General features: G+C 39.2%; 2 protein-coding genes across 5 annotated transcripts; one reads left to right on the top strand and one right to left on the bottom strand.

Moving 5' to 3' along the window:
* Positions 1 to 43,876: 43,876 nt before the first annotated feature.
* Positions 43,877 to 51,820, bottom strand: LOC124793879 (40S ribosomal protein S27). Its single transcript, XM_047258054.1, has 4 exons — positions 51,762 to 51,820; positions 50,973 to 51,081; positions 44,102 to 44,212; positions 43,877 to 44,024 (listed from the first exon to the last, which is right to left on the bottom strand). The coding sequence occupies exons 1-4, from the start codon at positions 51,765 to 51,767 to the stop codon at positions 43,996 to 43,998; spliced, it is 255 nt and encodes an 84-aa protein (XP_047114010.1). The 5' UTR covers positions 51,768 to 51,820; the 3' UTR covers positions 43,877 to 43,995.
* Positions 51,821 to 52,181: 361 nt separating this feature from the next.
* Positions 52,182 to 110,299, top strand: LOC124710255 (chromatin target of PRMT1 protein-like). Of its 4 annotated transcripts, none has more exons than XM_047240910.1 (7): positions 52,182 to 52,281; positions 52,976 to 53,049; positions 72,386 to 72,536; positions 72,710 to 72,842; positions 88,676 to 88,807; positions 92,559 to 92,640; positions 108,838 to 110,299. In XM_047240910.1, the coding sequence occupies exons 2-7, from the start codon at positions 52,994 to 52,996 to the stop codon at positions 109,049 to 109,051; spliced, it is 768 nt and encodes a 255-aa protein (XP_047096866.1). In that variant the 5' UTR covers positions 52,182 to 52,281; positions 52,976 to 52,993; the 3' UTR covers positions 109,052 to 110,299. The 4 variants fall into 4 exon arrangements, with proteins under 4 accessions (XP_047096866.1, XP_047096867.1, XP_047096865.1 ...); XM_047240911.1 differs by lacking the exon at positions 52,182 to 52,281 and adding an exon at positions 52,342 to 52,541; XM_047240909.1 differs by lacking the exon at positions 52,182 to 52,281 and adding an exon at positions 52,572 to 52,673.
* The last annotated feature ends 33,880 nt before the right edge of the window (positions 110,300 to 144,179 follow it).

Here is a 144,179-nt window from a genome sequence, read left to right on the forward strand (position 1 = left end):
GAATCAATGATTCTTTGAAGGGGACAATTGTCAATTAGACAATATATAAAGAACAAAAGGAATAAATATGGCATCAAATTATACATGCTAAATAATCCAGATGGTTTTGTAAATATATGTGCTGTGTACATGGGGATGCGTGGTGATATGTGGGGGGGCATGCTGAAAAGATAGTATTGCATTTGTTGGAAGAGAAGCTGCATGTTGGCCATCACATTTACATGGACAATTTTTACAACAGCTTTGCTTTAGCTAAAACCCTGCTGAATGCAAAAACACATTGCACTGGTACACTAAGGGTAAATAGGAGAAATACCCCTAAAGATGTGGTATGAGCAAAACTGGGGAAAGGAGACACTATTGCGCGGTATTTGGATGGTGTAATGATCAGCAAATGGGAGGGTAGATGAGAGGTCTCCTATATTTCCATAGAATATGCTAATACAATGGGATGTGTGCCAAATGCACACCAGCAAATGGTCTTGAAACCACTGCCAGTCATCAAATATAATAGTTGTATGTCTGGGACTGACAGGCAGGACCATATGTTGTCATATTATTTATGTGAATGAAAGACTATCCACCGGCCAAAGAAACTGTTCTTTCATGTAGCTGACATGCTAATGTTCAATTCACATTACCTATGTAATAAATACTCAGGGCATAAAATGACATTGTATGATTATAGAATACAAATAATAAAGGGAGTACTTCCATCATGGATGTTACAAAAGGGGTGCATAACAAATATCATAAAGACAGACATGTTGTGCAAAAGTGGGACACAACTGAAGGGAAGAAGCAAGATATGAGGAAACGATGTCAATGTACAACATGTGCAGAATGGAGCAAGCATACGGATACATCATATGAGTACATAACATGTCCAAACAAACCTGGATACTGTTTGAACTGTTGCACAATTACACATCCATAATGTAATGGGATGTCTTATCTTCAGAGGAAGATCTGTTTATGTTTGATTTGTAAAGTGTTTGTATTTGTTTTATTTGATAGCCAAGTAAAATGTTGTTATGTTGATTGCTCAGAACATGAGGTTTCTGTACAGTATGTGAACTTATTTGTGGTTTGCTATAAAAACGTCACCTCTACACCTAGAAAACTTATTTGTTATATGGGATTGGGTTTCCATAGCACACATTGCAGATGAGTCCTGTTTCTTTTTCTCCATTTGATAAATCTTTTGGTGCTTTCAGACTCTAATTCTTTCTCAACGGAGCAAATTTATTGCTTGTTTGAATTGCATTTTCTTTCCAGTTTGCAGTAAAATCAATAAATCAGATGCATGGTTAGAATTGTTTGCAATAAATGCATATGACACTTGTGTCAGACAGCATGCAGCACTTATCACATGATCAGCATACAGCTAAAGCATACTTGTATTTCTATATCCAGCACCACCTCTTGTGCAGACGTTATATTTGCTGTCAATATTACGTATGTGCACAGCATGAACTTACAGGTTTCGCAGGGGTATGATTTCAGCTCTCAGCTCATGTGCGCTTACAAGCATCTGCCTACAGCATTAGTGGCCCACACTGGCGACCACAGCAAACATGTTAATTAAGCGCAGTTTGTTATTGATATCACTATATGTATTCACTACAGCACAAATCAAAAACACATTAGCAAAGTGCAGTCTTGTGAACAAAGTCTGTGTTTACATGCACCAAAGAAACTCACACAGATGTATCATGAGAAATGTTTTGAGCAACAGAGATGGAGTGGGCAAGTGGATTATTGCACATGTGATGGTTAACAGACATTCATACATTTCGCTGCATAACTCAATCCAAAGGAGCACAAACTTGCATTGTCATGTCAAGAGAGTATTTCTTAGACACCAGCTTCACTACTTAACTGATGGTACTGGCACAGATGTATTAGTGAGCTTTCACAGATGTTAGTTGGGTACAAGCTCGGCCAGGGCTCTTTACATATGTAGATGTTGCTTATAATCTAACTTTATGTGGACTGAGGATTTGTGGTTTGGAAGGGGTCTTTATAAATTGGTATATAGATATTTTGGAATTCTGGAAACTACTTTTTTTTTTTTTGATAAACTGTACAGTTGAATTAACTAGAGTGGATGAGCTAAAAATTCAGACAATAAACTGGTCTACATAAGAAGTAGGTAGGTAAAAAGGGCTGCAGAACTATTTTGTGTGTCTATGCTTGGCATTACCTAAATACAAGTTCAGCTGTGACATTTGAAATTATGATAATTTATGCTGATTCCTAGTTACTGGCTTAACTGAATAATGATGGGTCCAGAAAAATTAGGACAACATAAGTATAGTGGTAAATTTCAGAAATGAACAGCTGTAAATGCACAACAGGCAACAATGATTTTGGATGTGCCCGAACCTTAATTCCTGTAGTAATTATCTTTTAAGTCAATTAGTTGTTGCTGAAATTTAAATAAATGTTACTCTAAAGTTTAGAGTCTTAACTTTCTAAGGGTAGGTATCAGTATTTCCAAAACTATTGATTAACTCAGTCAAAATCTATCATTACATCCCATTATAATAATTACTGTTACTATAGGAGTATAATAATAGCAGGTGGGACAGGTCTAGCTTGCTTTGCTTCAAATGGTTGTTGCTGAAGTACTAATTATATGAGCTGGATTAGTTAAACGTGATCTTATATTTTATGGATTCAGTAAATCTTTGATTTAATCTTTAAATTTATTGTGTTTACAGAAATCAACTTTGAAGTCTCCACGTACGAAAATATTTTTCTTGAGAGCGTTGAAATTTTTTTAACAGATCTCCCACAGTTACATACATAAATATATGAGAAACATCTTTATCACCATCTGGTGTCCTTATACAAAGATGGTCACTTTATTTTGTTTTGGCAGTTCTACTATTGAGAGTTCTTTGTCTCTTTCTGTGGATAAGCTGGAAAATTTTACTACGTTGTTGAATTCTACATTTTCTCAGACATATATACAGCTACCATCGTGCCTGAGAATTTCTTTGCAAAATTTGCTCATAATTTGAACTAGGGAGGTGTATCAGTTCTAACATGCCTTTATTCAACTGATATTTAATAAAACATTTACCAAGATTTCTGTTTCATTCAGGAAGTAATTTTAAGTCTGAAGTAGAGGATATACTTTTTCTTGCTTGATCATGTACCTTCCTTTTAAATCTAGCATTCTTCATAGTAACTGAGATATCACAGAAAGTCAAGAATAATCAAAGAAGCTGATGAGGCTGGACCATCAGCCAGGGGTCGTCAGCAGCAATTTCACCAAGTGTGCATAGGAGGACAACATGAGGAAATCAGACACTGGGGTGGCACAGCAGAGTAACAGAGTTCAAATGAGCAATCCAAGATTGAAAATGTAAGGCATCGCACTATCTGAGACCTAAACAATGGCATGCAGTGAGAACAATATGAATGCACAGCAAATATACAATTGAAAACAGAGGCATGGTGCTGTTAACTTTATAGTAGGCCCTTGAGCACAGGGTGGCTGGCAAGAGGGGCGTGGCTCTGCAGCTAGTGCTGCATTGGTGACATCAGTACTCACAGATGAAGCAGTGCACTCAAAACCCCTCAGGGTGTCACCAGTCGTAAGGTGCCATCCCTGGGTGATAACCACTGTAGCTCAGTCCATATGAGCATGCCCACACTGTTGTGCCTAGTGGGAACTGCCAGCTGTACTGGGTCTGGGATTCCCTGGGCTGTAGCACTAGGAGGTGGAGGAGGGTATGTGGCTACCGTCCATGGAGAAGCCCTGCTGGTGTGTGGTCATGGACAGGAGTTGTCCTGCCATGCACTCAGGAACATTGTGAGTGCCACAGTGGTGGTGGCGGTTTCCACTGCTTTTAACATTTGCTGTTTACATGTCTGCACCAGACATTACGCTTTGCCGTTGGAGTTTGATGAAATTGTGGACTAAAGAGGTGTTTGATGCTGTTTGAATTGGGGCCCATTGTCTGACACAGTGGTTTCCTTCTATTGAAGAGATTGTGGACGAGCATGTTAATTGACATCTGTTGTGGCAGAAACCATGCTGACCATGTATGCATAGCCTAGAAAAGGGCCCCACAAAGTTGAAATCAATGCAATCTCAGGGCCGATGGGATGGGGGCCAGGGGGCAAAAGATCAGGGCAGAACTGCCTGTTGGCAAGTGGAACAGCTGGGCACTGTGGCATCCACATACTTGTTCAACCCTGGCCAGTAGGTATGTTACTCCGTGAGGGCTTTCATCTGTTACATAAAATATCCGCAGAAGAGGAGTTGTAAAACCTGAGGCTGTAGGGTGGTCAGGATGATGAGACGGTATCTGTCTCAGCATCAAGCGGGAGAACATTGGTAATGATTGACAGATGTGGAAGTGATGAGCCCAGGCCTGAAACTTCATGGGCCACCTATGGAGCACATTGTGCGTGATGCATCATAAGATAGGGACATGGCACCTGTCTGCAGTGATTTGAGCAGCCATAAGGGGAAACCAGTCAAAGGTGTGTTGGCATTCCACATTTATGTGGAAACATGAGATTTCCTTATGATCAAAGGCTGGGTTTGTTCCCACAGGAACATGACAGAGTATTCACATTTGTGTAATGCAGTGGACCTGTGTTTACTGGTGTAACTGTAGGAAATGGGAGAAAGTGCTCAGTGCTATTGCCATTGTGCTGTCCAGTTTGGAAGATGGGAGCATGGTGCAACTAGTGCTATCCTGTGATTTGTGGTCCACAGTGAGTGTAAAATAAGTCCAAAATACGTAAAAATGGAAATTCTTAATTGGAAAGATAATCACTAAAGTTTCCTTTTCTATGTGTGAATAGTTCTTTTGAGATGGTGTCAGCATATTTTATGCATAGCCATCAGTTATTTAACACTGTCATCATTCCTATGCACCAGCACTACACCAATGCCATATGGAGAGGCATCCTTGGACAAATACAGTGGATGCGATGGAGAAAAGCTGTAAGGCAGGGTGATGAGTGCACCATAGGCTTCAACAATGTGAAATCTTGCTCACATGCAGCTGCCCACCTGTACTGAATGCCATTCTTCTGCAACTGGTTTATCAGCTGCATAATGCGGGCTGTTTGCGGTAGGAACTTGGAGTAATAGTTCACCTTTCCCAGAAAGTTATGCTGCTCCTATAAGTTCTTGAACAGGAGAGAAAGTCAATAGCTGCAACACTGTAATCAGTGGGTTGGATACCTTCTTTGTTGAGCAAGTTTACAATGTATTCCAATTACTGCTCCTGAAAAAGCTGTCATTTGTGTAAGTGGCAGTTAAGCATTATGCCATGCAATGTTGTAAATAGGGCTTGAAGGTTGCAGAGACAGTCTTGACAAGCAGTACCTGTGACAGCTAAATAATCTAGATGGTTAGTGCAAGCAGGGTGGACATGGTTAACTGTTCCAGGTATCTCTGAAGATTTCCAGAGCAGAATAGATCCCAAAAGAAAAGATCTTGTATTTTTATAAGCCAAAGTGTCACGTATTAGCTGCTATATGTTGTGAGTCCTCATCCAGTGGGATCTGTGAATATGTGTCAGCAAAATATATGTTAGAAAAATAGTCACCCCTGACAACCTTTGTGAAGCAGCATTCTAGATGTGGTGTAGAGTAGGGTTCCATTTATGCCTAGGCTCTGATTGGTGATTTAAAATCTCTACAAAGCCAGATGGAGCCATTGGGTTTCTTGATAACTACCAAATGTGTGACCCAACTGATAGCTTTAACAGGTTCAGTCACCCCAGTTTCTTGCAGATGACTGAGTTCCTCCTCTACAGCCATCTGCAAGGAGACTAGAATGGGTCAAGCTCAATGAAAATGGGGCCTTGCATTGGGACACAAAGAGGCATGAGCCTGGAAATCTGTGGCACACCCTATGTCAGGTTCAAAAATGTTGATGAATCAAGACATCAGCATCTGGGAAGTGATTTATAAGCATTTCATCTCCCTGGGGCACAATGTGGCATCCAGACCACTGCTACCTGAGCTTGAGCAATGAGGTACTCATTTACTGCCTGCAGGATTTCAAAATAGTGCACAATTTTCAAAACATCATCCAAGAACGGGTTGTCCAGCTTGAGGGCTGGCAAGTGTACTTCTGGAACAGTAACTGGACTACAGTGTCCTGAATTAGAGAGTCGACATATGAAGTTTGGCAAGTTGTTTTTGCACAACTGAAATCACTATGGCAAACTCAGTCACCTAGGAGTGATACAACTGACCTGGTTGTTGGTGATGAAATTTGAATCATGATGTGACCACATGGAAACATTATGAATAATAATGCAGAAGCAACCTGCACATCTCCTGGAATATGAGTGCAATTGGGTTTGAGAGGGTACCCAACTTCTTCAGTAAGAAAAACTTTTTTGAGAAAGACTAAAGAAGGAAGAGCAATCATTGTAGAGCATCATCAAAACCTCAAAAATTGATCAAAACCTCAAAAATTGGTGAAGTGCTGTTTCAGCCACTGCAAATACATGCCCCAGTCTTATTTGCCATTGTTGAAAGGCGGAAATGTGGGTGGGTGGTTCTCTGCTTGAGAAGTAACCACTGCCTATATTGGGGGGATACTCTAAACCTGCAGGTGATCCTTCAAAAGTTGTATTTCTTGCTGGATCAGTTTGCTGTTGGAACTACTGTTATAATTACTGTTCCACAAATAGATATCGCTGTTGCTTTTACTGTTCCGTGAGTTGCATGAGCTTTGCATCCATGAGAGGCTGCTAATCTTCTACCTCATCACCAATTATGATGACTGAGACTCAACAGGAAATCAGTAATGACCAAAAAGACTCCTGAGGCTGGACCAATTGGCCACAGGTTCATCAACAGAGGTTCACTGAATGTGCACATAATGACAACAGCAAGAGGAAGACAGACAATAGTCACGGCATGGCAGAACAAAAAAGTCCAATTAGTAATCTGAGGATGAAAACCTAACATATAGTGAAATCTGAGACCAAAAAAACAGTGTGCACGAGAATCAAAAAAGACCATAGTGAGTGCACAAGAAGGCAGAGCAATGACGATGCTAGATTTATAGTACTTCCATGAGCACTATGTGGCTGCCAAGAGGAGTATGACTCTGCAGCCATGGCTGCAGTGGTGATACTATTGCTCACAGATGTAGTAGTTCCATCTAGTAATTGTGGTCAAGTTCCATCCCCTCTGCCAGTCTTTCGAGGTTGCTGGACCAGGTTACCAAATTTGTTAGCTGTAAAAAATACTCCTTGTTTACAGAAATGGATGGTGTCTTCTTATCAGGTGGTTCGCTGGATTCTGGATGCTGCTATTCTTGTGCTGTGGTGTTTCTGGTGGTAAACTACTTGTTGGGCAGTATTTTTTCCATTTTAGGCATTTGTACTTCACCAGCTACCACACCATTTTTATTTCGCTGGAGCACTGATTGTTCCAGGCAGGCTTGTTTGTATAAGGTGAATGCACATGATTTGTACAAGAACTAATTTTAATTAATGAAGAGAGCCCACTGCATACTTTCTCCTTGCCTTTACTGTTCAAGTGAAAACTATGACTCATGAATTTATCACATGACAGTCTTTCAATTTCAGAATTCATGGATATTCTGTTTTTGTTGCACAAATTTGCAGTAAATGATGATTAACTAAGTTGATTTCTTATTGATATGTTCTTTGTTGAATATTTTAGCAGTTGGGCATAAAATTATGCTTGTCTTATTACTAAGATGGAGAACACTCCCTAAAACATTAATCAGTGTTTCAAAAATGTTGTTATATTAGTCATAAGTATTAAACTTCCTGGCAGATTAAAACTGTGTGCTGGACCGAGACTCGAACTCAGGACCCTTGCCTTTCGTGGGCAAGCGCTCTACCAACTGAGCTACCCAAGCACAACTCACGTCCAGTCCTCACAGCTTTACTTCTGCCAGCACCTCGTCTCCTACCTTCCAAATTTTACAGAAGCTATCCTGTGAACCTTGCACAACTAGCACTCCTGAAAGAAAGGATATTGCGGAGACATGGCTTAGCCACAGCCTGGGGGATGTTTCCAGAATGAGATTTTCACTCTGCAGCGGAGTGTGCACTGATATGAAACTTCCTGGCAGATTAAAACTGTGTGCTGGACCAAGACTCGAACTCGGGACCTTTGCCTTTTTCGCAGGCAAGTGCTCTACCAGCTGAGCTACCCAAGCATGACTCACACCTCGTCCTCACAGCTTTACTTCTGCCAGTACCTTGTCTCCTATCTTCTAAAGCTTCTGTAAAGTTTGGAAGGTAGGAGACGAGGTACTGGCAGAAGTAAAGCTGTGAGGACAGGGCGTGAGTTGTGCTTGGGTAGCTCAGTTGGTAGAGCACTTGCCCGCAAAAGGCAAAGGTTCCGAGTTCGAGTCTCAATCCAACACACAGTTTTAATCTGCCTGGAAGTTTCATATCAGCGCACACTCCACTGCAGAGTGAAAATCTCATTCCCGTCATAAGTATTGTTTGACTGAACCATTAATATAACATTATGACTCACAATAAACACTTATAATAATTTATGAATTATATTAAAAATTTATGGAGAGGAGCATTTGGCTTAATAAAACTTTTAATGGAATAATATGAATCAAATCCTTTCTCCAGTATGCTTCTACAGCACCTAAACTGACTATCACTCACTAACAAAACTTTCGGTTTCCATGCTGTATTTCATGACTTGTATCTTTGTTTCACATGACTGTACTCTCATTAAAATTATTCTATGATTAACATTTCAGCAAGTTGATTGATAGTGGCCAGCTGCCATCCAACTGTGGTCCATTCTTGAGCATCAAGTGATAGCTGCGTTGCCTGTTTTCTTGGAACACGCAGTGCCTTGTGCAGCGTGGCTGGCTGTGCACTGGCAACACCCACCCCCAATCCCACCTTTCCAGTATATTGAATTTAGGTGCTTTATTCTCTGGAACACTACTGGTATCTTTAAACACAGCTTCTTGTGCTATTTCATTTTCACTGGTTGGCGTGTAAACAATGTCATCAGTTAAACTTAACAAGTTGCACTGCCTTCTTGCTAGCTGGCATCATTGTCTCTTTTTCCTGGGTAGCATTGGCATTGAATACATACAAAGCTGGGAAAAAATTGTAACATCGGGAAGGAGTTATGCAACATAAAGAAAAGCTGGTAGGTACGTTTCTACATCTGATAGATGATGTCTAACAAAATTTTGTATCAATATAATAGAGGGACACATTCCACGCGGGAAAAATATATTTAAAAACAAAGATGATGTGACTTACCATACGAAAGCGCTGGCAGGTCGATAGAAACACAAACAGACACATACATACACACAAAATTCAAGCTTTCGCAACAAACTGTTGCCTCATCAGGAAAGAGGGAAGGAGAGGGAAAGATGAAAGGAAGTGGGTTTCAAGGGAGAGGGTAAGGAGTCATTCCAATCCCGGGAGCGGAAAGACTTACCTTAGGGGGAAAAAAGGACGGGTATACACTCGCACTCACACACATATCCATCCACACATATACAGACACAAGCAGACATTTGCAAAGGCAAAGAGTTTGGGCAGAGATGTCAGTTATGGGATAAGAGTATACATCCAATCTCATTTCATAATAGTTAATAACATTTTGCAATTGGTTTTACGCACCTGATCACTTTATAAGTTGGGAAACGACAGTATAAACTGAAAACAACCTAACAGAGCCGTTCAGATTGTCACCTAAATCATTTATGTATATCAGGAATAGCAGAGGACCTACAACAATTCCTTGTGGAACGCCATGTATTATTCTGTTGGGTATTGGTGTGATTTCCGCAACTTTCCAGTTTTTGGGTACAGATCATTAGACGTGCAAGTAGTTGTACATCACTGTTACATGTGGAGCTATTGCATAAGCATACTCTGAAAGGAACCTGACTGGTATGCAATCTGGACCAAAAGCCTTGCCTTTATTAAGCGATTTAAGCTGCTTCACTACATCAAGGTTATTTACTTCTAAGTTACTCATGTTGGCAGTTGCTCTAGATTCGCATTCTGGAATATTTGGTTTGTGCTCTTTGGTTAATGAGTTTCAGAAAACTGTGTTTGGTAACTCTGCTTTAGTGCCATTGTCATCAGTGACAAACATTGTTATAGCGTAGTGGAGGTACTGATTGCATCTTGCTGCTGGTGTACTTTAAAAGCATCTCGCATTGAAGTTCGAGCTAAATTTTGAGTTTCTATAGAATTTTGCCAACCTTGTGGATTTTGCATTCTTTGAAATTTGGCATGCTGTTTTCGTTGCGGTCGGCAAGAGTGTTCTGACCATTTAGTGTACCAGTGGGGATCAGTGCCACTGTTTATTAATTTATATGATACATAGCTCTCTATTTCCAGTGATACAATTTCTTTGAATTCAAACCACATCTGGTCTACGCTTACATACATCTACATCTACATCTACATTTATCACTCTGCAAGCCACCCAACGGTGTGTGGCGGAGGGCACTTTACGTGCCACGGTCATTACCTCCCTTTTCTGTTCCAGTCGCATATGGTTCGCGGGAAGAACGTCTGTCTGAAAGCCTCCGTACGCGCTCTAATCTCTCTAATTTTACATTCGTGATCTCCTCGGGAGGTATAAGTACGGGGAAGCAATATATTCGATACCTCATCCGGAAATGCACCCTCTTGAAACCTGCCGAGCAAGCTACACCGCGATGCAGAGCGCCTCTCTTGCAGAGTCTGCCACTTGAGTTTGTTAAACATCTCCGTAACGCTATCACGGTTACCAAATAACCCTGTGACGAAACGTGCCACTCTTCTTTGGATCTTCTCTATCTCCTCCGTCAACCCGATCTGGTACGGATCCCACACTGATGAGCAATACTCAAGTATAGGTCGAACGAGTGTTTTGTAAGCCACCTCCTTTGTTGATGGACTACATTTTCTAAGGACTCTCCCAATGAATCTCAACCTGGCACCCGCCTTACCAACAATTAATTTTATATGATCATTCCACTTCAAATCATTCTGCACGCATACTCCCAGATATTTTACAGAAGTAACTGCTACCAGTGTTTGTTCCGCTATCATATAATCATACAATAAAGGATCCTTCTTTCTATGTATTTGCAATACATTACATTTGTCTATGTTAATGGTTAGTTGCCACTCCCTGCACCAAGTGCCTATCTGCTGCAGATCTTCCTGCATTTCGCTACAATTTTCTAATGCTGCAACTTCTCTGTATACTACAGCATCATCTGCGAAAAGCCGCATGGAACTTCCGACACTATCTACTAGGTCATTTATATATATAGTGAAAAGCAATGGTCCCATAACACTACCCTGTGGCACGCCAGAGGTTACTTTAACGTCTGTAGACGTCTCCCCATTGATAACAACATGCTGTGTTCTGTTTGCTAAAAACTCTTCAATCCAGCCACACAGCTGGTCTGATATTCCGTAGGCTCTTACTTTGTTTATCAGGCGACAGTGCGGAACTGTATCGAACGCCTTCTGGAAGTCAAGGAAAATAGCATCTACCTGGGAGCCTGTATCTAATATTTTCTGGGTCTCATGAACAAATAAAGCGAGTTGGGTCTCACACGATCGCTGTTTCCGGAATCCATGTTGATTCCTACAGAGTAGATTCTGGGTTTCCAAAAATGACATGATACGCGAGCAAAAAACATGTTCTAAAATTCTACAACAGATCGACGTCAGAGATATAGGTCTATAGTTTTGCGCATCTGCTAGACAACCCTTCTTGAAGACTGGGACTACCTGTGCTCTTTTCCAATCATTTGGACCCTTCCGTTCCTCTAGAGACTTGTGGTACACGGCTGTTAGAAGGGTGACAAGTTCTTTTGCGTACTCTGTGTAGAATTGAATTGGTATCCCGTCAGGCCCAGTGGACTTTCATCTGTTGAGTGATTCCAGTTGCTTTTCTATTCCTTGGACACTTATTTCGATGTCAGCCATTTTTTCGTTTGTGCAAGGATTTAGATAAGGAACTGCAGTGCGGTCTTCCTCTGTGAAACAGCTTTGGAAAAAGGTGTTTAGTATTTCAGCTTTATGCGTGTCATCCTCTGTTTCAATGCCATCATCATCCTGGAGTGTCTGGATATGCTGTTTCGAGCCACTTACTGATTTAACGTAAGACCAGAACTTCCTAGGATTTTCTGTCAAGTCGGTACATATAATTTTGCTTTCGAATTCACTGAAAGCTTCACGAATAGCCCTCCTTACGCTAACTTTGACATCATTTAGCTTCTGTTTGTCTGAGAGGTTTTGGCTGTGTTTACACTTGGAGTGAAGCTTTCTTTGCTTTCGCAGTAGTTTCCTAACTTTGTTGTTGAACCATGGTGGGTTTTTCCCGTCCCTCACAGTTTTACTTGGCACGTACCTGTCTAAAACGCATTTTACGATTGCCATGAACTTTTTCTATAAAAACTCAACATTGTCAGTGTCAGAACAGAATTTTTCGTTTTGATCTGTTAGGTAGTCTGAAATCTGCCTTCTATTACTCTTGCTAAACAGATAAACCTTCCTCTCTTTTTTTATATTCCTATCAACTTCCATATTCAGGGATGCTGCAATGGCCTTGTGATCACTGATTCCCTCTTCTGCACTTACAAAGTCGCAAAGTTCGGGTCTGTTTGTTATCAGTAGGTCCAAGATGTTATCTCCACGAGTCGGTTCTCTGTTTAATTGCTCGAGGTAATTTTTGGATAGTGCACTCAGTATAATGTAACTCGATGCTCTGTTCCTACCACCTGTCCTAAACATTTGAGTGTCCCAGTCTATATCTGGTAAATTGAAAACTCCACCTAAGACATAAATTGGAAGGAGTGGAGACTGTCTCTTAGATAGGTGCCTAGCGAATTTTTATCTGCTTCTTTTTTTTAAGTAGATGTACTTTGCATTTATTTTTGGTGAGTTTGGATGTTACCGTATTCAGTCTCACTACAACTGCCTTGTGGACGTTAATCCCTTCAACCATCATGACACTCTCTATTTGTTCAAGATTATTTGTTGCTAATACGTCAAATATGTTTTGCAACCATTTGCATTCAGTACAATTTCAGACAACATTATGTGCCTCTGCTTGCTTTAAACATGTACTTTTCCCAAAGTATCAAGGGCAGACTGAAGTCATCACCAATCTAAATTGTGTGAGTGGGGTACACATTTGAAATGAGACTTAAGTTTTCTTTGAACACTGTAGCAACTGCATCATCTGAGTCAGGGAGTCAGTAAAATGCACCAATTGTTTATTTATTCTGGTTGTCAAGTATAACCTCTACCCATATTAACTTACAGGAATTATCTACCTCAATTTCGCTACAAGATAAACTACTTCTGACTTCAATAAACACTCCACAACTGACTGTATTTAATCTGTCCTTTCTGAACATGATTAGGTCTTTTGAAAAAAATTCAGCCGAACTTATATAGGGCTTTAGCAAATTTTCTGTACCTATAATGATTTGAGCTTCAGAGCTTTCTATTAGTGCTGCGAGCTCTGGTTCTTTCCCAACACAGCTGCGGCAATTTACAACCACAATATCAGTTTTTCCTATCTCTACCTTCCTGTGTTTGCCTTGCGCCCTTTTAGGATGACACCCTTTCAGTAGTTTCCTGAGACCCTAATTCCACAGTCCCTTCCACATAGTCCCCATGAACCATGTAACCATTTCCAGTGTGCAGTGGACTCCAGATCTATTAAGTGGAACCCAGAAACTCACCACCAATGGCCTTGCCGCACTGGTAACACCGGTACCTGTCAGATCACTGAAGTTAAGCACTGTCGAGCTGGGCTAGCACTCAGATGGGTGACCATACTGCTGTTGGCAAGCAGATGCACTCAGCCCTTGTGAGGAAAATTGAGGTGCTACTTGATTGCTCTGGTTTCGGAAACTGACATACGGGCAGGACAGCAGAGTGCTGACCACATGCCCCTCCATATCCACATCCAGTGATGCCTATGGGCTGAGGATGACATGGTGGCCAGTCAGAACCATTGGGCCTTCATGGCCTCTTCAGGAGGAGTATTTTTCCTTCAGAAACCCACCACTTGATGGTGCAAGTCAAGGAATCTGCAGCCTACACAGTCGCAGAATCACCTAAGCCTCTGATTCAGACTCTCCACTCGGCTCTGTGCCAAAGGAGACAGTCAGTTCTGTCATTGATGCTCTAGATGGTGAGATCCACCTTCATCTCACAAACTAAACTGGCAGTCCTTACCATTTCAGCTAGCTGACTGAAACCAGAGAAAATCTCTTCTGATTCGAAGCAACACCCATAGTTTGTACCAACATGAGCCACCACTGGCAGCTGGCTGCACCCTGTGCTCTTCATAGCATCCGGAAGGACCCTTTCCACTTCTGGAATAACTCCACTTGGTATGCACAAGGAGTGCACACTGGACTCCTTCCCCTCGTGTGCAGCCATATCCCTAAGGGCCCCCATTACATGCCAAACGTTGGAGCTCCCAACTACTAGCAAACCCACCCTCTGTGAATGCCCATATCTTGCCAGCTGAGAGGCTTCCTCTGGAACAGAGGGAGCATCTGCATCTGGTCCAGGAAAATCAGAAATCATCAGCCATGGATAGCACCTGAAACCTGTTCATCAGACGAACAGGAGCAGCCTTCTGATTGGCCCCACAGAAGGTATTTCGCTGCCGCTTTGTGACGGTAACCAACACATCCTAAAACTGTGAGTGGAGGGTCACCAACTCAGCTTGCATCTGTACACAGCAATCACAGTGCCTATCCATACTAAAGACAGTGAAAGATATATGTACTAGACTGTTAACAAATGCGGAACTGTGCCTGATAAGTAAACACACATGAAATTAATGACTTTAAGCTTATGACATTCAAACACGCAAGAAATTACAAAAATAAACTAGTACTTACACAAATAACTGAAAATAAGTCACTCCTGTTTGAAGCTCATAGAAATATGTGACAAGCAGTGTACTCACCTTATTAGTACCAGGAACATGAGGTGCAGTCTCACTGATGGTCTAACTGCCACTGGTGCATCTGGCAAGTCCTCAATGAATAGAAAGATGTCATTCAGTGCACATATTTCAGAAAATAGTTCCTCACCATTTATATTCATGTTGAAATAATCTACAAGTTTCATTATGTTCTCCATTTAAGGAGTTCTTCGAGGTTTAACTGAGAGCTAAGCTTAAAAATTGAATTTTCACTAAAGTCAAACCATTTTTCTAGATATTCCAGAATCCTTGTATAGATTGTATGAGCTTTTCTGACAAATTTTGCTTGTTCATATCACAGAAATTTTTTCATCTCTTGTAATACCTAGAATCTGAAGAAATTATTTCTTTGTCTATTAATAGTTTCTGAATGCAACTTCAGAAATACGGAATATATTTTAGTTGTCTGCATATAATCACTTTCCACATATTTTATGGCTGTATTAAAGAAATGCATAATATTGTGGACAAAATAAATGTAAATCTCTGGGAGTGTTACTTCATCATCCACTTCATTGTTGTTTTCATGGGCTACGAACGTCCAATTGGCATTACTGTTTTCACCCTAGCTTAGAAACCAGGGATTCAACAATAGCTAGTTCTGGAGCAGTCTATCTAAAGCAGAAGAAAAAAGTAGTGTGGAGTACTCTGACTGCAGGAACTCAAAAAGGTTCTTTGGCTCACTTACCTTCTTCGCGCTTGAACAAAATTCATTAAATACCTGAACCACTAACGACTTAACATCGTATGGCAGTAGTTTTGGTCCATATTTTGCAGTATTGCGCAGAATATTCATGTGACAATGTCCTGCAATAAGATGTGGTGCTTCAAACATTATTTTCAACTGCACGAAAACAGACTGATTTCTCCCATAATTGAAGCAACAGCTGTCTGCACCATAAGCAACTAGTTGTGATCATGAAAGACTAATGTTAATGATGCTCTCTTTAAGCTTCTTGGGAAGCTGATGTTTCGTCAGCGTCTTTGTAAAAATCAGTAACAGCTGAAGTAGTTCCCATTTCTTGGTCAAAGTACCAGATAGCAACTTCCTTTATCTGAAGCATCACATGCAATCAAGAATGGAGTTGTACCAATTTTTTTCAGAATTTGTTGCAGAGAATGTGGAGCCAATACACTCTTTACTATAGCTTCAGCTGTAGTCTGTCCACAGTGAATTTTGGATGATAGTTTCGAATCTTGAAACAACAATTGATATAGGAGAGCATTTCCACAGTCATGTGAAAGACAAGTTGCTGACACTTGCTCTTCCTGATTAGTTCGCACTGGCAAGAAATACCTTTGAACAGTGTAGTTTCATAACACATCTTGCACCTTATCAATATGAGGCTTGCTGCTGGCATGATGCTTTACTACTTTCACTGCACTAAATCTTACAGGGCATGTTTTACAGTATCCTGTATATTCATCCTGTTTTGAAAGCCACTCCGAAAAGTTTGTTTCTTGAAGCCATTTGTCCTTGAAATTACACTCATGCCGCAACAATATACTTCACCAGCCGCACACAACAATGGATATTCTTGGCTCATTCATTTGTTTGAGAGCAGTATTCCTTTTAAAATAAGTAGGTCTATATTGCAAGCACTGATAAGAAAACGAAAATGCAACATTGTTGCAGCTTGTTCTGATTGTTGTTTTTTGCTGCTATGTAATATGACTGTGCAGAAGAACAAAGAGACATAAACTGTTATTGTAACTCTGCTTTATTGTCCACCTGGAAGTGACATGCACCTGCCATAAAAAAAATACAAGCTATTATTTGTCTGTCAGTCCCAGTTCGTTCTTATTGAAGCGGTCTTCAAATGGCTTGTCGACAGTGGATGACAATGAACACCACATTATAATGAAAGTACAAAGCCTCTTTGACCTTTGTGACATAGCTTGTCACACAAATGAATGCACCATCTTATATTAAAATAAGTTAGAATTCGTTGTGACAGATCAAAAATACTCCCAACTTGTGACACAATCTGATATAAAATATTGAAACCAAAGAATAATCAAACTGATACATTTAACTGACTCCATTTTCATTATTTGGCTTCTGTAAAAAAATGAAATTAGTAAATATGAATTTAGCCTAATTTAAGGGGGCCAAAAAACTGGATACCACAGTTTTTATTTAAAAACCGGACTGTCCGTCTAAAACCGGATGGTTGATAGCAACAAGTTTACTTATCCTTTTCGTTTCCAATAAAAGTCCCTATTCTCAATGTACATGACTTTCCTTTACTTAGTTGAGAGTGTTTTAAATACGGAAGAAAGAATAATGCTCGCATTTGCCACGTGTTGTATGCCCACATATCGCATGCAATTTAGTGGCTGTCTAATAGCCATGTAAGACAAACTACAGGGTCTTGTACTAAAATTGCATAGTCAATAACGTAAAAATACTTCTGTTACGGACCAGAATGTATGCATGAAATTATATAAGGGGATAAAATAGTAGATTATAAAAGTGAAGATAACATAGCTAAAACTGCATTGGTATCTGAAGATATTCAAAGTGTGAAACTTTGAATGTATGAAGCCATAAGTTCTTACTATAAAAGTATATAAAAAAATTCATTAAAATATAGAAGAACAGTTCTAGAACAATGGATATATAAATAGTGACATAAAGATCATAAAATTATGTAAGTCAGATTATGTTGAGGATCTATAACTGCATGAAGTGTCATTAAATGTTTTGAATTTAAAAAAAGAAAAAAAAAACATTGGAAGTATAAAGTCATAAAAATATAAAACAATAAATTATAAAAGTGAAACTATGTGCAGCAACTAAAGTTATAGGAAACAGCGTGTGACAATTATGGTTAACTGCATTTGTTTCTGCATGGTGGTGTTGTACAGTGCATCCTGTGCAGTTTTGCAATGTGTACGAAAGCCAGTCTCTGTTGCTAGGTTGGTGAGTGAGCCGATGCACAGTCGCTGTCGCTGTCTCTTATCATCCAGCGGTGCTGTCGTTTACACATGTGCTGCGTTGATATGGATGATTAGAAGAGGCTTTCAAAAGTTTCTAAAAAATGCACTGTTAATAAAATCATTCTGTTGACTGGAAGTGTTGCCCAGGCTCTTGCAGATAATGTGTAAAAATCTGAATTTCTTCCAACATTGTCAGGAAGTGTCCCTTAGGTTCATTGTGCAGCCCTTCCAAATGTGTACCGATAGTTCCAACAGCAAGCGTTGATGTTAGATGATGCTCAACAAATGCTGTTTTATTACTATGAATTGAAGCATGCTCTCTGAGGCACATTTCAAATGTACTGTTGTTTGCTCATGTGAACTTTTGGACAGTTTCCACAGTTTTGTTTATATACACCTGCTACCGTGAATTATGAGGCTATTGACATGGTGCCTCAGTCTGAAGCAAATAATGTCATTAATTTTAAACCCTATACGTAAATTGGCATTGCAAAATTGTGTGACAATAGCTTCTGAGCCTGTCCTTTATAACTCATGGGCATGTACATGACTTTCTTGTCTTCCTGTTCGCCTGTTAGCATGTTGCCTTTGATTTTACAATGTTGTTGTCTTTTAATTTTCTATAGTAACTTAGTTGCTGTTCAGACTGGATAATCATTTATCACTGCAACTTGCTTTATAATGGCGATTTCTTGATTCCTCTCATGCTCGCTTAGTAGCAGTTTTAATAAGCTATTAATCATGGAACGAAGATATGCTATTTTCATCCTTTGAAGGTGCCAAGATTTTCAGTCAACGATAATATCTGCATAGGTCAGTTTTCTCTACACACTAAAACGGTGTTTACTTGCAGCTCTTGTAACTGTAATGTTGGGACAGTTGGTGGCTCCTTTATTTTTGTGCTCAACTGTAAACCTAATTTTTGGGTGAATAGCACTCGGTCTCTCTGCTACGTTATTAACTAAAAGAATACCATAATCAACATAGCAGTAAAAGAAGATAACTTTACTGGTTATTGTAGTGTTGTTAGTGACAACTTGGTTTTCTAAAGGATCAAGGAAAATCTCAGCCACAGTGCTGCCTAGGAAAACCCCCGGGCTGGTGGTATTTCTTACTGTTAAACATGAAATGCTCCATCAATTCAACTATTTCTCCTAATGCCATTTTATTGTGTTTTATAAGGCTGATCTTAATCTCTAATAGTTAAACTAATAAAGTTCCTAGAACTACTGTTATCCTATGACTGTTTCTGTCCTATAACTATTCCACATTTCACGCTAAATAATACCACCAACCTGAAGGGCTATCCATTGGAAATTGCCTAGCGAGCATAATGGCTGAGATTTTCCTTAATCATTTAGAAAATCAATTTTTCACTAACAGCCTTGCAATAGCCAGTAAAATTCCCTACTGTTACAGCTGTGTTGATGATGGTATTTTATTAGTTAAAGGAGATCAAAGTGATGTTAATGAAGTAGCAGAGATTGCTATCCACCCAAAAATTAGGTTTACAGTTGAGCACGAAAATAAAGGAACCATCAACTAGCTCGATATTACGGTTAAAATACATGCAAGTAAATACAGTTTTAGCATGTACAGAAAACTGACCTGTGCAGACATTACCCATATTGTCCACTATAAGTCTTGGCACCCTGAAAGGTTCATCGTAAGATACTTCGATCCATGATTAATAGCTTGTTTTAATAAGGAAGGATATTTGAAATACACTTCAAGGAGCATGCTTCAATTTGTAATAATAAAACAGCGTTTGGTGAGCATCTTCTAACATCAGAACATTCTGCTGTAACCATTGATATGTATTTGGAATTGCTGCACAATGAACCTAAGTGACACCTCCTGGCAGAGATGAAAGAAATTGAGATTTTCCAACACTGTCTGCAAGAGCCTGGCAACACATCAGATCAGAAGAACGATTTTATTAACATTGCATCATTTAGAAACTTTGAAAGCCTCTTCTAACCGTCCACAACACCACAGCACATGTGTGATCAACAGTCCCACTCAATGAGAAGAGACAGTGGCAGCGCATCGGCTTGCACACCGTCCTAGCAGTAGGCTGGCTTCCATGTATACTGAAAAACAGGACACCGTGCAATGCCACCAACAAGAAGCAAATGCAGTTAACCATAACTGTCACAATCTGTTTCCTATATCTTTAGTTCCTGCACATAGTTTCACTTTTATAATTTATTGTTTTATATTTTTTACGGCTTTATACTTTCAATGTTTTTTTTCCTTTTTTAAAAAAATTCATAACATTTAATGACACTTCATGTAGGTCTAGGTCCTCAACATAAACCCACTTCCGTAATTTTATGATCCTTTTTTTTTTTTTAAGAGGTGGAGCCCCTCCAAGCCCACACCGGCATGATGGCCAACTCGAAAGGTATACTGCCATCTCTGTATAAGGGTTAGGTTTCACTAAAGTGAGGTGTCGCAGGATGTGGGTATTGCAATGTTTGCATACGTCTGGTTAAGATTAACCATTTATATGCACTCATCTAGAGATAGATTGGGCCGAAAGTCGAACGAAGGGTAGCCAGTAACTGATGTCTTGCTGACCGCGACAGTTCATGCAAGGGTAGGATATGTTAATGGCGGGTATCACGCAAGAAGATATTGTCAGTGCCATGGTTGTCATAATAAAAGGAGTCCGGTGCAGTAACTTGGCACATCTTCATCAGGCTGGTGCTGAACGGTGGCAGGTCGCTGTCGGTTGGCGTCCCCTGCTACTGCATGGTGCAGTTCTGCCACAGCTGCTCCTCGAACAGCTCTACTTGCTCGGCGTACTGCATCGCAGTGTCATCGGAGAACTGCAGGCCATTGTCTTGCGCATGCGCGATGTAGGCTGCCCTTTGGATTTTTCGGTCCCTACGGGGGCTCCCCCACAGCGGTCGGCATTGCCAACGATACTGTTGGGGTGACGGTTATCTTCTTTGCACCCTTCCCCTTGTGGGGCAACGGGTGGAAAATGAAGTTATTATTTCTATTATATATGCCGTTCTCAACACAGGCTATCTGACTACAATGTTGGCAACCAGAAAGTGATCAGCAAAAACGTGATGCCTGTAATTAGAGTTCACTGTGCCCAATCTGATGGAGAATTAAAGTTATTGATTATTGAAGTTCATTACTCTGAGGATTTAGGATCATGTCTGGGATTCATAGAAAATGCAGTTTACTATAGCAATTTTCACTATATTCTGAAAACGATAAAGTGTAAAATTCCAGACAAATGATTACCCATATCAGCTATTGTACTATCAGAGCTGTTCAGAGTCTACTGCGCGGATCCTGTTATCCCTAGATAATGAAACTGTTCAATAACCGTCATCGATGTAAATGTTCAAAGTGAATGCTCACCAAAATTTGATGTTAATACTTATCAAACACTACGCTAGTAATGGTTGAAAGTCTGCCCTGCGGCGACACGTGAAAATACGACATACGCAAACTGAGAATAAATCACTGGATTCGTTCCATTATTAACTCTTTACCCCAATGCGAACTCATTGTTAAGTGCATATCGAGTTACGTAATACGGCATTCAAGGATGTTCCTTGCACAAATGTGACATGGCTTCCGACACGGAGTGCACGCTGATACAAATCTACAAGAGAAATGGGGCCTTGCTCTAGCTCAGGTGCTCTTATTTAGATAGGTGCTGAAGGCCAATGAAGCTCTCGATTTAATTGTGCAATCAGCACACAGGTAAGTATCTATAATAAAATTCTAATGTGGCTAGGTTAAATACTTTTAGTGAGAAAATTAGTTTAGTTGTACTGCATGCAATAGGATGATCTCTGAACTTGCCCTTTGGAGAGACACTACAGCTATAGTTTTACAGCTACCTTTTTGAAACTTCTCACGTCTTTGTTATTATAGCGTATCTCCATTCTACCTAAATCTAAACATCCTAGCTTTATCTAATCACTTACTTAATCTATCTTGCTTCCATTTTGAAGTCTCTAGCTCTCTCCTGATGTGCCAATGATTTTTACATAAAATGTCCGAATTACAAAAAACTGTTAAAAGTTGCCAAACTGAAACATAACACATTATCATTTTAGCATCACTCCTGACATGCTATTAACTTTTCAGATTATTTACTTTATTTTTAAAGTATTGCACAACATTCGTGATGTCATAGCTAGTTACAGCAGACTAGGCTGGCACACAATGGAAAGCATATGAATTCTATACGACGTGAGTAGGCTGCTTCCCTACACCCTGTGGTGCTGCTGGAGTGGCTGGCGGGGTAGGCACCCAAACGTCCTTCTGCGAATTTGCAGGAGTGTTTGTAGGGGTTTGAACCACTTCTGCTGCAAAGAGGCCTTGGGCAAGGACTGCACACAGCTGCCTCAAGGCCTATTCCTTCTCTACAGCCATGGCGGCTGCGAAGGCAGCCCTCTCTGCCGCCATGATGGCTTTGAGGGCCGATGTGGCTTCCTTCACGGCGGTGCTGATGTCGACGCTGCTGCTCTTCTCAGGGACGCGGGCTGCATCTAGAACGTCCACCTCCAGGTTGTTGTCCCCACTCTTGGTGGGGGGAGCTGCCTCTGTTCTGTCCCTCTGCTGAGCTGGGCTGGTCTGCGCCAGTCGTCATCGCCGACGTCGTCGTCTCTTCCGCTACGTTAGTGCAGCCAAGGCCGCCTCGCCGCCTTTGGCGCGACGATAGCTTGAAAAAGCCAGGCATCTGCGCCAGCTGACAACATGCGGGCTGCCACACCGGGCACAATTCGACATAGCTTCTCTGCCGTGGTCGCAGGCACAGCTGTCATGCTCACCGGAGCACTTGATGCACCGCTCTGCGTTGTGGCAGTACTTCACCTTCTTGTTTGTTTGGTTGTGCAACCTTGCGGTTGCGTTACCGAAACCGGCCCGCAGCAGCCCTTCCCAGACTGTTGTTTCGTCACAGCACCAAGGCAAACCCCCTAGGAGTGCCTTGGTCGTCTTCATCCTTCCATCGAAAGGTGCCTTCTCACTCAATGGCGGCACGTTGACAATGTGGGCAGCCACAGCACTTCTGATTGCCCTGTGGTTGGTCAGGTTTGCTGCCAGAACGCAGATCAGCGAGTCTGTGTTGACAGACTCATAGACACCTCATTCTTGGCGCAATTCATCATCAAGTCGAACAGCACCATCCACCCATCTTTGCACTTGACGCACAAAGGGGGAACAGGCTGCGACTCGTCTTCTCAGGTTTTCCTTGCTTGGTCGGCAGACTCAGTGAGTCCCACAACCAAAGGCCCCTTTGTAGCAGCAGGTTTCTTCTGCACGTTCTTCTTTCCCATGCTGTGGGGCACAGAACACGACAGTTTGCTGGTGTTGTGAAAACAACACACGACAATTTGCTTTTTGTGGCACGAACAGCACAGAACTACTTCTGGAACTCTCCACAGCCGAGAAAGCATATTGCGCAGCTGCAGCTATGTGCACAACTCACTGGCTCAGGCCCAAGTCTTCTTGTCACTCCCTATTTATACATCCACTGTTCTGCTGTCCTAAGTATATATGTTAACATTTTAAGGAAAAAAAAATTTACTTTTAAAGCAAGAACTTATGATTTCATTCTTTCAAAGGTTCACATGTTGAATATCTTAGGATACTAATGCAGTTTTAGTTTTTTTTTTTTTTTTTTTTTTTTTTTTTTTTTTTTTTTTTTTTTTTTTTTTTTTTTTTCTTTCTACTATTATAATTCACTACTGTATCCCCTTTTACAGTTTCATGCACCCATTCTGGTATCTTAACAGAAGGATTTTTACGTTCTTGTTAAACCCATTCTACCCCTGCACCCCTCCCTTTTCCCTTGTCTTGCTTTCTTTGCTTGCTCTCAATCCCCCTTCCCTCCATTTTACAATTTCATTATTTTATGCCACTTAATTTTACATACCCATTGTTCTACATTGTTGTATGTATGTATGTTAACCGCGGACTTGGAACGACGGAGAGGCTCCGTCCCCACCGCACCCGCAGTGGTCCACAACCCCACGACGACTACCACAGTCCACTTCACCCCTCCGCCACCCCACACTGAACCCAGGATTATTGTGCAGTTCGGTCCCTGGTGGGCCCCCAGCGAACGTCTCACACCAGACGAGTGTAACTCCTATGTTTGTGTGGTAGAGGAATGGTGGCATACGTGTACGTGGAGAACTTGTGTGTGCAGCAGTCGCCAACATAGTTTAACTGAGGCAGAATAAGGTGAACCAGCCCGCATTCGTCGAGGCAGATGGAAAACCGCCTAAAAACCATCCACAGACTGGCCGGTTCACCGGACCTTGACACAAATGCGCTGGGTGGATTCATGCTGAGGACCAGGTGCTCCTTCCCGCCTGGAAAGCAGTGCGTTAGACCGCACACCCCCACCACCCCCATCCTGCTTCCTTTCCCCTCCCACAATCGGTCTCACTCCATTTCCTCTTCCCCCTTCCCTTCCACATATACCTATTCAAAACATTGACCGTAGTAACAGAACACAGTACTCAGTTATGTGATTCTGAATAGACAAGATAAGCCGCTGATGCAACTACTTACATACATTCTATGTTTATGCACAATTCTCGCCGTTTTGACTTGGTGTAAAATATTAGATGGTACATATTTAATTATACTTTGTTCTAGATCTAAAGATGATCCCGAGTGATCGAAACATGTAATGGAATTAAAAATGTGCAAATGAGACGGAACAATAAATGAGAATTATCATGAATAAACTGCATCATTCTAGGAAATGATTAATTTGGCACAATAGCTCCAGACTAATGGTCAGATCGATTTGGGGCATTTCCTGTGTAGCAATCAGTATTCTACAGCCCACAGCATGATATGTGTGTACTGAATTTTTTGTCGCAGATCTAATGGCAACACAGATGATCATCTATAAGGGGCAATCAAAAAGTTTCCATTCAAAGGCCACACAGTCCAGAATCAGTATGCCAAATGGGCAAAATCCCTGTGAACACTGAGGCAATCATCCTAATGACATACCAGAATGAAGATAAACCTTTGATACAACACTGTCCAGCTGCATGAAGAAGTGCATAACTGCCTGATGCACATCTTTGTCTGAAAGGAATGATCAACAAGGCCTTTCTTATGGGACTAAAGGTATGATAATCATAGGGAAGAGATCATGACTAAAGAGCATGTGTTCGAGTGTAAAATTTAAACTTTCATGACCAGAAAAGTCACAATTAATAAAATATTGCTGTCTATTATACGGTGAGCAAATGGATTTCACAGGAGCTTGAGTATCTCCCACTTGAGTTGGCATCAAGGCATAATGAATGAGGCTGGCCTCCAAGATCAACTGGTGTCCTGTGTCGAATCACATCCAGCATGGAACCTGGCACATGAACAGTTCCACAACAATGGTTTTCAACAGAAGTGATTTTCAACAGACATGCTGCTCCACGTACATTCTTCATTCTCAGACAGATTTCTACCAGTGTTTGTCATTTGGCAGCCTAGAAAAGAGTAACGGCATGTTGGTCCTATTTGGGCACTTTTGGTAATAATGTTGCCATAGGTCATGTTTCCTCATTTACTGTATGATGTCGGAAAGACATGAATGCCTTACTAAGCTGTTGCACACATGTTGGTGCTTATATACCCACATCAGAATCATGCTACGTTGGATACAAGCTGCAGCAATGCCCTCAAGCAGAAACTTTTTGATCACCCCTTATAATAGCAATTACTCAAGTACTATGTACTGAAGTATGGGGAGTTAATCAGTGTCAGCCATTTGATGATTCATTTACCTACTCTAATGTAAGTAGATTGTGTACCTAATTCACTCACATCATATGTAGACAAAACCACAAATTTTGATGACTGGAAAAAGAGACTGGTGGTGACACAAGAACTATGTTAAACAAATGTCTGAATCTGTGTCACAAAGCGATTCATAACTTATATTGTATTTCGGCAGATACTTTGTAAAGATAGGACCGATTTCCTTCCCTGTCCTTTTCTTATGAAAGCTTTTGCACATTGTCTAATTAACTCACTGCTGGTAAAACATTAAACACCCAATCCTCCTTCCCATAAGGATGGATGGTTTCTGTTATTTAAAAAAAAGGAACAAAAGTTAAATCCTCGAACAGTCCACAGGTTTACTGCCGGTCCATAGTGTCCAACGGGTACAATATTTCGGTGATCAGGCATGTCGCCATCATAAGGTGCACTGACAAACTGAGCTCTTGAGGGCGGGCGGTTGTATTAAATCCCCTCCTCTCACGAGGCGTTCTCTCCGCAGTCCGCGCCCGCGCATCAGTGGTCGCTGAGATGCTGGCGTCGGCGTCTGTTATGGCATCGGTATAATTGCCTCGTCCGCCCTAGTCGCCCATTTGTTTCCTTTGCTGAGCGTCTTTTTAATTAGACTCAATGCTGGTTTCCATGCCTTGCTGAGGTTGTAGCCACAATCTCGGTTGATGAGTCCATTACTGGCACAAATTTTGATAGCCTCTCTAACGATGCTGTCCCAGTATTTAGATGTCTGTGCCAAGACCCTGGTATGTTGGTAGTTCATTTCATGATTTTTGGATAAACAGTGCCGACTTGTTGGGGTACCCAAGTCAAGTGTGCCTCTGATGTTCTCGGCAACGATCTTTGATGGTGCGCACTGTCTGTCCAATATAAGTCCTCCCACATTGACACAGGATCTGGTATATGCCGGCCTTCCGCAAACTGAGATTGTCTTTGACACTTCCCAATAATGCTCGTGTTTTATTTGGTGGGCAAAAGACAGTTCCTACTCAGTGTTTCCTCAATATTCGTCCTATTTTCCCTGATAGTGTGCCAGTATATAGTATATTGGCAGTGGCTATCTTTTTCTCTATGACTTCTTCCATCTCCACATGCTGTACTGTAGAGGTGTGGTGGAGAGAACGTCTGATCTGCCATTCCAAGTACATGTTTTTCCGGAATACAGTTTTAAGGTGTTCCAACTCTTGGGGCAGACTCTGCATCAGAGGTGGTGTGCGCCCTGTGTACCAGTGTTTTCAGCACCCCATTCCTCTGCGCTGGGTGGTGGCAGCTATCTGCATGCAGATACAGATTGGTGTGCATTTTCTTCCTGTATACCCCATGGCCCAGGGTGCCATCCGCTCTTCTTTTGACCATGACGTCCAGGAATGGTAATCTTCCTTCTGCTTCAGTCTCCATAGTGAATTTTATGTTCGGATGTATGGAGTTCAGGTTTGTAAGGAAGTCTTGGAGCTTGTCCCTTCCATGGGGCCAGATCACGAACGTGTCATCCACATAACATAGAAAACAAGTAGGTTTCCATTTGGATGAGGCCAAAGCTTCCTCCTCGAAGTACTCCATATAGAAATTTGCGACCACAGGCGAGAGTGGGCTCCGCATTGCGACTCCTGTTTTTTTCATAGTATTCTCCATTAAAGAAAAAATACTTGGAGATCAGAACGTGCTTGAAAAGGTAGGTTGTCTTCTCGTCAAATTTCTGTGCGATAAGCTCAACTGACTCTCGAAGAGGCACCCTGATGAATATGAAACGACGTCAAAACTCACCAGGATCTGAGTCTTTCAGCTTGAAGTTGTTGAGACGTTTTACGAAATCCACAGAATTACTAACATGATGAGGGCATTTACCCACATAAGGGCTTAGTAATTCTGCCAGGTATTTGGCCAGCAAATACGTAGGTGCCCTAATGTTGCTGATGGACCGTGGAGAGAACGTCTCACGAGGGGAGGGGATTTAATATGGCCGCCTGCCCTCAGGAGCTCAGTTCGTCAGTGCACCTGACGATGGCGACATGTCTGTTCGCCGAAATATTGTGCCCGTTGGACACTATGGACCGGCAGTACACACGTGGACTGTTTGAGCAAGAAATACGCCGGGAGAAACTAAAGAATCACAAAATTTAAATAAATAAAATGCAAAAAAATATCACCAATTATATTTTATTATTCATGGAGAAAGCACAGAAATGTAAAAGGATGAAGTATAAAAGAGAGATGGCATGGAAAATCAGTAATATGGACTTCTTACAGACAAAGTTTTTGAAAAGTTAAGTGCAACAAGAGCATCGGAAACTATGAATTCCAGGGTCAGAAACTATGACCTTCCCTTCGTCTGCCTCCTTAGATAGTATCACTATGTACACTTTCATGTATAGAGAAACAAGTATTGCTCCTACCGCTATCCCCCTCCCCCATATTTTTGTATATTTCATGCAGTCCTCTTAGGCAGGAGAGTGGGCTGTTGAGAACTTGTTGAAGATTCTTGGGTAATAACTAATTATTCTGTTTATGTAGTTTACTTTTGTGACAGGTGGTGCCAGGAGGATGGTGGTGTTCTTATAGCTACCAGCCAGGAATCTTTATTTTAAGCATATTATTGGGGTCAGCTCTGTTCACCTCAATGGCAGGGGAAACCTAAAGCCCTGGCCAGTGTTGCACGCAGTCTTGCATCAATGCAGTGGTGGCAAACTACCACTGTTACCACACAGATTGATAGAAGGTGGGTGCTGGAGCAGTAGCATATGTCTAAAATTGCTGTGCCACCATTCAGTGCAACTCCAAGAGGTGGCTATAATGGACATGAATTGCATGGCTGTTAGCACCTTGGCAGATCAGACCACTTTCACTGCGGCTTACCAAACACCTTGAGACCTGCTAACAAATGACTTGATGCGCTGCTGTTGATATGAGGCAATATGTTCATTGGTGGTGATGTCACTACTGAGCAATTGGTGTGGAAGTTCGAGTCACAAACATCGCTGATTGCCAATTGCTATGAGTGGCCAGCAAATGAGGCGAGATGTCATTTGCAAACATGATGCCAACTCCAGTGTCTTCACAGCCAGGCAAGCTGATTATGTAATTGGTAACATTGCAGAAGATGAGGTACATCAAATTTGCAACATTTCAAGGTACATTTGTCACTGTTGACAATCCATTTGACTTTAAAATCAGATATATCCATGTCGACATTCACATGCCATGGTGCACAACAGCTTCTGCAAACTTTGAGGGACCAACTACATCCATGTGCTCACAACTGCACTCCATGTTCCATACCTCAGCTAGCAAACTTAATGTAGGAAAATATTGTCATCTTGTATGTGTTACTTTCTACTCCCATACAATAATCATCCCAGTCTTGCGACATACGTACTTTCATATAACAGTATTTGCAACTCTGATGAAATCATGCTATCAGTGATGATGATACGGATGTGGAGAATCTGTCTAGTCACCTAACATGTTGTTTCAAAGTGCTCAACAGCTAATACGTCTGCTGAGTTTCGATGCCAATCAAGATGTTTAAAATGTATGGGATTTTCTTTGAAGCTCTTCTGCACACAACACCCATCATGACTCTGTGTTTTCCCATCTTCAAAGACTCTTTTAAGTATTTAGAAAACAGCAATATTGATGGATACACATATCCTGCCAAAAGATAGTGTTGCTGGAAACTGATTATGCATTCATTTGCAGAAACCAAAGTACAAAGTAGCTGCAATGTAAACTTTTCATGAATTGTGTGATCACAGTCACTAGAGCTACATTATAATGGGAGTAAAATGAGGAAGGCCCCTAAAAAGACGATCATTTGTACATGCTAGTACTTTTACATTCCACAAAATTCATAAGGTTTTTTTTTTTTTGTGTGCGGGCTTCTGCTGGTCTACGGAAGAGGTGAGATGTAGACTGAGTTAGAAGACATGTTTTGGTGTGGAAAGATGTGAATGTAAGAAGAAAAAAGTGGGAGGGAGGGAGGGAGGAAGGGGGACAGGTGGGAGGGAGGGAAGAGGGGGGGAAGAGAAAAAGGGAGAGAGAGAGAGAGAGAGAGAGAGAGAGAGAGAGAGAGAGAGAGAAGAGGAAGTTGTGAGGCAGTCCACCTCCGTTGCTGAATGAATCCATGACCTGGAGCATAACTTCAGTTAGTATAAGAAATGTGTAACAGCACAAGTGTTCTTTCCGCTGTTTTAACCCAAAGCAATCATTGTATCTTAACTCCTCCACCACAGAAGTAGTTAGGTAGCTCATAACATTATTGTGCTAATTAAACAAATGTAAGACAAAATGCACAGATTGTCTGAATATTCTTTCTCTTCTTTCAATGAAACATGGGAACTATCTGAGACTGACGAACAATACTACAGAATTTTTAGGGTGAATTGTGGGTGAATTATGGTTTCTCACTACTGCCCTGATGGTCCCAGTCTGACTTCTATCTTCACTATGGCCAGGTTTAAATAGTTGTTCCACTTTAACTCACTATGGACAAATGACAAAACACTTTATAACTGATGACCTATCTTGAAGTCAAAAGATAGCAGGTATAATTATCTACTTATGTTTGTTAATGAACTGTTATGAAAGGGATGGATTGCTACTCACTGTAATGACCACACGCACCCACACAAACACCTGCACAGACATTGTGCGTGTCTGCGTGCGCGCGCGCACACACTCTCTCTCTCTCTCTCTCTCTCTCTCTCTCTCTCTCTCTCTCTCTCTCTCTTCCTCCCCCCCATCATCGTTAAGACTAATGTCAATCTTAAACAGATTTTTAACTTTTCCAGTATAGTGGTCTGCAAAATGCTTCATGTCACAAATTCATAGACTGAATAAGTAGTTAGAAACAAGGATCTACATTAGTGAACAAAATCATGAATGAAAAATGAAGCATTTTCAGGACAGCATTTTATTTTCAAGAACCCTTAGTTTGGCCAACACAATCTTTCCAATAATTTTGGGTGACAGGGAGTTTCTTTAGACAAATGCAAACTAACTAGAAAAATCATGTTGCTACTGCCAGTCTCTACCTCTACATGAGGACTCCGCAGTGTATGGTAAATTATACCAAGTACCATTTTCCTCCCTAACACTTCCGTGGATGGTAAGTGAGAAGACAGACAGTTGATACAATTTGTCTGCACATTTAATGTTGTTGTAGTCGTCAGTCCAGACTGGTTTGATGCAACTTTCCATGCTACTCTATCCTGTGCAAGCCTCTTCATCTCCAGGTAACTACCGCGAACTACACCCTTCTGCATCTGCTTAGTGTATTCATCTCTTGGTCTCCCTCTACGATTTTTACCCTCCACACTTTCCTCCAGTATTAATTGGTGATCCCTTGATGTCTCATAATGTGTCCTACCAACTGATCCCTTCTTGTAGTCAAGTTGTGCCACAAATTCCTCTTCCCCCTATTCGATTCAGTACCTCCTCATTAGTTATGTGATCTACCCATCTAATTGTCAGCATTGTTCTGTAGCACCACATTTCAAAGACTTCTATTGTCTTCTTGTCCAAACTATTTATCGTCCATGTTTCACTTCCATACATGGCTACACTCTGTACAAATCTTTCAGAAAAGACTTTCTGACACTTAAATCTATACTCTATGTCAACAAATTTCTCTGCTTCAGAAATGCTTTCCTTGCCATCGCTAGTCTACATTTTATATCTGCTCTACTTTCACCACCATCAGTTATTTTGCTCCCCAAATAGCATAACTCATCTACTACTTTAGGTATCTCATTTCCTAATCTAATTCCCTCTGTATCACCTGATTTAATTTGACTACATTCCATTCTCCTAGTTTTGCTTTTGGTGATGTGCACCTTATATACTCCTTTCAAGGCATAGTCCATTCTGTTCAACTGTTCTTCCAGATCCTTTGCTGTCTCTGACAGAATTACAATGTCATTGGCAAACCTAAAAGTTTTTATTTCTTCTCCGTGGATTTTAATTCCTAGTCCCAATTTTGCTTTTGTTTCCTTTACTGCTTGGTCAACATACAGATTGAATAACATCATAGATAGGCTACAATCCTTTCTCACTTCCTTCTCAATCACTGCTTCCCTTTCATGCCCCTCGACTCTTATAACTGCCGTCTTGTTTCTGCACAAATTGTAAATAGCCTTTCGCTCCCTGTATTTGACCCCTGCCACCTTCGGAATTTGAAAGAGAGTATTCCAGTCAACATTATCTAAAGCTTTCTCTAAGTCTACAAATGCTAGAAATGTAGGTTTGTCTTTCCTTAATCTATCTTCTAAGATGAGTCATAAGTTGGTACTGCATCCTGTGTTCCTACATTTCTATGGAATCCAAACTGATCTTCTTCGAGGTCAGCTTCTACCAGATTTTCCATTCGTTTGCAAAGAATTCATGTTAGTCTTTTACAGCCGTTCCTTATGAAACTGATAGCTCAGTAATTTTCACACCTGTCAATATCTGCTTCCTTTGGGATTGGAATTATTATATTCTTCTTGAAGTTTGAGGGTATTTCGCCTGTCTCATACATCTTGCTCACCAGATGGATGAGTTTTGTCGTGGCTGGCTCTCCCATGGCTATCAGTAGTTCTAATGGAATGTTGTCTACTCCTGGGGCCCTGTTTCGACTTAGGTCTTTCAGTGTTCTGTCAAATTCTTGACACAGTATCTTGTCTCCTATTTCATCTTCATCTACGTCCTCTTCTATTTCCATAATATTGCCCTCAAGTACATCGCTCTTGTATATACCCTCTATATACTCCTACCACATTTCTGCTTTCCCTTCTTTGCTTAGGACTGGTTTTCCATCTGAGCTCTTGATATTCATACAGGTGGTTCTCTTTTTGCCAAAAGTCTCTCTAATTTTCCCGAAGGCAGTATCTATGATACCCCTAGTGATACATGCTTCTACATCCTTAGATTTGTCCTCTAGACATTCCTGCTTGGCCATTTTGCACTTCTTGTTGATCTCATTTTTGATATATTTGTATTCCTTTTCGTCTGCTTCATTTCCTGCTTTTTATGTTTTCTTCTTTCATCAGTTAAATTCACCATCTCTTCTGTTACCCAAGGGTTTCTACTAGCCCTCGTCTTTTTACCTACTTGATCCTCTGCTGCCTTTACTATTTCATCTCTCAAAGCTACCCATTCTTCTTCTACTGTATTTCTTTCCCTTGTAATTGTCAGTCATTTCCTAATGCTCTCTCTGAAACACCCTACAACCTTTGGGTCTTTCAGTTTATCCAGGTCCCATCTTCTTAAATTCCCACCTGCTTGTAGTTTCTTCTGTTTTAATCTCAATTTCATAACCAACAGATTGAGGTCAGAGTCCACCTCTGTCCCTGGAAATGTCTTACAATTTAAAACCTGGTTCCTAAATCTATGCCTCACCATTATATAATCTATCTGAAATTTGCCAGTGTCTCCAGGCCTCTTCCACGTATACAACCTTCTTTAATGATTCTTAAACCAAGTGTTAACTATGATTAAGTTATGCTCTGTGCAAAATTCTACCAGGCAGCTTCTTCTTTCATTCCTTACCCCCATTCCGCATTCACCTACTACTTTTGCTTCTGTTCCTTTTCCTACTGTTGAATTTCAGTCTCCCATGACTACTAAATTTTCATTTCCCGTCACTATCTGAATAGTTTCTTTTATTCCATCATACATTTCTTCAATCTCTTCGTCATCTGTGGACCTAGTTGGCATGTAACTTGTACTACTGTGGTAGGCGTGGAATTTGTGTCTATCTTGGGTACAATAATGTGTTCACCAAGCTGTTCACGGTAGCTTGCCCGCTCTCCTATTTGATTTTGTATTTATAACCCTTTATTCACCTGACCAGAAGTCTTGTTCCTCCTGCCACCGAACTTCACTAATTCCCACTATATCTAACTTTAATCTATCCATTTCCGTTAGTAAACTATTACATTCATTTTTTAAAAAATTATTACATTTAATACAAAATATAATAAGCACTTCATCAGATCCTGTGCCTCTATGGAACAGTTTGAGCTGTATTTCGATTCTGCACTTGTTTTTTGTGCGACTCATTCTCTCATACATGCAAATGTTTAATGTAGGAACTGAATTGTCATCTTGGGGGAAGCAATTTTGGAAGGCCTTCATCTAATCTTTTTAAGTGTCATTATCGTCAACAAGCATCTGGGCAAATTAATTAGTTGCAGTGACAGTTTACGTACTCAACAGGTAGGACGTTTCTTTCAGAGTTGACACTGCTCACATGGTTGCCCTTGTGCTTAGTTTTTTCAGCATTTGTTTTTCAGCTCCCCTTTTGGAGTAGCTTACTAATTTTATTAACACGTTAAGTGCCGCATGGCCACCTCTGGCCGCAGTGGAACCACATGCTGGCAATGAAACGTACGTCACTAGTTATGCGGCAATTACCGTCTACAATAAAAAACTACAATAGTTTTCAATTTGTCTGAGACCCTCCACATTCTCCTACTCTGGGCTATGACTGCTACTAATTGTTCTCCTAATCACACTTTTAAAGGTGATCTATTTTTCTACCTTAACGCTTCATTCAACATCAATAATGTTACTAACTTATTTTTTAGGAGGTCCAAAACCTTAATGTGTTTTAAGAACAAATACATGGTCCGAACAGGCTGTAATATCTTTATTGTCTGTGCTATTAGTTAACTTCACTTGTTGGCAATTATCACTCACTTACCACACGCCTCAAGCTTCACATCGGATTTGACTGAATAGTCAGGAGACGTGTAAAAGCACACATCGCCTTCATGTGCGAGTGTAGCACCAATACAAGCCAATCCTTAAAATGACAAACAGTCAAAAATTTGCTAAGAGCATAGAGAAATTTACTACACCCCGTTTGAACAATGTTTTAGTTATTAGATGCAGTAATTCTCGTTTGGCTACTGATACCTGAGGCTTCAGTGAATTGAAATGTTTACACACATTTGTTACCAGCACACACAATATATATTCATCCAGAGTTTGCAAATAATTTTCAGAAAATATGTGAAGTACAGTGTCACCAGATTCTCTGCCTATATCTTATTTGTCCACTACAGGCTGAAGATTGGAATCACCTGTATCACTATGACAATCCAAGAACTTTTTCCATTACATTTTCCAGCCTTTCTCCGATAATTCTGCCATATTTTATGTGGATTGATAATAGAAAGGACCTATTTCAGGTCTGGTTTGGCATTTACCTTCAAAATTTTCTCACATTTGTCTCTCACGTTACAGAGTTGTTTATGGCAACGAATACACCAACAGCATGGGTCCAAAATATTCTTTCAGTACATATTCATCTGAGTTAATATTTCATTTTTATTTATTGCAAAGTATTTTGCAAACTTTATAACCATATGTGAACAGTATCTCGACCTTTTTGCAGTTAGTCAATATTAAGTTCTTTCCTAACCTGCAAATATGTTCGTGCCTCATAAGAATTACATAACCCTTGGTATACTACACCCAACTGATGTTCCAGTATAGGGACCAGTCCCTCTGAATGAGCACACCAGTTGTACTATACTGCCCAAGCAAGTGCTTCCATAATAGTGTTTAGTGCAACCCTACTATTTTCTATTAACACTTTGCCGTTCGGCGACACCATAGTGATGCCATGCGAGAGATAGTGGTCAACGGCCGGCGACATCACAGTGATGTCATGTGCATAGTATAGCACAGTGGCCAGTGACAGCGCTTCAGTATCTTTTACATTCTGTTGGTGTTTTGTTTAGGTAACAAAAGTTACACAAGTCAACAAGTTTTTTTTGTTTCATCATGGCAGACGAAAGAGACGATACGATTATTTACAATGAATGCGCGGACGTCATGTCTGATGTTCCGGACGACTTGGCCGATTGGGAAGAAGACATTGGATATAAAAAAAATGAAAGTGAAGCAGAATCGTTGGAAGAGAGTGAAATATGTCCAAGAAGAATTCAGCGAACTCTACAGTTGCCAATTGATTCGGATGAATCAGACGAAGAAGACAGACTATGATTTACTGAGGAACAATAATAAATTTGAAGGATTTCCGGGTCCACACATATTTCCCAAAGATACACAGTGTCGTGAATATCATAGAATTACATATTAGGAACGATCTATTTGAATATATTAGCAACGAAACCGACAAGTATTACAGTCAAAATTGCAATAGAAGGAAACTGGACTAAAAATGTCAAATTTGTCGACGTTATGTGACCTGAACTTGGAATACGGTTTGGGCTTGCTATCCTTATGGGAATTGAAAAAAAAGCAAAGATCAATGATTACTGCTCAACAAATCCGTTGACAGACACACCGATATTTCACAAAACGATGTCCCGCAACCGATTCAGACAAATATTATCATTTTTACATTTTCCTACAACAACAATAAACCGGATAATGCCGACTGGCTTTTCAAAGTGCAATTCTTAATTGATTATTTTTCCAAAAAGTTTAAAGAAACGTTTATTCGAAGTCAAAACATTTCAACTGATGAAGGAATGATACCATGGCGTGGACAGTTAAATTTTAAAGTTTACAATCTGTCGAAAATTACAACATAGGGCATACTCATTCGGATACTGTGAGATTCGAGTACGGGATACATTTCGTCATTCAAGATATACTCCGGTGCTGGACAACCGTTAGCAAAGACGGTGATGGATCTATTGACACCTTCTTATGGAAAGTGTCGAACTTGCACAGAAGATACTTGAAAAGAAAATTCTAGTTTGTGGAACGATACGGCAAAATGGAGGACTTCCGGAAAAATTAAAGCGCATAAAAGTCAATGTGTTTGAAGCTTGTCATCAACAGAAAGGGGACAAGCATCTGGTGACAAGCCTAGCAATCCGAATTAGCACTGACGGCGCCAAGCAAATAAATTAGTACGAGAAGTGCGAACGGCGAAGTGTTTATAGTACAGACCAAGGGATCTGCATATCCCCTACAGAATCTTAGGTCACTACTACAAGGCTTCACCATTTTAAATGGAAGTGAGGATGGCTGTGAACGCTACAGTCATCAGTCATCTGACATGAGTGAAGCAGCCAGCTGCACCTATAGTATTCAATAGGTTCCAGGATTCGAAGACTGTCTCATGAGAGTTCAGGAATGGACTACAGAATTTGCAATCTGCAGTGTACCACAACACAGCCTGTGATTTCATGCAGTGGCAATCAAATACTAGGAAAATGAGATCTTTGGCATTTAAGTTACCAAATTTACAGAAATTAACCAATATTTAGAAATATGTACAAATGTTATATGAAAAGAAATTATTCTCTCAATGCGTTCAGAAGCCACACTATGTACTGGCAAGAAGAATTTTGGGCAGAGCTGCATGTAGTAGTTTAACTCTAAACTGAAAGAATTTATGATCTGAGAAAGATAAAATTCTGGAGAATCTGTTGTAATTTCTGCATTTTCATGCCATTCATACACACTTAGTAACTTCTAGCTACAGGAAGCATTGTGTGTTTAACTGCATTTTGTGAAGAATCAAGCTGGGATAAAAGTTTTACTTCCCTTCTTGTTTTGCCATCTGCCTCCTTAAAATTCAATTTTTCATGTCTGACAAATTACCATTAAAATTATGATTATAATCTGCATTTTCATTAAAGAGAAAGGTTGGCCCTCAGTTTTACTGAAAATAACACCAGATCTAATTTTGTGCTTAGTTTTACGTATGTAATTGATTTTATAATTTATTTCAACAATTCCTAATTCATATCTTTCATTACAGATTGAAATCAGTAATTGTTTTGTAACTTAAATTCAATTGTTGACTTATAAACAAATATAAATTTTGCACTAATTGTAAACATTTGGAGAAACAACTAACAGTATTCTTAAAGGATCTATTTGGCTCTATTCAAAAACATGTTAGCAAAGCCAGCTCTTAATTCCAAAGTAATTTCCAGTTTCATCAGAAAGTATTATTTATGTTACTACATTTGTTAATTTTGTGATTTAAACAAATAATACGGCTTAACCCTTGTAGTAGAAGAAACTGTTAAAAAGACAATTTTTCAATGTATTCAGTTAATTTAATGAGTTAAGTTTTAATTGTGATTTCTGTAAATTAATCATCAAACAATGTGTAGTTTCAGTGCCTATTATTGTGAGGATATATAAGGGCCTGATTTTTGGTCCCAAGACAGTCAGTCCATGACCGAGAAACCCGTATTGGTTAGAGCAACAACAATGCATCAACTTAACTGTGAAATAACACCAATAGACCATTTGTTAAAACAATGACAGTGTCTGTTCAATTTATTTGAATGGCTATGGGGTTAGAGTTTTACTGCTTGTAAATGTTCAACAGTAAACTATTGTAGCAGTATGTGGATGTTTGCCTGAGACTTATCGAAAGTTAAACAATAGTTAACTGGCTATATTAACTGTGTATATCTGGATGATGATGGATGGATGGATGGATGGAGAGGGTTTTAAGGGTGCACAATGGCAAGGTCTTCAGCGCCCGCTCAGTAACAGATTGAGATGGGTGTCAAGAGAAGACTCAAAACAATAAGATATCTGGAGGGGGGGGGGGGGGGGGGTTGTGAACAGTGAAAGTAAAGAACTGTGAAAAGCAAATTTGCACCTGTTGGTTACATCATTTAAAATAGTCAAGTGTTGAACCTCCACTCCTCATTCAGCCACCATCACAACGCAGTATGCAAGAAGGCGAACATCAATTTCTATAAGTGGTATACTGAAGACTAGTATCTCCCAGTCTGAATCCATTAACATATTGCTGGTAGAAAATTTTTCTGGTTATAGACTGACATAATGATAATGATGTGACTAAAAGCAATCCAAGGTAGTTTGTGCAAAGAAAATTTATAGTACTGTGTGCAGAACTAGAGAAACTTTTTGGAATGGCTATGTACAGTAAGTAATCAGTTAAGATTAAGAAACATTCAGACCTCTTGGAGAACTGCACACCGTATCAGGATGCAAACCAGGAATCTTAAGGGTAATGCTCTTAATGGCTGAGCTATTGTTAAAATCCTGTTACTTCTGCTCCTTCCACAAGCTCCATTTCTACCAAGATGTCTTCTGCTGTTCAAATGTCTAAGAAGCTCTCCTGCTCACCTTGTTAGACTAGCACTCCTGAGTAGATTGTGAGATGTGCCTGGATAGGTCAGTAAGAGTATTCTGGCAAAAGGCAAGATTCCATGTTGGCACCCTAGTCCAACACAAGGTTTTAATCTGTTACGAGGTTTCAAAAACAGTGTGTACTGTGCTATACAGTATAATCAATTCTGAAACCTGGTACTTGCACTTATAATATCAAGACATAACTCACAGATAATCTACAAAATACTATGATTAATAGTGCAACATACAGTTTAGTCAATACTAACAATGCAGCAGTCCAATTAGGGAATAAACAATAACTACAATACAAGCACATATCTGCTGTTCCCTAAAAAAATCTATAAACATTACATATCACACAAAGTGCAAGTGGAAAAAAGATCCTTACTGCATTTTAGTTGCTGCCCCACAAAAGTTGTTATGCTCATTCTTTGTACAAAGGAATTCTCAAGTATTACCCACAAACTTTTCTCTGCCATTCATTGCATTTTTGGGAAAATTATGAGCTAGTCAGGAGAGCGAGAAATGACACTTCCACAAATTATCTACACTCAAGGAAAGAAATAAGTAACTTCACTGCAAGATACATGAAAATTAGTTACGTATTGTAAACTGACTCATTGCAAATGTATAAAACATTTTTCTTTTCAAATGTGATGCAGCAAATTTTTAGTGAACAGTACAAGATATACAATGGGTGTATATTATACCACAGAGAGCACAGTTTTGCACTCCCCTCCCCAATCCTAAGCAGTAGTTCACAGTTAATACAATAAATTGACTGACTGATTAATTGAGGGGGAGTTATGGGACTAAATGGCGAGGTCATCAGTCCTGCAATCCTGAAACACACTAGGTTAAATCTGACAAAAGCACAGGAAGTATTGTTAAATTCTTGAGCAGATTTAATTAACTCTTTTGTTAATGCATACTCTGATCATCCTACATCTCTGAAGGTTCCTTGATGTGACCGATAAAACAGGATGAATGAGTGAAGGCAAGCATAAACCATTTGCTGCACAGCTTATGGCAAACTAGAGTTTACTGCTTCCTACACTAAATTTAGCAATGTACAGTGCTCCATTAAAAGGATTAGTCTTAAGTAACAGAACACTCAAGTGAGTTACAAGGAAATCATATCTAAGGCACAACAATTGAAACAGTGCACCTGCAGTTCCCATTACATAAAAGATTTCCAGTTTGAAATTTCTAATGTTGCTTCCTTAAAGTTCATGGTTACAAGAAAACATTTGCATTGCATATACAAGGACAAGAAAAAAATCCGGTTTTTCTTAGCTTTCTCATGTGAAAATACACTATCATGGATGAAAATATATTTTTCGTGTCATGTGACAATATAATTTCCCTTGGAGCCATAAAACTTAAAATCCTTTGAATGGTAATGGTTTTATACACTGGTGGTTAATGTCCAGGCACTTTAGCACTTCAGGAAACAAACCCCCGAAGGGGAAAAAGGGGGGGGGGGGGGGAGAAGGAGAGGACATTATGGAAAGTGATGCACGGCAACGTGTACACTGCATATTTTCATATATTACCAAAGAGCATATGAATTCCACCGAATATCACAAGGTAGCTTCCGAAGCACTAAAATCTAGATTGGGATGAAATGCACTTTTAGTCAGCCAATATAGTTCGCGTCGTGGGTTTCACCAGCCTATATTTAGAGAGTAACGTGATGTAGTCAGCCAATAGCAACATCACTTAATTAGTGTGAACACACAAATGGGAAAAGTTGATGGTTTAAATTAATATCCACAAAGTATAGCTACAAGGAAAGCTAAGGTTTCAAATATATTTATTGGTAAAAAATTTTTGCTATTTTCCCCGAGGGTGTGGCTAAGCAGGATTTTAAGAGCTTAGCTTACATTGCAGCTGCTGAATATTTTTGACAAGCAGTTATAAATTTCACTATTATGCACTGAATATTTCGTGGCTTACCTGGTTGAATAAATGTTCTGGCGAGTCCTTTGGCTTTCCCACAGAAAAGCTAATTACGTGTGAAATTGTTCAAGAATTCACCTCACACTTTTGAGGGATAATTATACTTTTTGCAATCTTTACTGTATATCTGTAATCTACAACAGAACTAAAATAAATGTGAAAAACTACCCTTGAAGCTTCGCCTTTTTAGTGTGTGTTCATTAACTTTTAAAGATATATCCAACACATGTGCCAGTAAATTTTTGAATAATGGCATAAATGACTGGTCTTCTGGGCCCGAAATTTTTCTAAGTGGCTGGTCTTCAAAGTGTTGAGATTTGATGAGAGGCAAACGCTCTACGATTTAAGACATTTATCACACCTCACAATTCATCTTGCGTAAATGGAAATTTCAGAAGTTATTTTTCTCAAACCACCGTTCGCAATATTTTCCCACAACTTATTACAAATGTAAACAGTTGTGACATTACACTCAGTGAAAGCAGTTTGTTATTACTAAATAATATATTCTTAGTCCCAAATCATTTGATACATTTGGTTAACAGTCACTTGGGTGTGCATTTTGTTTTCTTACTGTTAATAGCACATTTTCTTTGTGCCTGAAGCAGCAGGCTTGAGTAACATTCTTTGTTAAGAGTATCAGTTCTGACCAGTCAAAATTGCAAAACTTTAACTGAAAACCAAAACAAAAAAAAATTCCCAGAATTCTAAAATTAAACACCCAGGTTTTTCTCAAATTTCCTGGTATATATATCTTGATTTGGATTTAGCTTATCATTTGTTACACTTACAAGAGCCAATTAGACTAGAGGCTAGGAACCTGATTTTCATAAAACATTTAATACCGGAAGTTTAAACACTATCTTCAATTATCAAGACAATTTTCACGAGGTCTTTGCAACAGTTGATTCAGTTTCATTCTTAAGCCAACTACATCCACAACACTGGCAGATACGAAAAGATCTTAATTACACAAATGATTTAACTTTAACCCTACAACTTTTGGATCTTAAAACATATATTACCACTGAATTATAGTATAAGATCAAGTACAGAACAAAATTTCTTCGTAGCTATAGAAAGAAAACACTTTCCAGCTGAACTGAGGGTCAGCTATCACAGAGATCAAAACAACCCACAGGTTTTGTAAACAAATTAGACATATTTCACGTACTACTTTTGATTTAGTCTTCTTGAAATTTAAGCAATTACCCGCAGGGTAGATTGCTGCCATTTTCTAGTGTTAATTATCAATATTCCAGACTTCAGAACTCAATTTCCTAACAATGTCAGGGCCTGGTGCAGAAATGAAACTATCAGATCTTTAGGCAAATTATGAATAATGTTCCCATCATATATAAATGGAAAAGGAATCTAAATTCACATTCAACAACGTGTTGGCAGCAAACTAGTCACTTAGAATGAGATTTTCACTCTGCAGCGGAATGTGCGCTGATATGAAACTTCCTGGCAGATTAAAACTGTGTGCCCGACCGAGACTTGAACTCGGGACCTTTGCCTTTCGCGGGCAAGTGCTCTACCATCTGAGCTACCGAAGTACAACTCACGCCCGGTACTCACAGCTTTACTTCTGCCAGTATCTCGTCTCCTACCTTCCAAATTTTACAGAAGCTCTCCTGCGAACCTTGCAGAACTAGCACTCCTGAAAGAAAGGATATAGCGGAGACATGGCTTAGCCACAGCCTGGGGGATGTTCCCAGAATGAGATTTTCACTCTGCAGCGGAGTGTGCACTGATATGAAACTTCCTGGCAGATTAAAACTGTGTGCCCGACCGAGACTCGAACTCGGGACCTTTGCCTTTCGCGGACAAGTGCTCTACCATCTGAGCTACCGAAGCACGACTCACGCCCGGTACTCACAGCTTTACTTCTGCCAGTATCTCGTCTCCTACCTTCCAAACTTTACAGGAAGTTTGATATATCAGCGCACACTCCGCTGCAGAGTGAAAATCTCATTCTGGAAACATCCCCCAGGCTGTGGCTAAGCCATGTCTCCGCTATATCCTTTCTTTCAGGAGTGCTAGTTCTGCAAGGTTCGCAGGAGAGCTTCTGTAAAGTTTGGAAGGTAGGAGACGAGATACTGACAGAAGTAAAGCTGTGAGTACCGGGCGTGAGTCGTGCTTCGGTAGCTCAGATGGTAGAGCACTTGCCCGCGGAAGGCAAAGGTCCCGAATTCGAGTCTCGGTCGGGCACACAGTTTTAATCTGCCAGATAGTCACTTAGACTCTGCAACTTACTCCAGATTTTTCAGTGCGATTTATTTCTTGCAAATAATCATTGCATTCTGTGCTCTCAATTTTAGGCATTTGAAATTTACAGTATTTCACTTAATACAGCACCCTCTATTTTTCCACTTTATATCCTTACATTAACAAGAAGTTATGTATCTGCAGCTCTGTACAAGTGTACTTCAGTGCTGCATTGCTTACATAAAAATTTTGTCTAGTAAATCTTTAATGAAACAGCTAAAATGAGCCCAGTTGCATTCCTGACAGTTTCCAAGGGCAACAAAATTTGATTTTCAGTATTTCATGCAATTACTAACCACATTTAAAATGCTGTCAATATATACATTAAGAAATATAACACCAAGTTTATGGTTTAAAATAGTAAGTACTTAAGTTAGAAACTGATTTCTCCTCATTACAAAGACTGTACAAGAGAAGACATGGGATAAGGTTTTAACAATGAAGCAAAATCTCTCATGCAATGTACCAGTTAGAGAATTATTTTTTTAAATGAAACAAGAGTAGAAATTATGCCACAAGTATGTATATAACAGAGAGAGAGAGAGAGAGAGAGAGAGAGAGAGAGAGAGAGAGAGAGAGAGAGAGGTAGTGTGTGTGTGTGTGATTTTCAATGTAGGTCTTACTGGTCAAAAGCTTTACTTGTAACAGTCTTTTTGTTGTGCCTATCTGTGACTGTCTCTATATATGGAAATAAAGCAAATAGCATGATAAAACCTAACCAAGAAAGATATATCCCACCAATTAAACATGATTCTTGAGGAATTCACGCTAGTACCTGTCGTATAATGCTTGTTTAACTTACACAATCTTTCATTGAAAACAAAATAGGTCCTTTGATTAGCCTTTATTAAAAGAAATTCACACAATCCATGAAATATCCAACATTTGTACACAACATCACACTCTGGAAAAGTGAAAGAGGCTGCATTTGAAGTATCCTCTTCAGCCTTAGTGTTGTTTTCTTCTAAACGAACAACCTGAAAGAGAAAAAAGTGTATTCAGCAACATAAGAATCACAATTAAAAACAAAATGTGCAGTCAGAACTATACATACCTTCTGTTAATCTCGCCCTCCCTCCTGTGGGTTGACACAGTATTGTCGAACAGCCAGCACAGACTACAACACTCTGCGCATGACTAAATACTGTCGTGATCTTGAAACATCCTGTGGAAAATTATTTAAAGTTAAACTGAGGTCATTTCTTATGTACAGTTTACATGATCAAAATGAGAACGCAAAATATATATTACAACAACTGAATCATCAAATTAGACGTCAAGCATTTACAGAGTGTATATGCCAGAAAAAACGGGGATTTCCCAGGTAAAAATACACTATACCCCAGTGAAAGCACATTAATTCCATGTTAAATGACAACATACTTTCCCACAGAGCTGTAAAAGTTACCAGCCAATGGCGGCAGATATTCAGGGCATACCAGGTATGAAAGTATGAAATGCAGATTTGAAACAACAGACGTCATATCAATGCAATGGGCCACAAAGATTTTGTTGCGTCCAACAAGTGTCAGATGCGTACAAATGATAAATTGGAAAAGTGTGTGCATAGTGTTGTGTTCAATATGTATAAACTTATACCAAACAAAGAGCATTTGCAGGCAGCGTTAATTTTTTTTCCATTACAAGAAAAACTGCTGCCGAATCATACCAATTACTTTGGAGCTTATGGTGAACAAGCTCCATCACTAGATGTGTGAACAATGGTTTTGGCATTTCAAAAATGGTGACCCCAATGTAGCACTCAAGAAGAGGATGAAGATGTGGAATTGGAATCTTTGTTGAACAAAGATTAATCGCAGTCACAAAATCAACTCACCGAGCAATTGGGCATTAGTCAGCAAACTGTTTGCAATTGGCCAAGAGAGATGGGAAAGATTCAGAAGACCGGTAGATGTGTAACCACGAGTGGTTTTTTGAACGACAGGCAAATGGGAAAGTGCAAAAGCACAAGCAAAATTTTGCTCGCTCAGTACAAAAGGAAGTCACTTTTGCATCGTGAAGTTGCAGGGGATAAAATGTGGATTTATTTTGAGTCTCCCAAATGCACACCATCTACACCAAACACAAGATCAAACCACTCTGGCAGAAAGAGAATGCTCTGCGTTTGGTGGGACCAGAGAGGTGTCATATTATGAGCTGTTAAACCTGGGGAAACGATTAATACTAAACATTCTCTCTCTCTCTCTCTCTCTCTCTATTCGTTTAGTCGGTTCCGACTTCGTGACCCCATGAACCAAATCACGCCACTTTTTCCTGTCTTGCACTTTCTCCCGTAGACCTTCCAGGTTGGAACACATTGCTTCTGTGATGCCATCGATCCATCTCATCCTCTGATGTCCTCTTCTTCTAGTTCCTTCAATCTTCCCTAGCATTAATGTTTTTTCCAGCGAAGCATGCCTTCGCATTGTGTGTCCAAAGTAGGTCAGCTTTTGTTTTAACATTAGACCTTCCAGGGAGAAATCTGGTTTAATTTGCTCCAATATTGATCTGTTGGTTCTCTTTGCAGTCCATGGAACTCTAAGAAGTTTCCTCCAACACCACAATTCGAAGGAGTCAATTCTTCGCCGTTCAGCCTTTCTAATGGTCCAGGTCTCACATCCATACATCACAACTGGAAAGACCATAGCCCTCACAATACGGATCTTTGTTGCTAGTGTTATATCTCTGGACCTTATAACCTCGTCAAGGTTTGACATCGCCTGTCTACCGAGCAACAGACGTCTCCGGATTTCATGGCTGCAGTCGCCGTCAGCAGAGATCTGGGAACCGAGATAACTGAATGGTCACTACCTCCGTGGTTTCTCCTGTTATATCCCACGAATTGGTAGGTGTAGTTGCCATAATTTTCGTTTTCTTCACATTCAGCATAACACCGGCTTCTTCACTTTCGTCTTTCACCTTCAGTAAGAGTGTTCTCAATTCTTCACTTTCTGCCAACAGGATCGTATCATCCGCGTACCTGAGGTTGTTTACATTTATTACAGCTATTTTAATTCCTGTTTCTCCTTCATCTAGCCTCGCCTTCCTCATGACATGTTCTGCATACAGATTGAATAAGTACGGTGACAGTATGCAGCCTTGCCGGACCCCTTTCTGAATCTTTATCCATTTCATTGTTCCATACATAGTTCTCACCGTGGCTTCTTGGTCAAGGTATAAACTCCGTATCAGTACGTTCCATAATTTGTTGTGATCGACGCAGTCAAAGGCTTTGGCGTAGTCAATAAAGCAGAGGTACACATCTTTCTGGAATTCTCTCACTTCTTCCATAATCCACCGAATGTTAGCAATTTGATGTCTAGTTCCTCTTCCTTTCCTAAATCCAGCTTGTTCTTCTGGTAGCTCTCGATCTAGATATTGGCGAAGTCTATTTTGTAAGATTTTCAACATAACTTTGCTAGCATGTGAAATAATTGCGATTGTTCGGTAATCTGAGCATTCTTTAGAACTTTTCTTCTTTGGAATGGGGATGAATACTGATCTTTTCCATTCTTCTGGCCACTGCTGCGTGATCCATATTTTTTGACATATTGAGTGCAGCACTGTCACTGCATCCTTTCCAGTGACTTTAAACAATTCTGCTGGTATTTCATCATGTCCACTAGTTTTGTTATCAGCCATATTTTCAAGGACCCACTGGAGTTCGCTCTCCAAAATATCTGGCTCTAGTTCTAAATTAACATTAACATCAGCAGTAGGAGCCCTATCATGATGCAGTTTTCTTGTATAGGTCTTCTACATATTCTGCCCATCTTTCCTTAACATCCTCTGCTTCACTCAGATCTTTCCCGTTTCTATCTTTTATCATTCCAATTTTTGCCTGGAATTTTCCTTTAATTTCTCTAATTTTCTTATAAAGATCTCTTGTCTTCCCCATTACGTGACTATCTTCAACTTCCTTGCACTGTTCATTAAAGAATATATTTTTATCTCTTCTAGCTAATTTCTGAAATCTTTATTCAATTCAAACATAGCTGATCTATCTCCCTTGATTTTTGCTTTCCTTCGTTCTTCTGCAACTTGCAGTGCCTCAACTGATAGCCATCTAGCCTTCTTACTGTTCCTTTCCTTGGGAATGTGTTTCTCTGCGGCCTCCTTGACAGTATTAGCTACTTCTGTCCACATCTCTTGCGAGCTTTTGTCCTCCAGCTGTAATACATTAAATCTGTTTTGCACCTCTACAGCATAGTCGGAGGGTATAGAGTTAAGGTCGTATCTGCAAGTTGGGATACTTTTTGCTACATTCTGAAGTTTCAGCCGCAATTTTGCAATCAGGAGCTCATGATCTGATCCGCAGTCAGCCCCAGGTCTTGTTGTAGCTGACTGAACCGCGCTCTTCCACCTGATTACAAAGTGTGTAATCAATTTGGTTCCGGTGTTGGCCATCTGGCGAAGTTCAGGTACATAGGCGTCGTTTTGGTAGTTGAAATAGTGTATTAGTAATTATCAATGAATTTTCTTGGCAGAATTCTAGGAGTCTCTGTCCAGCTTCATTTGTTGTACCAAGACCATGTTTCCCTGTTATACCTTCTACAGCTTCATTCATTCCATACTAAACATTACCACCAACAATTGACCGATTAGAACCATTCGTTGCTTGGTTGGGTGGGGGGGGGGGGGGGGGGGGAAAGAGGTCACAATATCGAAAGAGAGAAAACTGCCTTATTTCTTCATGACAATGCCCCTTCACATACAGCAGAACCAGTTTGCCACATGTTGTATGCACTCTGCTGGCAAGTTCTGTCCTACAAAGCTTACTCACTAGGCTTGGCTCATTCTGACTGCCACTTGTCTGAATTGACAGGTCACACACTTGATGGGCAGTGTGAAGTCTGTACGAAGATTTGTAAAAATGGCTCTACGAATGGTTCCAGCAAAACGGGGAAATTTTTACTAGCGTGATATTCACAGATTGCCCAAAATATGGGACAAATGTGTAACAAATGATGGAGCATACTTTGAATAAAGCACTATATCATTCTTCTGAATTCAACATGTTATTGAGGAAAAAAATAACATTTCCTACTTGTATACCCGATAAGACACATGATGTAGTGGGCCAATAGTGATAACAATTAAATAGCGTGAACTCACAAATAGAAAAAGTTAATGGTTTGAATTAAACACATAGAGTAGCTAGCTTCCATATATAATATTGGTCGCCATCCCCCCCCCCCCCCCATGTGGTTAGGCAGGATCCTACATGCACAGCTTAAATTGCAGCAGTTTAATATTTCAACAAGCACAATTATAAATTTCACTGCTGTACAATGAACATTTCGTTGGCTACCTGGCTGAACACATTTAGTATAACACTTCAAATTTTCCGCAGAAAAGGGACTATGAAATTTCTCAAAAACTCGCTGCACTTCTTTGAAGGTCAATTTTACGTATCATTGTTATTGCACAATTTGTAATCTATGAAAGAACTAGAATAAATGTGAAACCCCAACCTTGAAACAGCCTTTTTAGTGGGTGTTACCCTTTAAGGTGTATTAAACACATGTGCCAGTAAAATTTTATGTAATAGCATAAACAGCTGACCTTTTGGCCCTGAAATTCTTCTACGGGGCAGTGTTGAGTTTTGAAAGAGTAATGCTCTGAGATTTAAGAAATTCTTCACACATTCTCACGCGTGACATAATTCACCTTGCACAAGAGGAAATTTACTTTGAAAAGAACGCTTCTCAACCCACCATTTGCAATATTTTCCTGCAACCTATTAGAAAAGTAAACCATTGTCACCATCATTGAAATGAGACCCACAAGAAAGATACATCATAAGCAGTATGTTGTTACAAAGTATTGCAAGGTCTTTGACACACTGTCAGACAGATTGTGTGTGCACTGCATTTTTTTGTTCTCTTATTTATGTTTTTATTGCTGCAGTATTATTGTGCAGTAGTGCACTAAAGTAAAATATTTTTGCTAGAGTATCACTTGTTACCAGTCAAAATTACAAACATTTAACTCAAAACTAAATAATTAAACTTTCCAGAATTTTTTCATTTGCAACACCAGCAGAAAAAAACATCTATAATAGTATAGCTTTCTAAAAATCCAGCACCACCAAAACTAACAAAGTACAAATGTAAGATGTCAGATTTAAAAATGTACTTCAAAAACAAATTCTGGAGGCACTCAATGATCCCATTGTTTTATCTTCTGGTAAAACAGCAAAGTGATATTTTATATGACTCAATGATATTAAGGGATAATTTTCTTTTATCTTAATTCTCATTCTGGAAAATCTATGTAACTGACATAAGAAGCACAATTATTACAGAACTCCATAATGATTGCACTAAGTCTTACAAACTGATTAAATGACCAGTATGAAGTGCAAGACTCATGGCAGGTTGTACAACTAAGTTAGAGCTTTTGATAATGTCGAGGGGTAGTATTTCCACTTAGTCACAATAATTTTGCCACTAAGCCGACTATCGAAGTTAGCTTTTTCTACTGCATTAACAACTTAAGTTTTATTGAAAAGCTTTATTTTTTCAGTGTAACTTGAAAATAATTCAAGGACAACAACCACACGTGTAACTTGTGTATGATGCATCAAACCATTGCACAATGGTACAATATTCACAATGTTGCGCAACATTTATGCAAGCATGAACACACAACATACACTATAAAATTATCAGCAGTTTAGTGCCCCAAGACAAAGCAGTGTTAAGCTTATCTGTTAAGAATTTTGGAACTTTAAAATCTTCATCCAACACAACGCTTAATATGTTTAAACAAGAAGAAACAATCCAATGCTGCAATACATGACTTCTTATATTTCAACTGAGTTTTAAATGTCATTGCCAAAAGTTTGTGTTAACATTACTTTCCAAATGCTACCTCTAACATATTGCTTTTTCTTCACTTCTCTCATGCCAACAGTTGACTTGCAACACTACTTAAATTAGTTATGTAAAGACTCAAGTTAATCATTTCTTTACAGATATGTAAACATCAGTTAACCCTCATTCCACATCAGCTGTTGACTACACAGCAAATACAGACACTGTCAATTATATCCAGTATTACAATTTGGTCAAAATAATGGGTTCTTGTTATGTATTGGACCCCCTGATACCTTAATTGTGGAAACAGACTTATCTGCAGTGCAGGCAGAGTTACAGGTGACAATTTGGTTGTCAGCTGAAAACAAAAAATCTGGTTGTGGTACCAAGTTGGCCAGTAACAGACATGTTTTGATCCTGGAAGATCAGCTTAATCAGTGACACTATATGGCTGCAGCACTATTAGTTGTGCATTTCAATCATGGATACATTCACACACTGCCAGTCATTGTTTCCTTTGGCAAATAGTGATAACCTTACCAACTTATATGTACACCTTCACAACTGACTACAAATTCCGCCACAAAATAAATAGGACACCGAGAAAAAACAAAAACAAATCACTAACGTGCCTAAGCATTAACTGAAACTGGCATTCCCAGCACATAACAAAAATTGTGTGGCCAGTATTGCCAGAACAAAAGGTAGTTGCCATGGTACCTATCTTAAATAGAGGTCACATTACTTTAGAATTACCCAACAGTGGTCAATCCACAATATATAAAACTTCTAATCTCTTTACAAACTACTTCATAAGAAAAAAAAATTGATTTTTTGGAAGGTTTTAGATTACCATATAGCTTTGAATACAGCTCAAAAATCTATGCAACATATGTGAATGGTAACTAACCAGTAAGAAATGATTACCTCAATCTAGCAGCAATTCAATTTTGTTCTACACTTGGGACTATTAGTCGACAAGGAAACAAGCTCTTAAATGTTTTAGAAGTAAATGACACACTACTAACATACAAAACCTTTAGCCACACGTAAAGTTACAATCATCTATTATCTTTATCACCAACATATCGCACTTATACTAACCTGGGCATTTTACATCCATGAAGTAAGAATTAGGATGTTGCACAAGTCTTTTCAATTTGTGTTTCCTCTTCTCCTCCGTTGGTGACGGATGCAGCAAATCCTTGGCAAGCTAAAACAGCAATAATAGCAGTGAAGGATTATAACTTCATTTATTGGGCCTTTAACACACAAGCATTTGCAACGTAACATATTATTAGGAGTACTAAGTTTTAAAAAACGTACAAATTTCTGTCACCTAAGAAAACTTATCTATCGCTATCAAAAGCTCTGAACACTATCTACAACGCTCGCCCGAGATGAACTTTCACAATGATGCGCAATATCGCTATCAGCTGCACTTTAAAGGTCTGTAGCCAGCGCTTTATGCAAATCAAGAATTAAATTTTTTTTCCGAAATAAATTTTGATATTCCTTTTTTCATACCGTCGTCACACGAGGATAACAGGGTCAACTGTCAAGACATAACACATACCGCCGAAACAAATTAAGACAGCGCAATCCAAATTTCATAGAGTAATCGCAAGAACTTCTTTCATTCAATTCTTGTATCATGAAACGAATATAACACTTTCATAATATCCTTAACGTTTACACACATTCACAATGGAGTCTAGGAATCGCCATGTGGCTGCCACACGTGAGCACAAACACATACATTCCCGATGTGCTGAAAATTACTAATTTCCGCAGTTAATTCTGACATAATTATTCATTGTTAATCGCACGTACACATTAATACACATATCACCTTAAATATTCACCAACATAAACACATAAACATATACTCACAGGCATGTTGCCTGGCACGCAGATGACCGGAAAAAGGAGTAGACACAGTGCTTCTGTATATATCAAACAAGTGCCAACTATGAGCGCGTTCACAGATAATACAACTTGGTATCACACAAGTTGTGAACTGTGTCATGTAAATGACAATTCTTATTAATATACAAAAAAACAAATATTAAATTCTTAAGTAATTAATACTATAAATATATGTGAGGAATCTCTTCAATCAGAAATAGCCATGATATATTGCACGAGGTCATTAGCAAACTAGTTCAAATCATTTTTTTCTATGTATAATTATTTTATATTTTAATCTTTAATATTAATTAATAATAAGAAATGGTTTAGTTCACGGGTACAATGTGTATTATAATTTTTTTTAGAACTAAATGTGTGGTATGTTGGTACCATTGTGGATTGTCTTATACCAACGTATACAAATGAGAAGTAACCATTTTAACTTTCCGTCAATGTTTGTCGTTGTTTGTATTGGTGTTTTGAATTCATATTTTTAAATTCGGTGAGTGTTATAATTTGTGAAAAGTAATTGCCAGTAGATTACTTCGATAAAACAGATGTGGTTACAAAAAGTCGAGACATTTGTGAAACATGATATGAGAAACTTGGGTGTGAAGTATTTGGATTTCCAGAAACTAATTGCATTATGCAGCAATTTACTTTCATTGTGGTATTAATTTTTTGAAGGGCGCGGTATTTCGGCAGCATTTAATGTAGGGAAATCAGTTTTGACCGTGATAGCGAAACAGTGATTTTTCTGTGGTAAGTATCGTGTTAAATGTAAGATGGTGGCAGCATCGAGGATTTCGTCACTAGCTATTTATGGCTTTCTCCAGTTTTATTCGTAACTTATTTTGGTGAAGCATATTTTCATTTAATTGAATGATGTTTCATGTAAGATAATGAGATTTATAGCCAGTTACTATTATTCGACAGCGTTTCGCAATACGATACTGTCGTATTTTTATAGCAAGACTTAAATAATAAATCGGTTTTACTGTGCACTTTGCTTCTGGAATAATCTTGTCGTTGCACATTCACCCTAAGAATTGCCACAGGCTTTTCATTTGTGATCCGGTTTTGGTGCTAGGTGCAATTAAGAAGGGATTGGGCCTTTGAATGTGGCAGATATAATTTGCAGTGTACAGTCGCTTGAATAACAGTGAATTAACTTCAGAATATTTGCTTTGTTCCAGGTGACAAGCAACTCGATCATGTCACTCAAGAAGATGGTGTTGCAAAAGAGCACAACTATGTCTTTGAATGAACGGTGAGAGGAATATTTGCACTCTGTATTGTGCTACACACACACACACACACACACACACACACACACACACACACACACACTATTAGTTTTGTATACTAGACCCTTTCAGTACAATTCTAACAATGCTTCTCTTTATTTAATAAGGATGTAGTAATTATCTTTTAAACATTCATAATATTTGCTAAAGAGAAAAAATTGCCTAATGTTTATTACCTAGATCTGTCACACTGTATGGTGGTTAGGGTTGTGTAATGGCATCCCCCATGCATTTTTCGTAGTTGATATACAATATGTGTGGTTAATATGCACATTAATACTTGCCAGAAATTTGCCTATTCTGACTTTGCATTGCATTTTAAGTACGTGTAAATATTGACGGACAGATGCATACTGATAATAGGAACCACTGAAACAGTTGGAAAGCAGGGATCACATTTTTGGGTCAATGGAGGCATCCGATCCCACCTGTCGGCTTTGACCTGTGACGTAAGGGTGTTGTGTTGTGTGATGTCATGACGACGCGGAGTTTATGAGTGTGTTGTGTTTGCAGAGGTTGTCTTGTTGTGGTTGGTGGTGTCCTGTCGTGGTGTATTGGGTTCATTTGGGTGTCGGTGCTTGAAGTGTGCATTTATCGGTCGTGACTGTTATAGAAGTACGGAAATTAGTTTCAGTGAGTTAAGAATTAAGTTTCTGTTGTGTTTGTTACTGTGGTGTCGTTTGATGTTATTGGTATGCTGTTTGTTGTGGAGTAACTCGTTTAATTCAATTTGTGGCTTCTTTTGTTAGGTGGATATGACTTCTAAGTTAAAAGTGCACGTTTGCGGGCTGAAATAGGGGACAACATGTTGTCCGTCATTAAGTTTCTGCAATTTTTTGGGCTATGACGGAGATAGTGAAATACGGTGTATGCAGGCAGAATATAGGAGTTGGGGGTTAGTGTGTAGTGCCGGAACATTCTTATGGTAAGTAGTAGTTTTTTTAGCTCCGTTGTTCACGTGTTATGATGTTCGGTGGGGCTTTTATGTGTTGTTGGGACAGTGTTATTTACTGCATGTATGGGTGGTTGATGTTTTGGTATTGGCACTTGTGGTTGATGTATGTATATTAAGGGGAAGTACTCAGTTTCAATTTTTTTGGTATCGTCAGTTGTATTTGAGCTGCGTAGGTCATGGGAATTGAGCGATTGCAAATTGTCGTCGTAGCTATATGTGTTTTGGTGTCGACAGAAGTGTCCGATCCCACGCGTCGGCTTTGGCCCGTGACATAAGGGTGTTGTCGTGTGTGACGTCATGACGGCCCAGAGTTTGGTTTGTGAGTGTGGCATGTTTGTAGATGTCGTTGTGTTGTGGTTTGTTGTGCCCTCTGGTGGTATGTTCAGGGTTTTCGTTGGTGTGGTGTAATGGGCTCAGTTTGCTCTTGCTCATTATCCAGTATTGTTAGAGTGTGTTTGTAGTAGAATTCGTTCCAGTGAGTTAACAATTTTTTGGTTTTGTGTGAAGGTTAATTTAGTGTTGTTCGCTGTACGTCGTATGGTATTTCTATTAAATTTAATCGATTGTTGTTTTTTGTACAGGAATGGATATGACAGACAAAATTAACAGTGCGTATCTGAGGGCTATGATGGGAACACTCCTTTGGAACTGATTAAGTTTGTGCAGCTTTTCGGTTTAATTGCCGAGGTTGTCAAATGCTGTATTTGTGGCGAAGAAATGAAGTTGGCCAAAGTTCCGGTGTCTCGGATCAGGGACGGTTGTATGTGGCGATGTCGGAAAGACGGCATTTGGCGTTCCATACGGCGCGGTACCTGGTTCGAGAAGTCTAGGTTGGGCATGCGCGAGATTGTAGTAGTGACTTTTTACTTTTGTTTTAGATCCCCACACAGTTTTTGCGCGCATGAGACTGGTGTGAGTGAGAGGAGTGTGCTTGATTGGTTTTCTTTTTGCCGTGAAGTGTGTTCCGAATTCATTAAGTACAGGGGTGGGGGGGGGGGGGGCATTGGGTTCTTGTGGAGGTGAACGAGTCTGTTTGGGAAAAGGAAGTATGGGAGGGGTAAGTATGTGGTTGGTCTTTGGGTGTGGGTGGGGCTGTTGTTCCGGGGGGGGGGGGGGTGGGTGTTCTGAATGTGTTTTTAGGTTTGTGGAGGGTCGACAGAAGCGTCCGATCCCACGTGTCAAACTCTTTGCCTTTACAAATGTCTGCTTGTGTCTGTGTATGTGCGGATGGATATGAGTGTGTGTGCGAGTGTATACCTGTCCTTTTTTCCCCCTAAGGTAAGTCTTTCCGCTCCTGAGATTGGAATGACTCCTTACCCTCTCCCTTAAAACCCACATCCTTTCGCTTTTCCCTCTCCTTCCCTCTTTCCTGATGAGGCAACAGTTTGTTGCGAAAGCTTGAATTTTGTGTGTATGTTTGTGTATCTATCGACATGCCAGCGCTTTCGTTTGGTAAGTCACATCATCTTTGTTTTTAGGTATATTTTTCACATGTGGAATGATTCCCTCTATTAATTCATATCATTAATTTGTTTATATTTAGTTTGCCCCCACCCAAAAACACCCCATTTCGCGCACTTGTCCCGTTAGTGTCATTAGGCCTTTTGTGGAAAGTGTTTGTTTGTTTTTCGATGGATTTTCGTCCTCATAATGTGTACGTAACGACTTTATATGCGCCATATTGGAATCGTGGTTTATGGTCGTTTCCGCCATATTTGTGACGTCATGGGTCAAAGCAAACGGGCGGGATCGGACACTTCCGTATTTCTGTTGTGGAAGGGAGGTCTAAGGCCGAATTAGTGGGGTTAATTGAGAAGTACATAGAACCGCGGTCCACAGTAGTTTCAGATGCATTTTCTTCGTATAGGGGGTTGGGTGAGAGGGGATTCCATCATTTAGTAGTTAACCATAGCTTAGAGTTCAAAAATTACGACACTGGACTCGCATTCGGGAGGACGACGGTTCAATCCCGCGTCTGGCCATCCTGATTTAGGTTTTCCGTGATTTCCCTAAATCGCTTCAGGCAAATGCCGGGATGGTTCCTTAGAAAGGGCGCAGCCGATTTCCTTCCCCATCCTTCCCTAATCCGAGCTTGTGCTCCGTCTCTAATGACCTCGCTGTCGACGGGACGTTAAACAGTAATCTCCTCCTCCTCTCCTCAAAAAATTACGAGACGGGGGCTTGCACCTGTACAATAGAGGGGATGTGGGGGGGCTGTTAAGTCAGTTCTTGGGAGGGGGAAGAGGCGCTCATCCAACCTTCAGTCTCATTTAAATGAGTACTGTTGTCGGAAGTGTGTCCCTGAGGGCTATTGTGTTTTTCGGGTTTTCTTAAGGGCTGTCAGTAAAATGTATAGGCCGAAAGTGGTTGGTTAGGGTGGTTTGGGTAGGTGGGTGGGTGGCTGCGGCTCAGGGTGGGGTGGGTGGTTTATTTCGTGTTGGTGTTTGTAAGGGGGGGGGGGGGGATGTGTTGGTTTGTGTTTTAGTTGTGGAGGATTTATTTTGTTGAGTTGTAGTGTGTGATTGAGATTTTTTTATGTTGCATTTGGTGTTTGTGGGTTTTTTATTTTGGGGGAGGGGGGGAGGTTGGGTTGGTTGGGGGGATGGGTTTAGGTGTGGGTGGGTCGGGTCTTTCTTTTGGTTGAGTATTTTTAGTTGGTGTGTGTGTGTGTGTGTGTGTGTGTGTGTGTGTGTGTGTGTGTGTGTGTGTGTGTGTGTGTGTGTGGGCGCGCGCGCGCGATTGTGGTGGTCAACCTAGTTTGTGGCGCCGGAACTTTTTTGTGGTAAGTTTTTATTGTTTTGTTTTCAGTGTGTGTGTGTTGGGATCTAGGGAAGTGTTTTATTAAAATGTGTGGCTGTGAAGGTTGGTATTGGTATCCGGAGATTTTTAAGGCTCCTAGGTCAAGGGAAGTGTTCGATCCCAATTTATGGGAGAGCCATATAGGTCAAGGGAAGTGTTCGATCCCATAGTGTGGCAGTGTATGTCGGTATCGGAAGATGTTTTTGAGCTATATAGGCCAAGGGAAGTGTTTGATTTTAATTTATGGGATCGGGAGCTGCTGTAGAGCTATATAGGTCAAGGGAAGTGTCCGATTGCAGAGGATATTGTGCTTAGTGGAATTTGGGGTGTTTTGTGATGTCGGTTTTTTTCGTCATTTTGTGTGGTTTTGTATGGGGGTGGGTGTCTAAATTTGTTTATATTTAGTTTGTCCCCACCCAAAAACCTCCCATTTCCCGCACTTGTCCCTTTAGTGTGGAAAGTGTGTGTGTTTTTCAATGTATTTTCGTCCTCTTAATGTGTACATAATGACTTTATATGCGCCATATTGGAATTGTGGTTTATGGTCGTTTCCGCCATATTTGTGACGTCATGGGTCAGAGTAGACAGGCGGGATCGGACGCTTCTGTATTTCTGTGTTTTGGTAGCATGGGCTGTTGTTGACCTATATAGGTCAAGGGAAGTGTCCGATTCCAATTATTGTTGTTTTAGGTGTTGGTTTTGTGGTATCTATAGTTGCGGTGTGATCATAATTTTTAGAGTATTTGGTTTTTAATTTGTGATATTGGCAATTGTGGTTCAGCTATGTATGTGAAAGGAAGTGACAGATTCCTATCGATATTGTAAGTGTAGCGGAACTTGGGAATTTTGTGGTGTTTTTATGTCGTCGTCTTGTGTGGTTTGGCATCGTGGTGTGTGTCAGTATGTGTTTATTTTTTAGTTTGGCCCCACCCAAAAACATCCAGTTTCCCGTGCTGGTCCTGTTTGATTATATTTTTGGAGAGACATGTGTGTGTTGATTTTATATGTATTTTCGTGTTTGTTGTTGTTTATGTAATGACATCATAGGCGCCATATTGGAGTCATTGCGAATGGTCGTTTCCGCTATATTGGTGATGTCATGGGTCAAAGCAGACGGGTGGAATTGGAAGCTTCTGTATTCCCACATTTTGTTATAGTGATGTGTATTACATTTGTTGCAACTATTGCAAACAGATGAACATAGACTGGCAAAAATGAAGATTCTGATGCTACCTTTTGTCTTTGATCCATGATATCATTGGGATGGCAGACACCCCTATTTCAATTATATACAACATTCTGACCATGACTTCAGTTGTTACACTTAGAAACATACACAAATGATATAAAAGATATCTAATTTCAGAAATAACATGACAGCTGCGGGAATCAAGGGGAGTTGGGTGGGGAGAGACTACATATACAACAATCGTAATAATGAATACATACCAGAACAAATACTAACACAAAATTCAAGCATACAAAATCCTCAGCAGTCCCAAAAAAACATGTATTAGAAATTTTACATCACCTATACAGCTCAAACGAAGTCTGTGATATCATGAACCCATACATAGCTCCAAAACTTGGTACCATAAATTTTATTCAACTTATATGGCTCAGTCATGAGAAACATACTACTGTACCACAAAACCACACACAGTTCAACAAATCTAGTACCTAGAATGTCACTTCACCTAAATAGCTAAAGTGGAGTCCACAGTACTACAAAATCACAATTCGCCCATTTAACTGACATTGAAAACCTAAAAGCACGATACATACCAATCATAATCCAAATTATTTACCAACAACTAACATCACAACCCAAAAATTCATTAAAAAAATTGAATTAACATCTTTGCAGAGAGGTGGTGGACTATTCGGCGGCACAGTTCGGTGTGGGATGTTTGCGTTTAAACTGTGAGCGATTCACTCGACTTCTTGGGTGCAGTTTGTGGGAATAATGCTGGAAGAGATTTTCGTGGCCTGTTGGCAAGTTATTTTGATGTTGACAGCTGTGGGTAACAGATTTATTTTCAGTTTTGGAATTGTTAGTGTGGTATGTTGTTTATGACTGAAGACTTAATTTTTTTTTTTTTTTTTTTTTTTTTTTTTTTTTTTTTTTTTTTTTTTTTTTTTTTTTTTTGTGTAGTTATGGCTATGACAACAAAGCTCACGAGTAAGTCCATTCGTGCAACATTTAGGGATGACATGTTGACCAGGACTAAATGCGTACAGTTATACAGTTATTTTGTATAATTGTCAAGTATGTTTGTGGACAAGGTATGAGATTGATCAAAGTTGCTGCATATCAGACTAGCGACCAATATTCATCTGGCTTTTCTCAAATTAAAGACTATTTTCATTTTAAAAAACACGTAAATTTTATTAGTACAATGTCCATTGAACTGTTCACTCATGGGTGTGTGTACTCTTTTCCTGTGTAATCCTCAGCAAGTTAGATCTACTTCTTGAATTCGGGAATGAAGGCTTTTATTCTTTTTTGGGGGGGGGGCGGGGGTTGCAAAAATTTCTGACCATCCTCCACACGATTTTCCTTGTGAAACTCTGTCAACATTTTAGTCACTCAGTAAGAGCGCACCTTCGTTTACTTCAGTTTTTTTGTTAAAATGGTTTGGCTTGTTAATCTGCTGATTTCTTGAAACAAAAGTGCCAGGTCTTGAACTGCCAAGACAGTGGTCTTCACGATGTTTAGTCTTAGTTTTCTCCAAAAAAATGTAATTAATTGAAGACCTTCCTTGTCTTGCACACTGGTTCTACCACTTGAGAACTCAGCACGCCACTTCCTAACTTTATGCTGGTTCATCACATCGCCGTAAATGGCAGTCAGATGAAGCTGTATTTCAACCGGGTGGTCCTTTTAAGAAAGCGAATAACCATGCACATTTCATATCTGGTAGTGGATTGTTCATCTCTAACAGTGGACACAGTCAAACTGAATAAACTACAGAGCCAAAGACTGCAAGTTGAGGAAGGGAAGCCTACTCTACCACCTTCTGTTGCTAACTAGTGAAAAGTTTCATCCATACTGCTGCAAATGACAAACTGTCTTTAATTCTTGGACAATCCTCAAAAGTGGTGTTGCCAGTGGGACAACACAGAAAGTTCTGGCTAGAAGGGTTCCTGGTCTGAGAAGTCTGGTTGGCTACCCGAGAGATTGTGTTTATGACATTTTTACTATTGCTACTGTTTTGTATTGGCTGACTTTGGTTGATATGTACACTTTATGGTTTTATTTTTTATTGTAGTCTCTACAGTGTGTGTGTGTGTTCATAATTTGAGTGTTTATGGTATATTAGAAGTTGGTGTTAATGCAATGCTGCACTATCATGAGGTCATGCAACACAGCACAGTTACATAATGTGTCAAAGCAGATGCATTGTACCACAAACTTCGGTTGACCCATGTGGGTTTCTGGATATGCTATAGATCAATCTGATACCACAACCAAGACTTCAAGAGAAAGGGGTGGGGCACACCGTCACATTCAAATACAAGCCTTGCTTTGTGTGTCACATTTGTTTTTGTTGCTGATTAAATTTTTGGGCGTGTTTTGTCTTGGCTTACACTGGGGCAAGTCAAACGTACTGACTTGCGGTATACAACAGATTCTATCAGTGAGTTTTGTGTCAAGTTTGATGTGACCTGTAGGAGGGTTGTATAGGGTTGCCAGTGATACCTAAATAGATGACTTATGTTGAAATAAATATTGATTAATTCACATGAAAAATGAAATTTTGATTACAGTGACAACATAGCTTGAGACTTGAAGTGATAGGTTTAGTTTCCATGAAAAAAATTGTGTGTTTTTGCTGATCTTTTTTCCTACATTGTTGACTGCCTTTGATTTACCCTGCAAACCAGTAGGTATTAGTTCATGTACTGTCATGTTATTGTTACATCGTTCCTACTAAGAATTGCCTGCTGCTCTGCCACCTCCACTGCCAATCATTGCCAGTGCCAACTGTTGAACATTCACTTTGAAGTATGCTCATGATGACCCTTTGTGAAGCTTCTCAGCATCTTGTGATAGCATGATGCTAGTTAGGGACATTCTAGTCACTTTTCAAGGGACATGAATTTGGAGGTACACTCTACCTTCAGTGGATGACTCGTGTAGTAAGAAACTTACCGGATAAACTTAGCCTCTTTTATCCTCTTTTAGTTAATACTAATTGCATAATAGTAGTGATAAATTAAGTATCATCGACCGTTTGGCACTGAACGGACATTGGCACGATTATATTATAGTAACAGAACCACAATAAAATTGATTATGTAATGATATGTAAAGTACAATACAGTTGTTGCTGTAAGTGTTGTAAAACAGTATCATTAGAAGAGAGAATTAAACAAATCAGTCTGAAGATTAAAGGAAAGTTCTTATAGAATATAAATATTTTTGGATTACAGGAGACCAGTCTGTGAAAAGTAAGAAGCAGAAACATCGTGTTGTTGATAGGCACACATAACAGAAAGAAAACATGCTAACTTTCTGAGTTATTCTTTGATGAGATACACACACACACACACGCACACACACACACACACACACACACACACATTCCCGTACTGTGTGTGTGTGTGTGTGTGTGCACGCGCGCACGCACGCACGCATGTTGACAACTCAATGCTTCTGCTTTTTGGTGAGTGTTCTCCTCTAATCCAAAGGCAGTTACAAATCAATGTAAAGGATACCCTTAGGTTTCACTAGCTTTAAATTGCTTCGCGGTAAGGGACTGAAGAGTAAGTACACTAAGTACAGTTTCCATACATGGGGAAACTGTAGCTTACTAGATAACTTGACCTGATTAGACTGTCCTCATTCAGAATGTTATGGTCACACGCACACCATCATTTCAAGTAATGGTTGAACAATTACAGTAGTTGCCTTATGCAGTGCATGACATACCATGCATGTCAGTGCTCATTGTTGATGAGGTCATTTAATTCTTGCAATGTTGTCTAAAGCACTCTCTCTGCCATTTTTGTGTGCTACAGTGTTTTCAAGATTTCACAGCAATTGCAGGTCTATTGGATTTATGTGGTCTGCAAGTGTTGGAACAGGATCCCCTCCCCCCTCATGCATGATAACGTGGTTCCCTGCTGCTTTTCTTGGCTTATGAGATTTTTCAGTGATCATAACACTGTTTTAATTGCTTATTCTATTTACTTTCTGTTGAACCTTGCAGATGCTAAGTCACTGCAATAAAGTGCAGCATTGATGTCAATATTCATAGCTGCTTTGACCTGATGCAGTTCGTGTCAGCTGTGTCAAGATTTTGTTTGACAATGCTCTGCATCACATTCGATCTATCACAGTTTGTCTCAAATTGCACTGGGAATATTTCATCAAATGTGGCTTTGATTGTCTGTAATATGCTACTGTCTGCATCAGTCAGTGACCTGTTTTGATATATTTACTGCCATTCAATAGCAATAGATAAGTCGGGTTTGACTGTATCACAACTTTGTTTTGCAAGTTGAAAGCAAGGTAGGAATATGATGTTTACTTGCTGTGTATCTCAATGATCATTGTACTGTGATCTGCAAGCATTGATTCAGTCATTCTAGTCTTGTAGTTAAACTACTTAAATTTATGGTTGTGTTACTTTGCTATAATGGTCCATAGCTGCTTAGTAGGTTGATGAAGGCTCTTTGCCACTATTCTCGCCAAGACACATGTCGTAATTACTACATATAGCAATTATTTGCTTTCAGACACATTTGGTTAGGCTGTTCCACCATGTGTGCCCACTGGCTGGTAGTGACATGCGTGTGTGCACAGCCAAGCAGTGACATGCAAATGGCTCGCATGCGGACAGTCGGGGAGCCGCTGCAAACGAGTTGCATGTGAATAGTTAACACCATGCATATCCCAAAACCGGGTAGTGAGAAGACCATGAGCAAGCAGATACAGAATACTGAAAAATACTGATACTTTATTGGGTTTTTGAAGCAGGACTTCTTTTTGTCATTACAAGATTCAAAATATTCATAGTTAGGCTCCTTGCTGCTGCAGTACACAGAACGATCTTCGGTGCTGGGTCATGGAGCTGGGACCTTTCTGCAGTTTTTATCCTTATCATTACAGAAAACAAGTTTCAACAACAATATTTTGAGCTAAACATTTATGTAATGTTATCTGCTTCCTGTGAAGTTTCAGAAACTCTTTTGCATGAATATCATGATACTGTCTTAACAAATTGGTTATGTTGTAAGATCTGTCATTGAGCAGACTGCAGTTTTGCAAATGAGTCAGTTCTAATTGCATTTCTGAAGGCACAGTATGTGGTGCAGTGGAAAATGATGTGCTAAATGAAATGTTTTTTTCTTTTCCTTTTTTTTCTTTTAAGGCTGCGCAGGTCCTTAAACCTTCTGTCAAATGACTTGACAGAGTTGCACAGTATTTTGTTGATAAGCTGTGAAACATGAAAGTAATCGTAGCGATGAAAAGCTTTTCCTGTAGCAAATCGCCTTTCAAATGGACTGAGTTTGGCATACGAATACTTTGGTTTTCTCACACATGTTAAGAGTAAACAAGATACTTTCCTTGAAGTGACAGACTTGAGTGTACTGTAATATCAATGAGAAAAGCCAGTTCCCTGTTCATTTGTTGTCACTAAGTGCTGTCTGCATTCCTAGTGCACAGAATTACTGCATTTATCGGACTTTGTCTGTTAAGTGAACAAAAGAGTACTTTGAGTACTGTATATTCAGTTTCAGTTGCTAAGGTAGTGAGCAAAGACCTGTATCCAAAGTAAGTAAATAAAGAGGATTTGCTGTTGTAATGTAATGTGCAAGAAAGTTAAAGACTCAGATGTCACTGGATACTTGGTGTTTCGATTTCGCAATTGCAGTGGCGGCTTTGTAGTGTGGTAAGCTACAGTCTGTAGGTTGCAGGGAAATATATATTTCCAAATTCTTTAAAAAATGTTGTTGCCTTCTCACATTACCCACTGGGAGGCTAGAGTTAACACCTTGCTGTAATGACACAGGAAAATATTATGCCAACAGCTAAAATGTGAATTATTCTTTGGTAATGGCTTTTCAGTTCACCTAATTGGTAAATAGACCTCGTGCTGCACTTCTTTCTGAAAACAAAGCTGTAGTTGATCCCACTTCAATGCAATGGGATTCTGATTCACTATAGTTAGAGAAGAGATACTGAATTTAATTAATGAAAGGAGGAAATACAAAAATGCAGTAAGTGAAGCAGGCAAAAAGGAATACAAACAAAAATGCAGTAAGTGAAGCAGGCAAAAAGGAATACAAACGTCTCAAAAATGAGATCAACAGGAAGTGCAAAATGGCTAGGCAGGCATGGTTAGAGGACAAATGTAAGGATGTAGAGGCTTCTCTCACTAGGGGTAAGATGGATACTGCCTACAGGAAAATTAAAGAGACCTTTGGAGAAAAGAGAGCCTCTTGTATGAATATCAAGAGCTCCGATGGAAACCCAGTTCTAAGCAAAGAAGGAAAAGCTGAAAGGTGGAAGGAGTATATAGAGGGTCTATATAAGAGGGATGTACTTGAGGACAATATTATGGAAATGGAAGAGGATGTAGATGAAGATGAAATGGGAGATACAATGCTGCATGAAGAGTTTGACAGAGCACTGAAAGACCTGAGTCGAAACAAGGCCCTGGGAGTAGACAACATTCCATTAGAACTACTGACGGCCTTGGGAGAGCCAGTCCTGACAAAACTCTACCATCTGGTGAGCAAGATGTACGAGACAGGCGAAATACCCTCAGACTTCAAGAAGAATGTAATAATTCTAATCCCAAAGAAAGCAGGTGTTGACAGATGTGAAAATTACCAAACTATCAGTTTAATAAGTCATAGCTGCAAAATACTAATGCGAATTATTTACAGACGATTGGAAAAACTGGTAGAAGCTGACCTTGGGGAAGATCAGTTCGGATTCCGTAGAAATGTAGGAACACGTGAGGCAATACTGACCTTACGACTTATCTTAGAAGAAAGGTTAAGGAAATGCAAACCTACATTTCTAGCATTTGTAGACTTAGAGAAAGCTTTTGGCAATGTTGACTGGAATACTCTCTTTCAAATTCTAAAGATAGCAGGGGTAAAATACAGGGAGTGAGAGGCTATTTACAATTTGTACAGAAACCAGATGGCAGTTATAAGAGTCGAGGGGCATGAAAGGAAAGCAGCGGTTGGGAAGGGAGTGAGACAGGGTTGTAGCCTCTCCCCGATGTTATTCAATCTGTATATTGAGCAAGCGGTAAAGGAAACAAAAGCAAAATTTAGAGTAGGTATTAAAGTCCAGGGAGAAGAAATAAAAACTTTGAGGTTTGCCGATGACATTGTAGTTCTGTCAGAGACAGCAAAGGACTTGGAAGAGCAGTTGAACGGAATGGACAGTGTCTTGAAAGGAGGATATAAGATGAACATCAACAAAAGCAAGACGAGGATAATGGAATGTAGTCGAATTAAGTCGGGTGATGCTGAGGGAATTAGATTAGGAAATGTGACACTTAAGGTAGTAAAGGAGTTTTGCTATTTGGGGAGCAATATAACTGATGATGGTCAAAAGAGAGGATATAAAATGTAGACTGGCAATGGCAAGGAAATTGTTTCTGAAGAAGAGAAATTTGTTAACATTGAGTATAGATTTAAGTGTCAGGAAGTCGTTTCTGAAAGTATTTGTATGGAGTGTAGCCATATATGGAAGTGAAACATGGACAATAAATAGTTTGGACAAGAAGAGAATAGAAGTTTTCGGAATGTGGTGCTACAGAAGAATGTTGAAGATTAGGTGGGTAGATCACGTAACTAATGAGGAGGTATTGAATAGGATTGGGGAGAAGAGAAGTTTGTGGCACGACTTGACTAGAAGAAGGGATCGGTTGGTAGGACATGTCCTGAGACATCAAGGGATCACAAATTTAGCATTGGAGGGCAGCGTGGAAGGTAAAAATCATAAGAGGGAGACCAAGAGATGAATATACTAGCAGATTCAGAAGGATGTAGGTTGCAGTAGGTACAGGGAGATGAAGGAGGCTGCACAGGATAGAGTAGCATGGAGAGCTGCATCAAACCAGTCTTAGGACTGAAGACCACAACAACAAATAGTTTACTTACATCACCAGCAAAACTCTCTTTTACTGATTTTACTTTATGCTAAAGGCTGTAATTCAAGTTTACAGGAAAAGAAACTGTTTGCAGTCTAATTAATGAAATGAAAGTAAAGTTTACTTAGATTCTATTTTATCATTCCACTTAATTAGGATTCATTCGTTATTTGCATTTTCCCACAAGTTCTTCAATGCTCAGTGCTCTCTCCTTAAAACATGTCAACAAAACCTTGTCACCGGAGACATTACATTTTATTTCTTTGTCCAAGAAAACTAGAGCGTTCTGAAGAATAAGAAATTAATATATTGCCATGTTCAAGATAATTATTGTTTTTTATAGTTAAATATATGCTGCAGATTTTATAAAATTTATTGGCGCTGATGAGTTTTTCCTCAATTGCCCAATGATGTCATTCGACAGCTGATGTACTCTCTATTGGGTCCTTCTTAATCCCAACGGATGGTAATAGTCTCACCTCTCTCAGATCATTTCTCTCCCTCTCTCCATTGTTTGTGACCTGAAAAAGAAAATAAAACCCATTTTTATTACTGCTTTCTTTTTACCTACCTAATTTAAATTGTATTCCATTTTTGTCCTACAAGAAATCATGTGCATTTCATTGGGCAAAAATATAAGAAATAAAAAAGGAAAACTTTGCTGGTGAACAAAATTCGCCTGAAAGTATGTATGCAAAAAGCGTTCCCCGAAAGCATCTCCTGTTTCATTTCTGTATATAGGTTGGTTTTCTAATGAACTGCAAAGAATATGTGGAGAACTATGCTCTACTAAATCATTATACTGAATAATGATGTGTGTCACTGTATACTGCTTCCAGATAGCAAAAATACCTGTAACTGGTGATGATTGGCGTTGTGGTACCTTACAGAATTCACACATTCTACAATGACCTTCAGGACGTTGCCATATTACGCACTTCCTGTCCAGAGGGCTTCCTGATGTATAAAACAATATATATTTGATATGTATTTCACAAATTTATCTTGATTTTTGCTTTCATACAACACACAAAACCTTGCCGACTGTCAGCTATCTGAGGTGCTCAACCTGCCACAGAACACGTTGTGTCCCATGGGAAACAAATTTTTAACGGATTCAAACGCCATTCCAAACATTTTATGACGTGGTTGTGTAGTCCAAAGGTATAACATCTAACAGCTCCTGGAAAACCTGTAGTTCTGAATCAATACCCCACACAAATATAGCAAGCTGCATGTAGTTTGTTACAGTGGTATTTTCCTTAAGTGTTAATAAATAAGCTCTGGAAGCATGACCTTTCTCCTTCAGTTGGTTTTCCAGATCTTTACACGTGTCTTGGGTCTGCTGTCTGCTATGATCTCCCCTCTGCCAAAACTGTTCAAAAATATTCTCTCTGTTTTCTAGGATTAACTTGTTATGACATTTCAGTCAGCATAGGTTGGAATCGCATTCAGGCTTTGCTAATATTATTAGCTACAAGCAACATTAGATGACAGTGCTCCCAACTCCATAGCAAGGAAAATGAACAGTAAAGTTTCCCTGTACAAACTTCGGAACTACGTTTATGTCTTTAATTGTGTTGCCATTCTCCCAGGAAAACAACATAACATAACATAACTTTGCACCAGTGAATAAGTTCCTTCGGTGACTTATGATATTCCGAAGATTGCTATTGCTGCTTAACTTATGGTGCTAGAAATACAATTAACATACAGGAGGAAAATAGTGAAGTAACAATTCTAGTGAACATCGTCTCAGTTTGGCCATTTTTGGGCTTATGATATTAATAGATGGAGTTGTCAGTATTTCTCAAACAGATAAACATTAAATTTTTTCAAGTGTTTAGATGATACTTTTCATTTGAAGCTCTCAACAGTGAAGAATTTATCAAGAACATCCACGATGAATTTTGCTTTGGTGGTTAATCTGCTTTGACCCGTGGCTTCATATTTCAGGTAAATAGCATAGTTTACATGAGTTACTAAGACAACCATAGAGAACTTTTAATAACAGTTGTATCACATGCTTCAAGATGACGACAACCGTAGAGATCATTAGTCTCGAACAACCATGAAAAACATGTGAAATATTTCAATTGCCCAATGAAATGCAATCAACGGAACAAGTGTGGGAAATAGGGGATTTTTGGGTGGGGATAAAGTAAAACAAAGGAGAATAAAACTAACATCTTTGCAAAGCAACCATATAATCAAAAAATCATGTACATGAATTCTTTGAGGATGAACCAATCAAAGGAAAAAGGAAAAACACACAATTGGAATTGGGTATTTTGCTTGACCTCTATAGCTTAAACAAAGACAGTGATACTGGACATGTCCCCACAGAACAATAACAGAATCTGATAATAGCGCATACAGATTTCTGTAGAATAAACCAAACAGAAAAATCCTAAAAACTCACAATAGGCAATCAAATATTTCACTTGACCTATGTAGCTTAGAGGAAGACAGAGATATCGGACATGACCTCGCAAAACAAAAACATATCAAAAAAGAATAGAATACACCAAATTAAAAAATGCAAAATACACACAGTTGGAATCAAATATTTTGCTTGATGTAGAAAGAAAACAAGAAAACAGTGAAACCAAAAACACTACACACAACCATAAAAAACAGTACCACAATTTTAACTAGACCTATATAGCTTAAATGCAGACATCCCCCCCCCCCCCCCCCCCCCCCCCCCCCGTTTTTTTTCCCTCCTCTCATGAGCCATCCAAATTTTGCTTCATAAATTCATAATTTAAAATTTATAAGTAACTGTTCAAACGAGAAACATTCACTTGTATTGACAGTGTAATTGCTGGTATGAATTATGCCTACATAGTTTTCAGTCAGTGGTATGCAGGAAATAAAAATTGGTTAATTTGAAAAAGGGGGGGAGGGTACTAATTTCCATGTTTGATGCAAAACATATTGGTTACTAAGAAACACTTTCTCTGATGTTATGTAAACAAATGTATACTTCAGAGTATGGAAGGAGTTCTTGCAAAATTAGTAACAATCACAGCTTCAGGTTTGGAGTTCCATTGGTGCCATAATTATTCAAGTATGTGTGTCATATAATAGGGGAAAGATTTGTTGTCACAATTGGGGTTCCATATATGAAAGTACATTTCTCATTTATTGACTGTAATAAAAACTTTCATCAATCTCAATAATCATTTTTGGGGGGAAAGTACATCCATAATGAACAACAGCTTTCCTCATATATCCAGAAACAAACCAAACAAAGCAAAAAGTTGCCTAGCAAGAGAGCCCAGTGTCAAAAGAAGACAGTAATTACTAATAAAAATTGGAACTAACATTGAAACTTCCTGCCAGATTAAAACTGTATCCCGGACTGGGACTCGAACTCGGGACCTTTGCCCGGGCAAGTGCTCTAAGAACTGAGCTACCCAAGCACAACTCACGACCCGTTCTCACAGCTTCAGTTCTGCCAGTATCTCATCTCCTACCTTCCAAACTTCACAGAAGCTCTTCTGAAACCTTGCAGAACTAGGACTCCTGGAAGAAAGGGTATTGCAGAGACATGGCTTAGCCACAGCTTGGCAGATATTTCCAGAATGAGATTTTCACTCTGCTGCGGAGTGTGCGCTGATATAAAACTTCAAAACCTTGCAGAAGAGCTTCTGTGAAGTTTGAAAGGTAGGAATCGAAGTACTGGCAGAATTGGAGCTGTGAGGACAGGTCGTGAGTCGTGCTTGGGTAGCTCAGTTGGTAGAGCACTTGCCTGCGAAAGGCAAAGGTCTTGAGTTTGAGTCTCGGTCCGGCACACAGTTTTTATCTGCCAGAAAGTTTCATATCAGCAGTGCACACTCCACTGCAGAGTGAAAATCTCATTCTGAAAGTAACATTGTAAGACAGAAATGGGGAAGAAAGCTTACAAACTCCTGAGTCTTAAGGTAAATACAAGCACTGTGAGAAAGATCCTGGCAACTTAGGAAGTTCAGTGTTGGAATTGGAGTGTATATTCATGATCAGATGAATTAACCAGCACCGTAGTAGAAGCTTGTAACTTTTGTGACTTGTAGTAGTATGGCTTAAGACACTGTAAAGTGTTGTGGACCCACCCTGCTCTATGACTGTTCAGCCACAACTCAGAACTACCAGAAATCTTAATCAAAGTCATACTTATCTATCTCAGTATGGGCTCTTGGACTCAAACAAATTGAGTGTAGTGACATAGGGACCACACAAGCTCATCATGTTCTTAGTGTTTCACAGTCCATTCTGGCACAGTTAAAGAATGATAAGGTGGTGCATTCTCATATACTAGGTATATGTTGTCTGTGTTGTGCTTTTGGTGAACAGTGTAAGAATATCTTCACCAACTGCCCTGAACAGTTCCCTGACGGCAAGGAAGATGCCTTGCTTCTTGTGGCTTGTGACATTCCTGTGCCTTTCTGTCGGGGTGTACTAATGTGCACTGATACTCATTAGTCTGAGCAACCCTTTTTTCATTATTTGAGTGGCCAATCAGATGTTTCTCACATTAAAGTACTTAAGCACACTCTTTATGTGGTGGTATTGGAGAACCTTAGTGATCCCATGACCTTGGAGGTGGGATGTGCTGTGCTTCGGAAACCCTCGATTTGGCTGAAATCTGCACTCAAATGCATGGATGTCACATGCCTTGTTCAGTTTGCAGTCAGCTATTGTGCAGATTGTCAGTGCAAGATCTCACAAGATCCCACTCATGTGAAATGCCAAGCCATCCCATCTCTCAAGTGTGCTCCAAGATAACAGCAGTTTGTTAATTCAGTTGAGCCTGAATGTATATGCAATGTGTGTTCTGCTCTGGAAGTGTTAAATTTTGTCTGTTTATTTGCTAAATTAGTTGTTTGGTCTATGCGCACACACGCATTCTATTTTTCTTCAATAGCTTAATTTCCTTTATCCGGGTGTGTGCTGTAAGTGATATTCATTTGACAAAAATGTGTCTTAAGTTTTAATTGGCCTTAGATACAGATATTTACTTCATCACATTCAGTGATTTCATTTGCACTTTTGAAAAAAATATAAACGAATTTTTTTGCATATATGTTTATATAGAGTTCTATAGTGTTCTCAGAAAATAGTTTAAAACAGACGGTGTTATATTATCAATAAAAACAATTAAAATGTCTGTTTTTCATTGCAGTTTCAGTACTGTGTTCCCTATTTATGTAGAGGCAATATGGGAATGGAAGATGTTATTCCAAAACACTTGAGATACCATACTTTTTCTAGGCACTTTATGAATTTTTCGAATGCTGCAGTTGTTACAGACAGCTTTTCAGAGACCTTTAATGTACTACATTGTAAAGCAAAAGATGAGACATGATGCCAGATTTGTTGTAATAAATTGGCTGCCAGTCAAAAGCTGCTGCTAAATGAACTGAAGCACTGTCTAACAATGAAGGTGGTGAATATGTAAAGCTGTGCCTGCTGTAAAAATTATATCAAATGGTGATGAGATTAGCCAAAGGTACTTCAACAGGAAAAGGAAAAAAAAGTGCAATGGATTCTATTAGTGAAAACAAAGCCACCTCTCAAGAAAATAAATGGAAGCAATTTCATAAAAGTTGAGGTCGTTTACGTTTTTCTGTGTACATTTACATCAGCTCACAGCAAAAAAGAAAGAAACAGTACAGTAATGCTGGTGTGCCAAATATACAATGGTGGAAAGTTCAAAATATAAAAGGTGACTTTGTATAACAAGACTGCTGTAACTTTAAGCATTGATGTATTGTGCTGTATGTTGTTCTGATATTTAAATAAAGAGTTTTGACAGTGCAATTCAGTTCAGATCAGCCATCCTTGAAAAAAGGAAGGTCTGATTTCAGCATATTACTGGCCATGTGTATTGGAAAATGAGGATAATATTAATATTTACCAAGCAGATTTTTGATTGAAATGGCCATATTCAATCTGCTCAATCATGTATTTCCAATTTTGTAATAAAGCACTCATGCAGAAGCAGGAGTGAAGTATGGGCAAAGGCATAATTGCTTTAGAATGTGGGATTTGTGAACAGGATCCTAATTTTTTTTCCATAATTGTCACTTTTTCTCTTTAGCTGTGAACTGCTTATAAGGATATTAACTTAAGTTTTCAGTTAGTCATTAAATATCCAGTTCTCATCGCTGTTAACAAAATGAAACAAAGACTGCCCTTACACAATGTTAAGACTCTAAGCAAAATTGAAAGGGTCACCGAAATAAGGCTCTGAAACAAACTGGCAGCAGTTTTTATCATTAATTGGGGCATCAGCAGCTTATGTCAAGAAAGTGATAAAGCAGTGTGAACTAACATAAAAAGGCACTTTGGATGCATTTAAATGGCTGAATTTAACACACAGAGCACACAGTAAGCCCCATTTATTTAGATGTGGGTCCTTTCTTAATGGCACAGCTTTACATACCTGAGGAGAAACCGAGAGAATGCAATTCGAAATATTCGAGAGAATGCAGTGCTTCAACACCAAGCATCAGTGAAGAATCGCAGACTTGTGCAGCAGATGGAACGTCGTCCAGCTGTTGTGGCAGCTCTTAAATTGAAAAAGGTAGGAAAAAACTTTTATTTTATAGCGTAATCCTTCTACTGTTGCCAGTTAATGTGGTTTCAAAATATTGGTCTATTTTCAGTTATCATTTTATTTTTACTGTCTGGAATTAATCTAACAAATGACCAACGTGTTTACGTGAAGTCTTACAAATGTTTACATAAATTTTACAGAGAAGCATGCGGCAACGTCTTGGTCAGCGCTTGGGAAACACCAGCATTAAGGATCGATTGACATTAAATGTATCATATCGTGGAGGTCGTATGAGGGCAAGAAGTCGTTCCCGTGGAATGTCAAGAGGAAGAGGTAATTAATGTTTTGTGTGTTGGTCCACATTGGGAACACTATACTTTACATGTTCTTCAACTTGGTACTGCATGTGGCATGTGCTGGAAGTAAATGCAAGTGATTCTACCTATTCATTCCTCCAGTTCCTGCAATCTCTGCAAGAAGTGTCAAGTTACGCTGCGCATGTGCTACTGGTTCATTGAGTGATACCTTCAATTGAGGTGTTATTGCTGTGGTCCTCAGTCCAGAGACTGGTTCGGTGCAGCTCTTCATGCTACTCTGTCCCATGCAAGCCTCTTCATCTCCGAATAACTACTGCAACCTTCTGAATCTGCTTAGTGTATTCATCTCTTGGTTTCCCTCTATGATTTTATCCTCCACACTTCCCTCCAATACTAAATTGGTGATCCCTTGATGCCTCAGAATATGTCCTACCAATCGATCCCTTCCTGTAGTCAAGTTGTGCCACAGATTCCTCTTCTCCCCAGTTCTTTCAGTGCCTCCTCATTAATTACGTGATCTACATATCAGATCTTCAGCATTATTCTGTAGCACCACATTTCAAAAGCTTCTATTCTCTTCTTGCCTAAAGTGTTTATCGTCCATGTTTCACTTCCTTACATGGGTGCACTTCATATAAATAATTTCAGAAAAGACATTCTGACACTTAAATCTTTACTCGGTTTAACAAATTTCTCTTCTTCAGAAACACTTTCCTACCCATAGCCAGTCTACATTTTATATCCTCTCTACTTTGACCATTGTCAGTTATTTTGCTCCCCAAATAGCAAAACTCATTTACTACTTTAAGTGTCTCATTTCCTATTGTGATTTCTTCCGCATCACCTGATTTAATTTGACTACTTTCCATTATCCTCATTTTGCTTTTGTTGATGTTCATCTTATATCCTCCTTTCCTGTCCATTCCGATCAGCTGCTCTTCCAAGTCCTTTGCTCTGTGACAGAATTACAATATCACCGGCACACCTCTTCTTCTCCATGGATTTTAATTCCTACTCCAAATTTTTCTTTTGTTTCCTTCATTGCTTGCTCAATATACAGATTGAATTACATTGAGGATATGCTACAACCCTGTCTCAACTCCCTTCTCAGTCACTGCTTCCCTTCCACGCCCCTCGACTCTTATAACTACCATTTGGTTTGCATACAAATTGTAAATAGCCTTTTGCTCCCTGTATTTTACACCTACCACCTTCGTAATTTGAAAGAGAGTTTCCAGTCAGCATTTTCAAAAGCTTTTTCCAAGTCTACAAATGCTAGAAACATAGGTTTGCCTTTCCTTAATCTATCTTCTAAGATAAGTCTTGGGGTCTGTATTGCCTCATGTGTTTCAATATTTCTACGGAATGCAAACTGATATTCTCAGAGGTCGGCTTCTACCAGTTTTTCCATTCGTTTGTAAAGAATTCGTGTTAGTATTTTGCAGCTGTGACTTATTAAACTGATAGTTCGGCAATTTTCAAATCTGTCAACATCTTCTTTCTTAGGGATTGGAATTATCACATTCTCCTTGAAGTCTGACAGTATTTCGCCTGTTTCATACCTCTTGCTCACCAGATTGAGGAGTTTTGTCGCTGGCTCTCTCAAGGCTGTCAGTTGTTCTAATGGAATGTTGTCTATTCCCAGGGCCTTGTTTCCACTTAGGTCTTTCAGTGCTCTGCCAAATTCTTCAGGCAGTATCATATCTCCCATTTCATCTTCCTCTACATTCTCTTCCATTTTCATCATATTGCCCTCAGGTACATCGCCCTTTGCTTAGGACTGGTTTTCCATCTGAGCTCTTGATGTTCATACAATTGGTGGTTCTCTTTTCTCCAAAACACTCTCATTTTCCTGTAGGCAGTATCTATCATATTTGTAGTGATACATGCTTCTGCATCCTTACATTTGTCCTCTAGCCATCCTTGCATAGCCATATTTCACTTCCTGTCACTCTCATATTTGAGACGTTTGTATTCCCTTTCGTCTGCTTCATTTCCTGCATTTTGTATTTTCTTCTTTCATCAATTAAATTCAGTATCTTTTCTGTAACCCAAGGATTTCTAGTAGCTCTCATCTTTTTACCTACTTGATCCTCTGCTGCCTTCACTATTTCATCTCTCAAAGCTTCACTTCTTCTTCTACTGCATTTCTTTCCCCTCTTCTTGTCAACTGTTCCCTAATGCTCTCTCTGAAACTCTCTACAACCTCAGGTTCTTTCAGTATATCCAGGTCCCATCTCTTTAAATTCCTCCGTTTTTTGCAGCTTCTTCGGTTTTAATCTACGATTCATAACCAATAAATTGTGGTCAGAGTCCACATCTGCCCCTGGAAATGTCTTGCAATTAAAACCTGGTTCCTAAATTTCTGCCTTACCATAATATAATCAATCTGAAACCTTCCAGGGTCTCCAGGTCTCTTCCACATATATGATCTTGTTTCATGATTCTTAAACCAAATGTTAGCTATGATTTAATTGTGCTCTGTGCAAAATTTCAGCAGACGGCTTCCTGTTTCATTCTTGTCCCCCAGTCCATATTCACTTACGACTTTTCCTTCTCTTACTTTTCCTACTATTGAATTCCAGTACACATGACTATTAGGTTTGGGCTTCGTGTCTATCTTGGCTAGAATAATGCATTCACTGTGCTGTTCATAGTAGCTTATCCATATTCCTTGCCTCCGAATGTCACTAATTCCCACTGTTGATGTAATCTGTTGTTTTAATTCACTTATTAGTAGTGTTACATTCCAGATATGTCTTAATTTATTTCATAATTTCTGTACACTCTCATAGTTTGTGCTACTAAGCTCAAGCATTGTTAAAATGTTGTTCATTGAAATCCCCCCCCCCCCCCCCTCCTCCCCCAGTGTCCATACTTGATATTTAGTGTTCTGCCCAAAGGCCGATCTTTGCATAGTTGCTCGCCGTGGCCTGTTGTCTGTAGCTCTCTATAGTTGCATGTAGTTACCACTTCCTTTAACGTCCTTCACCGTCTTGTATCGTGCCCATGCTTTCATTCTTCTCCTGCACACTAATCGCAATGCACTCACCATCAAACGGTTCCTTCGCAGCAGTGGCCAAGCTAATTCTTCGGTCTTTTTCATATAACTGACTATAGTGTTCTTTTCTCCCCTATTCTTTCAGGCACTTGTTTGTTGATCAGTCTTTGTACTCAACAAATCCTTCCATCCTCGTCCACACCCAAATCTTAAAACCTTCAAACATCCTTTTGTCCTTTCTTCTCAGTGTTTGTATTTCAGCTTCATCAGCTGTAACACTCCAGACAAAACATTTGGCTTTTCCTGAGCTCTTTATATATCTTCTCTTTCTATCAAAAGCTTCCTTGTCTACTGCAAGTTGAGCTTTCAAACAATGAAAATGCCAGGTTAAAAAAAGGGTAGCTTGCTACTCACTGTAAAGACGATTGTTGAGCTGCAGACAGGCACAGTGTGCCTGCAACAAAACAGGTTATTTTTGCACTGAGTAACATCTATCCTTTTCCTAATATTGTTACAATTTGTGCTTTAACCTCCTTGTGGTGCCTTAGACCTTCTATTACTGTGCTTTCTAAGCACTTCAAAGTTTTCACTAGGCTGATTTTGATTTCTCCTATCTTAATACTAATTTATCTCATTTGCCAATCACCGTGCACTATGTCTTTATCTTATTGATCTGCAAGCCACTTTAACATTTTGTGTGTGCTACTTTCAGTAGCAGATGGAGTGTGAATGACATATGACTACCAGTTTATTTTCTCATGCAGTCACATTGTCACAAGTACCAAACAGAGCACTGAATGGAAAGCCAGAAGGGCATTGTAGAGAAAGAGCGAATCAAAACTCTTTCTCTACAATGCCCTTCTGGCTTTCCATTCAGTGCTCTGTTTGGTACTTGTGACAATGTGACTGCATGAGAAAATAAACTGGTAGTCATATGTCATTCACACTTCATTGTATTTGTCTTTTCTTAATTGGTATCATTACCATTGCCATAAAGTCCTCTGACCATTCTCCTTTTTTGTATATCTCAGTACAAGGTTGGACTGTTTCTCCTGCCTCAGCCTCCCAAGCTCTTCACCACTTCTGTTGGTAATTCGTCAGTTCCACATGCCTTTTTATTTTACATGTTAGTTGGTGGTTTTGCATTTCTTCGTCGTAATACCATACTCTTTTTCTGTCATTGTGAACATTCGCCTTTTCTTCACTCTTTATGTAGCTTGATCATTCATACATCTCGTGCACATACTGTAACACTATTTCAAGTGCTGCACAGGACAATCACAAGCATTTTTCGTGAAGTTCATCACTCAGTACTTATTTAAATAATATATATAATGCATTCAGATGGGTTCTTGCAAAGAATTAGAGATTACTTACATAAATTTGTTTTTTAAATTGTATTGAAACCAGAAAACTAAACTTCCGTATGGGACATGAAAAGTACTTTTGCACCACACGCATATGTATAGATTCCAGAATTTCTGTTCATTTATTTGAATTGCAAACCTGCTTTTTTAAATACAAGTATATGAAGAGTTAAATACTTTGGACAAGCAATAATTAAACCTAAAACTTGAAATTTCGCCTCGATAAATACTAAGAACACTAGTTCAGTATGACACACACTTGGTTCCATAGATGACTTGTGCAAATCCTGTTGTTATTAATGCAATTTTTTAGACTCTATCAAACTGAACCGATAAACAAATTACTCAGTTGAAAACTTAATGGTATTTTTTACAACTTTTTGTTTTCTATTTAAAATTGAGGTGAGTTAACTTGCAACACAGTTACAGTCCCAAGTTTGAACAGACCTGTAATAACATGTATTACCTTTTTAATGATCTTTGGCAATTTATTGGTTTCAAATTTTTTTCATTTTTAATGAAAGAAATGTTACTTTTGTCTAATGTGAAGAACTTTGTTTTTAAGTTGGTTCAAAAAAATATAGCTTATCTTCTCCATTTTCAGCACCACTTTCACAGATGCCGTAGATTTTATGTTTTTGACCTTTCTCACCTAAAAGTTCACTCCAGGTCCAGGTTGTAAAATTTGTTACTTGTTCAGCAACCAATATCTGTAGCATTCCAGTTTCTTGAGATCCATTTTGCTTTCTTGTCTCAAATTCATCATTTTGTGCATTTTTAATGAAGCAGGGAAATTTATACAATGTGTCCCACAAACACACTTGGCAATTCTCCTAAAACTGCACCATGTAGTTTGTGACGTTTGACGTGGCAATACTACACTCTGCAACATTGTTTGATGCAACAGTGTTTGGCTGGAGCACACTGTTTAGTGACAGTGTATCACTATTCTGTTGAAGAGTGCATATTTCTTGTGAAACAGTATTATATTACTGGTTCCATTAAGACATGTAAGTGAATGTTTGTTGAACAGTTTGGTGACCAGCATATACTGTCTTAATGCTGGGTACAGAAGTTAATGAAAACGATGGAGAGCATTGGAACAGTGTTGGATCTTCACGTTGGGGGTCAGCCACCACTATCAGAAGAAAAAGTGACTGACGTGAAACAACGATTGTTGGCCTGTCCTGCAAAGTCAGTTTGACATTTATCTCAGGAATGTGGAGTGTCACGGAGCACATTTCACAGATCTGCTGAAGAAAGCCGCCATGTATCCATATAGATTCACAATTGTTCAGAAACTGAATGTCAAGACAAAAGAATTGCATTTGGCCGTTGGTTTCAGCAATAAACTTTCAGGATACACATTTGTAGTGTAATGAAAATCCACATGCACTCGTGGAGCAACTCTTGCGTTTACAAAAAACTGGTGTACTCTGTGTGATTCACAGCGTTGCTTTATCGGACCAATTCTTCACGAGTCTACTGTGAAAAGTGCAATTTTCGTCAAAATGTTTCACCAATTTGTGAACCAGTTGGACTTACCCTCGGCTGGTAATAACGGGATGGTGCTACATGCCACATGTCCTGAGCGATCAAGGCTGAAGTCTAATCATTTTTCCTTGGTAGAATGATTTTGAAAGGATTGTGGCATCCAAGGTCCCCTGATTTAACACTACCTAAGTTGTTCCTCTGGGGTGGTCTAAAAGGCAAGGTGTACAGGAACAAACCACTCAACTTATAAGATTTAAGAGAACATCATCCATGAAATGCAGGCAGTGACACTAGAGGTTCTAGCAGCATTATTCCAGAATCTGTAACATTGTGTTCACCTGAGTTTACAAGTTGAGGGCGGTCACTTCCAACACCTGTTGTGATTCGCCTTTATTTCCACATGAACAAGGTATGGCACGTTCATTTCGTTTCCTGATTTTTATGCAAAGCCTTCAATTGCAATTTAAACAAATGTTTATTTGTGGGGCATCTTTTGAGTGGGAGACACCCTGTATTTAATATTTCGCTTCTCAATTTCTGATACTATGTCAGCAGTGGTACTATTAACTTCTACAGTCTTGGTTGCAAACCAGCAACAGTCCATTTTTCATTTAATTTCTGTATCATAGTCAATTTAATAATTGAGCTGGGATTGAAGCTTAGACATGCAATTTTTACACTTCGTATATGAATTCAACATGCAAGATTCACTTTTTGCATTGCAGACTACATGTTCCAGTAACTCCTTACCTCTTAGAATTACCCCAGTTTTCATAGCATTCACCAGATAATCAAAGTTAGCATGGTATCTACAGACAGTTTGAGTGTATCAGAAACCAACAATTTTTTTTGTCTAAATGCATAACAAGTAGTCTTTTTTTATGAGCTCCATTTTAGTGTCTTCCAAAAACTGCTTCCTCAATTGAGAGAGCCATGTAACCTTTCTGCAAAACTGTACAATTCTTGCTCTCGAGATCATTTAACTGATTTTGGGTTAATGGTGTGCTTCCAGATGTTCTGCAGAGTCGTTTCTATTTTATGCAGAATGTTGTGCATATTTGCTTAATATTTTGTACACACGGTATTCTGCATAAAATAGAAATAGCAGCTCAGCAGAATACCTGGAAGCATGCTATTAGCATATTTTGTAGTTGAAATGTCTGGAAGTATCTTTTTTACATTGTTACCATCTTTTGCAAAGTTTGTGGAGATTTGTATGAACTTAAATAAGGTTCTGATACGGACATTTTGCTGACTTCAGCACTTAATCTTTTCATTTCTCTATACTACTTTTCATGATTATTTCTTCCTCAATTCATCATCATCAGCCAATTCAATCATTAGATGATGTGGCCTCTTCGAGTCGTGGATTCAGGTAGGCTTTCAGAAGTCTTCTGCAAGTGGGACGGTCTTGGACAGTTCTCTGCCAGGTGTTACCAGTGATCTTCTTGATGTCTTTGTCCCATCTGTCTGGTGGTCTTCCTCTAGGCCTCCGGTGCTCTCTCGGACTCCACTCCAGTACTAGCTTCGTCCGTCTGTTGTCTTTTGTTCTTGCGATGTGGCAAGGAACCTACTCTCTCTAAGATGTCATTAACCTTTGTCACAGGCCCGATGTCATCTGCCATTTTCCTGTCCTTTCTTGTATAGCCCAGCATTGATCTCTCCATGGCTCTCTGTGCTGTCCTAAGTTACCCTTTTGTAAATGAGTTCAGTGTCCATGTCTCCTCAATTATCCTTGCTTTTATACCGGGATATTTCCTAAGTTCTATTCTTTCCTGTCCTTTCTTTGCAGTTTCTCTATGTACAGCTAATTTTGAAGGATTTGCTCTTAGTTATGCAAACTCTCATTTCCTCCCTCCCTCCCCCTCCCTTCCCTCTCTCTCTCTCTCTCTCTCTCTCTCTCTCTCTCTCTCTCTCTCTCTGTTTCTCTCTCTTCATTTTATTGCACATTATATGCAACAGTAACCAAGTATTGTTAATATACAACAGTGTATTAACCTCTTAAATACTGATACAGTGCTATAGATTGTACAAAAATAAAACTTTCATTATACACTGAGCTGACAAGAGTGTTGGGATGGTGATACACATGTATACATGTGGCAGTAGTATGGCATACACAAGGTATAAAAGGACAGTACATTGGCAGTGCTGTCATTTGTACTCACGTGATTTATGTGAAAGGTTTCCGATGCGATTATGGCCACATGACTGGAATTACCCGACTTTTAACATGAAATGGTAGTAGGTGCCAGGTGCATGGGACATTCCATCATGGAAATCGTTATTGAATTCAATATTCGAAGATCCACAATGTCAAGAGCGTGCCAAGAATACCAAATTTTAGGCCCTACCTGTCACCGTAGACAGTGCTGTGGCTGATGGCCTTCATTTAACGACCAAGAGCAGCTGTGTTTGTGTAGAGTTGTCAGTGCTAACACACAAGCAAGGCTGTGTAAAATAACCGCAGAAATCAATATGGGATGTATGATGAACATATCTGTTAGAACATGGTGGTGAAATTTGGCTTTAATGGCCTTGGCAGCAGGCTGACGAGAGTGTCTTTGCTAACAGTACGACAGTACGACATCACCTGCACCGCCTTTTCTGGCTCGTGACCATATTGGTTGGACCCCTAGACACCTGCAAAACAATATCTTGGTCAGATGAGTCCCAATTTCAGGTGCTGAGAGCTGATGGTAGGGTTCGAGTGTAGCATGAACCGTGAAGTCGTGGCCCCATGTTGCCAAAAAGATGCTGTGCAAACTGATGGTGACCCCATAATGATGAGGGCTGTGTTTTACATGGCATGGACTGGGTCCTCCGGTCCATGTGCGGCAACTTGGGAGACCATGTACAGCAGTTCCTGTACTTCATGTTCCCAAACAACGATGGAATTTTTATGGATAACGATGTGGCATGTAACTGGGCCACAGTTGTTCATGATTGGTCTGAAGAACATTATGGAAATTTCAAGCAAATGATTTAATCACCCAGACTGTCCGAAATGAATTCCACCAAACATGTAAGGGATATAATTGAGAGGTCAGTGCATGCACAAAATACTGCACCGGCAACATTTTCGCAGTTACGGACGGCTACAGTGGCAGAATGGCTCATTATTTCTGCAGGGGACTTACAATGACTTGTTGAGTCCATGACATGTCAAGTTGCTGCACTGTGCCTGGCAATAGGAGGTCTGACATGATAGTGGGAGATATCACATGACTTTTGTCACTTGAGTGTATCATTCACAAAAGAATTCCACCACAAGACAGGCCCTGTGTGGCACCAATTTTTAGAAAACAAATCAAAATTGTTTGTTTAAAGTTAACTTGCTAAAAGTGTTAATATTGTTACTTACCCACGTAACTTCTGTGGAGTAAGATATTTTTGCGTTAAATTCTTCTTTTGTTGTCACAACTAAATCAGTGTTTTTAGTTGTGTATGGGCGGACATAACCATAGATTTAAACTTATAATAAAATTCCTCTAATACTATGACCAAAAAAAATCTCCTGTGAATTATGTACTATTCACAGGAGGGCCACGGCGATCAGTAAGTTCATTTGAAGATGAAAATTAGGTATGTAATGTGAGGACAAATTCTTTGAAAATTAAAATTAACAATTATAACTGTAATCTCTACTTTGTAGCTCTCAGAAAAAAATATCTTGAAATTATGTGCATTTTCCCTCGCAAAACAGATGGATATGTGTGTGTGTGTGATAGTGTATACCTGTCCTTTTTCCCCCTAAGGTAAGTCTTTCCGCTCCCGGGATTGGAATGACTCCTTACCCTCTCCGTTAAAACCTTTCGTCTTTCCCTCTCCTTCCCTCTTTCCTGATGAAGCAACCGTTGGTTGTGAAAGCTTGAATTTTGTGTGTGTGTTTGTGTTTGTTTGTTTGTGTGTCTATCAGCATGCCCACATAGAACGCTTCCCACGTAGTGGGAATGACCAGCAACAAACTGTCCATTCGCATGAACGGACACAGGCAGACAGTGTTTGTTGGTAATGAGGATCACCCTGTGGCTAAACATGCCTTGGTGCACGGCCAGCACATCTTGGCACAGTGTTACACTGTCCGGGATATCTGGATACTTCCCACTGATACCAACCTATCAGAACTCCAGAGATGGGAACTTGCCCTTCAATATATCGTCTCTTCCCGTTACCCACCTGGTCTAAACCTCCGCTAATTTCAAGTTGCCGCCCCTCGTACATAACTTGTCACTCAACAACATCTTTGCCTCTATACTTCCACCTTGACTGACATCTCTGCCTAAACTCTTTGCCTTTATAATGTCTGCTTGTGTCTGTATGTATATATATCTGTGTGTGTGTGTGGGGGGGGGGGGGGGGGCACAAACCTGTCCCTTTTTCCCCCTAAGGTAAGTCTTTCCGCTCCCGGGATTGGAATGACTCCTTACCCTCTCCCTTAAAACCTTTCGTCTTTCCCTCTCCTTCCCTCTTTCCTGATGAAGCAACCGTTGGTTGTGAAAGCTTGAAATTTGTGTGTGTGTTTGTGTGTTTTTTATTGTCTCCTATCAACATACCAACGCTTTCGTTTGGTAAGTAACAGCCCAAATCCCATGCCACTTTCCTTGACGTTGACCTCCACCTGTCCAATGGCCAGCTTCACATGTCCGTCCACATCAAACCCACCAACAAGCAACAGTACCTCCATTATGACAGCTGCCACCCATTCCACATCAAACGGACCCTTCGCTACAGCCTAGGTCTTCGTGGCAAACGAATCTGCTCCAGTCCGGAATCCCTGAACCATTACACCAACAACCTGAAAACAGCTTTCGCATCCCGCAACTACCCTCCCGACCTGGTACAGAAGCAAATAACCAGAGCCACTTCCTCATCTCCTCAAACCCAGAACCTCCCACAGAAGAACCCCAAAAGTGCCCCACTTGTGACTGGATACTTTCCGGGACTGGATCAGACTCTGAATGTGGCTCTCCAGCAGGGATACGACTTCCTCAAATCCTGCCCTGAAATGAGATCCATCCTTCATGAAATCCTCCCCACTCCACCAAGAGTGTCTTTCCGCCGTCCACCTAACCTTCGTAACCTCTTAGTTCATCCCTATGAAATCCCCAAACCACCTTCCCTACCCTCTGGCTCCTACCCTTGTAACCGCCCCCCCGGTGTAAAACCTGTCCCATGCACCCTCCCACCACCACCTACTCCAGTCCTGTAACCTGGAGGGTGTACACGATCAAAGGCAGAGCCACGTGTGAAAGCACCCACGTGATTTACCAACTGACCTGCCTACACTGTGAAGCTTTCTATGTGGGAATGACCAGCAACAAACTGTCCATTCGCATGAATGGACACAGCCAGACAGTGTTGGTTGGTAATGAGGATCACCCTGTGGCTAAACATGCCTTGGTGCACGGCCAGCACATCTTGGCGCAGTGTTACACCGTCCGGGTTATCTGGATACTTCCCACTAACACCAACCTGTCAGAACTCCGGAGATGGGAATTTGCCCTTCAGTACATCCTCTCTTCTCATTACCCGCCAGGCCTCAATCTCCGCTAATTTCAATTTGCCACCGCTCATACCTCACCTGTCTTTCAACAACATCTTTGCCTCTGTACTTCGGCCTCGACTGACGCCTCTGCCCAAACTCTTTGCCGTTACAAATGTCTGCTTGTGTCCGTGTGTGTGCGGATGGATATGTGTGTGTGTGCGAGTGTATACCCATTCTTTCCCCCTAAGGTAGGTCTTTCCGCTCCCGGGATTGGAATGACTCCTTACCCTCTCCCTTAAAACCCACATCCTTTCGTCTTTCCGTCTCCTTCCCTCTTTCCTGATGAGGCAACAGTTTGTTGCGAAAGCTTGAATTTCATGTGTATGTTTGTGTTTGTTTGTGTGTGTATCGACCTGCCAGCACTTTCGTTCGGTAAGTCACATCATCTGTGTTTTTAGATATATTTTTCCCACGTGGAATGTTTCCCTCTATTATATATATGCGCTGGCAGGTTGATAGACACACAAACATACACACAAAATTCAAGCTTTCACAACCAACGGTTGCTTCATCAGGAAAGAGGGAAGGAGAGGGAAAGACGAAAAGATGTGGGTTTTAAGGGAGAGGGTAAGGAGTCATTCCAATCCCGGGAGCGGAAAGACTTACCTTAGGGGGAAAAAAGGACAGGTATACACTCGCGCACACACACACACACACACACACACACACACACACACACACACACACACACACACACACACACACACATATCCATCCGCACATACACAGACACAAGCAGACATTTGCAAAGGCAAAGAGTTTGGGCAGAGATGTCAGTCGAGGCGGAAGTACAGAGGCAAAGATGTTGTTGAAAGACAGGTGAGGTATGAGCCGCAGCAAATTGAAATTAGCGGAGTTTGAGGCCTGGCGTATAACGAGAAGAGAGGATATACTGAAGGGCAAGTTCCCATCCCCGGAGGTCTGACAGGTTGGTGTTAGTGGGAAGTATCCAGGTAACCCAGACGGTGTAACACTGTGCCAAGATGTGCTGGCCGTGCGCCAAGGCATGTTTAGCCACAGGGTGATCCTCATTACCAACAAACACTGTCTGCCTGTGTCCATTCGTGCAAATGGACTGTCCATTACATCGAAAGGACTTGTGGCCCACCAGTTTCTTGCAGACATAGGTGATTAGCTCCTGACCTTCTGGCTATCACAAATGCAGACTACAACTCTGTACTCAAAGAAGTCATTATTCACCCTTCTAACAGTTTGTGATCTTCACCTAGTATGCAAGAAGTGTGGTGCCACAGTGTGTGGCACCTGTGTGGTGATCACCGTGCTAATGCAGGGACGGTGCCAAACCGATATCCAATATCCCTGTTAAGAGATGATGTGTATGCTCTGTGTGTTGTGACTTCGTTTAATGCCTTAGACTGTCCAGAGGCTTTCACGCAAATTCCCGTGGCAGAAGAGGAGGACATTCCAAAAACAGGCATAATCGTGATGTTGGCTTGTTGAAGTGGGTCTTCATGATATTTACTCTATGCTATGCTGCAAGAGTTGTCACTCTGTTTAGCCTACTTAGGTGACATCCTCGTCTTTTTGGCCACTTTGAAACAGCACCAGCAACAGTTGATGCAAGTCTTTAAACATAAGAGCAACATGGTGTGGTGTTGAATACTGTTGTGTATTTGTTCAACCACAAATTATCTTTTTGAGCCATCTAATTTTGTCATCAGGATCACTAATGCATCCTGAGCAAATAGAAGCCATAATGAAAATTTTGTGTCCTGAAATGATTAAGAAACTAAATCATTTTCTGGAAATGCTAAATTTTTTTGGCATCATCTGCACCACTGGACCCAAGTGCAAAAACTATTGATTGTATCACTTTCTGAAACTAAAATTAAGGCAAATTGTCCAATCCAGTGGACAGATACAATGAGCCATACCTTTGAAGCACCAAAGGAAACCGTAACAAGTGCCTCACTTCTGGCACATCCCTCATTAGATGCACCTCATGCGTTGGTGGTAGATGCTAGCTGGACTGCTATCGATGCAGCATTACAACAGCTTCAAATGAAATGACTCCGTTTCGGAGACTTCACTGGCCTAATACAGATATGATTTTTTATGTATATAGACTGAAGCAGCTAGTGATAATTTCTACCAAGGCTGGGAATTGAACCTGGTTCTCCTGCTTACAAAACAGGTGCACTAGCCACTAAGCCATCTTGGCACAGCGGCTTGCACAACTGCATTGATTACCCTGGCACGCGTCCCTCCTCGATACAGATTCTCACTGTTGCCCCAGTCTACTTTAAATTCCCCCTTACATATGAATAGAACTGCCAAAGCTCACCATGTTCTGGAATAATATCTCAGCATTGATCATAAATGAGAATCCAGACTGCAATCCAGGTGCAGGTACATACACAAATGAAATTACGCAATTTTAGAGACTTTACTGTCTCACACAGATGTTATTTTGTGTGTAAAGGGAAATTTGAAGTACACTGGGGTGGCAGTGAGAATTTAGATCGAGGAGGGATGCATGCTTGGTTAATCCATGCAGTTTCGTGAACTGCTGTGCCAACATGGCGTAATGGCTAGTACACCTACCTAATAAGCAGGAGAACTGGGTTCGATTCCTGGCCTGGTACAAATTTCCACTTTCTGTTTCAGTCTATAAACTTAAAAAAATATTACAACAGTTAATCGATTTTACGTGGTAACCACTCACCCTCGTGAAGCATCCAAACATCACACGAAACAAACCTATGTGCATCGTGTTTTACAAACATGTACATGTTATATTACATGCAGCTGGTGTCAAACCACTTCTACAACCACCTTACACAAGCCCACATGGTGTTGTCGAAAGAGCACAAACTCTGAGCATTCTAGTGAGTGGTAAAACTACTACAGTCTTGATTGACACATTGACATGAGCTTACTTGTTCTCAGAAGTACCACCAACACATGTACCACAGAACCGGTCTCAACCTTGTCCTCATCCTCAAGCATAGCCATATTCACCCAAAGCAGACCCATTACCTGTACATAGAACACATTGCAGGCGTTGACTGCACCTCCCAGCAATATTTTTCGATACCACTCTGCTCCTCGTGAGGGGGCTGACGTGGCAAACAACCTTGTCATTTACTGTCGGCTGCTGTGTTTGCATAAGCTGTAAAGGAGTTCGTGCTCCAGCTGCCAGAGGTGCTGATTTAGTTTGTTCTCTGTGTATAGTGCAGGATAATAGTTTCTTGCCAATGATAGGCAGTCTTGTCTAACTCTTTTCTAACCCTAAATAGTCTCAAAAAATATCAAGTATATCTTCTGTGTTTATTAGTTAATAAATGCTATTTGTTCCTGGTACTCCAGAGCTCATATTTCGTACAATTGGCTGATTATCTTGAACACACAACTATAGTTGTTTGGACGGCTAACACCTAGTTACACAGACTACCTCTTGTGGCTCGTTGGTTATCGTGCCATACTTTCTTAGGATTTCCATGAAAATCTTCTTTTCCATACTTTCAAACACCCATAGCTAATCTGTACATCATTTCGCACTTTCCTCTTTTTCTCCATTTCCTCACATTTAACTTGTTTTTAGCTTTTCTTCTCGATAGTTTCGTGAGCTTTACTTGTTGTTCTGTACTATCAGATTGTAGTTAGAAATTATGTTAGCTCGTGGGTATGTTGCAGCATTCTTCGGGTTGTATCTGTATCCTTCCTTAAAAAATAAATAAATAAACTTCTCTCCATCCAAACTAGAAACGTATGTATATCGCCTTCTTCTGTTGTTCTCAAACAAGGAATTGCCAACAGCTCATGAGACCTTTCGCCTCTTTGTCATTCCTTGTGCCTAGTCCAAATTGTTTTACTATATCTCCTTTGCTTCCTGAAAACATCTCAGCGTTCCAATCCCCATAACAATAATACAGGCATTTCTCTTCTGTCTCATCTTTATGCTGATGGGTTGCAAGTATGTCTGTACCAATAACACATCAATTTGTTTTCCCTGTAGTCTTTCCATCATCAGTATTCTGTCTACATATTCTACCTTGTTTACAGTATTTTTAAGTTTCTAAATATTGAAATCTAATTTTTTCAATTGTATATTATTGTTTCTAAATCTGTAATGTGAGGACAGATTTGAGTTTGTCCTTATTATGTAATTTAAATCTCAACATGTACTTTAATCTATCAATTTTCAGTTAAGACGTCATGAAATTTAGTTGTATATTTGAGTCTACAACTTGGCAATGAAAACCAGTTCAAAATTTATCCAATTAAAGCAAAGATTTGAAATAGTTTAAAGATTGAATTAAATTGATCCAAAATCCCCAGTTAAAAATTAATTGTGGAGGAGATGATAATTAATATTCTCTACATTAAAATATTATTTATTTTTATTATTTAGCTAGGCACAATAAAAAAAAATCTTGCCCACTAATGAATTTACATCGAAATTCTTGTTTTAACAGGTCGTGGACAGTTATCTGGTAACAGAGGTGGTCAGCTGGATAACTTCAGATACAGACAGCCACAAACACAAGGACAGGGCCAAAGCTCACTTTATAGGAGTCCTTCAAGACGTCCATTCAAGAGAGGACGTGGTATGTCACATTGAAAATCAGGCAATGTAATATATTAGTGTAAGAAAGTGTGGTGACATTGCAGAGAAAATGGGCATAAGTCATTTTGTTGATGTGAATCTATTTCTCAAAATACGACTCCACTCATTGTTGTTTGAAGTTCAATAGATTTTACAGCAGTTTTAGAGAAATGATACAAACTCCTTAACTTCCTTAATAATCAGATTCTCTTAAAAATATATGTGAAGATAGGAAGTAGAATGAACTTTGCACAAGATATGCACAGGGTGCATGATGGAATAGTTGGCAAACAATTCAGTGCTGCCAATCAGATTTGTATCAATAAATTCAGCTGGAGGATTACTCAAAAGAATGATGACTTAGATTGAAGAAACACAACAAAGATCAACTATGAGTAGAAAGTCTGACACAGAGAGGAGCTGTTTTCACTCACAGTAAATATTTGGTGCTAGAGTAGCAGGGCTCAAAAAAATGTTCAAATGTGTGTGAAATCTGATGGGACTTAACTGCTAAGGTCATCAGTCCCTAAGCTTACACACTACTTAACCTAAATTATCCTAAGGACAAACACACACACCCATGCCCGAGGGAGGACTCGAGCCTCCTCCGGGACCAGCCGCACAGTCCATGACTGCAGCGCCTTAGACCGCTCGTCTAATCCCGCGCGGCTAGCAGGGCTCAAATGTAAGTTAGAGGCGAAAGACATTGTCTGGAAATCCTGTTGCTAGAGAGTGTTGTTTGTAGGCTTTGAGATGCACACAAAGCTATGAGTGAAATTCTAGATAAATTTTGTAACAGGGTGTATATGCCACTGGACAACCAAGAAATCCAGAGAAAACCAGGAAAAATCTCAGGGATTTTTTTAGAATTCTGCGAATTTTTCATTGTTTTAGTTTTTGGTTAAATTTTTATGATTTGGACTGGTAAGAGCTGATACTCTAACAAATAATTTTACTGTATCTCACTACTGCAAAATAACACTGCAGCAATAAAACAAGAGGAAAAAATCCAAAATAAAATTACATTGGAAAGGAAATGCTCCATTTATAAAAACGAAACTCGGTACACACACACAATCATCTGCCAACAGCAAAAATGTATCAAAGGCTTTAGGATGAAGACTATGTAATACTGTACTTCATAACAAAAAACTGCTTCTGATGACTGTGACATCACAGCTGTTTACATTAGGTTCATTTGAGCAATTGCCAGTGGGCTCATGTGCATGTGCAGTTGAGTCGAGTATGAGTAGTACCTCTTCCTGCTTCTGGCTACTTGAATGTGGCTGTAAGCTGTATCAGCAGCAGCAACAAGCAAGCAGATGCTACCCAGAAAATTTTTTTCTTGTGCGCCCAAGCTGCCAGATTCACACATGTGTAGAGGAGTCTGGGTTGTTGTGGGGAGGAGGATAGTCTCCATGTGACAAGTGTTTATGTTTAGTAATTTTGCTGTTACCTCTATGTTTGCAGGCCTAATGCCAAATGGAAACAAAACAGATTTCTGTGACCAGGATCTGGCAAATGAATAAAATTACATAATTGTGGAAGGCTAAAATATGTTATTGCTTGTCCTGATTTTTTTTTTTATTTATTTTTTATTTCCAAGTTTTCGCAGTTGCATTAATCTCCTTGCAGAATAATGAAGTTATTTTTATTGGTTTGCTAAAGAAATTTGGCTTTCATTAATCTTTTCCGCAGAGGAACTCAATTTATTTAAAACAAAGTGTTTCATTGCACACTATTGGTTAGTTTCAATTGTTTGCCGAATTTCAAGTGCATGTTATCATCTTCTGGCATGTATGGCATTATGCCATAGTAAAGAACTAAACATAATTCAGTACAGGTACTCCAAGAGAATTTGCATCCTGAAAATCACACTGAAAAGCTTAATATCAGGTTGCTTACTTCATTGTGAATCTGGACGTACGAATGTTCACTTTAAGCCGAATTATGTGTTTTAGTATGATTTACGGAATTCCAGTGGTCTTGGAGAATCCTCTGACGTTCTGTTTCTTTCATGGCATAATGTAAGATCTCTTAATGCAATATACATATGAACATAGGTGCTTCTTATGTCATTGTAGCTGTGCACGTACAGTAACACCTGTTCTCTGATGCTCTGTGGCGTTTGCTGAAATGAGCCTTTTTGTAACAGGTCGCAGAAAAATATTGTGAATGGTGGTTTGAAAAGTATTATTTTCAAAGTAAATTTCCTTTTATGTAAGATGAATGAGAATGTGTGATGAATTTCTGAAATCACAGTGTGTTTGACTCTCATTTAAAACTTAACCAGCCACATAGAAGAATTTTGAGCCCAGAAGAGCAGATACTTATGTCCTTATTTAAAATTTTACTTGCACATTTGTGTGACCTACCTTGAACTGTATCACATACAAGAAAAGACCAATATTATTTATGAAAGCTTAGCTTTTCTTGTAGCTACAGTATGTACATTAAACCATTACCTTTTGCTATTGCTGTGTTTGCACTACTTAACAGTGACGTTGCAATTGGCTGTCTACATCACGTGCCCATACTCCAAATATCTGCTGTCATCGGCTGGTGAGATCATGTGACATGAGCTCTGATTGGCTTACAAAAGCGCATTGCAATGTCAATTTCAAAGCTTTGGAAGCCTATATGCTACGTTTGATGGAGCTCAAACTTATACTTTTGTAATATTAAAATACGCAGCGTATTGTAATACAAAAAAATTCACTGTACATGTCACTGCACATAAGGATTGCAACTCACTCCATTGTGGCCTAGATAATGGAAGGAAGTTGGTGCCAGTAGAACCCATGTTGTACTTGAGATGAATAAGTTATGGTCATTTTTCCATTTTTTTTGTCTCCTTAACAAATAGCTCTTTGTGAAATTGGAATGACTGTGGTAACAGACTATACGTATGCAAAACATATTTGGACACAATTGTAGTATTTGCTGGTTGTTTTAATACCATTGCCATTAACGTTACTGCAGATGGAAGAAGAATGTTTTACATATCACTTTTCTTAAGATTGAAACCTATGCCGCCGCCACCACCACCACCACCACCACTGCTGCTGGTGCTGTTACTGTGTTTTGTATTACATTACATAGGCATTTGTCATAAATTTCCATCATTTTTCTCATGCTGCTTACCTCGGGTTTAAATGATTACATTTGAATTGTGAATTTCGTACGAACAGTTTTTTTTATCATCTTGTCACTTTGTTTCATTATGACAATAATTCTTTGATCATCTTTTGTGTCATCATTTCTGGTTCTTTCTTTTCAACTTTGAAGATTTTGAATAATATCCTTTACTATTGAGACTACATGCACCATTCACAATTTTTATTCACTATAACTGAATTTCCATCCCGTTCTCTCTCTGTGTTTTATCTTTGAGATAGGCTTGAAATACGATGTTGATTGATTAGTGTTACAGAGCTGTCACTTGTGATCTCTAATTTCAGAGAAGACTTCAATTTGTTTAATGTAGCTAGCAGTTCCATGACATTTTGATTCTTATATTTTAGTGGTATTGCCTATTGTGATAGGTCTTATTGTTCAGATTCTGAAACTGTTGTATGTTTATGTATAGGAAAATAGTTTGGATTTAATGCCGGTATATACTTTGATGCTGATACACAACATGAGAAATAAGAGTAATCCATACACCATCAATACTGTATGCAGCAGTGAAGGCTAAGTTGTATTAATCAGTACATTTTACAGTATGTCTTACATGGTATGTTTGTCCTTAGGTGGTACACCTATCAGAGGAAATCGGGGAGGAAGGTACATCCAACGAGGTGGTCAACAAGGTCGAGGTGGTGGTTCATTCAGGTTTGTGCTGTTCATCTCTCTCTCTCTCTCTCTCTCTCTCTCTCTCTCTCTCTCGCTCTCTCTCTCCCCCTCCCTCCCTACTAAATTCCTTTCATTCTTCTGCACTATAGAGTGTTCACTCTATAGCTTATAACATGTGAAAAGCAAAATTCTGAGTTTGAGTTGGCAAACAGTTTTAATACGTCAGGATGTTTAAACTTCTTTACTTATTGACTGGCATTTACAAATTGAAGTTTGTGTGATATGGATTTGTTATCTGATTACAAATTACATTCGGATCTTGAATGTAGTTAGTCAGTTCCACTGTAAAGTAACAATGTGTAGGTGGTGCAACAACAGCTGTTATGTAGACTGCATTGTATCTGAAATAAATAAGCAGTATTAACATTTTGCTTTTACATATTGTGATTGCCAGTCTTTTGATTGGCTTGATTAATCTTTCCACTTTTGATAAAACACGTTTACTTGAGCAGCTCACAACAGGTTTAGATCTTTGAATGGTCAGAAACTCAACCACTGAGCCACACACTAGTATTGACTCTTTGTCCGAGTGATCTGTTTTGCATTATTGGTTCAGATCTGCAAGTACTTTAGTGGCTGCTGACTTCCGTACCTCAATTTTGATAAGATGCCTTTCACAGCTCAGATTGCAAACTATTGAAGCACCATTTTATTGTGTGTAATACTGATGCTGATGCCTGTGAACTCTCCTTTCCTTCAATGATGTGTAATATTTAGTGGTGCATTTAAGAATGTGTGTGTTTTTTCTAAATCTGAGGAAAGAAGAAAGACTTTGTGTTATAGCTTAATCTAGTTTTAAATATACTTCTAACCCTTATGTGGATAGTGTTGCGAATCTCCAGCATGGATTGTAAAATTGTTTTGTGTGCATCTAGTGCTAATTTAGTAAACTAACCCAAGCTTCACAGGTGCAACAAAGTGCGTAGAAAGTACCTCTGATACTAGACATTTAGTTGCTGGCTACAGTGCAGACTTTTTGTGACCTCTTTTAGATGAGTGCTGAGAAATTTGTAGAATGGGAATTTTGCATAGTTTCACATTAGGAAGAAGAAAAAACAGCCACACAAACTAAAGCAAGTTTGTATTCAACAAAAAAAACTTTGCATATCATTCAAGGTCAAAGTTACATGACAGTTTATGTATGGTGGATATGTTTATCATTGTTAGGATACTGACACACACACACACACACACACACACACACACACACACACACACACACAGATTATTTTGCCTTGTCACGATTTCAGCATAAATATTCTTATTCGGTGGCCTGTTTTTTATGTTCGGTGTTATTTTCTGGGATTGCACATTTACTGAGGTATTTAACATTGGGTTTCAGGTTATCAATAGATTTTACAGCCCTAGTAAATTTTTGAAGAAATAAGCTGCTCTGCAGAGGATGTAAGGCAACTATCGAAGATTTACCTTACGGGAGTGTTGATGGGCTCAGCAACTTTGACAGTTGCAGTGATGGTGATCCTATAGTAAAAGCAAATGTGTTACTTGGCTAAACCAGTTCTGGAAATGATTTGTGAAAAGATAAAATAGAAACTGTTGAGTTGTCACATTTTTCTGTGAGTACCCCAGCAAAACCTTTGCATATGTTAATAAGCTGTGAAACTAAAACCATCAAAGCAACTATTCTACTTAAATTGAAGAAGAAACTGCCTGAGCAACCCTTGAGTTTGAAACAGTTATGCTGCTGAGTTGCAAGTCTTTTCAGTCGATGCCACATTGAGTGACTTGCGTGTTGATGATAATGAAATGATGAAGAGGACAATTCAACATCCAGATGCTGAGTGGAAAAAATCTTCACCCCAGCTGGCAATCGAACCCAGGCCTGCTGCATCACAGCCAATGGGTGGACAGTGATACATCGTCTTTGTGACATAAGAAGATCTCTACAAAAGAGGGATAGACCAAGCAGTAAAATTCATTAGCAACTAGAGGTAAGAAAGGAAAACTGTCCCAGAGGTGTTGTCCCACCATAATACAGACACAGTGGCTCTGCTAACCACTGATCAGGAATGCTGAAGGAAATCGCTGCAAGTATCCTGGATGTCGTGGGTATACATTCATTTTTTGTACAAAAATGTGACCCGTACCCCTGTTTAAGCAAATACAAGAACCACTACACACATTTCCAACAGTAGCTGGAAAATTTCTCTTAGTTCTTTCACTGCTGGCTCAAAATTCAAACGCAATGTTATCGTAACAGATAGTGTTCATTATATATCCATGAAAATGTTAGAATGATCATACAGAGAATGAATGTGAGTTGATTTTAGTAAACATCTTGGAACCAAAGATTGTGTGGCATTGCAAGTGATATTGCATGTAAGCAGTTTTTTTTTTTTTTTTTAACTAGCAAGATAGGAATTTTTTCTCTACTTTTCCCTTTCTGTGAATCACTTGAACACTTCAAAAGTAATTTCTTACAAAAAAATCATGCATTTAACGCTCAATTGTGTGGTGTTACCACATTGTAACAAATCTTAAATATACAAATAATGTTAAGAAAAGCACTTGTATATGTGTGGTATTGCCATGTGGCAACACACAGTCTGGCTGTGTGGAGCTAGACTGTATTTAGTGCTGTTATGTTGCAGAACAGCCAAAAATTGATAATCTTTATTGAAGGTTGAGTGTACATAAATGGAAATGAAAGCAGCTGGTAGAGTGAATTATTTCTGTCATTTAGATCACATCTAAAGAAATTATGTTTGTACAGTACGTAAAATGATGCTTATGTTTTCATATTTCTGGAACTGAAGGATAAATAATTAATCAGTATTTCTGGTTTGTTGCCATATGGCAACACTATGATCTCGCTGCTTTGAATATACCGTTTTTGTACATGTGCAAATTCAGTATAATTATGTTCATTACTTTTATATTGTTGGTATAGCATCTATTACAGCTTCATGTGTGTATGGGGGCAGGTATTCTGTAGCAGTTAGGAAAATTGCTGAAGAAGGTGACAATTTGGAATTGAATAACACTGACAGCGAAGAAGTATTTGCAGATGATTGAGAGGATGAGATCGCTGGACCTGATATTGGAAATTCCAATATAGTTGTGTCTGAGACTGATCATGACAGTGAAGAAGAACAAAAAGTATAGGAACAAAACAAGATGAAAACAATGTATAACAAGGAAATATCATTGTTACCACAGAAGAAAAGTATGCTCTGAAGTCAAATAAAAAGCCTAAACTTTCATGATGTTGGAAAAAATGTCAGGAAGAACTATCCATGCCATAATGGACTGGTATACATACATGATACACCTTCTCGTTTATGATGTTCAAGAGAGTATGTTAACACATTGCTTAGAAATGAAATATTGGCCATTATTATTAAGAAGTCAGGCAGGCTTTATGTTCAAAAATCCTTAATGAACAGAATGCACCATTCAAAGGATGTCACTGGATGAAAAACAGTACACTATCTGATGTGAATTGACAGGGACCAAAGAAATCCACATTTTGCGATAAATACGAAATAGATGCGAATTCTGCCTTAAAATGTGAAAACACAGAATTGCCTAATAGACGCTATTTTCTAGCAAATTGTATCTGGAGAAAATAATTTATCAGATATACTTTGAAAGGCTTTATTTTCTGCATTTTAATGTCAGAAACGGAACCAGTTTCCGGTTTCTGGTATTGTGTATCATCTGGCGAATCCCAATTTGGAAAGATAATGTGTGTAAAAACTTGTTTGCAAAATAAAAACCGAATGAACTCAACGACGTATCAGTGTGCTTGATTTCCTGGTGCTGCGCCAGTTGTCAGTTGAATGATCTATTTAAGATACGCGCTGCATAATGCAACATAGTGCTCAGCCGTGGGACCTAGCATTTTATAACAAAGAAATGCATTCGTTTCAGCTGAAGTTCAAAAGTTGGTATAATGTGGACACTTTTAATGTAGAAAATTAGGTGGCGGATGTTTGGAACTGTGGTCGTGTTGAATACTGCTAAGAGGTTGGGTCTAATCTACCTTGTTAACAAAACTCTGCCAACCTCAACAAGCAGTTGTATGGTAGCCATTTCCAAATGCTTAATGTTGTTTTTTGCTGATTGTTTTCTTGTCTCATTTTGCAGTGAGTGAAATGACTCATCTTGGTCCATCATGGATTTTGATTATAATCCTTACAATGCCAGAAGAGATCAGTGATCCCTGTTACAATATATCAGTTCTGTTTTCACATAACACAGGTGTGGACTGCTGCCCTGTGAGAGGAAGGCGGAGCTTGTTTCCACACACTGCTCCTCTCCACTCTGGTGGCCAAAATTCTAGTTTGTTTATACTCGTGGCCGGCTGCCACTATGTAGTGTCTGCACTCTGCGCTATAGCAATTGGAAAACCAAATCTGTCACGTTTTTCAACTTGCCAAATTTCTTCCCCTGTAGTTCGAAGAGAGTTGCTTTCATTCAACTTCTATGCTTAGTGCATTGTCACTTCTGTTTGTAGCATTGTTAAACATGGGATGCATGGCTATAAATGACCATGAAAGGTAGAAATTAATGTTCTGCAGATTTTGTAATCATTGAATTGGGTGGGGAAAGGCAAATAATGTCGAGAATCGCCTTAAATTGGGGACACATTCAGCTCACTGGCAGGAAAATGCTGCTGCTTTTCAGTGGAACAATCATTTGTTGGAAGCTTAAATACAGCCAAACGAAGAAAATAAAGGCCATATCAGAAAAAAAGCTGTTGAACTTTTTGCAGATTATTTTCTCTCATGTACTGTGACAACTTTTTAAATTTGTGTGTCTAAAATATACATTTATTTTTAAGGTAGGTGTGAATTTTGACAAAAATAGATACGAACTTTGCCAAAAGTAGATGCTACATTTTTTGGTCTCTATGAATGGCTTAGTGTACATCTTTGAACTGTATACTGGCAGGAGTATCCAAAATTAACTTCTTTCTGGCATAGATGCTAGTGGAAAGTGCTGAGACTTGCTAGCATTATGCCACAACAAAAAACTGTCAACTATTTTTTGAAAACTCGTTCTTTAGTTGATATTTGCAAAGGAACTAGCAGAAGTGGGAACCTATTGTTTGATCCAACTGTCTAAAGGGAGGTGTGCTTGACTGTGTCAGCGAAATGAAGAGATCCACAGAGGTTGCAGAAAATAAAGACGAAGTAAAGTTCCATAAGAAATATACACTGTTCTGCTATAAAATGGTATGAGAAGGAATTTGTAACACAACTCAGTAATTTTGTAGCGGCAAACTCGGTGACTGAAGTAGAAAGATACGACAATAAGTTGAAGAAAGCAGTCAGAGTAGCTAATTCCAGAGTGTTTGTACAATATATTCTGTTCATGGGAGGTGTATATCCTGTGGATTCAGTGATAGGCTTGTACAGGATCAACACACATTCCAAAAGAAAATGTATTACAAAATATTTTTCCATGTATTTGATTGGATGGTAGCTATCTGTGGTACTGAACTGTTACCCCAGAACTCTACACCAGTTGCAAGTTGCCTGTATAACAGCTTGCAGGGGCAATAAAAATTTGATTTTCAATATTTCACATAATTATTGACTGTGTTTAAAATGCTATCATAAATACTCATTAAGAGCTAGAATCTTATGTTGAAAGTTTAACACAATAAGGCAAATATTACAGTTTGTTTGTTTGTCTCGAGGCAGCCTAAGTGACAGCATGCAAGCAGCCAGACTATATTAATCCCTATTTGAGAATTTTGAGAATGAGAGTACTTAATGGCTTCCAATAAACTTTGAACAAACTTTGCACTTAATTTCAAATATTTGCACAAATTTTTCACTGATGCGTGTGGCCCCACCCTCTACACACACACACACACACACACACACACACACACACACACGCAACATTTTTGCTGCTCAAATTGTCGAACTTGAGCATCAGGCATAATATTTCAATGACATGCAGTTCAGTAAATATGACTTCATAAATATTTAAATCTGTGAAAAGCTAGCTTTTCATGAAAATCGTGTTCAAATTACCCGGACTATATTCATCCAGTGATTACAATGTGACCATTGAGCAACTTGCAACTAACTTTAAATGTAATTTCAAACTGTTCCTAAAATTTTTCTCGCTTACAAGCTTAAAGTCAGATATTTAATACATTAATTCATTTGTAATGTAATAAGACATGAAGTTGGAGTTCGATTCTTTAAAGAATTGGTGTTGCCTGGTTGCATATTTAGCATCAGTGCCACGAGTCCTCTCTTGTATTTAAGAATTTGTGTACTTGCTCGACTTTATATACTAGTTCAGTGCACTTGTGTCCGCCAGAAGACTCGAGTGATGAGTTTTCAGTTACATGGGCAGCAGCTGAGACTGACGAGTTGAGTCTCCGTGCTTACAGAGATGGTGAGTTCGGAGATAATGTGACAGGACCTGCTGGCAAGTTTAAAGCAAGGATATAGAGCTCATTTCTGATCTCGAACTGCTGACTCAAGTGCTCTTACCTCAAAATCCTCCATAGAAAGGTTAGCCACCTGGGAGACAAGGGGTTACCCACACTGAAGCTGGCTGTCTGTTCAGAATATTCTTGGGTAAACATAAAACAGGTTGAGGAAAGAGTGTGCCAAACAAAACAGCGATGGCCAGCTGAAACTGTTTACCAGTTAAGTGCTAAGGAATCAGCAAGAGGTACTTTCGTAAAACTCATTAAAAGGTCCAAACTACTTAGGTGGAGAGCCCCCAGTCTGCTGATAAAATCAGCTGACTTCTGTATATGATGATGACATTTACCAACCAATGCTCTCAGCAAGAAAGCAAGATGTTTGGCTAAGTCATATGTGGGCATGTCAATATTATTCACTATAGGCCATAAAGAAAGACCTCCTGTGTGCACTTTAGAAAGAATGTACAGTCTTGCTGGTACACTGCCATGTGATCTTAACCGCTTGATGATTTCTAGATTTAATGAGGCAGAATTCAGAAGAGTGCACTTCTTCTGTTGCACTCGTGCTGTAGGGTTGTGATCAGTCTTTTGGTACATAGTATCACTAAGTAGGCCATTCATCTCCAAATACAAACTATGGGATAACAAAACAACTGAGTTACCTTTATCAACTATATTAAATTTCAGCCTTCAGTTGCATAAGCAAAGAAACTTTGCCTAGGTTTTGGCTATAATAATGTAGTTTTCTTCAAAAACATCACAATATAAAATTAAAGTTAAAACATGCCAGATATTGGCCTTGTCAAACATAAAAAGTTAGTATTACAGTACATAGTCATAAGACTGCGTCTATTCTACTAATGTTTTGCCGATAGGCCACACAAACGGGCCAGACAGACGGGCCGGGGGCGCTGAGACGTAACCGGGCGCCATGGACAGCGACGCAACGAGCTCAGCTGGTGGTCATGCGCATGCACGTGCAGAGTAATACAGACTTAAAACAAGAAAATGTTAACTGTGTTTATTATGGAAACTAGTTTATTACAATAGTTCAGACTGTTAATGACATTAAAATCATAAGTCGCTGAAATTACCATTCCATAAAAGGCATAAGACATATAACAAATGTACTGTATATAAGTAAGAATAAACATTAATTGATAACATTATTTGTTGCAACAGTTAAAAATGTTACTGGGAAATAAACCATAATAACCGAAGTTACAGTTCCGTGAGAGGGCAAATGACATCGTATAGCATAAAGGAACCTTTTAATAAGAAAAGGCCATAAGTTAATGTTATCAGTGCATGAAATATGCGGAACTTAGCTAAGAATTAATGCCTGTAAATGATAATAAGGACAATTGTCTCATGCAGCTTAGCGGTTAGATATACAAATATGTAATCAGCAATTAATACATAAGAAAACCAGTAGGCTGTATGTCATAGCCAGCTACTGACGTAGGTAGAAGATCATATAAAGTAATGGATTTATCGGCTAATAGGTGCTTGCAATGCCACAAAACATTATAAATCAGTATAGCCAGTGGAGTCATATGCAAACTTTATGAAACCTAGGTAAGTTTCTTTGCTTATGCAACTGGAGGCTGAAATTTAACATAATTACATTTTACAGTTGCTGACTCTGCTCCACCATGCTAAAAATATTCAAATTTGTACATGCCCAGTTGACTAAAGCAGCTCATAAGTATATGGACATTTTGTGTAAAATTCTTAAAATAGGCATGGCAATCTCTCATATTAATCAGTGCAAGTAGTTAAATGTTACTCCCAACTTTGTAAATGGTTGTATCAGTAAGCTCTGTAAGAAGTCACCGAATTTGTAAAAGAATCTGATATGATTTTAAACAGTAGAATTGCTGATTTATATGCTAAGAAAGATAGCCTTAATGAAATGGCCCATGGGCTTCACCTTGAGCTTTCTGGAACAGTGAAGAATTCTTTCAACTACCAAATGGATTCATTTTGGGCACAGGCTACCTTATGGTTAGTTAACGGAAAAGAAGGAAATTGTTAAGAGACATGACAAAAAAAACTTGCCAATTGTCAAATCATGTTAACACCTGTAGCGTGCAGAGCTCTTGTAATAATTCTAAGAACGCTCCTCAATTCAATGAGAGAGTAATCAATAAGACAGATATTAATTTTACTGTTTCTGAAAATGAACACTTGTGTAAAGGTTTCAGGTTTAACATAGAACCTAAGGTTAGCAATCCTCGTGTTATAGAGAATTTAATTGTTGATCTTAAAGTGGGCCTTGATTGTATTAAAACTGCCAAAAATGTTCAAACTAGAATAGCTTACGACGCTTGCAAAATGATCGAAAAAGAATGTTCTACTATACAAACAGTTTCAAATATACGTCAAATTTTAAAGAGCATTAATCATTAATTGAAGAATAGTGATGCCCTAATATCAAAAGCTGAAAAGGGCAACTCTTTAATCTTTATAAGTTAAACTGAATACGTGGAGAAAACTGAAAAAACTTTTCGAGGACAATGGCATTGTGCCAATTGAGTTAGACCTCACATCCACGTTACTAAAAGAGATTACATCAGGACTCCATAACACTAAAAAATTAATCGGTGAATTTCGTAAAAAGGCTTATAAATATGTACCTTAAACCGCCTGTTTTGAGGAGTCAATTTAAGGTTCATAATATTCTTCACCCCATCTGTCCTGTCGTGGATGGTACCAACAGTGTGTATCATAAATTAGCCAGGTTCTTACATCATAAAATAAAACAGAATATTGTGTTAAACGAAAATTACACTGTTAAAAACTCGGTGGACTTAGCTAGTAAATTGAAAATTTTAACATGTTCTGTTTTGTCTAAACTTGTGTCTTTCGATATCACAAGTTTATACGCAAATGTCCCAGTAGACAAAACTTCGGCTATATTAGAAGCCAATTTTCGCTTTCACAAAAAATTATCTATTATTGAAATAGACAATTAATGACCCTTTTACGCACCATTAAGTACAACTATTTCTTATTTAATGACAGACTATATTCACAACCATTTGGTCTAGCCGTGGGCAGCCTGTTCGCAGGTATTTTGTCAGAAATTTTTTAAATTCTGTGGAGCACACTTTTTTCAAAATTACCCTGATTTAGCGAACAGAATAATTTTTTATGCTTGATACAAAGGTGATTTACTTTTTTTAATTGAAGGCACCCACGTTCACATAGATCAGATTTTCACTGTGTTTAACAACCTCCACAAGAAAATAAGCTTCACCCAAGAAACTGAAACAGCTAATAGACCTTTGAATTATCTTGACCTAACTTTGGCAGTAGCTGACAACAAAATAAGTTTTGACATTTTCTATAAATACACTTTCTCCGATAATATTATTCCTGCTGATTCCACACACCCCAAAGCCCACAGAATGGCTTTTTTCCACTCAAGTATACACCAAGCACTATCTATTCCACTTTCTTCAGAATGTTTACAGAATGGATTAAAGACACTTGAATATATTGCCCAAAATAATGGTTACAACCCAAATATCGTGAAACAGATCTATGACAAGAAAATGCATAGAAACATTACAACCTTAATTATACTAGATACCACTTATAAAGATCACTCCATTAATTTAATTTCCATCCCGTTTATAGGCAAAGCCTCTTAAAAAGTAGGGTGCATCTTAAAGAGTCGGGGCTTTAAAGTGGCCTATTCCACTAATTGTCACTATCTGGTGTTTACAAAGTTGTCCTTAGCGATTGCCCAGTTATTACATAGGTGAGACAGGAAGGTGGGAATTTAAGAAGATGGGACCTAGATAAACTGACTAAACCAGAGGTTGTACAGAGTTTCAGGGAGAGCATAAGGGAACAATTGACAGGAATAGGGGAACGAAATACAGTAGAAGAAAAATGGGTAGCTTTGATGGATGAAGTAGTGAAGGCAGCAGAGGATCAAGTAGGTAAAAAGACGAGGGCTAGTAGAAATCCTTGGGTAACAGAAGATATATTGAATTTAATTGATGAAAGAAGAAAATATAAAAATGCAATAAATGAAGCAGGCAAAAAGGAATACAAACGTCTCAAAAATGAGATCGACAGGAAGTGCAAAATGGCTAAGCAGGGATGGCTAGAGGACAAATGTAAGGATGTAGAGGCTTATCTCACTAGGGGTAAGATAGATACTGCCTACAGGAAAATTAAAGAGACCTTTGGAGAAAAGAGAACCACTTGTATGAATATCAAGAGCCCAGATGGAAACACAGTTCTAAGCAAAGAAGGGAAAGCAGAAAGGTGGAAGGAGTATATAGAGGGTCTATACAAGGGCGATGTTCTTGAGGACAATATTATGGAAATGGAAGACGATGTAGATGAAGATGAAATGGGAGATATGATACTGCGTGAAGAGTTTGACAGATCACTGAAAGACCTGAATCGCAACAAAGCTCCGGGAGTAGACAACATTTCATTAGAACTACTGACAGCCTTGGGAGAGCCAGTTCTGACAAAACTCTTATCACCTGGTGAGCAAGATGTATGAGACAGGCGAAATACCCTCAGACTTCAAGAAGAATATAATAATTCAAATCCCAAAGAAAGCAGGTGTTGACAGATGTGAAAATTACCAAACTATCAGTTTAATAAGTCACAGCTGTAAAGTACTAACGCGAATTTTTTACAGACGAATGGAAAAACTAGTAGAAGCCGACCTCAGGGAAGATCAGTTTGGATTCCGTAGAAATATTGGAACACGTGAGGCAATACTGATCTTACGACTTATCTTAGAAGAAAGATTAAGGAAAGGCAAACCTACGTTTCTAGCATTTGTAGACTTAGAGAAAGCTCTTGACAATGTTAACTGGAATGCTCTCTTTCAAATTCTAAAGGTGGCAGGCGTAAAATACAGGGCGCGAAAGGCTATTTACAATTTGTACAGAAACCAGATGGCAGTTATGAGTCGAGGGGCATGAAAGGGAAGCAGTGGTTGGGAAGGGAGTGAGACAGGGTTGTAGCCTCTCCTCAATGTTATTCAATCTGTATATTGAGCAAGCAGTAAAAGAAAAAAAAGAAAAATTTGGAGTAGGTATTAAAATCCATGGAGAAGAAATAAAAACTTTGAGGTTTGCCGATGACATTGTAATTCTATCAGAGACAGCAAAGGACTTGGAAGAGCAGTTGAACAGAATGGGCAGTGTCTTGAAAGGAGGATATAAGATGAACATCAACAAAAGCAAAACGAGGATAATGGAATGTAGTCGAATTAAGTCGGGTGATGCTGAGGGAATTAGATTAGGAAATGAGACACTTAAAGTAGTAAATGAGTTTTGCTATTTGGGGAGCAAAATAACTGATGATGGTCGAAGTAGAGAAGATATAAAATGTAGACTGGCAATGGCTAGGAAAGCGTTTCTGAAGAAGAGAAATTCGTTAACATCGAGTATAGATTTAAGTATCAGGAAGTTGTTTCTGAAAGTATTTGTATGGAGTGTAGCCATGTATGGAAGTGAAACATGGACGATAAATATTTTAGACAAGAAAAGAATAGAAGCTTTCGGAATGTGGTGCTACAGAAGAATGCTGAAGATTAGATGGGTAAATCACATAACTAATGTTGAAGTATTGAATAGAATAGGGGAGAAGAGGAGTTTGTGGCACAACTTGACTAGAAGAAGGGACCGGTTGGTAGGACATGTTCTGAGGCATCAAGGGATCACAAATTTAGCATTGGAGGGCAGCGTGGAGGGTAAAAATCGTAGAGGGAGACCAAGAGATGAATACACTAAGCAGATTCAGAAGGATGTGAATTGCAGTAAGTACTGGGAGATGAAGAAGCTTGCACAGGATAGGGTAGCATGGAGAGCTGCATCAAACCAGTCTCAGGACTGAAGACCACAACAACAGCAACAACGAGACAGGAAGAGCTTTATCGGCTCGATACAAAGAGCATTTACCCACAAAAAGTGGAGATGGCACCCTTGGCTCGACATTTGCAGAACATCTAATCCAAATGGTCCATGCCCCAAACCCACTTACAAACACAGAGCTCTTGAACCAAGAAGCTGAAGGATGCAGACTAGATACACTCGAAGAAATGCCAATTTTCAAACACTTCCTTTTTGATAGAAACAACTTGTTTAATGACCAATTTCAGTTGGAAAAATAAGAACTACTTTGAAGGATTTCAGCCCTTGCTTTGTCTGCCACGGTGATTCAGGACTCTCTATGTCGCCCAATGCCAGTGCCCTCTTATCTTTATGTTTACATACGCATTTCACGTAGTCATTGTTATTTTCTTTATGACTTTTTCATAACTGATACACCTCAAATGGTGTATCTCTAATTATGAGCTTTGTAAAGTTTGCATATACATGACTTTCTATAACTGCCTTTATAACAACTTGTGGTGTGGTACGTCCCTACATACTACTTATTAACTCGTTAAATCTAATACTGTATACTTCTTATTACCCACGGCAATACCTTACTACAACATACAGACTTTTTGTTCTTATTAGTAGCTTTGGGTATTCCCCAATTATACACCGCATATTTAATACACTAACTTATGTTCAATGCTGTTTCACAATTTTTTACTCATCAAATGGTGTATTTATATTTAGAGCTTCATAAAGTTTTCATTTAACTTGACTGTCTATACTGTCTTCATAATGTTTTGTGGCGTTGCACGCACCTATTATCCGATAAATCCATTACTTTATGTGATCATCTACCTACATCAGTAGCTGGCTATGACATACAGCCGACTGGCTTTCTTATGTATTAATTACTGATCATATATTTGTATATCTAACCGCTATGCTGTATGAGACAATTGTCCTCATTATTATTTGCAGGCATTTATTCTTATCTAAGTTCAGGCACTGATAACATTAACTTATGGCCTTTTCTTATTAAAAGGTTCCTTTATGCTATATAATGTCATTTGCCTCTCATAGAAATTTAAAGTTATTAGTACTCCGCCCGCGCATGTGCGCAACCACCAGCTGAGCTCGTTGTGTCGCTGCCCGCGGCGCCCAGTTATGACTCAGCGCCCACGGCCCATCTGTCTGGCCCGTTTGTGTGGCCTATCGGCAAAACATTAGTAGAAGTGACGCAGTCTTAAGACTATGTACTGTAGTACTAACATTTTAAGTTTGACAAGGCCAATATCTGGCATGTTTTAATTTTATATTGTAACATTTCTGAAGAAGGCTACATTATTATAGCCGAAACCTAGGTAAAGAGCACTTGAATCAGTGGTTCTTAAACCAACTGTCTTTTTGAAGGTATGTGGATGATACTTTCATAGTGTGGCCCCATGGAGAAGATAAGTTAATGGAAGTCTTACATCATCTTAACTCCATTCCTGAGAACATTTCTCCCATTCCTGGATGTTTTGGTTAGATGGAAGAGTGACAGCTGTCTGGGACATTCTGTTTATTGTACGCCCACTCACACTGATTTATACTTGCACTCTTCAAGTTGCCATCATCCATCCCAAACAATAAGTGTGCATTAAACCCTTGTAGGCAGGGTCAATTCAGTGTTGGATGCAGACAGTTTACCTAAAGAGCTTGCACATTTAATAACAATGTTTAGAGACAATGGATATTTGATGCAGCAAATTAACAGGGCATTCTCAGCTAAAACCATGAACCAGGAAGTGTATAAACAAGAGAATATGCTAGCAAAGTCTCCAGCTTTTCTTCAAAATCCTTATTAATTTTTAGGTTAAGTTATTCCCCCCTGCCATCTAAGATTTCAGAGCTGCTGGGATCAGTTGTGGATAACTTGTTATTGCAGAAGACAGAAATTTACAAAATACCTTGCCAGTGTGGTGGCCTATTGTAGGACAAACAACATGCACCATGGAAGAATGTTACATGAAACAAACATTGCATTCGCCTTCTGCAACCCAGCAAATTGCAATTGTGGAACATTGTATCTCCAATGGATATTCCGTGCTTTATGACAAAACATTAATTTTGCCCACAGCGTCATGTTTTTGGGACTTCATTATAAAAGAATCCGTTGACATACACATAGTGGAAAATCTAATGAACCATGTCAGTGGGTACCAGGTGATTAATACGAGGAATCCCATAATCTCCGAGATTTGCTCCAGATGAAGACACCAGAATACTGAGATGACTTTGGTGAGTGGCAACGCTGAAGACTGCTGATCCCTACACTTCCGCCAGTGAGGGCACTGCTGCTGGGCGATGTCTTTCTGTCACTCCCACCCTGACACAAGTGCGGCAATAATATCAGCTCGCTTTATATAAGGCAGAGCAGAGAACACCTTTGTGAGTCTTTGATGGCTCACCTGAAGATGACTGGTAGGTGTCCAGTTGAATTATCTTGAGTAAAGTTGACGACAATAAACTGCAGTCCAAAATATTTTTGAACATATAATTCACTGGGAAATTTTTAAATTTCACAGGTATTTGATTGACAAGCTGAGGTTCCTCTTCTTGCTGGTTGAATTATTTTTCAGTAACTTTCATAACTATTGATTTATGCCCACTTTGTCTCATGCTACACTGACCCATACACTTGCCAAGATAATTATTCTTGGAAAATGTTCCTATTTTATGGCAAGTTTCATTTCCTCTAATATCTGCAACTGTCCCATTTATCGGTTCTGTCATCAAAAAGTTTTTGTTATTGTGAGAATGTCTGTGTGCCTGTAGCGGTCATAAATGAAGACTAGGCATATGTCTGACCCCTCCGCTCTAACAATTACATTTACAGATCCACATATGTAAAGAGTTTTGTGGACTGGCTCCAGAGACCTAGTGGCTATGACCCTGCTTGTCTGTGCTAATTGATATGGATTTATACATTTACCATGTGTAAATAAATAATATGGACTGTATGATGAAATTAATCTTGCAGCGTAATTTCCTGCTTCGTACTGGAAGAACTGTGAATTTACTGTTTTGAAAGAAGCTGTTCTATTTTGTAGATACGTGTTTTTTCCTGAGAAAGAATACTAAGATTTCTTCGTTTGTTAGTTATCTTGTCACGTCTTCACAGGTGGAAACAGTAATGGTATGATTTTTCGAGATTTCGTTGTGAAATTGATGATCTGATTTTTGAGTTTGCAGGCATATTAATGCCTTTATTTTACCACGGCATTCAGACAGGTTTCCCAGTTGTAATCTTGGTTGTGTTGAATAAAGATCTCAGTTGCTGTCTGTATGGCTCCAACCAAACTGAACTGGACACGGCATAAGCAAACTTTTATGATGCACTTTACGTTGTGGTACTGACAACGATGTTCAGTGGAAGCCTGTCCCCAAGGTCTTAACCATGGATGTGATTTCCTACAAGGTCTTAGAAACCTGTGATCTGCCATTCAACATCTCTTTTTTTCTTGGATCTGGAAGACAGTTTTTGTTGTGTAAGGTAGAGTGCAGTTTGTCAGTTTCACAGTTTGGAGCCCAGTAAGTGAACACTGGAGATACACATTCAGATAACTTTAAAAGAACAGTTAGGGAATTTATCAAAATATCTTGGAAAAATAAAGACTCAGCCAAAAACTCAAAATTATGGATATGATGTAGCATTGTTAGAAGTTCAAAGCTGAAACTGGTAGTAGTGTTTAATTAAAATAATCTTTTTAAATAGTGCCATGTAGGATAAAATATCCATTCTGACACAAAGATTGATATGCTATTTCTACGCTTCTTTGTTATTTTATTCTTCATTTGTATTTTGTATCCTGTGCTTTCTTAAAAGATTCCAATTTTTATATGCAGACGTGGAGGTCGAGGTGGAGGCCGAGGGGGTGCAAGAGGCAGAGGCCGTGGTGGCAGGGGTCGTGGAGGTCGTGGGCGGCAAAATAGACCTCTGCCGTCAAAGGAAGAACTTGACATGCAACTTGATCAATATATGGCAAACACAAAGTCACATCTTGACCGAGAGCTAGAGAGTTACATGAACCAAGCCAGTACCTCTGAATCATGGGATTGAAGCTTCACGTCAGTCCATCTCTGATTTCCCATTTGAAATTTGCTTTAATTTATGGTTTGTTTATGTCTTGGACTTCGAACTCTTTCGCTGTAAAGTTTTAAATGTTCATAAGCACATTTTTCTGTGTTTAAGGACTCCCAGTGTAAAAGTATTGTAAATTAGGATATGTAAGAAAGAAACAGACTGTGGGATAGCAAATTGCTCCCAAATATTTATAGTAACTTTTTACAAAATGTGTAATAATGGTTGTAACATGATGCTAAAGGAGATGCTTCTGTAGTTTGTTTCACTGGATTCATAAATTTGTCACTCTTTTAAAAGTAATACTTGTGAGGCTGCAACGATGTTTTAATGTGCATTGAACTAATATTCACTTATACAGATAAGTGTAATGCTAGAAATATAAACTCACTGTGTTTGTTGAACATGTCATGACTTAAAAGCATTCTTGCTTTGACTGACTCTTAATAGATTTTCTGTTAGAGAATGAATGCCATTTTATGAAAAATAGTGATGATAAAGTGGACTTTTGTGTGTTCTATTTCTAAAAGGAATTGATACAGTAGAATATGGTTTGTTTTGTGTTATGTCATCTTGCCCATGTATTGTAGTTGTTTGAAAGAAAGAAAGGGAGGGAGAGAGAGTGAAAGAGAGAGAGAGAGAGAGAGAGAGAGAGAGAGAGAGAGAGCCTTAGTATTCACCAAAAATAGGAAAGAAATATGGCACACAACTCAGTTATGATAGTTACTTGTAGAATATTGCACAGAATGCCAGCTTTTGATTTTGAGTTTCCATTCAGTTCACTTTTAAGTTCTTGTCAGAGGAATTATGTTAATATTATCATTAATTTATAATTTTGTACAGCTATTAAAATGTCCATTTACTAGTTCCTGTGGATGATAATTGAAGTGTGTGTTGCAACTATTTCAGAGTAGCTTGTGTACACTTGTTTATTGCTTTGAGCTTTTGACACTATCAAATTGTTTCTATAATGTTGCTTTGTTTAAAGAGAATTTAAAGATAGCTGCTGAATGTAGCTGCAGAAAAATAAATTATTTGAATTTTGGTAAATGGACTTTTTTATTAATTCTGGTTCGTTTGATGCAGAATAGGCGGCAGTTGGAACATTCTTACACTGACCACTCAATTTTGTTTATTTAAAATGAATAATAATAGGTGGAATATTTCGTGAATGTAGCTCAAGGATGGATCCTAGATCCTTATCAAATAAATAAATGTGGCTCTTTATTGCATTTTTATTATAATTTTGTTCTGCAGCAAATTATTTTTGAACACAGTGAATGTACATTGTCTGATGTGCATGTAAAATGGAATGAACTGTTTGCTCATTTGATTGAGATCGGATAGTAACCAGGCTCTACATAAAGTTTATATGTCCCATAAATATTCTGAGTTACAGAGTTTATTTCAGTCAGACTTCATAGTAAAAATAAAGAAAAAATGGCTAGTTCACACATTTGTGCCAATCTTTCCCTTCAGGCTCTCAAGTCAAATGCTTATATTTAGAATGTCACTAACAATTAGGACTGATGTGAGCACAGTAATAAATATCAACCAAACTATTACTGTTTTAAGACAGTGGACTCACCTTTGGAAGCAATTAGATTCAAATCATCATGTAGTAGTAGTCTGGATTTATATTTTCTGGGATGTTCCTAAATTTGAAATATGATGGTTCCTTCAGAAAGCGGTGTCTGATTTCCTACTCAATTATCACCCAACCCAAGCTAGTGCTCAATCTCTACGACCACATTGATGGGTTGTAAAAACTTATTGTTACTGCTTTTCACATGACCAGTCTGCTTAATGAAGTGCAGTAAATAGTATAAAGAGAAATGGAATGTATTTATGACAATTTTTAAAACCAGTATCATAATTGAGAGAACCCTTCGGGCAACAGGGGGAAATTGTCACTTGCTTTCTTGTGCAAATTCATCATTGGAAATAGGAAAGAGCTTTCTGACATAAATAAATGCCACAGGGTAGAGTTCTAATAGCAATGTAAAACAGCACTGGAAGAACTGGGCCAGGGACTTCCAAATTACTATTGTGTGTCTTATTGTACGGACCCGAAAAATTCACAAATTATGATAAAAGCAAATTCCAGCACAATTTGTGAAATTACATAATAAATGCTGTTTGGTCACGAATAGTATCCAGATTAACTTTATTTTCAGAAATAGTTTCTATAGCTTTAATTTGTGCAGGGGGGGATGATACCTGTGCACAAATGCAACGGTTTGTTATTGTGCTCGTAAGTTAAGCTTGGTGCAAATTCAGTGGGATGTGGCTGAATTGTTTCTACAAGATAAGCACCATGTTTGGCAATGTAGTACTCAGCCATGGGACATGGCAACGAAGAAATGTGCATGTGCAAGAGACATCCAGCAAGGTGTCCATACAGATAGTTCAGTTTGGTTATTCTTCTCCTGCCTTGTTTGTACTATCTGTATTTCACAGAGTTGTCAAATATGAGTTGCACGGCTGTGAACACCCCTGAAAGGTTCAGAAATATATTATTCAGGGTTTATATGCTACTGGTACTAAACGTGTTGTGTAGATTTTGCAAATGTCAAATTGGTGACAAAAGAAAGAGAGTATTGAAAAATACATTAAAACCGAGAAGCACCGTGTTCACTAGCAAGACAATGCCAATGCTTTTGAACACAGTCATCAGGTGTTGAGAGCTTAAGCAGTGCTAAAAGAATGAAAAAAGGCAAATACAATTCCAGGAAAAGCACAGTTGAAGTATTTGCAAAAACCAACATTCCACAGGAAAAGTTGGAAAATCAAGCCATACGGTTGTGGATTGCTGAATTCTCAAATGAAGATTTACCATGTGTGTGAAATATTTCCCAGGCAAGTTATTTGATACTGAAACTTGAGATTATCATTTATGTTAAAATAATAGGAAAACCAGTTCTAGGTTTGATGCACTAGCACTTGTGTGTAGAATATGAGATTTTTGTTGGCAAGAAGAATATCATATTATTGCACTCCTTTAGTACTGAATGGAAGTGCAGACTCTTAAGTCTTCCGATCACTGTCTGTATCAGCACTCTTTCTTAAAATGTACAAGAATGTGCCTTGGTAGTTTAAATAAGCTGCCACAAAAATGAGAAAAGCAGAAACCAATTGCGTACAATGGTAGCATACAGCATAAATAACATTTTCTATGTTGCTTTTCATGTTTTTTATCCAATACATGTCGCATGATGCAGTATGTTTGCCAAGTAACATCAATGAAGTAATGTATAAAGATTTTACCACAGTAGACAAGAAAATGTGTATTATGGACATGCAGTTTGCGTGCCTGACCCTTACTTTTTAAAAAGTAGTGGTTTGGTTCCCCACTTATTAAAAAATTTCCTACTACCAGTTGTGATTTTTTTAAAATTTCTCTCAGGGGAAATGTGTTTTGGTAAATAAGTCATGTCATAAAGTGTTTTTTTTTTAATAACTGTATTACTTTTTAAATGTGATGAATTTGTGAGTTTCCACTTTGACCATGATAAGTTGACGGAATGGTAGAAGGTGTGCCCAGCCTTTGCATTTAAGGGATATTACATCATGACCCACCATGAATGAAATAGATCTAACACAGCCATTCTTGTAATGATTGCTTTGTGTTATACAAACAGGATGTCACAAACAAGCCTAGTGTGAGGAAAGGTGTCCCTGTGGTCCTGTATCATAGTAAGGTACCTCGGTGATCATTTTATTTCTGAGTAAATATATATCAGTATAGCTCTACATGTGTGATTCTCTGTTTGTGTACATAGTGCTTTGGTTGACAAAAGTTCACCTTTGATTTGATCACATCTTTTGTTTTATTTCAACATGCTAGGAATAAGAAACTGGCAGTAATCAGTGAGATAGTCTTATCAAAATGTATAAACATTGAGTTAACTCTTACTTTTGAGGAGGATATATTACTTCCTTGATTACTGTGTCACTCGAGTGTATTCCGTCCTTTGTAGACAGCAGCTTGTCAAAACGAGCCACATCCATTCTCAAGAACAGCCTCAATTCTTTTATTAATAGGGAATATATGCCCCTGCCTTCATCCCTTCTTCCCAGCCAGAATCAAACCCATCAATGTCTGATTTTTTCGTCATTGTAATCCTGCTCTAATAAGTGTTGCAGAGACAACCAGTATGATAGCTCGTAAAACAACTTCGCACTCCATGTGCAAAATGCTGTACACAGGTAAGTTTGAATAAATATCTTCTTGTGCAAAGAAGTGTCATAAAATGAACGGTTGAGCCCAAAATTCAGAACAGTAATAAAATAGTTCCTTAATAGCTACATAAGAGGACAGCAGTTATTTAATAAATATTAGGTTGCTGCATAAGTTCGTAGTTTTTTGTTTTGCATGTTGGTATTCTGGTTGATGTGGGTGTATTTATCAATTATTTTTTATTTGTAGTTCACTGTTGCTGTTTGAGTTTACATATTGTCATTTTTTTATTTGGAGAGAGTGAGTGGAGCTGTGGACACTAGAAAATGGAGTGCCAAGTGGAGAACTCTTTAACATTTCCGACATATTTTTCAGTAGAGGGATGACAGCTGTGGAGCCCGCCAAAACATTTGCACCATGTATAGGTATAGTGCCATTGGGCAGAACACAGCAAAAATGTGGTTTTCTCTTTTTAAGGAGGATTGTTTTGACGTTAGTGACTCCACATTCAGGAGGACCTTTGGGTTTGATGACATTCGAGTTTGATGAAGATCATCTAAATGTATTAATCCAGAATGATCTCTGTATGTGTGCTCAAGAACTGACAAATATGAACTGTGGTCATTCCGCCATCATGCAACATTTGCATGCAATGGGGAAGCTTCAGTAATTGGGTGTGTAGGTGCAGCATGCTCTGAGCCAAAACCACAAAACTGCATTTCTGCTTGCTCATAATCACTTGGCTTGTGAATAACACCGACCATTCCTGTACTGCATTATTACTGGTGAGGAGCAATGGTTGAGCCCAAACAAAGCAGCAGGTCCCCATACAAAGACCTGTGCACATCCACAAAAGATAATGTTATGTATCTGGTGGAACAGTGATGGTGGTATACTACAAATTGCTTCCTTGAGATGTAATTATCACAGCTGACATTTATTGTAAATGGCTAAGACGTCTCGCAGACACAATCCAAGAACAGTAACCAGGAAGACTGAAGTGGTGCTACTCCACGATAATGCCCATTCGCATTCTGCAATACTGACAAGAAACATACAGAGATTGGGGTGGGAAGCCATTCCACACCCACCTTATTCACCTGGTCTTTCTACATCAGATTTTTATCTTTTCCACACTCGAACGAACAATCTTCAAGGAACTTCCTTTTTAGATGAAAATGCCCACAGAACATGACTTGACAAGTTCTTCACCTCAAAACCATGTGATTTCTACAGCGACAAAATCAAAAAGTTGCTCCAGAATTGTCAGACTGTTGTAAATAGTGAAGGAGAATGTATTATTGATGACTAAGTCTCTGTTATGGGTACCTGTTGTGTTTGTTAAATATATGGAAAAAATGCTACAAACTTGGGCACCAACTCAATTGGAACATTGAGCCCTTAGAGATTTTTTAATCTGAATCAGCAAATTCACAAGAAAACAGACATATCCCATCAATTTTGCACGTTATTGCCATATGGTACACGTGTACAGATTTACCAGTTTGCAATTCAAAATATGTAAGCTCGGGGTGCTGGTGCAACAGTGCACACCAAGCTCTGTAGAGAGAAAGTGTGGCCAACTTGCCATTGACGGTCATTTTGGATCTTTCATATCGCTGATTATACATTGACCATTACAACATATTTAGCTTTTTAAATTAAATAAGTGAGTTAAGTGCATCACGTATTGATACGGAAGAGTACAAGATTCACACTGAATGTCTCGAGTGTTCAGCAGCAAAAAGTAGAAGCATAATATGTCAACAAGTTATATTTTCTGACTAGTTTTCATCGTGCGAACCTTTATTAACAGTGACAGCAATAGATTTTGTAGTTCCTGTGGCAGCAGCAAGCTCAAATGTTTAATGTTGCAGTAAAGCTGGGTTTCCACAGTCAAACTAAAGTGATGCCCCAGCAAGTGGCTTGACGACTGCTGCAACAGTGATACTGTGTGCTGCTTTTTTCTGGACATTCCTGTCAAAATTGTGCTTGCAAATTTTTCAATATGACATCAGCTGAGAAAGTCACTGGTGTTCTCATTCATATTATGACATTAGAATTGAGCCAAGAATCCAATAAGAAGAAGACAAAGCATAAATGTTGGCTTAATTTTATATGTGGTGTCTGTCCTTTCACACATGTCTGAAAGAACGGATATCACTTTGATCCTACAAACATCACAAATCAATACACAAATGAGTGAATGATATTTAGCTGCATACTGGGTATTGATTTATACCAATGGGGAAAATTGAGCAGGAGACCTGGTTTCAAATCTCGGTCCGGCACAAATTTTCAGCTTTCCCCATTTGTGTAAATCAGTGCCTACTACACAGCTAAATGTCATTCATTCCTTTGTGTCTTGATAAATTTCGGATTTGGAAATGGATTTTATGCAGAAAAAGCACAGTGACATCAAAACCACATAAAACAAAGTAGTATTCTTAAATGGAATCTATTCTTGAACCAATTTCGGATTACAAACTGAATTTGAAGTACTTTTTGAGCAGTATATTGAGCTCTGTTAAAAAATCGGTGAAACAGTTGGTGACACTGTGGTGCACTCATGTTCAGAAGAAACAGAACACCTTGAACGACTAAAGATAGAATGTTCCTATTAACAGGATATGTACCTTAGCATATTCTGCAGAAATGATTGGCATTTCAATCAGCTTGGTTCACCAAGTGTCCTGTTCCCTAGTAAGCATAGGGTCTGCTGTGACCCCTGATACCTTGTTCCACGCGTGGTGGCATCGACGCATGCAAGGTGTGAATGGCGTCCTCTGGTATAGTCATCCATGCTGCATTCAATTTGGTTCCAGAGTTCACCTGTGGTGATTGGCATAGAGTAACAGCACTGCAACTGTTGTTTCATAATAGCCCGCACATTTTTGACTGGGGACAAGTGTAGTGATCTGGTGGGCCAGGGCAAAAGGCTGACATCCTGTGACACCAAGAAGGCACATGTTCACGCAGCAACATGTGGCTGTCCATTGTCTTGGTGAAAAATGGCACCTGGAGTATTGTGCAGAGAGGGTATGGCTGCGAGTCATAGGATGTCATTCACATCGGTCACACCGGTCACTGTGCTCTGGACACGCACCAATTGTGATTTGGTGCTGTATATCCTACATGAAAGCAGCCACTGTGATGTTGCTCCCCATATCTGCGGCGAAACATAATTCGGCCATAATTTTCAAGCAAACTGAACCTGAATTCATTTGAGGACACTACCTGATGCCATTTCTGTCCCCAGTGACGTTGTTCCGTACACCATTGCCATGTAACATGTTTCTACACATTCGTCAAAGGTATGCGAAGAAGCGGACAGTGCGCACATAACCATTGCTGTGATAAATGGCGACAATCGGGCACCCTGAAAGTGTATGATGTGTTACACTGTTCAACTGTTACGTCAGAGCCAAAGAGAAAGCAGATCTGTCCAGCAGTGCTGTTTGGTGGAAGTGTTGATCTTCTTCGGAGCAGTGTGGGTAGTGTGACCTAACCCATCTCATCTTGTTCTACTACCTTCCATGAACCATTCTGCACGCACCCGTTGCACTGCCGAAATGCTTCATTCCACACGAGCAGCAATTTCCTGTATGGATGCACATTCGCTCATGCTAGTAATGCACCTTCTTTCAAGCTCACAGATTGGATGTACGGTTCACGCATACATCTGTTGGGAACCATGCACATCTGCTCACACTGATCCATTACCTATGGGTTATAGCAACGAGAGCCGCAGGCATATTTTATAGGTAGGTGGTGTTGCGCCATGATATTGATGTTGACCATGAACCCGCTGGCTGACATGGTTCAAATGCTAATTAGTTCTGCAGAACATACTAATGTACATGTCCTGTGAATATGAACATCCTATCTCTAGTCGTTTGAGATATTCAGTTTTTTCTGAGCATGAGTGTACTTGACATCTAGCGATAACCTGTCATCTCTCAAATATTTATATGATGTCCTCAGAACTACAATTTCAGTGTTTGTATGTGGTGTTTTGGATTCTGTTTAAAATGCCCTTGAAGAACTATACCCTGCCAAGTGGTAAGGAACATCCTAATAATGTAGTCGACATGGTTAGTAGCATGAAAACTTTATTTACGAAGTGCAATACAGTGACACATCCACATTCAGTCATGGTACAGAATGCTTTGAACCCTTTGCTGTGTCAAAAAATAAATCTCTCTATGCTCCCCAGCAATGCATGTTTCTGACATCCCCCCAGAATGTCCCTTCTAGAGGGGTGTGCTGTAGGGGAAATGTCTGCTGCACCGTTGTATGGGTAACACGGGGTACACAGGTGTGTGTGACCAGCTGTGTCATGGCTGAGTGCACTACAGGGCACAACTGAATCGTTTCTCGGAGTTGTGTGTGATGCTAAAGCTGTAGGGCTGATATGTCACATGGGTGTGTGTTGTCATTGCAGGCTGTGAGGCAGAGATTGTTATGAGCAAGCTTGACAGTGGTATTTGGGCTGAAGTCGCTAAGGCTTAGGCAAATGGCAATGGGATGTGATGTGTTGCGGGTTTACCATCTGTGTATTAGGTAATGACTGATAGTTGTCGTCATTGTGCTTGTTGTTATGGTCAATATTGTCATTGTGTGGTGACAGTTAGTTGAGTGTCTGGGAATGGATGAGCTAGTGTGATGGATTGTTTGAGACAATTTAAGTGTATATGAGTGTGTCCTCCATTTTGGTGTTCCAGTCAATCTTCCGTTGCCTGTGTTTACTGGAACATGCGAATGCATCAGTCACAGGTGCTTGTAATGCTGCTGCTTGCAGCAGTTGTCAGTTTCAGGTGCTTGTAAGGCTGCTGCTTGCAGCAGCTGTCACCCGTAAAAGTTCAAAATTCCAGGAACTGACGGAGCATGAGGGAATGGAAGCTGTCTTATGGTGTCGATAGTCAGGCATCGGCCAGTACCAACAGTGCTAACTACGTGAAGGAACTTCACTTTTCTGTAATTGGGAGTTGCCCACATTGATCTCTACACCACCATCTCTATGAGCAATGGATCATGTTTGAACTGTTGATCATGGTCTTCAGGCATAACTTAGACAGATGCAGCAATAATCTAAACAGAAGAGAATCCCATCAATGAAGCACTGTCACATTTGAGTGACATTTTTTAACCCACACCACTTGAAAATGTATTCAGAGATGCTGAACTGCCTTATAATGCATTTTTTGAAATGTCATCTTTATGCATGGGAACTTGTAGGTAAGCCATTTCGCAGTTAATTACATTGAAAATTGTTGTGCCTGCTAGCGAGTGTGTAAAGTCTCGTATGTTAGGTACTGGATAGCTGTCATGGTCTGTATGGATATTGGGGACTCTGCAGTCACTGCAGAGACCTGTCCTTTTTTGGTAGTAATTTGATTGGTGATCCCCATGGGCTGTCAGATGTGTGAAAAATGCCTGTTTGTAATATTTTGTTAGTTGTGGCCTTAGTAGAGCGTGTGTTAGCTATGGCCAAGCGGTGCAAATTGTGATGATGGGCGGCCTGCTGCTTGTTGTAATTCAATGCACTGTCCCGTTGAATATTTTGTGCAGGGAAAGGGGGGGGGGGGGAGGACAGTGACATCAAAACCATATAAAACAATGTAGTATTCTTAAACAAAATCCATTCTTGGACCAATTTCAGATAACGAAGTGAATTTGAAGTACTTTTTGAGCAATATATTGACGTCTGTTAAAAAATCGTACACATTAGAGATACAGTACTTACTCAGGTTCAACAGTTGGTGACACTACGATACACTCATGTTCAGAAAAAACAGAACACCTTGAACGACTAAAGATAAGACGTTCATATTCACAGGATATGTACATTAGTATATTCTGCAGAATTGATTGGCGTTTCAGCCAGCTTGGTTCACCATGTGTCCTATTGCCTAGTAAGCATAGGGTCTGCTATGAACCTTGATAACTTGTTCCATGCATGATGGCATCGATGCATGTAAGGTGTGAATGGCGTCCTCTGATATAGTCACCCATGCTGCATTCAACTGGTTCCAGAGTTCTGTGGTGATTGGCATAGGGTAACAGCACTGCAACTGTTGTTTCATCATAGCCCACGCATTTTCGACTGGGGACAAGTGTGGTGATCTGGTGGGCCAGGGCAAAAGGCTGACATCCTGTGACACCAAGAAGGCACATGTTCACGCAGCAACATGTGGCCGTCCATTGTCTTGGTGAAAAATGGCACCTGGAGTATTGTGCAGAGAGGGTCTGGCTACAAGTCACAGGATGTCATTCATGTCGGTCACACAAGTCACTGTGCTCTGGACGTGCACCAACTGTGATTTGTTGTTGTACCCAATAGCACCCCACATCATAAGGCTTTGATTTGGTGCTGTATATCCTATGTGAAAGTAATCACTGTGATGTTGCTCCCCATGTCTGTGGCGAATCGAAAAGTGGCCATCATTTTCAAACAAACAGAACCTGTATTCATCTGAAAACACTACCTGATGCCATTTCTTTTCCTAGTGACATTGTTCCATACGCCATTGCCATCTAACACGATTCTACACATTCGTCAAAGGCAGATGGAGAAGTGGGCAATGTGCACGTAACCCATGCTGTGATAAACGGCGACAATCAGGAACCCCTGAAAGTGTACGATGTGTTAATACTGTTCAACTGTTATGCCAGAGCCACAGTTCATGCATACATCTGCTGAGCACCTTGCACATGTGCTCAAGTCACACTGATCCATTACCTACGGGTTATAGCAATAACGAGAGCCGCAGGAACATTTTATCGGTAGGTGGTGTTGCACCACGATATCGATGTTGACCCTGAATCCGCTGGCCGACATGGTTCAAATGCTAATCAGTTCTGCAGAAATACTAAATGTATGTGTCCTGTGAATATTAACATCCCATCTGTAGTTGTTCGAGATGTTCAGTTTTTTCTGACCATGAGTTTACTTGACATCTGGCGATTACCTGTCATCTCTCCAATATTTATATGATGTCCTCAAAACTACGGTTTCAGTGTTCTTTTGTGGTCATTTTGGATTCTGTTTAAAATGTACTTGAAGAACATTTTCTTGCCAGGTAATAAGGAGCATCCTAATAATGTAGTCGACATGATTAGTAGCTTGAAAACTTTATTCACGAAGTGCAATACAGTGACACATCCACATTCAGTAATGCTACAGAATGCTTTGAAGTCTTCGCTGTGTCAAAAAATAAATCTCTCTATGCTCCCCAGCAATGCATGTTTCTGACATCACCACAGAATGTCCCTTCTAGTGGGGTGTGTTGGAGGGGAAATGTCTACTGCACCGTTGTATGGGTAACACGGGGTACACAGGTGTGTGCGTGAACAGCTGTGTCATGGCTGAGTGCACTACAGGGCACAACTGAATCGTTTTTCGGAGTTGTGTGATGCTAAAGCTGTAGGCTGATAAGGAAGGATGCGGCAGGTGCCTGGTGTGCCCATACCTAGATACAGGTCGTACATCAGGTGGCGGAGTGGGAGATGCCTAAGTGGTCATCTGCCCTGCAGCAGAATCTCTCTCGTCATGGGGCAGTGGTGTATGCGGCAGTTGTGAGAGGACTCTCATGCAGGTGACGGTGAGAAAGCCATCTGTTGAAAGTGAGATGATGTGGAAGTGTAGCGGATGTCACCAGGGACAGGGTATGTGTGGTTGAGGCACTGAATGTGTGCGATGTCACATGGGTGTTTGTTGTCATTGCAAGCTGTGAGGCAGAGATTGTTATGAGCAAGCTTGACAGTGATATTTGGGCTGAAGTCGCTGAGGCTTAGGCAAATGGCAATGGGCTGTGATGTGTTGCGGGTTTGCCATCTGTGTATCAGGTAGCAGCTGATAGGCGTCATCATTGTGCATGTTGTCATGGTCGATATTGTCATTGAGAACCTTGCTGATTTCAAGCGGTTAATCAAGAAAATTGTTAGTTTGTCATTAATCAGAAAGTCGAACACATGGGTGTCCTGTCAAAGTCTTTCAAGGGTGCTGGCTGGACTGTGTCATCCCGTAGTATGGGGTTCAGATTCGGAGTGCTTTATGTCCGAAGACTGTGGATGTTGAGAAGGAAGCAGGAGGTGCTATGTGGGTTTGACAGATGTGGTCCTTCACTCATTACACTAAGGCAGTTTGATCTGTCTATTCATGGCCTCGTGTGGGTGGCACGAACTTAGCAGGGAGAACAACTGATTTGCCATTGAGTATCTCAGCGAGGGACACCTGCAGGTCTTCCATGAAGGCTATTCTGACATTGGTTAGTATCCAAGTTAGTGCTTCAGCTCACTATCTGCCATGATCCTAAAGGGGTGCTTGGAGAGTCTGGTGCCACCATTTGACTTTTCCGTTGCTCTGAGGGTGATATGCTGTAGGTACAGTTACTCTTGATACTGCAGAGGTTGCACAGGGAAATGATTCAAACTGATAGCTTTGGTTCATGGTAATTGTATCTGGTGTGTCGAATCGTGAGCTCAAGTCTCAACAAGGCTAGAGCGGTAGTCTCTGTTCTGATGTCTATGAGTGGTACTGCTTCTACCCACCATGAGACTCTGTCTGTCATAGATAGGAGGTATTTGAACCCCTCCAGCTCTGGGAGGGACCTAAGAGGGTCAATGTGAATATGATGAAGCGAGCTTCAGGGATATCAGATTTACCTATCTGTGGTTGCACTGCATTGGCATGGTACGCATGTCTGTTCCCTGGTGTATTGTCATGCTTGATGTTGGCCACACAAACCATTCCATTATTAGATGAATTGTGCATCGAACGCAGGAGTGGGAGAGACCATGTAGCTGATCAAAAATTTCTCATTGCAGTACTAGTGGCACTGTTAAGGGAGATGTTGCAGAGGATTGTTGTATTTGTCCTCGGGGTGGTGCATTGTTCAATACATGGGCCAGTAGTGCTGTGCATCAGTTTTGCAATGCTCACATCATTACACTGATCAGTGGCTAGGAAGGTCCAGGTATAGGTAGTGACAGAGGTTGACATCTCTTGATGGGTGCCATAAGTCCTCGATAAGTGGTTTGTGGTCTGTAAACACTACAGCATGGCTCCCTTTGATATCTTCATGGAAGCATTTGATGGCCTCATTAACAGTGAGGAGTTCTCTGTCAAAAGCTGACCATTTTGATTGAGAAGGTGTAAGTTAAGTTTTCCTGAGAAGAAATGGAGGGGTTGTGCCCCTCTGGCGACTAGCCGTTATAGTATGACACCAATGGTAGAGTTGCTTGCATCTGTGGTGACAGTTAGTTGAGTGTGTGGAATTGGATGAGCTAGAGTAATGGCTTGCTTGAGACAATTTGAGTGTGTTCGAATGTGTCCTTCATTTTGGTGATCCAGTCAATCTTCCTTTGTCTGTGTTTACTGGAACATGATAGTGCGTCAGTTACAGGTGGTTGTATGGCTGCTGCTTGCAGCAGTTGTCGCCAATAAAAGTTCAAAATTTTGCAGTCAATTACATTGAAAATTGTTGTGCCTGCTAGCAAGTGTGTAAAGTCTTGTATGCTAGGTACTGGGTAGCTGTCATGGTCTGTATGGGTACTGAGGACCATGCAGTCACCACAGATGTGTAGAGACCTGTCTTTTTTTTTTTATACTAATTTGATTGGTGGTGCCCATGGGCTGTCAGATGTGTGAAAAATGCCTGTTTGTAAGATTTTGTCAGTTGTGGTCTTAGCAGAGCATGTGTTAGCTATGGCCAGGCGGCACACATTGTGATGTATAGGCGGCCTGCTGCTTGTTGTAATTCAATGCACTGTGCCGTTATGTATAGCAAATGCTTGTGTTTTTGTTGTGGGTGGCGTAGAGAGGAAAGTAGAGTCTGTGTGCAAGACAGAGTGTGCAGTACTAATGTTAATGTTTCTCTGTGTGTTGAGTGTCATTGACCATACTACAGCTGAGAGGATGGGCAGTGGGTTATGTTAGTCAATGTGGGCAGGGTTGTTGTGCTTCCTTGCATTCATTGAAGTGGCAGGCCCGCAAAATGGCCTTGAGGTGCTAGTGCGAGTGCATCTGATTTTTGCTCAATGTGTTGTAGAAGAGACATGCTCTCAGCATAGTGTGTGTTAAAGGCTGTGTGACAGTCATTGTAGAGCTAGTGTATTGTGCATAGTTCCTGTGTCATCATGGTACACCCCTCAGGTGTGTCAATATAAGCAGGATCATCGTCATCCTGTCCAGGTGGACAGTGTGCTGCATCGTGGAGGGATGTGACTGTCTGGGCAAACAGCCCTGAGGTGCAGTGTTCTGTACTGTCGTGTAGGAGTGGGGTGAGAGGGAGAAGTGATAGAGGAAGTCGATTCCAAGTACTAGCTCTGTAACGATGGAGACATAAAAGCCTCTTGTGAATTGATGTTGGGGGACAGTTGTAGGATGTGTATGATGGGTCCGTGGACTGTGAACTGGCTATGTTTGGCCAGGGAGACATGTGCATGAGTCACCTGTAGTGGGTGTCATCTCTGTCTGGGCCGATGCATTGGGGCAGCTTACATTTGAAGCCTAGGAATCTGCAGGGAGAGTGGCAGTTGCATACAGGTTTGCCAAACTGGACATGATACTTGCAGCGATCTCAAGGTGGTGACGATTAGGTTAGTGTTGGCTGCTGCATAAGTGGCGCCATGCACAGCCTCCTGATCTTTGATGTCACTGTTGGGTGTCCTCGGCTTCACTCACGACAGTCTGGGGCGGGGAGCAAGTAGCCGGATGGTATGCTCTGCAATGGTGCTGTGCCTTTGTAGTTTATACAAGACATGTTTTTTAAGTATGTACCATTTTGAAATTTAAAAAAGACGTGCTAAGATATCTCAATAATTTTATTTTTACATGAAAGCCTGTACCTTAATCTACACACTGACGCCATTACAGTCTGATTTTTCCTTGTTTACATTGTATACTGAGTGTTTAAGATGCCTCTGATAATTGAGAGTCCCGCCGACTGTGAAGTATGGGCTGTTATAAGATTTCTTTGTGCTAAAGGCCTAAAAGCGATCGATATTCATTGTGAGATCTGTGCAGTTTACGGAGAAAACATTATGAGTTATGGAATGGTAAGAGATTAAGATATATGAACACAAAATAAGCAGTCTTGCATATGCGGATGACTTAGTTGTGATGTCAGATTTGATTGAAAGTTTGCAAAGTAATATTTCAGAGCTAGATCAGAAATGTAAGGACTATGGTATGAAGATTAGCATCTCCAAAATGAAAGTAATGTCAGTGGGAAAGAAATATAAATGGATTGAGTGCCAAATAGGAGGAACAAAGTTAGAACAGGTGGACAGTTTCAAGTACTTAGGATGCATATTCTCACAGGATGCAACATAGTGAAAGAACTGGAAGCGAGGTGTAGCAAAGCTAATGCAGTGAGCGCTCAGCTACGATCTACTCTCTTCTGCAAGAAGGAAGTCAGTACCAAGACTAAGTTATCTGTGCACCGTTCAATCTTTCGACCAACTTTGTTGTATGGGAGCGAAAGCTGGGTGGATTCAGGTTACCGTATCAACAAGGTTGAGGTTACGGATATGAAAATAGCTAGGATGATTGCAGGTACTAGTAGATGGGAACAATGGCAGGAGGGTGTGCAGAATGAGGAAATCAAAGAAAAACTGGGAATGAACTCTATAGATGTAGCAGTCAGGGTGAACAGGCTTAGATGGTGGGGTCATGTTACACGCATGGGAGAAGCAAGGTTACCCAAGAGACTCATGGGTTCAGCAGTAGAGGGTAGGAGGAATTGGGGCAGACCAAGGAGAAGGTACCTGGATTCGGTTAAGAATGATTTTGAAGTAATAGGTTTAACATCAGAAGAGGCACCAATGTTAGCACTGAATAGGGGATCATGGAGGAGTTTTATAAGGGGGGCTATGCTCCAGACTGAACACTGAAAGGCATAATCAGTCTTAAATGATGATGATGATGATGATGATGATGATGATGATGATCTTAGCACGTCTTCTTTTAATTTCAAAACAGTACTTATTTAAAAAACACACCTCGTATGTTGCCTGTGTTGTACCACAATAACAATTCAGTTCAGAAGAGCTAGTTTTTTCCGGTGGTTGAGCCTCTTGTGATATATTTGCTAATAGTTGTTGGGGCAGAAGTTCAACGATTTAGAGTGTCCTAAGGATGGCATGAGGCTAATTTCCAGGGTAGGAGTTGTCAACAAAGCTGGGATGGGATTTTATCATCCAAATGTTCATCATAAATGGCATGTTTTAATTGTTGTTGAGTTGTGTGAGACAACTGTTGTAGCAGTGCAGATTTGGCTGGGTCATACTTGTTGTGCACTATGATGACATCACTGGTTAATTTGGAATTTTCAGCCAGACGACGAAAAGGGTTAATGAAAAATGGTGTCATTTTTTAAGAAACTCACTGAAGTAAATGTGCACTACACAGTGGCAAACCTTAGTGCCGGCTGTTTGGGTCTGAATGAAGGCAGTTTCAGTTGTGATTTGAGTTGGGGAAGTAAATAGAGTCTGTGCCATGTTATGTCTGGCCAGTCCAGAATTGGTGAGGAGAGAATTTGCTGAGGTCTGGTCCAGAAAGAAACAGGTCATCCAGTTTGTTATGGTATCTAACTGTGTCTGTAGGAGTGGACAGGCAGGCAAATGTTCAATACTGTAATGCGACGGCTTGCATTACTGGTCACCATCTGAACCAAATTCTGCTTGTTGATTTGGTGCACACTGTTGTGTACTCACTGTAGAGTCTTGTTCAAAGTCCAGTAGCAAGTTACCTGTTGTCTGGCATTGTCATGGCATAACAGGCACTATGTTGACTGGTAAGATTCCACACACAGTTAAGGTACACTGTGTTTTATTACAGGTCAGTGTTCCACACAATGGTTGTGCCTTTGGTACACTTCACATGCATTGTTCCACGTAGCTGGTAGAGCTGTATTGACAATGAAAGATAACAGCATTGTTAATATGCAATAAGACGGTTCATTCAATGGCTCATACAGATGTTTCATGGAGTACATGAGATCACCACTGAAAAATATTCCATGTCAGGTAGTAAGGATGTCCTAGCAAGGTAATTGACACAATTAGTTGCTTGGAAGTTTTATTTACCAAATGGAATGCAATGACACATCCACATTTAGTCATGACACTGAACACACTGTAGTTTTTGCTCTATACAGTGGTTAAACTCCCTTTGCAGGTCTCAGCATCATTGCATGTTGCTATCGATATCCCCAGACACTGAAGATGCATTTGAAAACTAATATTTTCATTAGCACACCATATCAGTTAAATATGATAAAATATTAAAGTCTACACAAAATTTTGAAGTTGTGCTTTGTGCAAGTTCACTCTAGAATCTGAAATAATGCCAATATTCCAGTAATTTTCACCATTTGTAGAATTAAGTGAGCTGCAGTGAAACTACAAATCACCTTCCACTAATTACCCAGTATTATTTGCTTAATGTAAGAAATTAAGTACTACACAGAGACATATGTATATCCTTGATCTTGATGTATTAGAGTCAATGGATTAATTTCCTTCTTCTTTTACATGAAACAAATGAAGTTCCTTAGAGTCCAACTTACTTCGCACTCTTCCTCCTGTCTAGATGAATGTAAGAATGCCATATTTTTGCCTTTAATTTAATTATGAACAATAGTAATGATATCTATTTGTTGAATATGTACCTTGAATATCACTGATTGTCTGTACAATTTTATTATGTGTTTCAGCTACCTAATTCTGTTGGGAATCATAAGTTTGGTGCTGTGATGATTATGTGCTATCAGTGTGCTATCATATGCATGTTTGCATCCTTTCTTCTTAGAACCTACTGACCAAATTGTTTGTTATTTGAAGTCCAATTATTCTTACTGTGCATTGTGACATATTCCATCACATTATACTACCTTTTAACATGGCCAACTATCACCCAACTTATCGCTCTTCTGCAGTAATCTGTGCACCTGGTTTAATCATGTTGGGAAAAATAATAGTAACATGTGTCAGATCAGCTACAGTGGGAGTTTGTTCAAATCATACCTCAACTGAAAACTAAACAAAATCATTTTCACTCCCGCTGCAGCCTTTGGGATTTTACCATCTCAGAACAATTAGTATTCTGAGGCACAGTGCAGACTAGCATTACATCTTTATTCTGACTACAAATTTTTAATGGGAAAAGTCACACTGGCTCTCTTCAGACAGGACCGTGTATAAGCTGTATGAGTATTACAGTTATATATATACTAGATGCTGTTGCGTTGTTGTAGTTTTTCTGCCTTTATTTCATGTATGAATGACCAATGCATAATACCAGTGAAAACTGTCAATAATGATGACAAATAGGGCAAAGTTATAAAGAGGAGCAGATGGTCAATAAGGAGAAGTAAGTTTTATTGGAGCAACAAGAATTATCATAATATTGTAAGAATAGATGACTGCTCAACATACAGAAGCAGGTAAGAATGATATTGTGTGTTAAAATAGCTTATGTATAGGGTGGGTTCAATTGCAGTCAGTACTCATTAAAGAGGTTTGCATATCACAGTAGAATTAATAAATTCTATAGTAACGACTTCTAGCAATAGTAGGTAATTTGATGTATAAGATGACTGAATTCGTGTTGCAAGACCGCATAATGATGCAGCACTCTTCAGCCTGGTGCAGATTGACATCCCAGTCTGTCCAATGTAGCAAGATTAACACTCTCAGAATACAATCTTATAAACCCCCCTTTTTGTGATGATGGGTTGTTTTTTTTTTCATAGAACAAGCAACTACCTGTTGTCTGGAGGAAATAGAAAAGCACAGAGAAACCCTTTGCCTTCAAAATATTAGTTATGCTGTTTGACATTCTCCCTGTAAAAGCTAATCTGCACCATTTCTTTTCTGGCTGCCTCTCAACATCCTACAGCCTATAAACATGCAGCATTCCAACACATGCTCCATTGTCTCCTTTCTACTCCCATGTCTCAAGAACACTTTGACCAGGAACTTAATAATACAAAAACAATAGCCACAAATGATGAATTTGATCCCAACATCATCGACAAAGTTCTAAATAAAAAGATGAAGAAGCAAGCCAGGTCCCTACTGTCCCTAAGAGCAACACAGACAAACTGGAAGAGAAATGGTGCAGATTAGCTTATGTAGGGAGAATGTCAACCAAGATAAGTAATATTTTGAAGACAAAGGGTTTCTGTGTGTTTTTTTATGTCATTCAGACAACAGGTAGTTGCTTGTTCAGTGCAAAAGACAAAAAACCAGTCATCACAAAAAGTGGGGTTTATAAGATCGTAAGCCAGGAGTGTCCATCTTGCAACATTGCATAGACTCGGAGGTCGATCTGCATCAGGCTTAAAGAACATCATAGAAGCTGGAGACTGAAGAAGCCTGATTCAGGCTTTGTGGAACATTGCGACAAATACATAATATATGTACAAGTCTCAGATGCAGAGGAAAAGGGGGCAAAGCTCAGACAGTTAGAAATTCTAGAAATTAAAATATGGATGTGTATACCCCACACTTATTATTAAATGTGCAAACCAATTATTCACCTCTTTTAGATGATATCACAACTCCTAGATAGAAGTAAAACTTTGGACTGCAATACATCAGTAGAATAAAAAGTTCTAGGCTTATGCATAACTTTATTCCTAGGTATGTTTAAGCATGTTAGTGTAATTGCTGAATTGTGTAATTCCATATGTAATTTGTCAAAAAATGGTCATTGAGGTAACTTTACATTAAGCCAAGCATTGATACATTAAGAAGTTGAGATGTTTACCTTTGCCTTATCATCATGCTCCTCTTTGCTTTATCATCTTTGGAATCAGTAATGTACTTGAAAATGGACTTATAACTTGAAACCTAGGTTGTGCAGTAACCATAATAAAATTTGAGAAACAAGGCAAGAAACAGTGTTTATTTAGGAGTTGATTTGACAAAGACTATTTTGAGTGGCTTTCTAGTAGAGATAAGTTGTTAAATGAATGTGTGGATTCTGAACTGCCACACGTAGTTCAGAAATCACTGTCTCAAGGTGGTAGTCTGGGAGAAGTTGTTAATGCAGAGTTAAAACAGTTAAAGATTTGCCACAGTGGTGAGAGAATGTCACATCACAAGTTCAAGAGGTTCAGCAAGAGTTTGTGAAAGTTAAGCAATGTGTCAATAGTTTGTTGTCCACTATTGTCAGAGCAGATGGAAATATAGTCCTGTGACTTGTGAGCAAGAGAACGGTAAGAACGGAATCACAATGGCACGTTGTTGCTTGACCATGTGTTGTATGGTATGGGGCCAGTGCAACAAAAGCTTGCTTAAATGTGAGCAGTTTCAGTATTCATTCACGAGGGGAAAAAAGTACACATCCTGTTATGTTTTAAAAATTTATTACCTAGGTCATCGACTAATAAACAATCATAGGTTCTCGACCATTGCCAAGATTATGTTCAATTTGAGTGGGCATTTTTAGTAAAGTATTGGTCTGGATCTGTGCAGGGAAGACTTAAAAAGGAAGTATTCATTCCAGAGCCCTTTAACAGCAAACAGAGTAGTCTCTGCAAGTTTTTTGAAAAATATATAAACAAGACCAGATATTAGAATAAGCTTATCTAACTGGGACAGTCTCAGAATTTTAAAGGCCAAATTGCCAATGGATCTCCGGGATAAATTAGTACAAGTACCAGGAACTGACCTTGGCCACTTTATGTCGATCTTGGATTTTCTTGATCTAGTAAAGTGGATTTGAAAGTGGACAATGAGTGTGTTGCACAATCTTCTCCGCCTTGGGTGGCCCAAAAGACAATGGGATACATTACATAATGCAACAGGGACCACCTCTCATGCAAAATTCATGGAACATTAATCATGGACTATGTGAATTTAATAAAAGAAAATGAGGTGATGAGTGGCATTTCTGAAATATTATGGAAATGGGAATGGCCACTGGCAAAAGTACTTTAATAACCGGAATAGCAATAACAGCAACAACAAGAACAGATGGGCTTCACCCATGGAAGGTCATGACCAACAACAGACCCATAACCAAACTCTCAGTGGCCACACAACTCTTTTATGGGTACTTGTGTGCTGCGCACACAGTGTGACTAAGAAAGCTGGGATCTCTTTACTTCCTCTCTTGTTTTGATATCTGCCTCCTGAAATTCATTTTATTTTCATTTTTGCTTAATTAACATTAACATTCATGAATATCATCTGCATTTCCATAAAACAGAAAGGTTGGCCCTCAGTCTTAAGGAAATAGCACCAGGTCTAATTTTGTGCTTAGTTTTGTGTATGTAATTAATTTCATAATTTATTTTGATCATTCCCAGTTAATATCTTTTGCTACAGATCACTATAGGGTGAAATCAGTAATTGCTTCGTGACTTAGATTCTATTGGTGACTTATAAACAAATATAAATTCTGTAGTAATTATAAACATTGGGAAGAAGGACTACTAGGATTCTTAAAGTATTTAATTGGCTCTATTCGAAAACATATTAGCAAAGCCAGCCCTTAATTAATTCCAAAATAATTACCAGGTTTGTCAAAAGTGTTGTTTGTTTAACTATATCTGTTAATTTCATTATTTACACAAATAATTTGGCCTAAGCTTTGTGGTAGAAGGGACTGTTAAAAAGAAGGAATTTTTTGGTGTCTTCAGTTAATTGAATGAGCTATGTTTTAATTGTAATTTCTGTAATTTAAATATCGAACAATGTAAAGTTTCCGTGCCTATTATTGTTGGGATGTATAAAGGACTGATTTTTATTTCCGAGACAGTCAGTCCATGACCGATTTTCAGACGTGAAACATGTATTGGCTAGATTAACAACAATGAATCAACTTAACAGTGAAGTAAGTGTAACACAAATAGGTTGTGTGTTAGAACAATTAATGATGATGTCACTTTTTAATTTATTTGAAAAATAGTGTCACACATACTGTATTATTCTGCGAGAACAATGAACTGTGTGGTTAGGTTTTTACTGGTCTTAGATGTTCATCAGCAAACTATTGTAGCAGTATGCAGATGTTGCGTGCAACCTATTAATGAGGCTTATCAACATTTACCAATAATGAACTGGCCATATAATTGTGTAATACTGGGGGGTTGTGAACAGTGAAAATAAAGAACTGTGAAAAACAATTGTGCAACTGTCAGCTACATCATTCGCAATAGACAGTGTTGAACTTCCACCCTCTTCCCCCCCCCCTTCCCATTTTTCAGTCAGTATAACGATGCAGTAATCGACACCGAAGACTATCAATGAAGAAATACAGCAAGTAAACATCACAATGGGACCAAAAGCTTTTGCCCTCTTTCTTCTTTCCTCGGCTGCATTCCCTTTCCCATATCCAATCTCTCCCATCCTAACTCATCTACCCCTCCTGTCCACCTCCCTTCTCCCTTGTTGTTTCCCTTGATGACAACCTGTCTGTTCCCTCAGTTCCACTATTCTCTTTTACTCTTCTGTCTCATGTTTGCAATCTCCCTTTCTTTTGGCTTTTTCTGCTCCCTCTTGGGGTTTGACCTCCCTTTCTAAATTGTTTCCATAGTGTGAGCCATATGGGGGAGAACTCCCCCCCTAGCACCTCTAGCATGGGTTCCTCTGCCCCCCTCTCCTTCTCTGCTTTCTTCCCCACCAACCCACCATAGCCCCTCTCCCCCAACTCCCAGGTCAACAGAATGGTAGCCAGTGTGTGTGGTGAGCATGTTATGTACCCATCTGGCTGAGGGCCCTGATGACACAGAGATCACTGGTACTTGAGCTGTCACCACCTCGTGTTAGCCTAGGATTGGTTGCTCATGTTTTTGGGGTATTGAAACTCCTGGCAATGACCGCCACACCAGGCAACCCTTGCTGTGGCTGGGTGGTGCTCATGTCCTGAGCCTCTGATCAGAATGGATGGTACCAGGGTGGACACACTGCACATGAAGTGTGCTAAGCTCTTCTCTTTTTTCTGCTTCTCTGTGGCCATCTCATCAGAAAGGAGCAGTTGTCTGCCTCCTCCTACTCTTGCTTCCTCAGCCTTCCCCTCGGTCACCACTCGGAGGATTGCCATGCCTGCTGGCTTGGGGCAAAATCCTTTCCCCCTTACTTGATTTGTTCCAGGACAGACAGGGAGACTTTGGCCACTACTAAACTGCTCTTTTTTTGTTGAGCATGTAGAAGATAAGTTTGTTGAAGTAAACTCACTCAGTAAGGTGCAATGTAGTTCCCTATTGATTAAAACCTTTTCTGCCTGTTAGTCGGCCTCTCTTTGTGCCTGTGAGCACTTAGAAGACATTCTGGTGAGCATCACTCCTCACCAGTCCTTGAATATGTCCCAGGGCATTATCTTCCATAGGAATCACCTCCTTCAATCTGATGAGGAACTAAGGGTTAATTTATCATGGCACAGCATTCATTTCGTCTAGCAAGTCCACAGGGGTCCTCAGGACAATCACATTGATTCAGCAGCACTTTCATTTTGAGGAGGGAACCCTCTCAGAAAAGTTTAATGTTATACTTTATTGTTGTGAAGTGCAGCCCCATATCTCACATCTCATGTACCGTTTCTGGTGTCTCCATCTTGGTCTCGTGTCTTCCAATGTGATGCGAATCCTTTTTGCAGCAACTGTGGCCACTCTCTCCATGTGGGAAGTCCTTGCATCCCAATTTAATTTAATGAACAGAGGTTTACAGTGTTCTGATTTGCTGGAATCAGTAATTATTCTTAATACTTTCTTCTGCAAAAGTACAATGTCATTTAAGTGACATCTATTACCCCACAATAAAATTCCATATGATATAATGCTTTAGAAGAAAGCAAAATATGCTGATCTTACAGAGTTATCTGGAACATGTATTTTTAAATTTTTAATTAGATAAGTAACTCTTGAAAGTCTCCTCAATATATTTTTGATGTGTGGTTCCCAGGTCAATTTGTTGTCTCCTGTGAGCTTCTGTAAAGTTTGGAAGGTAGGAGACGAGGTACTAGCAGAAGTTAAGCTATGAGGACGGTGCGTGAGTTGTGCTTGGGTAGCTCAATTGGTAGAGCACTTGCCTGCGAAAGTCAAAGGTCCCGAGTTTGAGTCTCGGCCAGGCACACAGTTTTAATCCGTCAGGAAGTTTCATATCAGCACTTACTCTGCTGCAGAATGAAAATCTCATCCTGGAAATAAAACATTTATTTACAAACAATAAGTTAAAGGATAAATTATACAGTCAATAACATCTGTCAACAAATTACATGACAAATCATAGAAATCAATACTAGCTAAAGGTTTGAAATTTTTCACTATTTTCAGGTTAGTATTTTGACACACTTCTGTGAAAGCGAAAGTGCTCGGGAAAGGCTTTTCTAAGCAGTTATCCATGATACTAAGTGCAGTTTCAGGAGGTTTGTTTATTGAACTACTAATTTCTTCATTGGGTTGGATACAAAATTTATTAAATTCTTCTTGGGTTATTGCAATATCGTCTTTTTGCTTAATGTGGTCAGTACATTTCAGGTTTTTTTGCATTTTTAAATGTTTACTGTATTATGTAGTTTCTTTGCTTCATTAGTTGCCTGCCTATTCATATGCTTAGCTGTAGCATGCAATTCCTGATGCACTTCTGATTTACCATTTTTGTACCGGCCAGAATATAGCATAACAATATTTTTCAGTTGCCCTACCTGGATGCTAGTGTAACATTTGTGAAGGTAATGGGGAAAATGCTAGGTGCAATAATTAAGCCTTCGAAGTTCGTAATATTAGCAATCTCATGCCAAACTCAAATTTTAACCCTCATAAGTTACATGGTGGGTTTCTGAATATAGCACTTCCCACCAAAAATGCGTGCCAGAAACAGCAAACACAGTGCATTTCAGCAAGTAATGCCTGTGCTCACTTTTCTTAGCACAACCTCTTGCTCCCATAAAAATATCTCATAGCCGTTGTCGCAGTTGGTTTTTTCTCCATTGGCCACACACTCCAGTGTCCATGAAGTGAACAGTACATAATGGAATGGCAAATGGGAAAGAATTCAATACAATTAAACATGAAGTTACAGAATATTGGTATGCTACTTGATTTTTATTTCTATCTATAGAATCATAAAATTAAGACAAAAGATTGTGAGAGCCAGTCTGCTATCAATGCTTATGGAATAGTTCCTGGACATTTGTTATTTCTAGAACACCACTAAACTCACAACAAAATGCTTCACATGAACTCACAGTTCATTCGAGATCACACATAAAAGCTTTCAAAGTCATTTTTAATGATTCAGTTAGCTTATACTTGACATTTCTCTTGATACATTAAAGTATATATTGTCTCCCTGTAAACTGCTCGTAGAATCATAGTAAGCTACCTTAACAATTTGGTGTCTGCCCTCTCAGTGTGCACCAGTTATTGGTCAGTAGTGTTAACCAAAGATTATGAACATAACTGAAATCTGTCTTTAGTTTTTATGTATGGGTTGAAATTCTTGAAATTATTATTAAGGGGATACGGAATCGGATTTTGGGTTAAAAAATCGAATTTTTTTTTATTGGCGTATTATATTCTGCCATGTTTCCTCTTTAAAATGACGTATCATACATAGCTCTACTACAATTATAACTATTTTATTTTTATATATTTGTGAGATCGGGTATTGCGCTTTAGTTATACACGTCTCTCGTGGCTGACCATGAACTTTTTGGCAGTACCTTTAAAGTGACATGAATTCAAATATCCCGGTTTCCAGCGACTATTTATACACTAGTTGCCCGAAAATGTTTCTCTCTGGTTTCCTCAAGTTACTCTTTGACTTTGTGGCGGGACTGTTTTGTAAACAGTGTGATATAAGAAAGTAGTTGTTGTTGAGTTATTTCGTATTTAGTGCTTCATTTTTCGCAGTGAAAATGCCTAGAGCTAAAGCAAAAGTATTTAAAAAGCGTGTGAACTGGCAAAAGAAAAGAAATAATGATTCATTAGCAAAGCAAAGCAGTTCATCATCATCACTGTTGGAAAATGTGAATCCACTTATTACTGATTTGCCGAACGAACTTACACCAAATGAAAACAGTGCTTCTCATAAAAAAACTAAGAGATTTGGAAGAGAAATATAATTTACTTGATAGAGGGAATGAAGTTTTTGAACTCATTGATACGAATATATTGTGTGAAGCTCTTGAAAACAGTTTGTGCTGCAAAAAATGTCATGGAAACGTTTCTCTGAAAGTAGAATCCCATGTTGGCCTGGCTGCCCAGTTTAATTTAATATGCAGTGTTTGTAAATACAGCTGTAAGTTTCCAAGTTCGGTTTCAGTAACTGTAAATAATGGATACAAGAAAACTGAACTTTATAGTGTAAATATTAGGTTAGTTTATGGATTGCGAGCAATTGGTAAGGGCAAAGCAGCTGGTGATATGCTATGTGGTGTTCTAAATCTTCCAAGTGCACCTTCAAAGTTTGAAGCTTACAATTATGTACTAGGATCTGCAGTTGAAGATGTAGCACAGAAGTCAATGCAGGTTGCTGTGGAAGAAGCAGTGGAAGAAAATGACGGCAGTCGTGACCTCACAGTGGCGTTTGATGGCACGTGGCAGAAAAGGGGCCACACCTCCAACAATGGTGTTGTAACAGCAACTAGTGTTGATACTGGCAAGGTTATTGATGTTGCAATAATGTCTAAATACTGTAGGTGCACAGGCAGGCTGAAAAATGAACACAGTGATGACTGTATTGCTAATTATTATGGTAGTAGTGGTGGCATGGAGGTTGCTGGGGTGAAGAAAATTTTTCATCGCTCTTCACAGTGGTATAATGTTCGCTATGTCAAATATCTGGGAGATGGTGACTCTAAAGCATTCAAAGAAGTTTTGGAAAGCAAACCATATGGGAACAGTGTAAATATAAGCAAACTTGAATGTATAGGACATGTGCAGAAGAGAATGGGTGCCAGGCTGAGAAGGTTAAAATCAGTTATGAAAGGGAAAAAACTAGATGATGGGAAAACCTTGGATGGCAGAGGAAGATTGACTGATTCCATAATAGACCACATTCAGAACTGCTATGGCCTTGCAATCAGGCAAAATACAGGCAATCTTGAAGAAATGAGGAGAGCTATATGGGCTTTATATTTCCACACCGCATCCACGGATGAGCATCCACAACATGGTTTGTGCCCCAAAGGTGAAAACAGCTGGTGTAAATACAATAGGGGACTAACAACAGGAGAGAAATACATTCACCACCACAGTCTACCATCAGCCATCATGGCAGAAATAAAGCCCATTTTCAGAGATCTGGCTGACAGAAGTCTTCTGATGAAATGTCTTCACGGAAAAACGCAGAACCCCAACGAGTGCTTGAATAGTGTGATATGGCATCGTCTCCCAAAAACAGTGTTTGTCGGAATTAATACACTACATTTTGGTGTGTATGATGCCGTGGCAACCTTCAATCTTGGAAATATAACTAAATGCCAGGTCCTTCAAAAGTTGGGTATGTGTGTTGGTTCCCGTACGGTACGTGCTATGTTCTTTTTAGATCAGCACAGACTAAGGCATGCTGATAATATAATCAAGACATTAGTGAAAAAAGCAAGACAGGTGCAGAGGGGTGCCAAAAGAAGACTTGAAGATGATTATGAAGACTGTGAAGGGGGTATTAGCTACGGATCAGGAATGTTTTAATCTTCTTTCTCCGTTTCCCGTAAGTTTACTTTTTACTTCATCTAGGAACATTATCTCAGGTACTGGTCAACCTAGAAGTCTGAAATTTTTATGACGTAGTGACATAGGTCCCTATTACATACTGAAACAACGATTTTTTAATTACTTGATTTACAAAAGACTTAGGGGTGATAGTCTAGTAAAAAGCGATGGAAAAAATTTACTTAAAAATAAATGTACAATATCTCTGTAAGAAAATACTTTGACAATAAACTGTTGTTTCAGTATTGTTGTAACATATGAATGCACATACAGTAAAATTTTTACCTCTCTGTCTCCAGTAGTATGTGAGAAAATGTTCCCTATAGTAGGCATATATTAACATTGCGGGGATAGGTGATTCCGTATCCCCTTAACAAGCTGCCAGTGTAAGTAACATCAGAAGCATAGTTGGAGATGTATATTAATATTCAAACATTAAATATAATGATGAAAGTTATGATCCTTTGCACCAAGCCTAGCAGATGAATCCCTGCTGTCTGTATAGGTTCCAGCATGATGCTTCTCTCTGTTCTCATGATTTAAGACTATCTGTCATGTGGTGCTGTCTTAACAGCAACATGAATCTTCCTGCACTAAATGTTAAAACATAGCAATAAAAATAGAATGAAATGTCAGTGACGATGTGGCATAAATGAACAACAACCATGGTTCTCCAGCAGCAAGGTTTAAATAAGTGACAAGATTGTAGGTTTTTCCTACAAGGTTTTTCTATTACACAGCTTTCATAATATCTCATTTCCAGAGCTTCAGAAACTTTTGAAAGCTGTTTAAGAGGTCTCACATGGCATTCTCATTTTAAATTGTTTTTTAGCCATATTCCTTGAACTTTAGATTCAGTATGGTAACTGATTTCAGTAATATATTTTCAAGACATGGTATTATAACAAATTCTTGTAAATGTGGAAAAGAGTGGAAATTCATAAACATTCTTGCTTGACAACTAACAGGTTTCATTTGCATATCTTGACTTCATTGTAATCTATATGTACTCTTATGCCATGTACAGGTCACTGTACATAGGTTCTGAACCTTCTGTGAATATGGTGCTACATATGTATTAAGTATGAGTTGGAATGAAAGTAGAAAAAAAAAATGTTTACAACAACATAGCATTTCTGATTTCTGATGTTTGCCTTCATGATATGCATCATAATTATGCTTTTCTACACAACCTAGTAGATCATGAATGGAAATAGAAACAGCAGTTATTTCACAATAGGTCAGTGTTGTGTACCTCTACTGTTCAAAAACTGTGCACAGACCCAAAGACTGTAATTCTGCACATGTAATCTATGAGCTGTTTCTTCCCTGCCATTAGGTCATACTGTAAACTTGTGGAAATTAGATTTTTGTTTTCCTTTGTATAGAAGCAAATAAGAAAGTAAAGGCAGTCACAAAATTTTGAACATCCTCATGCATAGAAACTCATATGCCATCTCTTACACAGTTCACTTCAAAGCTCCATCAGTACAATTACTTTCACATTTGGCACTTGCTGTAACACAGGATACCTCAGTAACTGTAAAACGTCCATGTGTTTGCGTTAAATTGTAATCACCACAACACTGCAGAACTCACACACAGCAAGCATCACACTGAAGATATCACAATACAGCTAGAAAACATGCTTAACAATGAGAATTGTTTGTTCTGTGTCTTGCACAAAATAAAAATCATGACTATTGGGTTTGATGAAACCATTAATTTTTGTCAGTGAAAGCTTATTTTATAATGAATAAAAGGAAATTGTAAAATCAGACCTAAACCAACTTTACTGCCCAAAGTAACTTCTGTAGTAGCTGAAACTGTTATGATAATTTTGGATTATTGTGTCTTGTTGTGTATTATATGTTTTTTCCCCTAGAAATTGCTTCTGATCACAAGTAATTCATTGGTGAAGCTATAGACGAGAGAAAGATTAACATCCTTTGTGGTGAAACTACTGACAAATGGGACATTGTGTTTTGTTTCACATGTCAGGTGTAGAAGAAATATGAAATTTCCAGACTCAACAAATTCATTAAACTGTTCTTGAATAATACTAGACACACTACACAAACACAAGGTACCATAGGATATGTTTGTGCTCCATATAGTCTGTTTACAAAGGGATGAATGAACAGGCTCCTAATTCTGGATTCACAGAAGTCAGTCAATTTCAGCTGGCTCATGCTTTGTGTTTGGCCTTTGGCATCCTCAGCAATCTAATACAGAACCTTCCAAATGTAGCCATCGTGAAATGATTGTTGTGCTGCACTGTGATGTGTTGCCAATACATCTCATGATGAGTGATCTAGTGGTTCCTGGGCCATCACAAGCAATGTCAGATACTCATTCCACTATTCAAAGAAGGATAAGGGGTAGTAATTTATGTAGGGGACTTAGAAAGGAGAGAAAAATGAAGAGTTACTCCAGCATCTCTTTCAGCTAATTAGATGAACAGTAACATACTCAGATTAGATCAGGTGTACTTTTCATTCCAATTGATCTATAGTGAGGAGACCCCCTGGGATGTGGACCATGTCAGAAAAAGTAAGAACAGATATGCTAATGTATCTCTCACAGATACAGATCCCACGTTAATTTGCCCTTGTGGATGTGTGATTGGAGTTAATCACATCTACATTTAAAAGAATATAAAACTTGTCAGCAAATATTAAATGTTCAATACACTTAGGTGCATATGATAATTCTTAGGCCATTGCAGCCACACATCATCAAATAAAAAGTAAAACATTTTATATCATTTTTTTACAATGATTGCATTAGTGCACAAAATTTGTACAGGAGTCAGAGTGCACACAATATTGACATTATGTGGTATTATTAATAACATATGTGCAACAGTCAGATCTGATAAGAAATTCATCAGTGGAGCAGAAGGAGTTAGCCACCAATAAATCCTTTAAACTCTTCTCAAACTGAACTTTATTATTAGCTAACCCTTTAAGTGGTTACAATTGTGTACATTAACTTTTAGTGTAATAGCTGCAATAGAAAAATTTTTCTTCAATTCAAATACCACACACACATCTGTGAATATTCAATTTTTTCATCATGCACAAGTGCTTCCACCTGTTGAGCATCACTATAAAAACATCAAAAAGTGAATATAGCTGTGTGTAGCAGCTTGTGGCTACCAAAATTCTTGAGAGTTGTAGGTTGGTTGCACCCCACTGTATAACTAAATATTGTTATTGCTTTTTCACATGATAATTATTGAACTACCAGTGTACTTATCACAACAGTGAATATTTCAAAATGAGTTATTTTAGTTCATAAAAAGAAGCCAAGTGTACAAAGTGTATATTGTAAATGGTAAATATATTTGTATAAATCTTGCATCTAAAATCTTACAAAAAAAGGTCACCTAACAGCTTTAAGAGTGTAAAGAAATGACTTCCTTTAGAAAGAATTCAGGTCTGAAAAGATTAAACTTTTTATTGCTGCTGGGGGATTCCATTGTCACGGGTGGGACAGTTGCACTACGTTTTTCAACAGTCAGATGCTGATATAACATGAAGTATAAATAGAAATAAAGTAAAAATTGACTGGTTGCCTTACAAATAATTGTTTTACCTTCCCTTTAAATTTGAATGTCAGAAGTTTACATATTGAGCTGTTATTCATCTTTAAAACTTTGTCACGGGTGGGACAGCAAATAGACGTAGCATTGAATAACCACCAACATTTTAGAAGAATTCTGTGATTTATGCACTTATTTTCTTTTGAAAATATTGAATTCACATTAATAAAACAATTCTCTACATGACATAATATCAATAAATATTAGATTAGTAATACTTACTTACAATAATTGCAATCAAAAACTGTCACGGGTGGGACAAGGAATTGCCACGGGTGGGACTCATGTGAAGTACAATCTTTTTTTTTTATTTAAACTGATTTTATTATGTCAGTTAGCTATGAATCAGTAGGTAACATATACTTAGAGGACACTTTAAGTTTTAATAACTTTGTAGAACATTTTTGTTGCTTATAAGTAATATAAATTTTGGTATGGTATTAGTTTACAGTTCTGAGTACTTAATTATTTCACTTGAAGAATGTACCACTTTGAAAAAATACACTTGGCCTCTCACCCACTTTCGAAAATGTCTAAATTGCCAGGAAACTCATAATATAAGGTGTCCCTAACATGTTTGACATTTGGATTCGGGAGAATAGCAAGAACTTGTTTAAACTCTATGTAGGATACATCCTCCTCGTCAGCTTTAAATACCTTTGCTGAGTCCCCAACAGATCGCATACACATAATCTGTATTTCCCCATTGTCTTCTACACTTCTCTGTGCAATTGCAGCATATCTGTATGTAGTGGATTTCTTTCTTGCAGTTTGGAACTCAACTAAAATAAATGTTCCTGGCATGATTTGTTCCACAGCTGGTTCTGAACCTGTAACTTCTTGGGAATTGGATGTCAACAGGACATCAGGATATGATTCCTCATCACTCATCTCAGAATCTGTGTAGAATAGTGAATATATGTTGGGTGAAAGTGGGAAAACCTCCACTTTCTCTAAATCTGATTTTAGGAAAGTTCTACCACATACTAGGTTACAGGTATTGTAACCGTTAAAGTAATGCTTGCTGCGAATATCTTTTATTTTTTTAACAGCTTTCCAGCAGCCATCCAGAATGTCTCTGTTTTCATCAATATGATCTTTTGTCAGAAGAAGAAAGTTTATTCCAGAAACAGATGATTTGGCACAGTCTAAAAACTCCTGTGCATTGCTGATGATGACTTTTCTTTGCTTAATTTTATTCCAAACAGCCCTTTTTGTTACAGCTCCAATGCCATCCACTGCACCTTTCCCATGTAATGTTGCAAAGAAAAACCATTCTACAGACACTCCAAAGTCTTGCATCATGTAGCAGAGGTTAGAAATGGTGAATTTGTTCTTAAATTGACCGGCGCAACCATCAGAGAAAATTCGTATCGAGGTCAAATTGGGAAGCTCTTGTTTCAGCTTATTTATTATACTCTTCAAACATGCATAAACTGAGTACTTGTCGTGGCACAGTTCATCGCTCACAATTGCAAATGACTGTAGCCCTTTTTTCATCCAAACACAAATAGTGACCACTGTAATCTGTGTATGACTCCAGTGGGCACTTTGTATCTCATCTTGTGCTAGTGCTACATAGTTTTCTGCAAAATCTATTTGCAATACCACTTCATCATCACTAACTGATGCTTTCACAGTCTTGAAAGCTCCAGATTGCATCCTTTTGACAAAGAAGTGCTCTTTGAATGTTTTTAGTTGAGACTGAAGTTCAGAGAGAGCTTCACAAAGTGTTCCACTGGTAGTAGTCTGTTTAGGGTGACACTCATGTTCGGTCCATTTTCTCCAAGATATTATGTCACACAAATCAAACTTTCCATCTATTAATGTGTGTAAATTCATGATGCATTTCTTGCATTGACTTGTCATGCATATTTCACTTTCTACATCACAGCAAACAAGATTCATAAAGTGAGTGTGAGTAGCAGGGAAACTAGCTATTTCTTTGTGAATGGCTTCAATGATGAAGTTGAAGTTAGCATGATATCTGCACACACATACATTGTGAGGCATTTGAGACGTTAGAACAACATTTTTAGGCCGCAACTCGTAGAATTTTGAAATCTTGATATCAATATCTGGATTGTCTTGCTTAAAAAGAAAAAATGCTTCCTTAACTGTCATATTCATGTGACGTTTCTGCAGGCTAACTCTTTTCCCAGTTTCATGGTCTACAATAGACTTTACATCCTTTATGCCAGATGTCTGCCTGCTGATTTCATCATTTGTGAAAAAATTTTGAGCAGATTATCACCTGTAAGTTTTCGAGATGTCTTCTTCACTACTGGGAAAATCTGCTTTACTACCTTTTTAGGTAAGCTTTCACTTACAAGCTTTTTTATTACTGCTGATTTTTTTGAGGGGCTTGAAGGAAGCAACTTCTTTACCCGAGAAACAGCTTTGCCAAGGGACTGAGGACATTTATATGATCCTAACTGGGAAATACAGGTCTCAGACTGATCTTCAATTAATACCGATTTTAGTTTAAGTCTGTACTTCCTTTTTCTTTCAGCTTCCCTCTTTCGATATTCCAATAAAGATTTTTCACTGGAGGATACCTTCATCTTCATATTTTCCCTTCTTCTTTTATCCCGCTCTCTTTCTTTTTCTTTATGGACATTGTACTTGCTGGTATCTTTCTTCAGTTTTTCTCAAAGTTTTCTCATACGCTCTGCTGATGTTGTTTTCCCCATTTTCTGAATAAACAGTAAGTTTTTATTTAGTGTAAACCATCAAAGCACTTGTTATATCAACCAATTTAACTTAACAATAACAAGAAGTGTTAAATGGTTTAGATTTGACTAACATCCAAAAATCTGTCACGGGTGGGACACAATTTCTTTTAACATTTATAGATGATCATTTACAACTTAGAAGGTGCCTTATGGTTCATTGGATGTTTTTATTTGTTTTTCTTACTTCTAACCTAAAATATATAGAATTACTATAATTGCTGAGTTAGAAGGTAAACTTTTTCATGTTTTTTGTCACGGGTGGGACACTAAATACATAGTAACTTTTGTGAATTAGCTGCATACTTAATAACTTACCTTTCTTTAAAAACTGAAGTTTGTCAGGAAGATAAGATTCTGCTCTTGAAATTAAACAATTAAAACATCAACAATTGCTGCAACCCAAATTTAAACAGCTGCCAACACAAAAAGCAAACCTTTTGTTTTCCATCCTCATCTGTAGAATTGCCAACTTTGTTTAACTATATTTCCTCAGCTAATTATGTAATTTTTATAATTTTTTCAGGACAGTAAAATTCAACTTTTGTAGATTCGAAAAACTATAACATTGTTAAATTTGGCATTTTTTCAAAAAATAAGCCTCAGGCTCAGTTTGGCATGGAATGACCCTGCTGGCATATTATTGAAAATATGTATTGCTGAATAGGCAATAGCTGAAACTTTATCTTTTGAATAGCTCTTTCTATTTTTTTGCAGGAATTTTTTGACAGTATGTAACAACTAGCACAATGTGTTTAATTTCAGCAGTCCTATAAGAACTGACTATGTAGCACGGGCATATCAGTTGATGACAGAATGCTTTTTATATGTATTAGAATGTAAGACTTATAATTTGTTTGTAGTACTTTGTTTGTATTAGTGTTGTTTAAATACTTGAACCTCATGTATCTGTTTG

Source organism: Schistocerca piceifrons, chromosome 1 (assembly GCF_021461385.2).
Source record: "Schistocerca piceifrons isolate TAMUIC-IGC-003096 chromosome 1, iqSchPice1.1, whole genome shotgun sequence".
Classification (NCBI taxonomy): domain Eukaryota; kingdom Metazoa; phylum Arthropoda; class Insecta; order Orthoptera; family Acrididae; genus Schistocerca; species Schistocerca piceifrons.

Bases quoted from the DNA above. Each gene is read 5' to 3' on its own strand.
- LOC124793879 (XM_047258054.1), bottom strand. The intron at 44,213-50,972 runs GTTAGTATAAGT...AATTTTCCACAG, and splicing joins CATGGATGTAAAATGCCCAG to GATGTTTCAAGATCACGACA. The intron at 44,025-44,101 runs GTATGTATAGTT...TTTCTCTTTCAG, and splicing joins GAGGGCGAGATTAACAGAAG to GTTGTTCGTTTAGAAGAAAA.
- LOC124710255 (XM_047240909.1), top strand. The intron at 53,050-72,385 runs GTGAGAGGAATA...TTAATGGCACAG, and splicing joins ACTATGTCTTTGAATGAACG to CTTTACATACCTGAGGAGAA. The intron at 92,641-108,837 runs GTTTGTGCTGTT...TTTTATATGCAG, and splicing joins CGAGGTGGTGGTTCATTCAG to ACGTGGAGGTCGAGGTGGAG.